The 128826-nt window shown below is 40.9% G+C and overlaps 2 protein-coding genes across 6 annotated transcripts; one reads left to right on the top strand and one right to left on the bottom strand.

Moving 5' to 3' along the window:
- Nucleotides 1-15026: 15026 nt before the first annotated feature.
- On the top strand, nt 15027-93697 carry BLNK (B cell linker). Of its 4 annotated transcripts, XM_043926652.1 has the most exons (19): nt 15058-15281; nt 38383-38448; nt 42402-42451; nt 54628-54668; nt 57225-57299; nt 59170-59232; nt 59408-59564; nt 62559-62722; nt 67584-67665; nt 68857-68928; nt 80622-80694; nt 82632-82659; nt 83447-83489; nt 84591-84678; nt 85142-85173; nt 88834-88910; nt 89700-89783; nt 90750-90905; nt 93314-93697. In XM_043926652.1, the coding sequence occupies exons 1-19, from the start codon at nt 15235-15237 to the stop codon at nt 93431-93433; spliced, it is 1518 nt and encodes a 505-aa protein (XP_043782587.1). In that variant the 5' UTR covers nt 15058-15234; the 3' UTR covers nt 93434-93697. The 4 variants fall into 4 exon arrangements, with proteins under 4 accessions (XP_043782590.1, XP_043782587.1, XP_043782589.1 ...); XM_043926654.1 differs by lacking the exon at nt 57225-57299 and having other exon boundaries at nt 15059-15281; XM_043926653.1 differs by lacking the exon at nt 59170-59232 and having other exon boundaries at nt 15059-15281.
- An 8971-nt stretch (nt 93698-102668) lies between these two features.
- Nucleotides 102669-128005, bottom strand: ZNF518A (zinc finger protein 518A). Of its 2 annotated transcripts, none has more exons than XM_043926264.1 (5): nt 127775-128005; nt 125238-125323; nt 112596-112743; nt 109367-109490; nt 102669-109222 (listed from the first exon to the last, which is right to left on the bottom strand). In XM_043926264.1, the coding sequence occupies exon 5, from the start codon at nt 109086-109088 to the stop codon at nt 104628-104630; it is 4461 nt and encodes a 1486-aa protein (XP_043782199.1). In that variant the 5' UTR covers nt 109089-109222; nt 109367-109490; nt 112596-112743; nt 125238-125323; nt 127775-128005; the 3' UTR covers nt 102669-104627. The 2 variants fall into 2 exon arrangements, with proteins under 2 accessions (XP_043782199.1, XP_043782200.1); XM_043926265.1 differs by lacking the exon at nt 127775-128005 and adding an exon at nt 127221-127745.
- Nucleotides 128006-128826: the final 821 nt, after the last annotated feature.

The following is a 128826-nucleotide window of genomic DNA, read 5'->3' as shown; positions in this document are numbered from 1 at the left end:
TCTCACCACAGTGTATAAATATCTCTAAGGAACCGTACTTCACATCTCTGTGTAATTATGTATTTGTATGTCTCCTTCACTTGACTAGGACCCATCACAGGAAGAAATCATTTAAATTGATTTTTTTAAATCTCAGGAACCCACACAACACAAGAATGTGTATTTCATTTATCTAAGTAGGAAGAAGCTGTAAGCAGAAGGAAACAAGACTAGGGGAGATAGTGGGGACATCATTCTGCCAAAGGGGAATATTGGAGACTGTGGGGAAGAGATCTCAGATCAGAGCCTTCCCATCTCTCACCATTTACTTTGTTGGTCCAGAACCACTTGCTTCTTGCTCAAGATGAATGGGGAAAAGACACCTTGAGGTGGGTTAGGTGAGATGGAGATTGCATAGAAGACACTGCTTTATGTGCTATGGTGATAATATTTTGAAGTTTCTCTAATAGCCAAACTCCCTTCTCCCAGTGAAAGCTTCTGATTTTCATGTGGGGATCAACCACGTAATAGCCTCCGACTCAGGCTATAGGGCATAGGATAACTTCTGACTGAGGTCCAGGATGGAGTACAGGGTACCACTCTCCCTCTGACTTTGGAGTTTGGTTCAGGGAAGAGATGTGACCAAAATATCCAATCAGGGTAGACCTCACTTTTGAAGGTACTGTCACATTCTGTTGTACTTGAGCCTGGGGGCCTGTGAGGCTGAAATAGAACAGTGGTATCCTGGTGAATGTTTAATAATTAGCTCTCAAAAAAAAAAAAAAAAAAACACCCATCTGTAATTTGAGATATTTGCCAATTCCTATGCTATAAACATTTCCACCATAGCTGATTTCAAGCTCCAACCTCATATTGCTGTGATGGTAAGGTAGAACCACCATCACATGGTCCTTCCACCACAGTCAGAGATACAATGGATTTAAATAACCTCAAGAGCACAGATAAAAGCAAAATGTAATAAAATAACTCGGAAATATGGGTTTTGAGTATCTATTACCTTTGTTTTAATTATAACTTAATTGTATGCTTAAATAATTTATCTCTTTCAAACAACGACTATGTTAACAACAGGCTCACAAAGTGCCTAGAGTTTTAACAGTTGTTTCTCAAAAGCTGATATGAACTAGATCCAGCAACCCACTGAGTCACAGCCATCCAACCTGTAAGGAATTAACCAAGAGGCCCAGAGAGTGTGAAAAACAGTCCTAACCATAACTTTTACCATATAACTCTGTAACTTGTTCAGCCCAGGAAAGTTCTGCCATTTATGGCTTTAATCGACTGATTGATTCATGTGATTCCATTTTTTCTTTCTTACCATATTGCTTACACGTCCTTCTTTGCTTTTCTTTGTGATTGAGCTAGAGTTTGCAGTTACATGTACAGATAAAAAAAGTCCACTTTAAAATAACACTATGCCACTTCACAAGTAGTGTCAGTACCTTAAAATAAAATAATTCTAATTTCTTTCCTCTCATCACTTGTATTATTGCTGTTATTCATTTCACTTATATATAAGCATGCATAACCATATTCATTGAAAAAGACCCTGATGCTGGGAAAGATTGAAGGCAGAAGGAGAAGAGGGTGACAGAGGATAAGATGATGAGATAGCATCACTGACCCAGTGGGCATGAACTTGGGCAAACTCCAGGAGATGATGAGGGACAGGGAAGCCTGGTGTGCTGCAGTTCCTGGGGTCGCAAAGAATTGGACACGACTTGGCAAATGAACAACAACAAAACATATACATAAAATGTGTACTTAAACACACATACATTGTTGGTATTATTTTGAATAAACTGTTATCTGTTAGACCAATTAAGAATAAGAAAAGTAAAAGTTTTCATTTTACCTTTACCTATTCCTTCTTCAGTTCTCTTTCTTACTTTATGTAAAATGATTTTGACCAATATTATTTTCCTTCTCTCTAAAGAACTTGTTTGGGCTTCCCTGGTGGCTCAGTGGTAAAGAAACTGCCTGCCAGCGCAAGAGATGCAGGTTCCATCCCTGGGTGGGAAAGATCCCCTGGAGAAGGAAATAGCAACTCACTCCAGTATTCTTGCCTGGGAAATCCCATGGACAGAGGAGCCTGGTGGGTTACAGCTCATGGGGTAGCAAAAGGATTGGACACAACTTATCAACTAAACAACAACAAAGAACTTATTTCAACTGTTCTGGCAAGGCAATTCTAATGGCAACAAATTCCCTCAATTTTTCTTTGTCTGATAAAGTCCTTCTCTCTTTCTTCTCCTTCTGGTATTCTCACTGCATATGCTACAACTTTTTTAGTTATCCAATAATCCTTGAGTACTCTGTTCTGGTTTGGGGTTTTTTGGGTTTTTTTTCCCCAATCTTTGTCCTCTCTGCTTTTCAGATTTGAGGATTCTATTGAAATCTATTCTAGCTTTGAGATTCTTTCCTGAGCCAAATTCAGTCTACAAATAAGTCCATCAAAAACATTCTTTATTTCTGTCACTGTGTTTTTTTTTAATGTCTTACATTTCTTTTTGATTCTTTCTTAAGACTCCTATCTCTCTATTTACATTGCCTACCTGATTTTGCATGCTGGTTCTTTTATCCATTTGAGCCCTTAACATGTTAATTATAGATGTTTTAATTTCTGGTCTGATAATTCCAACATCTCTGCCATGTCTGGTTCTAATGTTTGCTATGTCTCTTCAGATTGTGGGGTTTTGCCTTTTGGTATGCCTTGTAATTTTTTTTTTTTTTTTTTTTTTTTTGACAGCTAGACATGATGTATGAGGTAAAAGGAACTGCTGTAAATAGGCCTTTAGTTCCGTGGCAGTGAGGTATGGGGGAGGGGGAACATTCTGCAGTCCTAGGATCAGGTCTCAGCTGTTCAGTGAACCTATTCCTCCAGACCATGAACTTCACAGATGCTTCTCTTTTTCATTCGTCCCCCTTAGGTGGAACAGCATGACTGGAATTGGGTACTTCCCTTTCCCAGGTCAGTTAGGCTCTGATAATACACCAGCAGGTTAGGCTGTGGTTAACTAGTTTCCACTGGGGGCAGGGCTTCTTACTAATGGAGTGCTCTGATTTATTTCAAAATGTTTTCTTTTCTCCACCCTGACCGGAAGCTCAAGGGGATTTTTCTCTGCTCTTTACTGTGGGAACTTGGTCAAACTCTTAAAGGTAAATCTCACAATATTGTTGGGGTCCCCTTAGGCCTGGGTCCTGCTGCAGTTTTTAACTCTCAAGAGTTGTTCTCACTGAGCCTCCAGCAACTCACCAATCACAGTTCAGGTTTTTCTACACCCTCTCTTGTTCCTCCAGTGAACTTGCTGGTTTTGCCAGCAAGTTTCTGCTCTAGTAAGCCGTGATGACCTGTATTCACCTGTCTGCCTCTCCGACCTTGGAGGCAGCAGTTTGCACTTTATCCTTCCTCTCTTATAGAACAAAGAAGAATTGTTGATTTCTTTCAGTCTATTCAGTTTTTCACTGTTGTTAGGAAGGAGTGACAACTGCCAAACTCCTTACATATGAAACCAGCAATGTCAATGATTATTTATTAGTCTTCATTGAATCTGTTACAATATTGTTTCTGTTCAGTATTTTGTTTTTTTGGCCTCGGGGCATGTGGGATCTTAGCTCCCCAACCAGGGAACAAACCCACACCCCCTGCATTGGAAGGTGCCAGCGTGCTTAGCTGGATCCAACTCTTTGTGATCCTATAACTAGCCCGCCAGGCTCCTCTGTCCATGGGATTCTCCAGGCAAGAATATTGAAGTGGGTTCCACATCTCCTGCAGTGGGAGGCAGATTCTTTACCACTTGAGCCACCTGGGAAGCCCTGCATTGGAAAGTGAGGTCATAACCACTGGATCACCAGAGAAGTCCCAATGTCAATAATTTTAAAATCGATTCAGTTCCTGAATTGGAATAGTAGCTGCATCTCACATAATTTTTACTTTATTTGCACATATCTTTTAATAACTGTCAGGCTCAATTCAGAAAGCATTTTATTATATGCAAATAATAGTGTAGTTTTGTGCTTGCTCTAGAGAAAGACCAGAAAAATAGAATACAGTCCTTTCACTGGAATGTTCATAATCTCATCAAGATAATAGGATACACACTTAGGAAAATAATATATTAGAAAGTTGGCATATGGCTAAAAGTAAAGACTGTGGTCCAAGAACCAAGAGCTTGAGGAGGTCAGAGTAGCAGCCCAGGTGGATCAGAAGACAGGACAAGCTTCCAGGAGGGATGTACCTTGAAGGTGAGTGGTACTTGGACAGGTCACAGGAAGTTAGAAAATGATCAAAATTGGGGCCATAAAAGGGAGATGGGAAGACTATGCCTTGGGACTCCTGAGCAGCATTCTCTTTTTGATGGAGAGGGCATTAACGAGGAAGCCTGGGGCACCGGGCAGTTCCAGCATTCCTGATGGCTCTGTAGAGGGGCTTGAGGTTGCCAAACATTTGGAGTCCTGCCATTTTTTAAACTCTTACATGAAAATGTCAAATGTATAGAAAAACTGAAAGAATGGTACTATAAATTCCTGTATACCTACCACTAGCTTGTCATTGCTAACATTTTTTTCTGAATAATTTGAAAGCAAGCTGCAGACATTAAACCTCCCCACAGTGTCCTTATAAGCCTTATAAGGATCTTTCTATACTACCTCAATACCATAACCATTCTTTAAGAATGTTAACAATTCCCTAGTATCATCTAATAGCCTGACCATATTAAAATGTTCCCAATGGTCCCCAAATATCTTCTAGAGTTTGTTTCTTTCCACCAGCATCCTATTTGGGTTCATGCATTGCACTTGGCTGTTATGACTCTTGAGGGAACATCTCCACTATGTCTCTATCTTTTTTTTTTTTTGAACCCAGGTGGTTATCTTATAGAATTCCCCACATCTGGATTTTTAAAAATTGTATTCTTTCCTCTTAATGCTGCCCAATTTGTTTCTATACCACCTTTACTTCCTGTAAACTGGGCAAGACTTCATATTTTGGTTTATCTGGAAATGTCCTGCCTGTCTGTACAAGTAGTCCTAGTGTAATCGTTAAATGAGTCATCTTTCACTCTCAAAAGTACCTTAGTTTGGGTGATTAATTTTATGTTCATTCTCAGGAAACGGGAAGTTAGGTCTAAAAATTTATTTGATTGGGATCAAACATTTGTGGCAACAATGCGTCTTAGTGAAATGCATTTAGTTTTGCATCACATTAGGAAGAAGTGCGGATCATACTGAGTTTGATCACTCAAAGCAATGACAGCTAGGTTTCATCTCTGCAAACACTGGTTTTTCCCTTCACAATTAGCTAGCAGCCCTTGAGAGAAGGCTTTACACCTTGAGAATATCCTTTTCCTCAACATTTCACCTATTAGTTTTAGCATTAATCGATGATCCTCACCTTAATCAATTATTTATTTGCAGTTGCAAAATGATGACTTTTCTTATTCTGTAATGCTTTCTACATTTACTAGCTAGCATTCTTAGAAAATCAAGGAAGATTTTCAATTCTTCTTTTAAAAGATACTTCATTCCTTTTTAATTTATTGAAATTAAGTAAGTAAGGAGTTGATGGACTAGTTATCTCTAATTGTGGCAAATGGCTTTGGGTTTTGGTTTTATTATTGTAAGCCAGTGAATTTTAATTTGTTCAACATTTTAAAATAAATTACTCTCATTATTCATTTCTGTTGCTCAAATCGCCCTCTTCAAAGATCTGCTCCCGTGTCTTTGATGCCCTCCCCACCCATTCACTATCCTGAGTGTGTCTATGTTTTTTGGCACAAAATGTTTCATGTTCATCTTCTATTGTCTATGTTCCAGACCTGAAATCAACCCTTCCTTCTAGCCTCTAACTCCTGCCAGTGGGGATTCTGCCTGTTTCTTGATAAAATTATAATTGAGCAACTTTTCATGTGTTTAAAATCTGTAATGTCATTGCTTTTAGGTCCTCTCAATATTTTATGCTAGGAAATCATCAGTTCAGGTTGATACGTCTAACTAAACTTAACACTACCAAGTTTTTCTTTGATTTTATATTTGTATTTCTCCCCTCATTCTAAGAACCTTTGTTTCTACTAATATTAATGTATAATGCTTTATCTGCATTATACAGAAACACTTCAAAAATTATAATACACACTTTATTGCTGAAAATACAAAGCAGATTTTGAGATTTCTTTGTAACATTTTCATTTTTAGAATTTATTTCACTGAGGATACACAGAGGATTACGTTCAAACGTCAAAATAATTCTCTTTACCTGGGTACTCTATTATTTACATTCATTTGTCTCTCTTTATTTTTATTCTAAAGTTTGCCTTTTTTAATTTTTGTGATAGTTTTGTTTCTAATGTATGTCAAACCATTATCTAGCTTAAAAGTCAAAACTGAAAAGATAGATCCAGAGAATCAAGCTGTATCTCTTCTGCTCTATTTCCAGCTCCCTTCTGCCTCCTATAGGTGATTATTTGTATTAGTTTATGATTTATCCTTCTAGTGTTTGTGGCTCAGATAGTAAAGAGTCTGCCTGCAACGCAGGAGACCTAGGTTCGATCCCTGGATCAGGAAGATCCCCTGGAGAAGAAAATGGCAACCCACTCCAGTACTCTTGCCTGGAAAATTCCATGGACGGAGAAGCCTGGTGGGCTACAGTCCCCATGGGGTCGCAAAGAGTTGGACACAACTGAGCAACTTCACTTTCTTTCTTCTTTCTTGCAAAAATAAGTGTGTGTGTTTCCTGTATCTTCTTGTTTTAAAAAAGAAGGAGCTTATACTGTCCTGACCTTGTCTATTCCACTTATCATATCCCAGCGGTCACAACACTTTTATGGCTTCACAGAACTCTGCTGTAAGGATGAACTAAAATTGATTTAACCAGTCCCCCACTCTAAAGCATCTAGGTTTTTCTGATTTTGGTTGCTGCAAATAAAACTAAAATAAATAATTCTCTGTAGATGTTGCACACATGTGTATGTGAAAGTGTATCTTCAGGAGAGGGTCTTCAAATTGAGATTGCTGGGTTACAAGGTCAATGCATCTATTCTAAAGTTAGATATCCCCAATTCCCCTCCATGAGGATTGTAACATGTTATTAGCAAAGAGTGCCTGTTTCCTAAGAAGCTCCTGTCATCAGACTTTCAGACTCTTAAAATCTGATACGTAAACGTCTATATGTTCTGGTTATAAACTTTCTCTTAATAGGAGATGGATTAAGCATCTTTTCATCCATCTAAAGGCTTTTCAAAGTCTTGGGTTTTGCCCACTTTTTTCCATCTCACTTTTTTAGTAAGTCTTTATCTACTAGCGAGATTAACCTTTTATCTGTGACCCATGAGGCAATTCTTTACTCCCAATTTGTCCTTTGTCTTTTGATATTGTTGATAATACTTTCTTCCCCCATGAAAAAGTTCTTTATGCTTTTCTAGTTAAATTTATTAATGCTTCTCTGATTGCTTCTGGATTTTAAGTCATAGATATGGTTACAAAAAATCTAACAGTGTCTTCTTTTGGTACAGGTATGGTTTTATTTTTATAGTTAGATTTCTGATCCACTGGGAGTTTGTCAAATGGTTTGAGGTATAAATGTAAGTTTTATCTTTTTTCTAAGTGGCTTTGCAATTGCCCTGCTTATTAAAAAGTCCAGCTTTCTCCTATTAGGTATGCCACATTCATAAAAATTAATCTCCTTACATTTTTCTGATTTGTGTCTACACTTTCTCTTTAGTTCCAGTGGTCATGCAGAAATACCATGCCATTTTTATTAAAGAGGCTTCATAGCATACCTTGGGCTTCCCAGGTAGCTCTAGTGGTAAAGAACCTGCCTGCTAACGCAGGAAATGCAAGAGATGCGGGTTTGATCCCTAAGTAGGGAAGATCCCCTGGTGGAGGGCATGGCAACCCACTCCAGTATTCTTGCCTGGAGAATCCCATGGACAGAGGAGCCTGGTGGGCTACATTCCATGGGGTCACAAAAGAGTTGGACATGACTGAAAATACCCTGATGCTGGGAAAAATTGAAGGCAGGAGGAGAAGGGGACGACAGAGGATGAGATGGTTGGAGGGCATCACCGACTCGATGGACGTGAGTTTGAGTAAGCTTCAGGAGTTGGTGATGGATAGGGAAGCCTGGTGTGCTGCAGTCCATGGGGTCGCAAAGAGTCAGACATGACTGAGCGATTGAACTGACTGACTGACTGAAGCAACTTATCATACATGCATGCACACATAGCGTGCTTTAAATATGAAAGGTCTGTCTCCTTCCACTCCCTTGATCTTCTTTGTCAGAGATGTCTTGGCAATTTTTGCTTGTTTTTATAAACAGAGGAAGTGTAGTGTCCACTTGTCTCTGGCATGGTCGGAGAAGAGGATCTTGCTACTTTTCTCAGCATCACATTAAACTTATACATTAAATTGGAGGTAATGCCATTCATGATGTCGAGTCATTCTATGCAAGAACATGAACTGTCTCCCCATTTGCTCAAGCCTGCTTTTATTGGGTGCCCTCTGAATCTAGATGGACTGTTTGCGTAAGAAGATTAGGAGACTAGTCAAGCTTCAGATAAAAGGTAATAGAAAATTCTAATCAACAGTCACCACATCTGTTACCAAGGACTTCTGGCATCCAGGACCTCAACCCCTGCAGGCTCTGAGCCTTATCTTGGCTTTCTACTTCTCTGATGTACCCATTCCCTGGACAAAGCCTCTCCACCCTTGCCTGCTCTCTGGCTTCTTCGTGGCCCTGACTAACAGGGAAGACCTGACCTCTTGACTGTCTAGGACCCCACATATCTGCCTCCCACCTTGCCTTTGGATGGCAGTTTCTGGCTGGTGGCTGGTCCATGTGACTGATGAGAGTGGATGTTTGAGAACCAGTCTGCCCAAAAGGATGGTCATGTGCAGGAAATTAGTCAGGAATAAAATGGATCCCCAAGGTGAGACTCAGTGGCAGGGCATGAGTGACATTCATACTTGGTTCTAAAAGAAAGAAAAACTCTCTGAAATCCTTCTTAAGAGTCATTTGTTGGAAACATAGCCTGGAATGAGAATGGGTGTGCATCTCACCACAGAGAAGAAGCAGGAGGCTGAGCAGTGATCAGGTGAGGATGTAGGCTGGAGTGAGAGCAGGGCGAAGGCGGAAAGATTACAAAGGAAAGTCTTGTTGGCAGACTGGCTCTGTGGGCTGAAGGCAAGGGAGAAGGTGAAGGTGAGACATGGGCAAGGAGTTGTCTGTCCTAAAAACAGGCTATTGTAATGCTCTTACTGACCGAGGACTAGGACTGACTATTGGACTGTTTTCTTCTAAGTTGTTCCCCTCGTAAAACAGACACTGCACTCCAGGCAATTTGATATACAGAATATTGAGTTTAGGACGTCCCTGGTGGTCCAGTGGTAAAGAATCTGCCTGCCAATGCAGGGGACATGGGTTCTATCCCTGGTCTGGGAGGATTCCACACGCCGGGAGGCAACTAAGCCTGTGTGCCACAACTACTGAAGCCTGAGCTCTAGAGCCCGTGCTCTGCTATAAGAGAAGCCACCGCAATGAGAAGCCCATGCATGAAACTAGAGTCTAGCCACAACTAGAGAAAGCCTACACAGCAACAAAGACCCAGCACAGGCAAAAATAAAATAAATAATAAATTTTTGAAAAGAATATTTAGTTTATTGGACAGATAAAATAGGGAACTGATTTGTCTCACAAAAGTGAAGCCTCGAGCTTCAAAGAGCCTTTGCCCATTTGTTCAAGTCACAGATGTGCTGTTTCCTTCCCTCTTCCTCCCTTCCTGCCCCTTCCCCACAAAGGAGAGCAGATAGACCATGAGCAGCATCTGCCTCACTTCCTGTTTTCTCTTGGCCTTTCCTTGGCCTCTTCTGTTATTTTTCGCCGGTGGTTTACCCAAGCTCCCTAACTTCCTCCCAGATCTTCCTCCATCTGGGCCCTTAACTGGCACTGGCCAACTAATGAGGCATGGGCCTGACCAACGGCAAGCTCCTGCCACTTGAGCCTGCAGGTGTCAGAAAGCCACCAGGGCCACTGTTCCTATATGACAGCTTCCCCAACCCCAGCCCAAGAAAGGGGGCCAGTACAGAGGAAAGAAAGTGAATGGTTTGGGGGTTAAAGGGCCCTGGCTCATGGATCATGAAGACTGAGTGGCCTTAGGTAAGTGCTGTCACCTATCTGAGGCTCAGACTTCACATCGTGAATCACAATAGTACCCCCTTCATAGAGTTGTTGTGGGGCTAATCTTCATGGGGATAGGTTATGATTAGAACCAAAGAGCCACACTGCATAGTCTCATTGCCACACCTTGCCTACTTCCTTTGGCAATTTGCCTAAACCAGCCCTGGCAGGGGAAAAGCCATCAGCAGGTGGGTGGCAGACCAGAGGGAGTGAACCGTGGCTGACCTTCCAGTTTCAGTGAGGACTTGGACTACTTCCAAGGCTCTGTCAACTGCCACAACCAACTGGCCTCACTTTGGGAAGCAACCTAGCATAGTCCATCAAAGGCATCTCTTCTGGAAGCTATGAAAGTGTTTCCACTGATGGAAACCAATTTCTGTACACATGGGCCCATGTTCAAATGCCAAGTCAGAAGGAGTCTGAACTCTCCTTGAATACCCTTTCTCATCCACTAAAGATGGAAATTGAAGTTGAGGAGATTAAGTGATTTCCCCGGAGGTCATGGTTAAGGTGATACCTCGATGTCAGGGCAGGGCCTTCTGCCGAATCACAGATCTCTCTTGTGATGGCAAAACTCTGCGATTGTCAGCTTAGACTATGGAAACAAGCTCAGGTTTGAATCCCAACACTGAAGAGTGGTGGAACTTTCGGCCAGTTACTTAACCTCTCTATGAATCAATTTCTTCACATGTAAAATGATTGGTATCATAGTACAGGGACATAAAAACATTCGAGAAGCATGCTGTTAGTTGTCATTAATGGATACATGGAAAATTTGTTGTTCAGTCTCTCTGTTGTGTCCTACTCTTTGTGACCCCATGGATTGCAGCACGCCAGGCTTTCTTGTCCTTCACCATCTCCTGGAGCTTGCTCAAACTCATGTCCATTGAGTCAATGATGCCACCCAACCATCTTATCCTCTATCATCCCCTTCTCCTCCTTCCTTCAATCTTTCTCAGCATCAGGGTCTTTTCCAATGAGTTGGCTCTTCTCATCAGGTGGCCAAAGTATTGGAGCTTCAGCTTCAGCATCAGTCCTTTCAATGAATATTCAGGGTTATTTCTTTTAGGATTGACTGATTTGATCTCCATGCCATCCAAGGGACTCTCAAGAGACTTCTCCAGCACAATTTGAAGGCATTGATTCTTCGATGCTCAGCCTTTTTTATTGCCCAGCTCTCATATCCATATACAACTACTGGAAAAACCATAACTTTGAATACATGGACCTTTGTAGGCATGGAAAAGAGCCCAAGAGAAACCAGTGCTGGTTGGTCTCATCCCCAGACTCCAGTATTATGTCTTCTTGTTCTCAAACCTCATCATTTCACGGGACTAACTGAGACTTGTGGGGTGGGGCAGCGGCGGTTGTCCTGGCTTTGCCCCATAGCTCCAGAGCAGATGTTATTTTACATATTTTAGCTAAATATTTAATACCTGCAACAAGTACCTATAGACCCACCACACAACTTAAGAAATAGAACACTACCATTGCCTTTGAAGTCCTGTGTATACCTTCCCTCCAATTCTACTCCCTGGTAACCATTCACCTGAATTTTGCATTTATCATTCCCTCCCTTGGTTTGACCATATATCCTAAGTAATAAATTAGTTTTATATATCTTTAAACTTGATCCTTGGAAGAAAAGCTATGAGCAACCCAGACAGCATATTAAAAAGCGAGACATTACTCTGCCAACAAAGGTCCATCTAGTCAAAGTTATGGTTTTCCAGTAGTCATGTATGGATGTGAGAGTTGGACTATAAAGAAAGCTAAGTGTTGAAGAATGCTTGCTTTTGAACTGTAGTGTGATGGCATCTCTGACTCAATGGACATGAGTTTGAGCAAGCTTTGGGAGTTGGTGATGGACAGAGAAGCCTGGTGTGCTGCAGTCCAAGGAGTTGCAAAGAGTTGGACACAACTGAGTGACTGAACTGAACTGAATTGAACCTTAATGTACTCAGTGGGTAAAGAACCGCCTGCAATGCAGAAGACATAGGGGATGTGCGTTCAATCTCTGGGTTGGGAAGAACCCCTGGAGTAGGAAATGACAACTCACTCAAGAATTCTTGCCTGGAAAATTCCATGTTTGGAGGAGCCTGGTGGGCTACAGCCCATGGAGTTGCAAAGAGTCAGACATGACCAAGCTCGAACACGAACAGACCTTAACATAACTGGAATCATGCTGTATGATCTTCTTTAACTTGCCTTTATTGCTCAGATTATTTTTGTTATTTATCCGTGCTGATCAATTGTAGTTCACTCATTTTCACCATTGAATTACATGAATATGCCACAGTTAATCTATTCATTTTCTCATTGATGGGCAATTGAGTTGTTCCCACTGTTGCTTCATTTTCCATTAGAAAGGGTGTTTCAGTGACAATTCTTGCATATGACCTTGGCATACATGGTATACTTTGAGTGTTCTGACACAGTGATATGTCATGAACTCATGCTGGTCATTGGTATGTATCCCATCAAATGTTTTAGCTAATACTAAGCTTTTTCCAAAGTGATTGTACCTGGTTACATTTATATCGGCCATGTATAGGAGCTCCAAATTTTCTTTAAGGTTGGTACTATCCATTTTCATCTATTAATAGTAATTAATTAGTTTTCATGTTCACTGTGCTGTGTAGACCGAGACTGAGTGTTTATCATGCTTTGTCGATCTCCACGTGCTATGGAAAGAAACCACGTTGTGTGGTCTCATTCCGTTCACAAGTTATCAGCTTAGACTTGGTGTCTTCCATTTCCATGCTTGCATGGACCTTCATGGGAAGCTGATTAGAGCTGCACAGCAGTCCTGCCAGTTTGGAACATCATGGTTATCATGCTACATACCACATGGGATAAAATGTCCAGTCTGGAAAAGCAGACTCTCATTTTTATCATGTCAGACTAGATACAGTAAAAAGAAGAAAGACAAGTGGCTGTAAAAAGAAAAAGCAGAAGTGTAACTCTTGCTCTTGGTCTTCTTCTCTGGGGAAATAAGTTGCCAGCCCAGGTGCTGAATAGAGTTGTTGGTTGAGAGCAAAGCAGCCAATGGGGTGCACTTTACAGTAATTTAGAAGGAACAAGATGATTACCATCCCATTCAGTGGAGCTCATTTTCCCTGATCCTGATGACATTCTACGTGCCTTCACCCTCCTGGTCCACTAGTTCCTTCCAGTTAAGAACTGTGAGGAGAGGAGGGATGAAGATCTAGAACTCCTTTGAGATACATTGCAAGAAAACTGAGCTGCATTTTGGGGGAAATAAACAATCAGATGAGTCAAGCATTTATACATTTCTCATGAAAGATGATCTGCTCTCTTACTAGCCTGGCGAATTCCGTATAGTTTGGCTGAGCAGAAGGGCCCCACCCTTCAATAGCCCTGAGGACTCTGCTCCTGACCATCAGGTTGAGCTAGAAATCCATAGGCAGTACATGAATGTGAATAATCAAGATTTACCTGGAGAAATACAGAACCTCTGTGTGGACAAAGAAGCACAGGAGGAAAGGGATCCATCTACCACATCCATTTCCCATCGCCACTGCTGCCTTACCGTCCTCCTTCTCTTTTTCCCCTCTTCCGCCTCTTCCTCCCCGCCCCCAGCCCCCCACACCCCTCCCCTCCCCCCTGCCTTTTCCTCCAGCTCTCTCGTTTTTTGCCTCTTCCTCCCTTCTCTCCATTCAGCCAGACCTTGGGTCTGTAACAGGAGCGGTAACAGGGATCGCTCTGCTCGGCCCTTTCTGTGTGTTTTTCAGGCCCAGGAGAGGACTGGTCACCTGGATACATGTGGGAAACATATGCCAACTTCATAAAGATGAGCAGAGCATTCCTGCTGGAGACAAGGAAGAGTGTCCAGGTACAAAGGGAACGGTCTTTCTCATTTTCTTCCTCCCTGACCCTAAACTGCCTCCTGCTCTCTAAACGACAGACAAGATTGAAGGTTTCAGAAGAGGTAAAAAAAGAACTGTCAAGTCTTCCAGGAGGGAAGTGGCCCCCTTGGGATGGGTTCAGCCCATGCAGGTGTGTTTCCCCACACTGTTCCGGGATACCCCTTACTGCTCCCATGTCTGGTCGTCACTGGGTCTGGTAAGGGGCTAAAAGTGAGCAGGCGGTGAGGGCAGGAGGGGACAAAGGCAGTGAGGAGAGTGGCACCTGCCTTTCAGGGGACTTCCGAAAGGCCTGATGTCAGAACAGCCTTGTTGGAAAGTTGTCAGATTTGTTCTCAGCTGACTTTGGGGTACATCTTGATTTTGTTTGATAGCATCTGGATATCAGCACACCTCCTGACACCATCAACCTGATAAGGTACCCACACTGTACAGTGGACCACCTCTCCCCTTTCCCAGATCTCCTGTCTTTATCCCTAACGACTGTACCTAGACAATTGTCTTCCCATTTGACATAGATCTTCAGGATAACTAAATTCTAACTCTTGAAGTAAACTGTTACCACTTGATATTTATTTTAAAATATGTGGGGGAGCAGAGTGAAGAGAAACTGCACAAAAATGCCATTTTCATAGAATGATCCTTTAAGTGGAAAAGCTTATCCACGACTTTAGGCAAATGAGCAGGAAGTCCCAAAGAGACTTTCAGATGGAAATGATTATTCTGCTTTTCCTTGAGCCCTGGAAGGGGACAGCATGACACCTGCTGAAAACAAGGGCTATATGTGTTCAGGACAACAGGAAGTAGTGACCAGTCAGAAGCTTGTCCTGACCTGGTTACAAATCTGGTTATAAAAGAAAGCAGCTCAAAGGAAATTTGCATGTCCAATAGGTTTCACTATTAAAGTTTACACAATGTAGAGTAATCAGCCAAGCTGGCTGGCTACCCAGATCACATGATTATGTAGAAACATGAAACTTGACTATGTGCTCGAGCAAGTTTTACTTCTCCCTAGTACAGAGGTGTTTGCCAGCAGGCTGCACTCTCAGAAATCAGACTCAAGTGACTGGGACCCTTGAGATCACAGGCTTACCATGCTACTCCCGAGGACGGCCAGGGACTGCTGACGTGACCACTGGACAGTGATTTGTGACTCGTATAGTTACAAAAAGAATGGATAAGCTTAATAAAATAACTGTCCCCGCCAGTCAGAAGTTGAGGTAAGATTTTTGCCATCCAATACTTTTCCTTCTTCTTCTCCTTTTTTTTTTTTTCAATGATTTTACAGCATATCAGAAATACTGAAATGCTGGGATTCTTTGCTTGTTCTAAGAAAGCCGAGTGCCAGTAGCTATAGGGAAGTAGACTGTGTTTTTAAAGAAATGTGTAGGAACAAGTGGGCTTATTTTAGCTGACTTTGCCAGCGGTGGATTAAAATGTAAAGCTTTGAAGAGACAATAAAAAAAGAAAAGCCAAGGGCTTAGATTCTACCAGTGGTCAGCTTGGAGACTTTAAGCACAAGCTTTTCTAAAAAAAAGTTTGATTTAATCTGAATACTGAAAGTTTTCATTGTGGATTTTTATTTAATGCTAAGGATTGTTGTAATAATTTGTATTAATTATAGTTTTACTATCTCATTTATTTTGTGGCTATATATCACAACTGTTTTGGGGGAGATTAGATCTATTTTTCCAGTGTCTTCATGTCAGTGCAACAATTATCTATAAAAAGATTAAATAAACCACTTAGGAAGAATAAATAAACCAGAAGTGACCCAAGGGGCAAGAACCAAGAAACTCCTCTGAGCTATGGAAAAAAAAAAAAAAAAAAAGACTTTCCAAATTTTTATTTTGAAGATTTTCTTTTTGTCTCACTGTAACAATATCAAGACTTTTGGACATGGGAACTTTGAGGTGTTCGATGAGTGTTTTATATTTCAGCTACCATTTGAACTTTATTTTTTCATGGGTTGATGTGACACGTGTAGTGAGGAAGTTACCATAAATGATAAGGAGCTACAGAATTAGGGTTGTTGAGACAGAATTTAAGGGCAATTAGCCTGGGAATGGCCAAGGGACAGTCCTTGACAGTTATAATATGGGTTATATACCAGGTAGGCCCTTGGTAAATGATAGTTTGAAACGAACTGCTGGTCTAGAATCAAGAGGCAGCATGGCTGCAGTCAGTCCCTTTGAGGGCATGTTGGTAAGTGCTGCTGTTTGACCGGCCCTAATGGGAGACAAGAAGGTCTTGCCCTTGGTCTCACATTGCTACACCATCGTGGGAGGGGGCAGATAAAATAGTAAGTAGTAATGTGCAAGTAGTAAGTGACCCAATGAGTGTAAGAAATGAATCGGAGTAGCCGGAGAAGTTTTAACAGAGAGGATGCATCAAGCACTAGGCTTTGTCAAAGTAAATGAACAAACCAAACCAAATAAAAATGAACATATAAATATGGAGAGCCAAGTAGTGGTGACCAGAAGGGAAGGAGCAGGGGACAGGGTGGGGGGCTGAAATGGGTAAAAGAAATCAAGTGTATGGTGATGGATGGAAACTAAATTTTTGGTGGTGAGCATGCTATGATGTATATAGAAGTAGGAAATATAAGGTTGTAAATGTGAAACTGACATAATATTATAAACCAATGTTACCTCAATAAAACAAAATAAATAAAGAGCTAGTCTTTGAGAGGCATGTAAGATAAAAAGAAGTTGGGGAACTGGACGCTTGGAGCTGGACTTGAGTATGTCCATTTGTAGGATGATGAGAACTTCCTTCCCAACAGAGGCTGTAGAGTAGGCATGTGGGACCAGAAGCTCCTGATGAGGTTAGACACATAGGATGCAGCCATATCACAAAGGATTGTGAGGGCTCTGGCCACAAAGAGCTGGAAAACAGTTTACACTGTTACAGGTGTCATGCCAACAGGCTTAAGGGAGGTTGTCAAGGATGCTCGGTGAGAGGGGGTCAGCTAAAGTAACCCAAGCCTCTAATGCTGCAGGCCTGGACTTGGGGCAGAGCAGTGAGAAGGGAGACGGAAGGAAGAATCATGACCGAGAAACTTTGAGGGTTTCTCTCAAATGAACAAGAAGGTTTAGAAGGTCCTTTTCAGGGATATTCCATAACCTAGGGCTGTACTAAGTTTTAGAACTTCTTCCAGGAAATCCAGATGAGATTTTAAATAGAGGAGGGCAATAGAACCTAAATTACTTTACAATTGTGCCCTCAGGGACAAAGTCCAGCTTTGCCACAGAGCCATCAACAGACAACATACAACCATAGATTAGAGGGTGGAAAACTGAAACTGTATTGTGGATAATCATATACTACATTCATCTGCTCAGGCAGAAGTAACTTTTCTTCCCCTACTTGGTGACTAAGTTGTTTTTACAGAATTGACCTGTTTTGACAAAATGTGCACTGTTGATGTAGAACTTTTCGAAGAAATTCAATTGTAAACACAATGAACCTGAAGCACCATTTAAAATCTTTTCTGTAATTAGATGGGATGGCAGGGCATAAGTAACTTTTTTTCCCCACTAGGTGACTGAGTTATTTTTACAGAATTGACGTTCTGATAAAATGTGCCCTGTTGATGTGGAACTTTTCAAAGAAATGAAATTGTAAATACAATGAACCTGAAGCACCATTTAAAATCTTTGCTGTAACTAGATGGGATGGCCGGGCATAGGTAAATGAATTCTTGATCCTTTTGGTTTGCATCCTCTGTCTTGACTGATTAGCATCACTTCAGAAGATTGACAACTGTGCAATTATTTGGCATTGAATGACAGTATAAGTGAAGAGCTGAGTTCATACTCTTAGGTTTATCAACACTTAAACATACTTTGCTTAAATTATTAGCCAGAAAAAAATAGAGAGGTAGTGAGTGTCCTTCTTGGGGGGAGGGAGTGTAAAAGGGATGACCTTGATCTAGGGCTGAAAAGAAATTAGAGGCAGGAGTGACAAGGAGGAAGAAAAAGCAAAATCAACCAGGAAAGGAAGGCAGGAAAGATTGGAAGGAAAGCGGAGAGTCTCAAAATGAAGGAGAAACAGAAGGTTCCAGATGGGCCTTCTGAGATGGACAGCTGGGGATGAATAGTCAAGTCTGAGTTCCTACTACTGAAGAGTTGAAAAAAGCGAAGTGGCTCCATTGTACGTGACCACAGAAATGTGTGAGCACAGATTCTTGATTTTTTTCTCCCCTTGAGGCACTATATGAAGTTGGTTTCTCTGTTCTTGGGAGTCCAAAAATGTACAGAATCTTTTAGTTGATTCTCAGCCATGATTTTCCCTGGATTTTATAAGTTAACAATACCACCAGAAAAGCACCTCAGACCTGAGGTCTCAATCCTTCCACAGTAAATATTCCTGTTCACAAAAATATTACTGTTCTGGGTAAACGTTTCAACATTTACAATCCTGAATGACACTGACTGTATTTCTTTCAAGTTAGTGAAACTAGTTTGTGAAGGAATTTTTATGTTTTACATATACTTTTTTAAACTTTTTATTTTATATTGGAGTATAACCAATTAAGAATGTTGTGATAGTTTCAGGTAGACAGCAAAGGGACTCAGTCATACATATACATGTATCCACTCTCCCCCAAACTCCCCTCCCATCCAGGCTGCCACAAAACATTGAGTTTGACTCATCACCTGTGCTTGTGTATTTTTCTTTCTAGCCCCCACAAATATATATTCACTTATTTTTACAAATGTGAAAAGTCTTTGACACAGGCATGGATAAGCCAAGTCTCCCTAATCCTTATCTTACTGGTGTAAGAATATGGTATTTTTCAGTCAAATTAACATATGTGTGACATTAGGAAACTATTTAAACTTCCTGGTCCCAGCTTCTTCAGCTAAAAAGATAGAGATAGTAATAGCACCAATCTCAAAGGGCTGCTGCAAGGATTAGAGTGATCCTGGCACACAATAATTATTGAATTGAAAAATGGTGGTTATTTAGTACCTTTATTGTTATTCTTATTAATTCTATAGGTGTGCAGTTGACTTTCTGAACAGAAAAAAAGCACTTTACATGGATCCTTGATAAATTTCATGTCAGTTTCAGTTCTTCTTTTTAGCTATTTTGGCTATTTTACCTGTTGATTCTGACATCTGTGGCATTTAGCTTTGCATGGACTGTAGACGTGACAAACACCCTTTCTCTGCCTTCATCTAAGCGGCTAATAAACTGTCAAGCATGACAGAGCCCTGTCATGGGTGTCTGGGTCTCACAACGAGGGCTTTCACTTAGAGATCCTATTTGACAGACCCTGGGACATGACTTTTCTTCTCAGGTCTTGGAATCCTCAACTGGAGTTTCCAGTAACTTGACTTTTCCTGTTCACTTCTTCAGAAACAAATTTATCTTCTTTTCACCTTTCTGTCACTAGCTTCCTCTGTGGCCCTCTCTGTTTCTGTCAATGGTGTCACCATTAACCCTAAGTCTGATTCATCCTGCCTTCTGTACTTCCACTCATCTACCACACCCTCTAGTCTTTACTTCACGATACTTCCATATATGCACTTTTCTTTCTTTTTCTACCACCCCTTCCTGGATAGCTCCTCATCACCCCTGTGTCCCCTAGCTACAACATGAGAAGTTTGGATCTGATTATTCTCAAAGTCCCTCTCAGCTCTGATGCTGTGTGGTCCTTAAAGCATGAAAACCATACTTGAAATGTTACATCTTCTGAGGCTACCATTTCATCCCGTGACCTTCAGGAAATATGTCCTAATGGAATGATCAACTTATTTGAGATAGTTTTCAAAATGCTTTCAAACACTTTTCTTACAAACTTTTTGAAAACTGTCCAACTCTGAACACTAGGGTCAGAGGATTCAACTAGACAGCATCCAGATACATCATCCAGAAGATAGCTATGATGTATTTTAGAAGGACAAAGCAACCGGTGCCCAAAAGGGAAGGGTTCCAATTGCCAGCTACTAGCTGTGGGTCCTGATGATGTCACTCAACTTCTCTAAGCCTCAGTTTCCTCAACTGTCAAATAAAGCTAGAGATACCTTCCTCACAGGTGTGTTCTGAAGACATGGGCTAAAGTACCCAGAATATTTGTCATATGGTCAGTATAATGAGTAAATAAAAAGTAAACACAACAATCGGTACTTCAACCCACCCTTCACGAGTGACTGTTTGTTACGTCTCTTCCTACTCATGGTAGTAGATCCAACCCCCTTTAAACTGGAGTGGCAAGCAGAGCAGAAAGATGCCCAGGGGCTCATCATGGTGGACAGAGCTCAGCCTGAATACAAGTGTGTCTGGACATCGCTCTTATCATTTTTTATAAGTTTTAGGTCAGAGGCCAGTGCTGATATGAGAGGGTGCAGAGGAAGCACAGCATCTAATGTCAGAGATAAGATAGAGTTCCCAGGAAGTATGATTCCCTATTCTCTTCCCACGGCTCACCTGCACTATGTCAGCTGAGAACCTGCTCAACTGGGCTAACTTGTGTCCTACCAATGGGTGGAATTCTCAGACAGGTCTCTTTCTTCTCATGAGCAAGCTATATGGGAGCCACATTAGAAATTTGCTTAGTGTTTGTGGATTTCAGGACCATCAGCTAGGAAACCTCAAGGCGCTCTTTCTCATCCACTCTCATCTAGGCACAGCTCTGCCAGGAAAACCCTAAACCAGACTCTACATATTCAAGGCGCCCTCTCTCCTGGATCCAATGATCATCTGAGCAAGGTGTGCCATGACTGAACAGTTCCTTCCTCTTCATGAATATGTTCCCAAATGGGCTATGATACAATTAATTAGGTTTCTGAGAACTGAGCTACAATTACATCCCAGCCCTGCCTCTTACATCACTGGATGGGAAGAGATTGGGCTGGCACCCAAGTGTTTTAGGCACACATTTACAATCTCTTGGTTTTTCCCCACAGATAATTAAGCTCATCTGTTCTGTGAAGAATTTGCTTGTTTGGTGCATTTTCAAAGATCTTACTATCACCCTCCTGTGATGACATCAAGGCATCTGGGCATGTTAAAGAACATGAATAAGAAAAAAAAGAAATTAAGTAATAGCTTATTATAGAAAAATTGAAACACTGGATGGCTTTTCTTTGGCTTTTTAATTAACCCCATAGAAGCTGTCTTACCCTGCTCTTCCCCCAGACATAGCTGCGTCATTTAGATCAGTGGTTCTCCACCAGGGACAATTTTGCCCTCCAGGGACATCTGACAATCACACGTGGGGTGGGGTTGCTGCTCACATGTAGTTGGCAGATGCCAGGGACACTGTTGAACATCCTGAACTGTGCAGAGCGATCCTCACAGCAAAGTATTAATCTGGCACAAAAATGTCAACAGTGCTATAGTTGGAAAACTCTAATTCAAATCAAGTGGAATGAATTTTATGTAGAATGAGAAGCACAGATTCACTTGTATGTACTTAGAGTGCAGTATGTATTAAAGTTTAGAGTATATAATACATATCTTTGTCATTGATGTGGCCTCTGCTTGCTAGACTGATTTTCCTCTGATCTCGGTCAGGGGTTGCCAAGCAGAAAGTCCAGAAGTTCTTGAGTCTGTATGTCAATGAGTTGTTTTTGAAAGAATTTTTAGTGTCAAACAAAGCTAGATGCCAGGAACGACATGAATCACTGAAACATATGTTCTTCTCTCCTAAGTAGAGAAATGAAAGCAGGAAAAGATTTCCAGACATCAGGTCAACCTTGGAGTACTCTGTTTCTACCTCTTTAAGTAGACTGGGCAACTTGAGTAGAAACCACGAGCGTTAGGATAAATATCAGGTAGACTCTGATTTTGTAGGCTAGTGGTCATTGGGGCTACCATTGCCTCCCCATCGGACACATTGCATGTCTTGCCTTGTGATTTGGATTTGCCAGGTCCTTTAAATCTCAACTGACCTGGAACCATTCTGCTTCTTTAAGATGACCCTGCATCTCTCTATTTGCTCTGTTAGGTGTTGATATCTAAGCTCTCTGTAACAGCTTCAGTTTTCTCATTCCATGTACTTGCTGGGCTTCCTTAGCCTCCAGGAGCCAAGCACACAATTAGAGGTTAAGAGGATGGCACACTCATTGTTCCAGAAATGGGTCCCCGCTGCAGATTGGTGGAATTCCAGCCCCCATCCAGGTCCTGCCTCAAGATCAAAGGAGCTGTGAATCCTGAAGTGTGACCCTGGCTTGCTGTCTACCAGGTCCCACTGACCTTAAGGGTCCCTAGCACATTGCAAGGAAGCAAATGACATTGGTACATGGGTCACCTGGCCTGCGATGGATACCCTCTCTCAGGGAGACACCCCTCCTGCTATGGGCTGAGCCTCTTTCTGGGTCATGCGCTCCCATCCCCAGTTCTACACTCCTCAGCCGGCAGGCTTATGTCTTCCTTCCCACACGTGAACTTAGTGCTACAGTTGGGGACTGCCTGCTCCCCATAGCTCCTCCCTTGCCGCTGCTCCTCCAGGTCTAATCTGCCTGCTCCTACCTGTCCTGCCTCATCTCCCTCTGAAAGGTCATCCATCAGCAGCTATATCTATAGACTGATTTTCCACTTAGGTGTATTCACAACCCTTTTACAGCATCATGGCCTACGTCCCCAAACTGGAAGTAGTCCAGCATGGCTGTTCCAATGCTCATTTCCACAGCAAAGCATGGAAGCCAGCTTAGGGACATGTTGCATGTCCTAGATGAAAAGTGCTTCCCTGTCTGTCACTTTGCTGAGAAAGAAGCTCGTTACTCCCAGGGCATCCCTGCCTCCCAGCAGGCTAGCTGGGCGTCCTAGATTGCCACCAGATTTCAACCCTCCTCGAAGTGTAGGGAACCTGCAACAGAGGTCACTGAGTTTTCAAGGCATGGGCCATGCAATCTCACAGACCCCCAGGCTTGGCTTAGTGCTCTGCGGTTGTCATCTTGGATTCTCAATAATTCTGAACTAGGAGCCCTGCATTTTCATTTTACACCAGGCCCCGGAAATTATGTAGATGGTCACAAGTTCCATGAGCAGCCTTGGCTGAACCTGCTCCCCCTGCAATGTGTCAGGACACAAACATCAGTGAAGAAGCCTCCTGCTCTCCTCTCCCCAGCCTCCAAATCAGAAAGGTTTACTTAGCAGGTAAAACAGAGAAACCATCTCTCTACTCCCTCAGGGAAGATGCCCAGAGATGTGATGTTACCTATATATGCTCACACTAACAAAGCTCAGTCTAGAACTATGCCTCCATGCTTGCCTGTGAGTAAGGAGGAGGAGCAGACCATGTCTACCTCTTTTTTTTTTCTGTGTTATTTACTGGCTAATAAAACATTCTAGTTTAATCTGGGTTCTATGTTTCTCCGAGACTCTTTTTAAATTAAAAAGCAGATAGTTTACTAGTCAGAAATCCCAGTGAGGCCCTACAGAAAATTGCTCAGTATTTCATGCTATTACATGCTTCCAAGTCCAAACTTGAATTTCACACTGACGCAGGCATGTTTGGTACCCTATGATACTATATATTTTTCAAAGAATGTTCTCACAGTAGTTCATGTAATCTGAGAGTGAGTCATAATTAAAAAGAGCAGAGTCAGTCTTATGCATAGACTAAGTATAAAGGACCATGTGGTATAATTTAAGAAGTGCTCCAGAAAGGTGTTTTTTTGTTTGTATTTTTTTTGCTGAATTTTGGAATCAGGCAGACCTAGGTTTGACTACTTGCTCTGTGCTCCATAGGTCTTGGTCTTTGAGAAGATTACTTAATCCTTTTTAGCCTCAGCTTTTCAGGAAAATGAGAATAATAATAAATAACATAATGCATGTTCAGTTGTGCAGTCATGTCTGACTCTTTTCGAACCCATGGACTGCAGCCTGCCAGGCTCCTCTGTCCATGGGATTTCCCAGGCAAGAATACTGGAGTGGGTTGCTCTTTTCTCTTCCAGGGGATCTTCCCAACCCAGGGATCCAACCCATGTCTACTACGTCTCTAGCATTGGCACATGGATTCTTTACCACTGAGTCACCTGGGAAGCCCATATAACATAATAGGGGTGTTGTAACCATAAATGTATTAAATAGAGAGTAAGTGTTCAGAGAATGTCCCACAAATCCCTCCTGGCCTGGGCTCTGCTGTCGCCCCAAATTGTGTCCTTAGAGAGACATCCTTCTGTGATAAAGCAGTGTCTTAGAGTCCTGGCTGAAGATTAAATATCGCTGTAGTAGGTTCAGGCATTAAGCTCTTTGCCATCACTAACACCCAGGCCGGAATCTAACAGCTCATCGTGGGGGCAGCGAGCTGTGCTCTTCTGTTTCCCACACAGATGTGGCTCAGTCTTTGGTTGTTAGTTGAAAGAAGGGAACATTGTTCAGGAAAGTGGTGAAAAGAAGGTGAGAAAGGTCAGAGGAGGGAGACAACACCTAAATCAAGGGAGGCTCTAAACTAAGGTGCTTGGATAACAGGGTTAGGGGGCTGAGCTCAAAGGTAGAAAGAAATGTTCTCCCTCATTGACTACGCTGTTGTTTACAACTTTACTTTGTTCAAAATTAAAAAGCTGCAGGGTGAAGAATAACCTTTTAAACATGTTTGGCATATTAATGACCATACCCAATCCTAGGTGGGAAGGAAACTCATTTTTTTAGCACAAACAACTACAGTAGAATCAAATACAAACATGAAAAACATACTTTCAAAAAGGAAAATGGCAAATGTAATACCAAATTGAAAACACGCTGGTGGCTCAGATGGTAAAGTATCTGCCTGCAATATAGGGTTTGATCTCTGGGTCAAGAAGATCCCTAAAGAGCTTCTTGATGAGGATAAAAGAGCTGAGTGGAAAAGCTGACTTAAAACTCAACACTCAAAAAACTAAGATCATGGCATCCAATCACATCACTTAACAGCAAACAGATAGGGAAAAAGTGGAAACAGTGGCAGATTTTATTTTCTTGGGCTCCAAAATCACTGCAAATGTTGACCACAACCACAAAATTAAAAGACACTTGCTCCTTGGGAGAAAAGCTATGACAAACCTAGACAGTGTATTAAAAAGCAGAGACATCACTTTGCCAACAAAGGTCCATATAGTCAAAGTTATGGTTTTCCACTAGTTAAGTACAGGTGTTAGAGTTGGACCATAAAATAGGCTGAGTGCTGAAGAGCTTTTTAATTTAATTTAAGATGCTTTTTAATTGTGCTGGAGAAGACTCTTGAGAGTCCCTTTGACTGCAAGGAGATCAAACCAATCAATCCTAAAGGAACTCAGTCTTGAATATTCATTGGAAGGACTGATGTTGAAGCTAAAGCTCCAATACTTTGGCCACCTGATGCAAAGAGCAGACTCACTGGAAAAGACCCAGATGCTGGGAAAGATTGAGGGCAGGAGAAGGGGATGACAGAGGGCGAGATGGTTGGACAGCATCAGTGACTCAACAGACATGAGTCTGCACAAACTCCAGAAGACAGTGAAGGACAGTGAAGCTGGTCGGGCTGCAATCCATGGGGTTGCAAAGAGTAGGACACGACTGAGCGAATGAACAACACCACCACCAGCAAATCACTGGAAAACTGAGCCCTCTACATGTATGCGACTATTTTGCTTCTTAAACTGTCTTTACACCCTCTTCAAGGTCAAAGTCCTCTTTTTATAGCACATAACTTTTTTATTTCCTATCATCATCCTATCCACAGATTATCACAGTTGCCCAAACAATCCCAGATGACTGAATTGAATTCATTTGATGAATGATGAAAACAATTCTTAACATGATTAAAATAAAAGCTATCCGTGTGCCTCGAAAGTAAAGTAAGGGAAAAACATCTGCTTTAAAATTGCTAGTAACTACTTAGTGGGTCTGAGGCTTCCTTTCGGGGTGATGAACTGTTCTGCAACGAGATAGTGGTGGTAATTGCACAGCACTGTGAATTTACTAAATGTCACTAAGTTGAATATTGAAATAGTTGAATGAGGAATTTTTGGTAATAAAATTATTTTGCATATTTACTGTAAAATATTATATTATGGGGATCCATGATCGTTTTGTTTGACCAATTAGATACTGTGTCAAAGCATTTTTTAAAAATGCATTATTGGGGAATTCCCTGATGGTCTGGAGGTGAGACTCAGCACTCTCACTGCGGAGGGCCTAGGTTAGCTCCCCGGTCAGGGAATGAAGATCCCACAAGCCAAGAAGTGTGGCCCCCCACCACAAAAAATGTATTATTAATAAATGTTCCTGTATGGTAAACATTTAAGAATGACAATGCTTCCTTCCACTTCAATCTCTGCATATGATATTTTCCAATAATTTTTTCACTCAGATCCCAAAGAAATGAGCTTGAGGCAAATTTTTTTTAATGTATCAGAAATACCATTCTTGCAAATCCTCTCCTTGAAAATTTGCTCCCTGAAAATATCTTTGTTTTTAGTTACAGAAATGATTGTTCAGACAAGTGGGGTGTAACATGTAGACACAGCCAAGGGTCATTCCCCCCACCCCCAAAAACTAAGATTAATTTTTTCTTTTAAACACACCCCTTTTCCAAAATTACATTTTCAGAATTTTCTGAAAATGATTAGAATTACTTGTCATGCAGTCTTACAAATTTGAAAATCATCTGCTTTACACAATAATTTTCATGCTGTTACAGGAAAGACTGTAAACATCACAAAATTCCAGCTGTCAGCACCTGGCTAGAACAAGAAACAAATCAGAGCCCGGCACAGTGACAGGGTTAGATAACATGACCTCCAGGGGCTCTTCCAAACCCAAGAGCCTCCTTGAATTTTTTTGCTTTCCATAACATGCTTCCACATATTCTAGGAAGAAGTTTCCCTTTACCCCAGGTCCTCCATGCTATGTGGGTGAGTGAGAGCCCGCAACAGAGAGATGAAGGAAAGTGCTACATCCCTACAGACCGTTAAAATCAGGGTGCTGAGAGCCTGACACTTCTGCTGTCACATCAAGGGACAAATCTCCTAGGACCTCAGTACAGCTAATGTAACCTACTTTCCCGTCATCTCATCCGTGTCAGGGCAGCGTGTCTCATGCCTAGCTGCCTCAGATAGGGTAAAGTGCACCAGGATTTTTTTTTTTTTTTTGGAAAGGATTCAGGGTATTAGGATCCTCTTTATTCCTGGTTGTGCCACGTCAGCCCAATTTCTGTCTGCTTATAACTAAGATCTGCCGTCTAGACACGTCAAAGACAACCACAAAGTATTTGCAGATCTCAGTGGGAAAAAAGAAATGGTACAGTGTCTGGAGAAACTTGCAAATTACTTTCTCTGGTTCCTAGGTGGTTAGTAAGACAACCCAGGCTGTGAGGTGCTCACATGGAAGGTGCACAGATGCCCCCACTCCAGGACTCTTAGGTGGCCTTTCGGACTAGGGTGATGAGAGGGGCGCATGGGGATAGGTACCCAGGTCTCCTTGCAGCTGAGCCCAGGCACTCTACTTCCGAGCACTTTCTGCACCCGAGAGCCCTCGCCATATTCCTTCCTGCCACCTGCATGTACTGCCCTCTCTCTTTCTCCTTCCCCCTGCCTTCTGCCCCTTCCTCTTTCTTCTCTGCCCCTCCCTAAAGACTGAAACAGGCCCTGCAGAGCCCACGCAGCTTTCCAGCAACAAGTTGAGCAGGGCAGACTTGTAGCAGGGCAGCAGTGGGGGCAAGTGTAAACACCCCTTGGCTGGGGGAGGAACTGGATGCCTTCTCCAGGGACAGAGAGGAAGATGCCCAAAGGGGCACATGCTAAAGCTGGCCATCCACCCTGGTGAGGGGCCAAGCTGAGACAAGGCAGCACACGTCATGCAGGGCTGGTTGAGAGCATGGGTTCTGGAGTCGGACGGCCCGATTTCGAATCCCAGCTCTGTTGTTTACTAGATGTAGGATCTGGGGCAAATTGCTTCTCTGAGCAAGTATTTCCTTACTATAAAAGTTGTGATAATTACAACAATGTGAATATACAATGTGTATGTGAATACACTACTGACTGTACACTCACTTAACACTAGTTATCATAAATTTAATGTTGTGTGGTTATTTTTAAAACGGGATAACAATAGGACCTATATCATCAGGCTGTGAGGGCTAGATGAGATAATACACGCAAAGTACCTGGCACATAATACATGCTCAGTGAGTGCAGGCATTCACTGCGGTGCCATTGATTATCCATTTGACCACTGGCCTGGCTCTCTGGGCCTGGACTTGTAAGCATGGCTCTGGGCTGCAGTATAAACTGGGGGGCACATCCCTGCTGTGGAAAGGCTGGTTCTTGAACAGGAAACTTGGACCACATGCGGAAAGGATGGAGCAACATGTAAGGGAAAGAGCTGGGGGAATCCTCAAAATTAATCTGGGGACAATGGCAGAATTTCTTTGGAAGTTAATGTCCTCCCTTCCAAGAGGAGGTTGACCCAGGATATTCCTAAGTCTCTCTCACCATCAGACTTCTGTGACGACCTTGATGACAGGCAAAACTAGGAGTTTCAGAGCTGTGTGGTCTGAGCCCAGCACTGGGGTCTCCTGGGCCTTATATCTGCATCTGCGAATGGGGCTGGGGGAGACCTTACTCTCGGGAGCATCTTGAGGTATCCCACGGTGGAAAGGACTTGCCAAAACTTCTGTGCCAGCTTCACCGTGGACACACTCTACAGAAGGAAGGGACTTCAGTTGCTGAATTCACAAATCTAAATATAACACCAACAATGCCACAGGAAGGCTGGCCTGGAGGAAGCTGGGCCAGGCTGTGGAAAGGAGGAGGGAAGCTAGTGAGAGGACAAGGGCTGCGGCGTGCAAAAAACAGAACAGTCACTCAAAAGTGGCATTCAGTTTCAAAATGACAGTCAGTAGCCAGAGACTTCAGTTCTGAGACAGAAATTATCCAAAGGGAAATTATTTTGTGTGAATCAGAGATGCTCCCCACCCCGCCCCGCCCCCACCCCGCCGCCCCATCTGTTTCTCTCTGCGCTTCGGTCTGACACAGGTCAGATGTTTCCGTCATGTGACATGGTGGCAGAAGGGACCTTCCTCCTACATCACCAGAGACAGGGCTTGTGTCATAGCAGCTCTGAATCCACACGTGCCCTGCTTGGTCTGCTCACTGGACACTGGAATAACTAAAACAAATACATGTCTTGCATAAAACAAATGATAATATTAAATTTTAAGGGGAAGACCCCGCCCTCAAGTCAGTTGTTGTTGTTTAGTCACTAAATCATGCCCGACTCTTTTGTGACACCATGGACTATAGCCCACCAGGCTCCTCTGTCCATGGGATTCTCCAGGCAAAAATACTGGAGTGGGTTGCCATTCCTTTGTCCAGGGAATCTTCCCAACTCACGGATCGAACCTGAGTCTCCTGCACTGTAGGCAGATTTTTTACCGTCTGAGCCATCAGGGAAGCCCCTAAAATGTTTAGTTGTATCCAAATTTTGAAGACCTTTGATTGCCAAGATAATGAGTGTGTACCTTATCCTGTAAGAAACAGGGAGACATCAATGACTATCCATGAGTGGAGCAACATGATAAAAGGAGCACTTTAGGAAAATGAACCCAGAGAAGTGGAGAGGCTTAAGGGAAGGAGACAAGATGGGGGAACACGGAGGAATGGATGGAAAAGATGGGGCACATATATACAGTGGACTGTCACTCAGCCATAAAAAGAATGAAATAATGCAATTTGCGGCAACATGGATGGACCTAGAGATTGTCATACTGAGTGAAGTCAAACACAGAGAGAAACATATCATATGATATTGCTTATATGAGGACTCTAAGAAAAAATGATGCAAATGAGCTTATTTACAAAACAGAAATGGACTTATAAACTTGGAGAGTGAACTTGTGATGGCAGGGGAGATGGGGGGGTACAATTAGGGGGTTCGGGATTGACATATACAGTCTGCTGTATTTAAAGTGGATGACTGGCAAGGACCTACTGTGTAGCACAGGGAACTCTGCTCAATATTATGTGGCAACCTGAATGGGAGGAGAATGTGAAAGGCAGCAGATACATGTGTACGTATAACTGAGTTGCTTTGCGGTACACTTGAACCTTTAGTTCAGGTATAGTTGATCAACTGTACTTTAATATAAAATTAAAAGTTGTTTTTTTTTTAAGAAAAGATGGGGGCGGAGCACTGGCAGAGTCTATCATCCATGAGATCACAATGGCTGTAGCTGCAGGAGTGAACAAGAGGGTATAGAGAAGGGTAAAATTTGTCTAAATATGAATTGATGTAACTGGTAATAGGAGATGAATAGTCAGAGAAAAAGTTTTAAAAAAAAGTTGGAAATTTCAAGCCTGAACACCCAAGAGCACCAGATTATTTAATTACTTATTAAATTTAATAGCAAAATACCATAAAATGATTAGCAGCATCTTAAAAATAAGTCCTGAGTCAATAAGTGAGATCATTAAAACTCCTGAAAAAGGAGGAAGTCAGTTAAACAGACCTAGTGATGATCACTGCATTTTAAAAAATCTGTTCATAGTATGAAGTGGTCAAGAGACTGGATTTTTTTTTTTTTTTTTGCTTCTCTCACTATATATATACCAAAGAAAGCATTAGAGATTTCTATTCCAAATTGATCTTAGAAACATATAAGTTGGAGATACCAGGCCAGTTATGAGGAGAACACAGATAGATGTCCTAAGAGTACCCAACCAACTAGAGGTAGATAATTCACAGGCAGTCATCTGGGCAGTTCAGAGAGAGGCTGAATAATTCTCGGTCAAGATAAAAAGCCAGGCTTGGTTCAGCAGACACTGGAGAACTGCTGTAGGCCTTAGAAGAGAGAGCAGCCTGGTGAAAGCTGGGTTAGTAAACATGAGCTGAATAGATCCTGACAAGCCTTCAGAGCATGGACTGGAGAGGTACATTGCCAGAAGCAGCTTTTTCCTGGTGTGAAGGGGAATTTATAGGCTTGGATCTCGGTTGCAGGAGAAGGACCAGCCCTGTGCATACTGAGAGGGTGAAGCTCCAGAACTGGGCTCAAGGTTAGGATGTGGGGATGAAGAAGGAGGAAGGATTTGCCTTGTTCTTTTTGTTTGTGAAGAGTTGCTTAAACATGAAACTTTCTTTAATCCATTCCTAAATCCAGATTAAATAGGGATTTTCTCAGATAAACATTGCTTTGCAGTCTACCTTTTCTTGAAAAACAGTGAAAAAAACATCATAAAGCTTGCCTTCTCATGGTTCTCTGTGAGTGTACTAAGGAGCTAAAAACAAGAAATTTTCTGGGTTTTTTTCTACAAAACTTTAAAGAAAGCACTTCTTGCAGATGATACCATCTTTCAAATCATCTATATTTAATAAAAATTATTAGAAATGTTTTAATGAAACACGACTTAACTTGGAGTACTCTTTGATGGTCTGGCCATACGCAGCTGCCTTTCCAGTGAACCTCATGCCCACCCTGGTGCTAGTAGAGTTCTGCACCCCACCAGTCCATCCTTCCATGCCAATCAGCCAGGCTGGGGAGCATTTTCAGTCAACCCTCCCTGCCACTACCAAAAAACAAAACAAACAAAAAAACACCCCAGAACCACCACCAACAGCAATAATAAAAACCAATTCCGGAGTACCTTCTGGCCTGGAGAAAAGCTATCCAAGCTCATTCTACAAAGACCATGTATTGCCTACAGCCACCATTACAGTAGCATACAAAATGGTTTCACTGTCCTAAAAATCCTCTGTTCCACCTACTCATCCTTCCTTCCCTCTTCCTGAACTCCTGACAGCCACTAATCTTTTTACTGTCTCTATGGTTTTGTCTTTTCCAGATTCCGGGTGGAATCCCATATGTAGTCTTTTCAGACTGAATTCTTTGACTTAGTGTATATCACATTTTTAATCAGAAATCATCAGAAATTAAAAACTATGCAACATATGCAACCAGCCACTATTTGTCTCTGAGCCCAAAAAAGAAAAGAAAAATGGTTATCTTTTGCCATTCAAATTATACTAGACCTATCCTTCTTTTACAGACTTCCTGCCCCTGGGATTCTGGGAGTCCCAGGCTGCTTGTACCTCCCACATCTTCCCCCTGGCTCTCGCCTATCTCCAGATCCATTCACCAGTCTCCTAGGAGCCATCCTGGTGCAGATGGCGTCCTCTAGGTTCCATCTAGATTTCTTGGGCTCCTTACACCTCTAGTCACAGACCCATCCCTTATTTCCTCACAGTCCTAAGAGAGTTATGAACGTGTAATAAAACTTCACTGACGTTTGAGGAATAAGAAAAGGGAAGTACATCAAAAATGATTTATTTTTGTTAGTAGTCAAGGCTTCACTCAGTGTCCTGGACCCTACCTCAGGCTCTCTCTGCTTTGCTCCCAGCCAGAGACCACTTCAAGTCCCATCTCACCTCAGCACGGTGAGAATGAATGCTTCTAGGAGTCAACTAAACCTGTAGTCGAGGGACCAGCAACCAGGAGGCCCCAAGGAGACAGGAGACATCCTGGTGCCAGAGCCCAAGACCTGTCTACCACATCCTCATTTCCCTCACTTGCAGTTTCTAGACTGGATTCTTTGCAGGATGAGTGACAGTGAGGCAGCCCATCCCCCATAGATGGGCCTATGTCGTGTTTTAGTCCCAACAGCACCACATTCTGTGTTATTCCATGTTAGAGCACTGTATTAAGAGTGGCAAAATCTCAACCATGGTGCTCTGCTGGGAGCAGGTCTGGTTGCTTCTGGATTATGGCACAGTGTGAGGGGCATATAGGCCCTTCATCTCCACTCTGCAGCTGCTGCAAACTATGGTTCAAGAAGAAAGTATATGACTATCAGATAAACAAAAATACACTGGCACCAGGTACTGCCTAAATTCACACAGAGAAAAATCAGGTCCCATAAAGAAGTGACTGTCTATAAAGCATGCATCCAGATTGGGTTACCAAACTGACCACTCAGTTTCTCTGCCTGAAACTCTGCACTTGGGTTAGTGAGGATTTTAACTTTCTGCAAGCAGGTATTTGCTTTATTTGGCACAACTGAAAGGCTTGCAGTGGAAAAGGGTATGATCATCACAACAACCACAATCACAGTTGTGCTCAAAGGGTGAGCGCCCAACAAGTAGAGTCAGCACCACCTGGGGACTTGTAGGAAATGCAAATTCTTCAGCCCCACCACAGACCTGCCCAATCAGAAGTGATTGGGTTTCCAAGGACCTCTGGGTGATTCTGGTGCAGTTTAATGTGAGAACCACCAGTCTGCCAGATTCTAAAGCCTCTAAACTCTTCTTTGAAGGCAAAAAACTGCTCATAACTTTCAAACAATGATCTTTCCTCTCTCAAGACATCATGGGATCTAAATGAGATCCTGGTTCAGTCAGGGTCACATTAGTCCAGTGTGTTGGTAAATAGCTAAGTTTATTGATATTAACCCAGAAGCTTGAAAAAAATTTAAAACATCAGGAAAGGAGAGAATATAATATCCAACTTGGTTTATATAAGGAATAATAATGATTTATATGACCTGCTCACTATTTTAAATGTGAAAATGCCATACTGCTTAAAAATAGCTCATTAATGCTGTTTTAAAATGTAGATATGTGTAGATAAGCTTTGTCCTTCATTGTATTTTGTTAACATAAGCATGGCTATCTCTTCACAAAGATGAGAACATTGAGATCCCATTATCCTTCTCTGAAGGATCTCTCTGAAAGGGATATCTCTGAAAGGGATAATCAAGCGCAGTTACTTTATGCCTTACTTATTTTCACCCACACACAGCTTATCACAGTGAAACAACTGTCGTTCAACTCAAGAGCATCCTCTCCTGAAACAGTCCAGTTGCACATTTCTTTGCTATTGCATATCCTCCAAGTTATGCTAGAGGACAAGAAGTGCTCCAAAATGGAGCATAAGATACTAAAGAAGGTAGCAAAAGTTGTGCATCACACCGTGTGTGAAGAGTTGATAAAGTGAGCTGAGGGCATCACCACATCTTCTCAGTCTGGGGGATGCCAACTTGTACCACATAACAAAGTTGGCAGCTGAAACTGAGAAGTCTGTGGATGGCAGGATTTGAGTGAATGAGATGCAGAGGAAGGAAAAAAATTTAAACACAAAACATGTAGTTTGTGAAACAATTCAACCATTTGCTAAAATTAGAGATTATAATATTTTAATAATCTATCAGTTCAGTTCAGTTCAGTAGCTCAGTCGTATCCAACTCTTTGTGACCCCATGAACCGCTATAATTAAAAGTAATTATGAAATGCCAAGAAGCATCAACTACCCAGGTGAATAACTGAAAAAATTACATTAAACTTTTTTGCAACAATTTACATATGACTATTTATACCTACAGCAAAGTCACTTATGCAAATCAGCCTCTGGCTCCCTATTACTCTGCCTGTGTCACATTCTTCCCGAACCCCTGACAGGATCCTTCACTCTGGTTCATTTTGCCCTTCAATCCAGTTAGGCATTAAGTAGGGTAAAGACATTCCACTTGGTTATAGCTGGCTTACAACTAGAGTGCCCTCTGCTCCCCACTTGAAATTATTCGGTTTCTTCCTAATCAATCCATTTCAATCTCTCTCTCAATATCACTTTCCTCTGTACTCCTAGACCTCCTTTTTTTCCCCCTCATTCCTCTTTCTCACAGGTTTTCTACAGTTCCTCAGCAAAAGGAGAAAAGGGCTTGCATGGAGTATATGTGAACAAATTCTAGAATGCTGTATGGTTCTGAGGCAACTTAAAGTCCAGCTGGAAGGATGCTCCTGTGTGTCTCTGATGGACCAGGTGGTCCTCTTCTCTTTCATCCATCCTGTTCTCTCTGCTGCTGAGCCTGGAGCTTAGCTGAGCTCTCATACATGTGGAATCAACACACCCAGCCTCCCTAACTGGTGATGTAAGATATGGCCTCATTTCCTTTTTTACTCAAACAATGAAATGGCACTGACCTTCTCGTATACAAACTTGAACCCGTCATTGGGTTGCCCAGTCATGTAGATAATTCTCCAAGGTGTAGCCTCAAGAAGTCTCTCTTATCTTTCTACTCCACCCTCCAGCTTGTCCTCCTCCTGCGATCAACCCCTCAGTGCCAATGGAACACACCTTCCCCATAGCCCCATCAAAGCCGGGCTGCAACTCCTGACAGGACACCATTGAAGATTTGGGACAATAAAGGGAGTTACCTCATTGAAAAGGGCTACCGATGGCACTGCAGATGGCTCTCTCAGAGCAGAGGCCCAGACCCAGTCTCAGGTTCAGGGCCACCTACCTCCCCACCCCTCCAGCTTCACACTCTAGAAAACCCCTCAGGTTTGTCTATGCTTTTCAGGTCTACAGGTCCTAACAATCATTAGACCTAGAAGGGAAATGAGCTCCCCTAAATGCCCAGTCTACGTTACTATTTCTTGTTTGACAATCTCCCTTTTCCCAAGATAGTTGAGAGTAGGAATGTCCACTGTGCAGTAAATGTCCCATCACCATGATGTCTGACAGCCCTCAGGAAATAGCTACAGCAGAACATCAGCCCAGGAGAGTTGTTGTTTTTCAGTCATTAAGTCGTGTTTGACTCTCTGCAATCCCATGGACTGCAGCACACCAGGCTTTTCTATTCCTCACGAGCTCCCAGAGTTTGCTCAAATTCATGTCCATTGAATTGGTGATGTTATCTAACCATCTCATCCTTTGTCGCCTCCTTCTCTGCCTGCCCTCAGTCTTTCCCAGCATCAGGGTCTTTTCCAATGAGTCGGTTGTTCACATCAGGTGGCCAAAGTATTTGAGCTCCAGCATCAGTCCTTCCAATAAATATTCAGGGTTGATTTCCTTTAGGATTGGCTGGTTTGAGCTCCTTGCTGATCCAAGGGACTCTCAAGAGTCTTCTCCAGCACTACAATTCAAAAGCATCAATTCTTCAGTGCTCAATCTTCTTTATGGTCCAACTCTCACATCTGTACAGGACTACTGGAAAAACCTAGGTTAATTTCAGCCTGAAATTAACACTTAGTGGGGGACACCAACAGGTCAGGCCAGGCAGAGTTCCTCTGACAAGCTGTCCTTTCATCCTCTCAACTGCTCCATCCCTACACCAAAAAGCTTTGCAGCATATACATTGTAAATCCATACATAGCCCAAGAGAATATTTCTCCCAGATTCCAGTTCCTGTCAACAGGGTTTCGTACGCCTATGCTAAGCTTAACTGTGTATCACTCTTCATAATAGCTAATAGAGAGCCTATCTTCCAGAGAGAGAAATCTGCATTTTTTTTAATGGAAAAACTCCATTTCCTCCTAGAACAATGGCTATATACAAGTTTTTTGTGTGCTCAGTCATGTCCAATTCTTTGCTGCTCCATAAACTGTAGACCACCAGGCTCCTCTTTTCATGGTATTTTCCAGACAAGGATACTGGAGTGGTTGCCACTTCCTACTCCAGGGGATCTCCCAATCCAGGGATCAGACGGGAGCCTCTTGCATCTCCTGCACTGGCAGGCAGATTCTTTACCACTAGTGCCATGTCAGAAGCCCCATATACAAGCTTTATATTTCATTAACTAAAATGCCCAATGAAACTGTTTTCTCAGAACAAAGGAAGGCCTTGCCTGAAAGGTAAATTTATATATGTTACTCTTTCAAGGCAGAACCATATGAAATTTTATTTAGATGTATTTTAAATTAGAAAGTCATTATGAAGAAAACAAAACATGGTCCTATACTCTGACCTTTTTTCTAATTCATAAATTTTTCTAGCTACGATTGGCCTTGAAAACAACCATGTAACAATTTTTTGCATATCATTCTAAAAGGCTATGCACATACCTGCACACATGTATATACATCTTTTTTCCTACAAAAAACATACATGCATATTCTGAATTTTCCTTCTTTCTTTTCTTTCTTCTCATCCTCCATTTTCATTTAACTTAATAATATCCCAAGTTTTTTTTTTTTATATATATTAGCAATCTGATGCTGAGGCTGAAACTCCAGTACTTTGGCCACCTCATGCAAAGAGTTGACTCATTGGAAAAGACCCTGATGCTGGGAGGGACTGGGGACAGGAGGAGAAGGGGACGACAGAGGATGAGATGGCTGGATGGCATCACCGACTCGATGGACATGAGTTTGAGTAAACTCCGGGAGTTTGTGACGGACAGGGGGGCCTGGCGTGCTGCGATTCATGGGGTCGCAGAGTCAGAAACGACTGAGCGACTGAACTGAACGGAACTGAATAGAGATGTATTTTTTTATGGTCTGTGGTATTCCATTTATGGCTTTATCAATGTGTATTTAAGAAGTTCCCTTTTAATAATAAATGGGCATTTAGGTTGTTTCCAGGTGTTTTTGGTGGGAGAGGCAGAAAGGATTAGAGTTATTACACCTATCTGGAATAAACATTCTGATATGTATGTTTGTATAGTTTGTGACTATGTTCATAAGGTAAATTCCTAGCAGTGGAACTTCCAGGTCAAAAAGCAAGGTGGTTTTACATTTTGACAGATATTGATTGTACTAATTTATCTTCCCAAGAATACCTGTATTCTCATATACTTGCCAATCCTCGGGATTATTATACTTATTAAGTTTTGCCAGTCTGATAATCAGAATATTATACCTCATTGTTTCCATTTGGGTTTCTTTAAATATGAGTGATATTAAATAACTTTTCATTGATCTGTTGGTCACTTGTATTTTTTTTCTGTTAGCTCTGTGTTCATAGATTTTGCTCATTTTTCTATTGAATTGTTAAACATTTTTTTTGTACTGAGTTGTAAGATGCTTTGTTAATCAAAACATGTAGTTCTTCTTCTTATATGTGCTGCAAATGTTTCTTCCAGCTTGTATTTATCTTTTGATTTTGTGCACATTACTTTTTGCTCTGCAGAAATTTCAAATATTTATGCAACCAGATTCATTCATCAGTTTCTTTATGACTTCTGTGTATGTACAACTTTTGAGTGACAGTTTTTCCAGATTCTATCTAGTAAAGTTAACCTCCTCACAAAAAATCTTAAGCCTGATTTCTGTCTATACTGTATTCTTCAAGGTAGCTCCATCCTTGTATGGTCTGAGGACAGTAAGTGATAAATGGTGAGGCTTCTGATAGCTTATGACTCCTCAGAAAAGACATATCTGGGAGTCAGAATTTCTCCCAGAGCCTGAGACTGACCCAGACTTCAGTGGGTCGGTGCATGGCCTGATGACCACACTCTTTATGGACTCAGTCGTACCTTCCCTCTGCTCAAGTAGTAAATGGCCAGCTTAATTGAATACAATATAATTCATGATATTTGGGGGTTTATTGCAGGGCTTTTTTCTTGTACTCAAGAAGGATAGAAGACTTAAAAATCAACATAGTTATTAATATTTTATGTTTCATTTCATTTCATACAGGCAACTTCAAAAAATGGTCCATGACATCAAGAACAATGAAGGCGGAATAATGAACAAGATCAAAAAGTAAGTCAGATGCCATAGCACTATGTGAGCACTTATGTAAATAACATCTTATGCCAGCCTGCAGTAAGTGGAAGAAAATAAAGTTCCCTGTTACCGAGTGAGGAATGGCAACCTCTCTAGCATGTGACACTTTCTTACTCATGGCTAGAGTCATGGTGGTCAGACCCACATTCAGGAAACATGGTGAGTGAGTGGCTGGTACTCAGGCACCTTGCTTTTCTCTCTCACTCCTGGACAGCTGAGTTATGCCATTCAAGGTGCTTGGCAAACATCAAAAGAGACGTTTATAGAAGCCAATCAGCTTCTTTGACCACTTAGCTAAGGGCCACTTGGATGCATTTCTGTTTTGTAGAAATTCAAAAGAGAAATTGCAAGAACACAGCCTGATTTCTTTAGGACGCCGTAACTGTTTTCCATATTTTGATTTCTGCTTTTTCAATTATGACCTTGAAATGGTGTTTTCAATTGACATTTAGAGAAGGAAAGTTAGAATTCCAAATCTTCCTATACATACACACACACAGACACACACCTCTAAAGTTTTGTTTTTGTTTTTGCAGAGAATAGAAATTGTACATTATGCATACCTGAATTTGCCACTCGAAATTTAACTCAAGAGGAAAGGGGAAATGGTATTCTGTTAAGTTTTTGTTTAAGGCTTTTTTGTTTTTATGAAAGTAATACAGATTCACTAGAGACAAAAATCAAAGAGTTCAGAATTGCATGAAATAAAAATCTCTCACCTTCTCCTATTCCCACCCTAACCTGCTCCCCAGAAATGGACACAGCATGAGTGAGTTTGGTATAAATACCAGTTTGCGTATGTTTACACACACACATGCACACATTGGCATAGCTGTAGTCCCTAAATGCACATTACATACCTGCATACAGTTTCATCATGAGTGGCATCATGCCACACACACATTCTACCAAATTGCTTTGTTTCTTGGTTTTAATTAATGCTATATAGTGGGCATTTTTCTTTGTTAGTATATAAAAATAACCATAAACCTTTTAAACAGATAATTAATAGTCTACTATAAATATATTATCATTTGTTTAACCAGTTATATACTGGTGGACTTCTTTGAAGTAGGAGTAGGAGTTTAAATGTACATTTTGGAAGACAATTTGATAACATCTATGAAAGCTTTATGGCCATTTTTTTTAGTTTACCTGTTACAAATAATACTTCAATAAATACCCTCTGCAGACTTATGAGTATGCCAGAAAACTAAATTCCTGAAGTGAAATTTCTAGCTTCTGGACAGGATGTGTGCCCTTCAGATTTTGGTTGGTATTACCAAACTGCTGCCGCCAAATTTTCTACTACTGGTTGGTGGTGGTTTAGTCATTAAGTCATGCCTGACTCTTGCAACCTCATGGACTGTAGCCTGCCAGGCGCCTCTGTCCATGGGGTTCTCCAAGCAAGAATACTGGAGTGGGTTGCCACTTCCTTCTCTAGAGGATCTTCCCAACTTAGGAATCGAACTTCCCAACTTAGGTCTCCTGAATTGCAGGTACTACTAACAGTGGATAAAAGTTCATTTCCTCATGGCTTCAGAGCAGAGTATCTTTTTTTAATCTTTTTTGGCCTTTGCTAAACTTAAAAGTAATAAATCACTTTTCATGGTGTTTTTAGGCTTTACAATGTAAATGAGTTTCAATAAGTGTAACTGGTCATCACAAAATAGTTAAAATGATCTTCTGCTTGAGGGACAGTGGTCATCTCCTACAGGAGAAGAGCCTGTCTTCATGGTCTGTCCTATGACTGGGAGATGTGTGTGTGACTATTTTCATTTCTTATTTCTAATACATACAGAATCTCATTGAAATGAGAGAACCCTGCTAGTCATTGTTTTCATCACTAGCAATTCTAGATTAATTATCTCACAACTGCCAATTTTACAATATACCAATTCTTTCAATAATATGAAGTCTTTGTATAAAATGTCTCCTTATTCCATTTACAGCAGCCATAGAGCTCAAATTTTCCCAGAAAATTTCTATTTCATTCTGCCAACTATCCCCTAATACTTGACAAGCTGTTTTCTTCTCTGCTTGGAAAATATGACTGCCCCAGTCATCACCCTGGTGAAGTCAATGGCTCTTTTGGGTCGAAGTGCTCCGAACTTAGGCTCTGGCTCAAAACCAAGCCACAGGTGCCACCTTCAAAGGAGGAAGCACAGTTGAGCACACTGGTTTCCGAACACGAGAGCATGACAGAGTTGTCACCAGTTCATGGCTGAGTGAGAAAAGGCCTGTATAGAGCTGAGGGTTGGCGTGCAGCTGCTGGCTGCTAAACGAGGCCCAAATGACATCTTTTATCTCTGGTTGATGTTCACTGATCAAGGTCCTCTCTTGAATTGCTCCTTTATTCTGAGATGATGACCTCACACTTTTGGGAGTATTAAAATATCCTTTCTTTTCTTTTTTTGAAAGGACGGCAATAACATATAATGGTTGGTTTGTGCTTTTTGAAATCTTACTATTCCATGAACAGACCTGGCACCAGATCCAGTTTTGTTTTTATTTTTCTTCCCTTCACTACAATAGACGGTCTCTCTCTCTGGACATCATCCTAGGTCTAATGACAATGTCTTCCTAGCATGCCCCATTGGCTTGCTGAGAACTGAATGAAACAATAGCTAGGAGAGTCTTTAGGAAACAAAAAAAAATTTCGAGGCAAATATAATTAATCTTATTTTTGCAACATTACAGTTCTGGTTTATCAGCCATTTTTGTTGTTGTTGCAATCAAGCATGATTTTCTATACCAACTTTTTTCCCAAAAATGAAATATTTTTGTATGTAATGGTTACCTTGCGTGTGTGTGTGTGTGTGTGTGTGTGTGTGTGTGTGTGCTCTAAGTCACTTCAGTGGTGTCCGACTCTTTGCGACCCTATGGACTGTACCCCTCCAGGCTCCTCTGTCCATGGGATTCTTCAGGCAAGAATACTGGAGTGGGTTTTCACACCCTCCTCCAGGGGATCTTCTCAACCAGGGATCGAACCTGTGTCTCTTGTGTCTCCTGCACTGGTAGACGAGTTCGTTACCACTAGCTTCATCTAGGAAGCCCCAGTGGTTAGCTTATACACGGCTTATATAAACAGATGTGATGTTTTAGTAAATGAAGGCTACTGGGTTTTATATAGGTTTTATTTACATATGTCTAAATTTCACTAAGCAAAGCATTCTTACATAACATGCTACCTATTATTAAAAATAATAACTTACTATAAACCTTACACATTTCAAATAATGGAAGGGAAAGTGTTGTCAAAAGTTGTAAAAAGTCTAAAAATGGGGATACGTTTTGAAATGTAATTTTAGTTTTTTCCTTTTAATGAATGGGAAAGCTTTGTGAATATTCAGAACATTTTATATATGCATAAACACAGTAGTTTTGAGAGTGCTTGAAACAATTCAACTTTTATCTAAACATCACAATCCTCAACCTGGAGACACTCACTGCTCACTTATTTGGCATTTTTTTCAATAGTTCAAAAAACAATTTCATCCCAACCTATGACATTCAGCATTTTAGTTGATTATAGCTAATTTTTCTTTTTATTTAAAGCATTTATTGAATTATTTATTAAAATAGAGTTCATCTTCTCTTACCTTCTTATCAAACAATCAACATTTATTGTCCTCGAATCTCTGATCTCTGGGCTTACGAGTGTTCTGACCTCTCAGAGCCCTTCCACCTCCCGACCTCACCTTTGCCCAGTCACAGCCACACTGGGCACTGGGGGGAGGGGTAGAGGCCGGAAAATGCTGACTAATGGCTTCACTACATTTACAGTACATTTAGTTTTTCAGTGATGAGTTCAAAAGAAACCATTATTCTGTTAGTTATCTACCCATTATCTCTAAACCTGCTTATATTATGGGCCTTGACAATAGTTATCCTACTCACTGACCATCTGTCTAATCTGTTATCTACAGGCTGAAAGTCAAAGCACCTCCAAGTGTTCCTCGAAGGGACTATGCCCCAGGTAAGAGTATTTCTAAACTACTTGGACTCTTGACTAACCTAATGTTCATAATTACTTCTTGAAAAGGGAACACTGTTCTACTCATTTGAAAACAAAGGAACCCATTCTAATTTTAAGAGTGACCAAAGCATCTGACTATAGTGGAGATATAGTAGTCCTTCTATCTATCCATCCATCCATCCACTCATCTATTTATCAAATATGTATTAAGCAACTTCCATGTGACAGGCATATACAGAATCTTAGGTAAAAATACAATGAAAATAAGACAGATATGGTCTACATACTCACAGAATTTATAGTTTAGATGGGAAGATAGATGATTTTAAAAGAAATTACAATTCAGTGTGATGGGGAAGCACAAAATCCTTGGAAGTACATAGCAACAGTATCTAATCTAATCTAATCTAATCTCAAATCCTCACATTTGAGAATGTGGAGGAAGTAGGGAATGGAAGACTTCCTAGATAGAGAATTGTTAAAATAGATACTTGAGGGTCCATGAGTTTGGGGGGGGTGCGGTGTACATGGAATAAATTACTGATGGCACATAGTTACTCAAACTTCTCCAAGTTTTAGCCTTACAACCCCATTCCAACTAGGATTAACTTTGTCAGGGGAGAGGAGCTGGTCTGGAGATTGGTAGGTTTATGACAATAGAAAGCTAAGTACACCAAAACCTTTGACTGTGTGGATCACAACAAACTGGAAAATTCTTCAAGAGATGGGAATACCAGACCACCTGACCTGCGTCCTGAGAAATCTGTTTGCAGTTCAAGAAGCAACAGTTAGAACTGGACATGTAACAACAGGCTGGTTCCAAATTGGGAAAGGAGTACGTCAAGGCTGTATATTGTCACCCTGCTTATTTAACTTATATGCAGAGTACACCATGAGAAATGTCGGGCTGGATGAAGCACAAGCTGGAATCAAGATTGCTAGGAGAAATATCAATAACCTCAGATATGCAGATGACACCACCCTTATGGCAGAAAGTGAAGAAGAACTAAAGAGCCTCCTGATGAAAGTGAAAGAGAAGAGTGAAAAAGTTGGCGTAAAGCTCAACATTCAGAAAACTAAGATCATGGCATCCGGTCCCATCACTTCATGGCAAATAGATGGGGAAACAATGGAAACAGTGACAGATTTTATTTTTTAGGGCTCCACAATCACTGCAGATGGTGACTGCAGCCATGAAATTAAAAGACACTTGTCCCTTGGAAGAGAAGCTATGACCAACCTAGACAGCATATTAAAAAGCAGAGACATTACTTTGCCAACAAAGGTCTGTCTAGTCAAAGCTATGGTTTTTCCAGTAGTCATGTATGGATATGAGAGTTGAATTATAAAGAAAGCTGAGTGCCGAAGAACTGATGCTTTTGTACTGTGGTGTTGGAGAAGACTCTTGAGAGTCCCTTGGACTGCAAGGAGATCCAACCAGTCCATCCTAAAGGAAATCAATCCTGAATATTCATTTAAAGGACTGATGTTGAAGCTGAAACTCCAATACTTTGGCCACCTGATGCGAAGAACTGACTCATTTGAAAAGACCCTGATGCTGAGAAAGATTGAAGGCGGGAGGAGAAGGGGACAACAGAGGATGAGATGGCTGGATGGCATCACCGACTTGATAGACATGAGTTTGAGTAAGCTCCAGGAGTTGGTGATAGACAGGGAAACCTAGTGTGCTGCAGTTCATGGGGTCACAAAGAGTTGAACATGACTGAATGACTGAACTGAACTAAACTGAAGCTAAATAGATTTTCCATCACAATTTCCTTGTCTAGAAAAGATGCATTGGGCAGGTAGGTCTAAAATCTCTCTTTAGTTTCTAAAATAAAAGGATGTCCTGGATGTGGACAGGTCTATCCATCCCTCACTGAGAACCACAGGGCTACAGACACTGATGATAACTCTTCCTCTACAGAATGACAACTGAAACCAAATCTCAACCTTAAGGAATGATGACTATTTTAATTTTTCTACCACTGATCAAGATAGTATTAAATCAGAAAGTTGAGTTTTCTTGAGCACTAATGAAATCTTATCACACTGAGAAATGCTGACCAGAATACCAAGTCTGGCCACTGACTCATAGGATCACTTTTTAGAACTCTTTAGGTGAGAGAGAATTTATTGACCTCACATTGCCAATCAGTCAGCAAGTCTAGACAGTTGGCCAGGGATTCCTTTGCAATTTAAAGCTAAAATAATTAAGTACCCTGACCTTTAAAATCTACCCAGTTTTTCTATGGCCATCATATCACCTTGAACACACCCAGTCTTGTCTAAAATCTACCTAATCAAAAATTGATAAAAACAAATACATTTTTCCCTCCAAAGTTCCAAAAGAGAAACGATATCAAAGCAGACTGCATCTATTAAGCCCAAAGGCTTGATTGAAGAATATGGCATCATGGGGTCTCAGGTTTAAAAAGGGGCCCAGAGGTCATATAGTTTAACATCCAACCCATTGTGTTAAGTTACCCCACTCCCACACACCACACTCAGGGTCCCCTTTCCACTTGGAAACCTCTTGTGATGACCTCTCAAGCCTTTTTGAGCCCATCAGGAAGAGACAGCCATGGAGCAATGTAGATGTGATCCATTTCCTATGGCTTCCTAAGTCTGTGCTGGTAGCCACACAGTGCAAGATTTTAAAAATTTTAAAAAGTGGAAATAGAGTTGTTCTGTGCAACTTCAAGGAATAGAATAAGATATTAGGTCATTTGAATAGTTTCTTTCTAAAATAAACATCTCCAGGTGCTTCAGCTGTACCACACATTCTTTGATTAACTCCACAAACATTATAGGAATGTCCTGTTTGATACTCACTCTGCTAGATATATAACAGGAAACAAAATATAGTCCTGGACCTAAAAGAACCTAATGACTAGTAGGGAGTCAGATAATAAATCAGAATGCAAACTGGTAAACACAAATATCCAAACGTGGTAACTGCTGGGAAGGAAGATGGCAGACGCAGTGATAGGGAATCAGTATAGGGTAGGGGAACAACTTGAGTAGTTAGGGAAGGTCTCTCTGAGAGGGTGCCATTCAATTTGAAACCTGGAGAGTTAGCAGGAACATTTGTTACTTTGTAGATGACCCAACAGCACTGGAGATGCTGAACACAAACATTAGGAGCTCAGGCAATTCGACCTATCTGACTAGGATGGATGTCTCCTGACGGTCCTTGTCTCCCTTGTTCACACTCAACTGTCTCCTTGTTCACACTCAACTGTCTCCTTGTTCATCCCCTCACCCAGGTCCCTTCTTTTCCTCTACTTTTTACTTGGGCAGAAGACAGGGAGCATTCACGATTTATTTACCTTTTGCCTCCCCACACATGCTGGAGATCATCCTTGATTCCTCCTCTTCACTCAACCTCTACCAAAAAAAAAAAAAAAATCAAACTCTAAATCTTATTTATTCTCTTTTAAATATCTCTCAAATATTTTTGCCCCTTTCTATTTACAAAGTTATAGCTCAGACTCTGCTCATCTCTTGCTTGTCCTAGAATAAAAGCTTCTAAGTAGTCTCCTAAATTATTAATTTTATGGGGTCTTTTCATTCTCCACCAGAGAACTGTCCTGGTTCAAAGAAATACCTTTGCTTAAATATTTTCATTGTTTTACATTATCAAGAGGACCCACAAACAAGATCCATCAAGGTTCAGCCACTAAATGGCTGTGTAACCTTGGATAACTCTTTTCTCGTTTCTCAATCATGCAGGGCTGAGCCAGAAAACCTGTTAGGTTCTCACCAGAGCTAACACTCTGGCAGAAACACAAGTCCTGGGAGCCCAGGGCCTAGTGATGAAGCAGTCTCTCCTAATCTTCCCTAACTTTAGGACTCCATCACTTTCAATCTCCCTGATGCTCAGAAATGTTCCCTTGTTTGACCTCAGACACCTGCTCTCTTCCCTGAAACTCCCCAAATAGTCTTGATATCAATACCTTTGTACTTAATCTCTCTTATGACACTGAAATGTGGTCAGGTCTTCTAAGTCTTTGCTGTATGTGTGTGTGTGTGTGTGTGAGACTGTGTGTGTGTATGTGTGTGTGTGTGTGAGACTGTGTATGTGTGTGTGTGTGTGTGTGTGTGTGTGTGCGCTAGTTGCTCAGTCATATCCGACTCTGTGTGACCCTATGGACTGTAGCCCACCAGGCTCCTCTGTCTGTGGATTTCTCCAGGCAACAATACTGAAGTGGGTTGCCAGTTCCTTCTCCAAGGGATCTTCCCGACCCAGGATCGAACCCAGGTTGCCCACACTGTAGGCAGATTCTTTACCGTCTGAGCCACCAGGGAAGCCCCCAAAATGTAATTCCTAGCCTGGCAGCATCAGCATCACCCAGGAGCTTGTTAGAAATGCAGAATCTCTGCTCCACCCTAGAACTACTGGATCAGAATTTGTGTTTTAACAAGAACTCCAGAGGGTTTGAATGTATATTAAATTTGAGAAAGCCTGCTGTAAATCACCAACTCTGTCCTTATTGGTTCTCCTAAATTGAAAGACAAATCTATTGAAATTTTAGAATCTCCAAAATTTATCCTATTGTTTCAACAGACCAATATAGTCTTGCCTAGTCTCCCTGCTCTTACACTCAATCCCTGGAAAAGGTCCTTTTGGCAAGACTGCCATCATTACCTGCAGTTAGTACCCACCTTGGCACTTCCTGCCCCCCCACCAAGTCATGTCCCCGGAGCATTTTGGGCTATTTCTCCTGAGCCTTGAGGTCCTTGTGCAGCTGCAAGCCGGGGCCTCAGAAACCAGCCCTGACAGTTTCCCCTGAACCCATAGAGTCTTCAAGGACATTGGAGGCCCCAATGTTTGGAGATACTAGCCCACCAGTCCTCCTGAGTCCAGGAAGCCAGTCAAGTGCTTCCTAGAGGCCTATGCAGATTTGGTACACCCAAGACTTCTGAAGCAGCCCCACCTGTTTCCTCTGGATGATAGATTTATGTCCTATGTCCAGTCCCAGAAGCTAATGGTTTCCCAAACCCATTAAGCCAAGGTGGAGAGTGTGTTGACCTTGGTGATGCTGACCTTCAGAAAGCAGAGGATAGAAATGGCCAGCGCCTCCTAGAGGTCAGCAGGAGCATCATCACAGTCCCTCTCAGAAGGTGGAAGGACAAAGCTTGAATCTTACAAACAGTTGAGGCTTGGACCTCCTACAGATGCAAACAGGTTAGGCCAGTGTGCACCCTGCTGCTTTCACTCCAGACCCCACAATCTACTTGGGCTCTGAGGAAAGAACATTGTTTGCAGGAACACCACGGTCTACCAAGCAAACTGTATTATTCCCGCACAGCTGGCATTGCTGGGGGAAGGGAAGCTATTCAGAACATACTGGGTGTTTACTCTGACCTGGACGTTGTGCTAAGCTCTTTATAGACATTCGGTTCAGTTCAGTTCAGTTCATTCACTCAGTCACATCCAACTATTTGCGACCCCATGGACTGCAGCACGCCAGACTTTCTTGTGCATCACCAACTTCTGGAGCTTGCTCAAATTCATGTCCATAGAGTTAATGATGTTGTCCAGCTATCTCATCCTCTGTCATCCCCTTCTCCTCCTGCCTTCAATCTTTCCCAGGATCAAGGTCTTTTTTAATTAGTCAGCTCTTCACATCAGGTGGCCAAAGTATTGGAGTTTCAACTTCAGCATCAGTCCTTCCAATGAACATTCAGGACTGATTTCCTTTAGGATTGACTGGTTGGATCTCCTTGCAATCCAAGGGAGTCTCAAGAGTTTTTTTCCAACACCACAGTTCAAAAGTATCAGTTCTTCACCGCTCAGCTTTCTTTATAGTCCAGCTCTCACATCCATACATAACTACTGGAAAAACCATAGCTTTGCTCATTTAATCTCTCATTGTGCTTGTGCTAAGTCTGATTCTTTGAGACCCTCTGGATTGTAGCCAGACAGGTTCTTCTGTCCATGGTATTCTCCAGACATGAATACTGGAGTGGGTTGCCATTTCCTCCTCCAGGGGATCTTCCTGACCCAGGGATCAAACCCGCGTCTCTTATGTCTCCTGCATTGGCAGTGGGTTCTTTACCACTAGCACCCTAATCTCTCATTAGTGCATTAAATAGAAATGGCTATTTTGGTTTCACAAATGAGGGAAATGTGTCTCAGGAATATTTAGTAACCTTTCCACTAAAAAAGACCCACCCCAGGCTTCCATTCCATTGTTCTTCCCTTTGACCCAAGTTAGGATAGTTACACTTTTCCAGGATATTTCTTATTTATTATCCTAAAAGCCCCAGAGCCTCTAATATTAAGTTCAAGAAGCCACCTGCTTCTTGAACTTTCAGAATTGAGCAGCTTCCTGTATCTCTGAGTCTGAGGTCTGGCTAGAGAGGGAGGGTGGGAAGGGGAGATCAGTTGTGGTGCATCCGGAGTCTTCTGGGGTCACTGCAGAAGCTCCTCTGGTCACTCTGCAAGCCCTTGAGAGGTCAGAACTGAACAGGCCTCCCTCCCTGTACCTTGGGGGCCTGATACCCAGGCTGTTGTCACATCCCCAGAGGGCCACCTTCTCCCCCACTGATGTGTCGCAGGGAGAAGATCAGAGCAATGATAAAGGGGGGAGACCTCAGGGCAAAGGAAGATACTTAGAAAGTGATCGCTGGGTAAATGCCCACCACAGAAGCACAAAGCATGCATAACAACCCTTTGCCTGAAACATAACTTGCTTTTGAGAATGAAATATAGCTTGCTTTTCCTCCTGTCCCAGTGTCCTTAGTAAAGCTAGTATTCATTTGATCTTTTGTCTCCCTGGTTACTTCTAATTGGTACCAGCAAAGCTGAACATGGGAAGAGCTGTATTCAACATCCGTTCTGACTCACGCAACTAAGAATAGAGGAATGAAACTTGGACTCAAAGGTATTTTAAAACCTAGAAAGTCCTGAAAGATCACCCAATCCAAACTTCTCATCTTAGGACACTGGAGAGCAGAGAGGCACAGTGAATGCCTGAGGTCATACAGACAGCTGATAACTGAGCCAGGACCCTTTCCCCCATTTCTGCACACGCACACACATTCACAGGGCCCTGTGAAAGGTAAATGATTATACAGATAAAGGGAATTTCTAAGATGTTAAGGATTTAGATGCAAGTCACCACTCCCAGTCAGTCTGGCAGAGGCTAGCTTTGGCCTTAGCTCCACACACTAAGTCACATCCCTTCCTCCTCTGGGTGTACCCAGAGGGACTGTCAGCTCGCTGCCTCCCCCGCAGCCTCGGTAGTTCTGCTTTCCCTTCCTTCCCTGTGTCTGTCCCCACCACCGCAGCTGGAGCACCCTCCTTCCTCTCTTCTTCCTGGGTCTACTACAGGTCTCCACACTGGTTGCTTGCATCCCGCTCTGCAAGAGGAGAACGGTACCGGGCCCAGTGGCCAGAGCACAGCCTCTAGGGTGAGATCAGGGCCAGAGTGGAGGACATGTGTGGACATGCAGTTGCGGAGTGCACCTCAGTGCCCATCACTCGGAGGTCACCAGGTCCACCCAGGATCTCTGGCACTCCCGAGGACACCCAAGCAAGAGACAACATCCACACCCTCTCCTTTACCCTTTCCCTCCAGCTCTCAACACAGAGTCCTTTACTGTCCTTCCAGCCATCTCTCCCCATTCCCAAGGACCCCCAGTCTGGTTCAAACTCTGTCTCATCACATCTTTGTATTAGTCATCAATCGTGCCTGACTCTTCGTGACATTTTGGACAGTAGCCCACAAGGCTCCTCTGTCCATGGGATTTTCCAGGCAAGAATACTGGAGTGGGTTGTCATCAAGGGTACTCAGACATCATCCTTGTCAGCCTCCCCCTCTCCACCTTGTCACTGGAAACTGCAGTAGCCACTGAGGCTGGAGCATCCCCCTGGTTGGAATCAAACTGAGCTTTGTTAACCTGTCAGTGTATTTCCCTGTGATTCTCCAGTGCAGTTCAACTGTTCTGTGCATGGCTGTGCCTTATGGAGGCCCCTTCCTTCCACTGGCTAAGCTGTGCTTTTGGGACTGACACCCAAGCTGCCATCTTGAGGGTGGAAGGAGGACATCCTCTTTCATCACCATTCTCCTTTAAGGTCTAGTTCCAGCCTGCCCTGGGCACACGGCTTCGGTAACCTCTCAGCCCTCAATGGGTGCATGTTTCTTCAAATTCCCCCAGCACCTGGGATTATGATCGGCTGCTAGACATACACCGGGAAATTTTATACCACCCCAGATTGTCCTCAGTCTGATCCATGAAAGTTTCTCTAGACTCTAGGTCTTTTATTTCATGTAGAGGCTGGGCTCAGTGAGAAGATCTCAGCCTCTGGGGTTTTTAGGCCTGGGTCAGAATCCTAGCTTTGCCCCTTAATCACTGAACCTAGGAAAGTTTTGTAACTTCCTTGAGCCTCACATTCGTTATCTGGAGATAAGTATGTCTATTCCTCAGGTTATTGTGAGAATTATGCATGTGTGTGTGTGTGCATGTGTGTGTATGTGCATGCTCAGTTGTGTCCAGTTCTTTGAGACCCAAAGAACTGTAGCTCACCAGGCTTCTCTGTCCATGCAATTCCCCAGGCAAGAATACTGGAGTGGGTTGCCATTTTCTTCTCCAGAGAATCTTCCTGACCAAGGTATCAAACTCATGTTTCTTACGCCTCCTGCATTGGCAGGCAGATTCTTTACCACTGGCGGAGAGAGTGAGTGAAGTGAAAGTCGCTCAGTTGTGTCTGACTCTTTGCAACCCCATGGACTATATAGTCCATGGAATTCTCCAGGCCAGAATACTGGAGTGGGTTGCCATTTCCTTTTCCAGGGGATCTTCCTGACCCAGAGATTGAACCCGGGTCTCTCCTGCATTCCAGGCAGATTCTTTAACATCTGAGCCACCAGGGAAGCCTGGGATTATGACACAGTAAATAGAGGCTAAACCCCAAACCAGGCACATAACACAACAGAAAAAGCTTTCCCTGACAGGGAGGCCCAACCAGCATCTCAGCTCCCTAGCAGGGGCCTGTAACCCCATACCATCTGGCCCATATTCAACTTGAACTTACCCTCCGGAAAATTTCACTCACTACATACTAGAGGGTTCTTGGATCCATTTCTTTGTGGTAACAATGCTATGTGGTTACCACTAGAGTGAAATTGAATTTGTATCATTTTGAGGATTTATTAAGACAACAATGAGTAACATTAACATAGCATTTAATGTGGTCAGGCTTTGCAAAACATTTCACATGTATTATATGACTTGATTCTCATAAAAACATGAGGCAGGCACTATTCTTATCCTTGTTTTACAGACAAGGAAATTGAGCTTTAAACAACTAAGGTACTGGTCCATTGCCAAGCAGGTAATAAAAAGCAGAGCCAGGATTTGAACCCAGGGGGCTTGGGTCTAAAACCACCACCCGCACACTTTGGGAGTCTCCTTGAGATAATGGAAAACCACCCATTACTTGGATCTAGTACTTTGGATTGCTATGCTTTTCAGTCTGGGCAATGGCTTGCTACGTATAACTTGATGAGTGTGATGCTGTGCCAGAAGACAGATGTAGCTGGGGAAGGTGGGGTACCAAGCAAATAACCTCCACCTCCTGATGCTTTTCTCTGTTTTCTGCCTCGATGCGCCACAATGCCTGGATTGGGCTATTCTTGTTTCTCCTGGGTTTTATCTGTATGCTCAGTGGAGGGCCAGGCTGTTCACATGAGATTTCAGCTGCAGAAGCCAACACAGCCTGGCCTCCAATCCAGTCCCTGCACTCACTAGCCGTGTGCCTCAGGCAGGTTTTGCAACCTCTCTTAGCCTCATTTTCCTTGGATATTAAACAGATAATAAGGCATCTACGACAGAGACTGTTTTGACGATAAACAAATACATTCACAATACTTCCCCTAGCACCCAGCACGCAGGAAATATTCAATGATGGAATCTCTTATTACTATCCTCATTTTCACTCATTCAACTCATTTACTGGCTTATGCTTTTGTTTCAGTATTAGTGCAGAATTACAAATGCAAAATGGCATCCAGACCCAAAGATAAATAGGTCTTGCTTTTCAGTACAGAGAGACACTTAATCGTGTCTCTTAGGGCAGGATGAAGTACATGTCAGAAGGTGCCGGCAGCATTTACAAGGTCAAAACCCACAACCCAGAGGGACTGGAGAGGACCCTGACCAGAGGGTTATGACCAGAGGGACTGGAGAGGACCTCATGGAGGAGGGATGACAGGGGTTTCTATGGAAGAAGGGAGATGGGCTGGGGGTGCCGCATGAGCAGAACAGAGAACTATCAAAAGCCCAGGATGGAGAAGCAAGCTATCCGGCATCACTGTGAGCAAGGGAGGGAGAGCAGGTACAGTGTGTGAACGTGTTGACACAGAAGCTCGACTATCCTGTAGGGAGCCACTGATGATTCCTGAGGAAAGGGGCAGCATGAGCCAATTTCTGTCTTAAGAAAATAACTAGAAACAGCTAGAAGGATGAATTGAAGAGGAAAGATCACAAGAGACAGGAAAACTAGTTAGATGACAGCTGCAACTGCTTTTTCCACTAGCTGATGATCAAGTGGATCCTGACTCCAGGGCTGACCAAGGCAAGGAATTGTGTCTTATAAAAATATTTTATAAATGTTTCTGTTTTTAAATGGTTGAAACAATAGCATCTTGCTGCTATACGTTTTGACCCTCAGTTATCCTCAGACTTAAGGTATTAGAAACTTACTCCCCATTGGGCCAGTATTGGCATATTGGGAAGAAGACTTGTTCACCTATTCTTCTAGAGTTTCTTGGCAACTTAGTGATCAGAATACACTATCATTTGGTAAAAGTCAGCCCAGAGAATAATTTCATAAGAATTATTTTCTGTTAATGTCAAAATTTGATCCACTTGTAGAATGAAGCTCCTTCTTTGTGTCTATCATGTTTTTCTCAAGAGAGAGTTTCTGTTGCCGTCATTTCTAAAGAGGTGGTTGTTCTGACACAAGACCTCCTTCCTGCTCTCACTTCATCTCTGTAATTCTTTTCCTTGTGCCTCTGTGGAACTGCCTAGAGCTGGAGTCAGAGGTCTCCAGTGGCAGAAATGGCAAGAAAAGTTTCTATTGAGGTTCCAGGGGATTCAGGGACCATCCATCAAGTCCTCTAGCCGCAACTGCTCAGTGGGGTAGGAGGGGAGATGTGGCCCTCTACGGTGCAGTCATTGATGCCACTCTACCATCTGAACTTGGGTCCGATTGAGAGAATTTTATTTAGCCTCTAAGGTCAGTTTATGTGATGGGATTGATGCTAAGCTTCTCAAACTCTAAATGTGTTTTGGAGGAAAAGGAGTCAGATAGTCTCCCTGGCTGTCATAATCCAGGCCTATTTCATTCTTCAAGATCATAAGCTACTCAAGACCTACCACATCCATTTTTACACCTGCTGTAGAGCCTAAGACAGTGGCTGCACCCTGGAGCCCAAGGACAGCAAGAACAGCATGGTGCTGAGGTTCAGAGCTTGCACTTGGAAGTTAATCAACCTGCAGGGCTCAACTCCTGACTTTACCGTTTACTACATGATCTTGGGCAAATGACTTATCTTCTCTAGGCCTGTTTCCTCATAAGGTTTTTGAGAAAGTGAATACGAAGTTCTGATAATATTGCCCAGCATGTAGCAACACATCGGAAAAAAAAACTTTTTAAAATAAAAACGTCAATGTTAGAGCCAGAGAGAATCTTGGAAGTGATCCCCTTTTAGCGATCCTGAATTTTATATTATAGACCTAAAAATTGAGGTGGTCCAGAGAAGTTAGAGCCTGTATGAGAATTTAGGTCTCTCTGACTCCCTGTCCAGGGCTCTTCCTACTACACCATCCACATGTTGATTTAAAAAGATGTGAGGAAGCAGGACAGTATGGATTGCTACTCCAAGGTCCCAAAAATGTCCCTTGACAAAGACGTTAAGGGTCAGAGTTACTGTTTCTCTGCCCTAGTGGGACTTTTACTAATACTTTGAAAATTGACTGTTTTTTTAAAAAAGGATTCAAAAGGAATGAATGTGAGATGACTGTAACAACTGTCTCAGGCCTAGCAGATGGGAGCATGTGGCCCAAGGGCAGGGCAGGCAGGTGCAGAATGCTCCTGGACAGGGTGGAGCTGGGCAGCAAAAATTCATATTGTTCATTTTGCTTCCAACATGCCATTTCAGAGAGCCCAGCCGACGAAGAGGAGCAGTGGTCAGATGACTTCGTGAGTATTTGTTCCTGGGATGAGAAGGGTACCATTTTCACCATGGCCCCTGGCAGGTCTTTATAAGGACTTGTTTCTGAATGAAATGCTGGTGGTCAGCTGCCCATCACAGAGGGGAGATAGCTGGGCTGGAAGGGCCGCCAATAAGCAGGACAGCAGTAGGCTGACTTGGGCCAGCACCACATTTTGCTGGGCTAGATGCTTTACACCTACCACCTCATGTAATCCTCACCACAGCCCTATGAGTCGGCATTCTTATCCCCATTTCTTACTGGTATTCAGAACGAAAAAAAGATGTTAAAGAGTTTGAATATTTCCCAATCAGTTGGCAAATGCTTTTGCCCTGAATTCCCCAGTGCCCCATCACTGCTTGGGACCTGACAGGAGCCCTAATCAAACCAACAACTGAAGCGTGAACTCCTGGCACATCAGGGAGCCTCTGGGTCACTCCTCAAGGTCATGGTCAGTACCTGAGCCATATTAGTGGTTAAACAGTTTGGACATCAGTCCTGTCCATTTTACAGGTGAAGAAACCAAGGCATGGGAGAGGTTAAGTACCTGCAATTCCAAAAGTCAAACCCAGATCTCAGAACCAGGTTTTTCAAACCCAAGAGGCTTGCTATGACCAAGAGGATATGAACAGACTCGGAGGGCTTCAGGTTGAGAGGGCCCTCCCTGACCATGACGACGTTGGAGTGGTGGGTCTGAACTAACTGTGAACCCCTTCAAGACGGCTCTGCAGCCCACAGAGCTCTTTGGGGCTGAGTCTTCAAGAGACAAGACATCCTAAAAACTCCTGGGCACAATGATAATTCCTCATATATCATATTCCCACAGAAAGTTAGTCTTCTCTAGTCTGTGAGCTTCATGTCTGAAAGGGATCCCAGAGGGTCTTCATACAACCACATATCCCCTGTGGAAACTGAAGCCAAGAACATGAAAACGACTTGCTGACAGTCTCAATTTCTCAGCGACCCAGTAGAATGAGAACCCAGGACTCCTGTCCAGGGCCCAGAACTCAGCTGAGCCCAGCTCCACACAGTTTACACCCACCTGGATTTTATTCAGAGTATTAGGAGACCGGAGTTCCTCCCTTTTCAACTGCAGAGAAGAGATTTTTATAAAGAAGGGAGGAGGTGGCCTCTCTGTGGGTCACCCAGACGTGGAGTTCCTCCCAGGGGGAGGAACTTCTGAGGGAGGCACTGATCCCTCAGAAGCGCTGCAGCTGCGCCCCCTGCTGGCAGCACCACCAGGTCACATCTGAAGCAAAATTGAAAAAGCTGGACCAATTCACCTGGCAGCCGAGAAAACCGAGCTCGCTCGCTGGGTGAAAAGAACACACATTGGGGACTTAGAAAACATAAAATAAAATCAGCCTGAAGAGGAGGGAATGACTTGTGTCCCAGAGTCAAACAACCAAAACGGAAGTACCAGCTATGGCGGTGGTTCAGTCGCTATCTTGCGTCCGGCTCTGAGCGACCCCATGGACTGTAGCCCAGCAGTCACCTCTGTCCATGGGATTTCCCAGGCAAGATTACTGGAGTGGGTTGCCATCTCTTTCTCAGGGGGATCTTCCAGACCCAGGGATCGAACCCAGGTCTCCTGCCTTGCAGGTGGATTTTTTACCTACTGAGTCGCCAGGGAAGCCCATCAGCTGTAACAAGGATTGACTGAACATTCACTCACAATCATGCACAATCCTTATTGGATTCCCTTTGTACACTGAATGAAATCCAGACTTGTTGATAAAGCCTCCAGACCTGATGACATTCGACCCAGGTAGACCTGTCCACCCTTCTCTGAACCACCCCCCCTTCAGTGCTATCACCAGGGATAGATATTTCATCCACTTGATTATTTATTTATTATTCACTATTTGTTTGTTGTTGGTCTCCCCTGCTAACATATAAGCTCTGTGAGGCCAGGGACTATGCTCAGAGTCAAGCTGGTACAGAGTAGGTGAACAAATTCTGATTAAATGAATGAAGGAATGGTCAATTTGACAAGATTTTTGTCTGATGACACAGTCCCTCCTTCAGAGTTCCCATCAGACTGTCCAAAGTATTGCACTTCCTCAAGTACTGAATGAATTAATGAGTTAACAAATGAATTTTGTCATAATTTAGAATAACTTGGGGGGAGGAAGATTCTTTAAAACTCTCAGAAGTTTGAACAAATTCTCTGGTAATTCTCCTGATGAGAAAGCATTCAATGCATTCTATGGTGCTTAAGTAGGAGAGGCTCGTTGTACATCTCCCACAGAAGAGACTCTCCAAATGAAGGGCCAGCTCAGGACTTCTGAGCAGCCATTCCCTCCTCTTCAGTCCCCCCAGAGCCCAGGCGGCATCAGTGACTCATCCATTCCATGTACGTTGGGTGGGCACCTACCCTGTAGCAGGTCCTGTGCTGGGTCTTAGGTTTACATCTCAGTCTGGTCTTCATGGGGGGCACAGTCTGGTGGGCAGCCCAGTGTCGGAGGACGACTGCTAGGAACAGCTAACCTGGGTCTCCCTTCCTATACCCTCTATGCCACCTCTGCCCACCTGGTCCTCTCAGTCAGACTGCTCTGCTGGAGGGGCGGCAAGGACTCCAGAACCCTCCCCAGTATGCACACCAATCCTCAGCCTCCAGGTAATTAAGTCCATGAAGCCCATCTCTGCTCCGTGAAAAAACTGAAACAAAGTGGGATGCTCACGCCACCCCCAGCTCAGGCACATGTGTCTGGCTGCCCACTGGTTCTTTCACTTTCTGAATGTCTATTAAAGCAACTGCTTCTCAGTATTCATACTGATGTCACCATGGAATGCCACAACAGCAGCAATCAGGTCCTTGACCTGTAAAGAGGGTCCCTTGCTTGGGAAGCCAGGGTCTTGCCCTGTTAAGCCTCCCCTCCAGCCCACCCTTGCATTCCTACTCTATCTCCCAGGCCCCCTGCCTGGGAATCATCACTGACTTCTCCAGATCACAGATTGCAGACTCAAAATTACTCAACTCCTCTGTGCCTCAGTTTCCTCAACTGTAAAATGGGATAAAAAAAAAAAATACTATCTCCTATGATTGTGGTGAGGGGTCAGTGAGATATGCAGTGCATAGAAATGTTGGTTATAATAATAATCACTATTATCATTATTTTATTCAGTCTATTTTCATATTCCCATCTGCTATTTCTGACCTAGGGTTTTGGAAAATCTCCCCTACAGTGGTTTTCTTATGTGTCCCTTCCTGTCTCCCCCACGCCAGGGTTAAGGACAAGCACCCTCCTCTGGGCTCTTTCCTCCTTTTCGTGTCTCTCCCAGGCTTCTCCAGCCACCTCGGGAAACGCTCTCTTTTCAGCCTCCTTTCTCTTTCCTTCTCCTACCCCTCACCCTCCCTCTCTCCTCCATCTCCCTTCCAGCTGAGGAGGAAAGCACAGTGCTCATTCGTTGACTCCTCTGCCTGTTCCCAACGTCCTGAGCACCTATCATGGGCTGGCCCCATCATGGGCCCTGAGGACTCAGCTTGAAGGAAACCCAACATCCACTTTAATGTTACACAATTGTCAGACAGGCCAAAAGGCAAGTGCATCATCGATTCAGAGGAAAATCATGTTTGGATGAAGCATTGTGTCAGGCGGTGTGTGGGAGCAGTGGGCACGGAGGTCAGAGGACCTCTTAAGTCCTGAATCAAAGATTTCCTGCACATGAATATGTTAATATATGTGTGCACTGCATACAGGAAAAAAAAAAAATCACACAAAATGCACAAGAGGCTAGTAGCTGTATTTGCCTGAGGGGAAAGGAACTGAGCAACTGGGAAGACCTTCCTCCTTGTGAACTGTGTGAACTTTGAGCTGGGTCAATGTATTTTCAAGATGGACTTAAATAAAATGCATGTTAAAAAAAGAAACAGGGACTTCCCTGGTGGTTCAGTGGCTAAGACTCTCTGCTTCCAATGCAGGGGGCCCGGGTTCATACCCTGGTCAGGGAACAAGATCCCATGTGCTGTAACTAAGTCTCTGTAACTAAGACCTCATGCAGTCAAATAAATAAATAAATATATATTTAAAAAAAAAAAAAAAAAGAAACAAAAAGAAGGACTGCTCTGGTGGTCCTGTGGTTAAGACTCTGAGCTTCCCCTGCAGGGGGCATAGGTTCAATCCTGGGTCAGGGAACTAAGATCCTGCAAGCCGTGTGGTGTGGCCAAAAAAATAAACTTAAATAATAATAATAAAAGTCTTAGTTGGCATAAGTGCCTCAAGATTTCAAAAAAAGAAAGAAAGAGAATGGACTGAGTCAGTTTGAAATCCTCATCCCTGAAGCTTTCCAGCTCTGTTTAAAACAAACAAACCTCATCTCCTCAAAGGTGTCTGTGTTCCTGAGCTTCCTCTTACCCTCTCTTAATAAACTTACATTTTCCTCAACCGTCAACATTATGGTTAATAAAACCTATTTGGCTATTTTATTTTATTGGGTCCTTTTTCTGTCTTCTCGTGATATATTTTACCTCTGGCTGTTCTTTGCAGACACACAGAGTTCAGCCACCCTCGGGGTTAGATGCCCACACGTTTCCCCAGGATACAGTCCAGGTGATACATTTTGGAAAGGAAAAGGCCTGGCTTCAACCCCAGCGTTGCCACTAACAGCTGCCTAACCCTGCTTAGCCAACCCCTCCCAGCCTTGCTTTCTCGCCCCTCTGCTGGGGGAGCAGCTCCGGCCCCCTAAGCACGCATGCTGCCCTGAGCATGGTGTCTGCACTTGCAGGACAGCGATTATGAAAACCCAGACGAGCACTCGGACTCAGAGATGTACGTGCTGCCAGCCGAGGAGGCCGGGGACGACAGCTACGAGCCGCCACCTGCGGAGCAGGAGACACGGACAGTTCACCCGGCCCTGCCCTTCACCAGGGGCGAGTATGTCGGTGAGTCCCCGCCGGACCTTGGGCGCTCGGCCTTCAGAGCAGCAGGGAGGGGGGCGGGTCAAGGTTGCAGGGTGGCGGGCGGCTCCCACTCTCACCACCTCCAAGTGGGTCATCTGGTCACTCACAGGTACTGGAGCCCCCTGCTGGAAAGCTTGCCCTTTGTGGAAGGAGGGGGTAACCTTTGCAAATTGGGAATGTTGAAAACAGGCAAAAGATAAAGCAACCGCACCCCGATGTGGCTCCCAACCCCACCACACCTCATTTCCTGTAGTCCCCAGAGAAATCAATCCTGAGATTAGTCGCTGCTTCTCCTCCAACTTCCTACACTTAAGGTTCTGACATTTCTCTTGAGATGACTGTACAGAACAAGGAGAGCTGCCAGAATCTCAGCGTTTGCTAAGGCCCCTCCTTCCTCTCTCACCCCGCCCCCACATCGGCAAGCTGTACAGACACTCTTAAGTCTAGACTCTAGACTCTTAACTGTGGGGAGGGGAGAGTAGTCAAGAGCTCTAGGCCGAGAATGAGGCTCATGAATTAAATGGACAAGTCTTAGGTGTGGTCTCTAGGCCTGAGTGTAGCTTTTAATGCCCCTCCAAGAAGTCTGTGTTCCATTCTAACAAGTGACTAAAGTTCAACAAAGGTGAGGAAGGGCTTGCGTCTGTGGTGATCACCCTGGCACCCCTGGGAGTAAAGGGGTCCTTGTAGTTAACTTCCTCCTTATGGGTACCAGGTACTGTCCCTTGCTTTGTGCAACAATTCACTTTACTGAGCACCTGCTATGTGCCAGAGCTATGCTTAGCAGCTAGCAAGACAGATGTACTCCCAGACTTTTTACAGTCTGCCACTTAGCGCTTTACTGTCGTGGTGGACTTCACCTTCTTGACTATCACAAAGGAAAAAGGAGATGCTCGGAAGAGGGAATTCACTGGGCCAAGGTTTTATAAGTGGCAGAACTAGCATGCAAGCTGGCCACTCAGCCTCCAAAGCCCTAGCTCTTCATCACTCTGCTCCATACACTGCCACCCAATTTGTGACCTCCTTCAGTCATTGCAACAACCTCAGGAAGGAAGGAGCTGCATCAGGCCCGTTTTACAGACCGGGAGACAACCATTCAAGCTGGGGGTGGGGAGGGGACAGATTAAGCAGCTCATATGAGCTTCCCAGGTGACATTAGTGGTAAAGAATCTGCCTGCCAATGCACAAGACACAAGAGACGAGTTCGATCCCTGGGGCGGGACGATCCCCTGGAGGAGGAAATGGCAACCCACTCCAGTATTCTTGCCTGGAGAATCTCATGGACAGAGGAGCCTGGCAGGCTACAGTCAGTCCGTAGGGTTGTAAAGAGTTGAACATGACTGAGCATGCTCACACACAAGCAGTTCATTCCAGGTCATACTCTTCAGAGCCTGTTTTCTGTGCTTTGCTACTTCTGCTGGGCTTAAATCTTACATTAAGAAATCTCAGTAAACTCCAGGAGCTGCCAATAAAGCTATAAAAACTGTCACAGACACAGCAGAGTAGATGCCTTGGTGCCTTAACACAGCTACACCACCGGAAAGAGGCTCCTGGGAGGCACCCAATGTGAAGCTAACCACACAACTTCAGCGATGCAGAAGCTGGAACAGGCCCTGGGACAAGAGCAGAGCAGGACAGGCGGGAGGCAGGGACTGCTGCATTGAGCTAGGGCCAGAGGAAGCTGGGAGCCAGTGTAGGCACCTGTGCTGTTCCAGGATGGGGAACCCACCAGGTTATTCCCATGCTAAGATTTTCCTATAATGGATCACTCAGAATCTGCGCTCACAGATCAACTGGGTAGACCCCTGTTGCCTAAGCCCTCCACCACATGACGCAGCTAAGGTTAGTTCTGTTTATTAGGCATTGTCTCTGCCAGACATGGTGTTCCTCCTGCCTTTGCTATTTTCTTCCTAATCCCTACAATAACTCTCTGAAGTGGATAGTTAGCCATCTTCATTTTTAAAATGAGGAATGTGAGTTCCAGAGAGGTTACATAATGAAGAAGAGGCCCAAAGGAGCTCAGCTGGTGGGTGGAGAGCAGGAGACTGAATCCAGGGCCCTCAACTTCAGTGACTGGACTCCTTCCACAACAGTTGCTGAGGATGGCTCTGGACCAGGGGGATTCACAACTTCTTCCCCACTCAAGGAAACCATTGAGGGGAGGAATGTGTAGTTTTACCAGATGAGTAGTTGCAACCCTGCATATACCTTAGAATAACCTTAGGGAAATATATCTTAGAATAATACCTTAGGGAAATTTTAAAACCTATAATGAAAGCTCCCTCCCCAGAAGTTTTAAACTGCATGTTTGGGGGTGGGGCCTTGGCGTTTTTTAAAGCTCCTAGGTGGTTCCTAGGGGCTTCCCTTGTAGCTCATATGGTAAAGAGTCTGCCTGCAATGTGGGAGACCCAGGTTGGATTCCTGGGTCAGGAAGATCCCCTGGAGAAGGAAATGGCAACCCACTCCAGTATTCTTGTCTGGAAAAATCCTATAGATGGAGGAGCCTGGAGGGCTACAGTTCGTGGAGTCACAAAGAGTCAGACATGACTGAGCAACTAACACTTTCACTTTCACAGGTGATTCCTATGTGTAAGCAGGATTGAGAATCATTGCCCTTAAGGCTTCAAGGAGCAAAATGAACCCATTGAGGAGTACTGCTCCCCTTTGCCCCCGACACTGCCAAGGTCACCATCCACTCTATCTAGCCGCATGCTTGGACCGTCAGCTCTCTGGGGTTTGTGGATCTCATGGCTCCCTGGGAGGATACTCTTCTGGTTTTTATAACATAGGTCAATGGGTTGTTGAGATTTTTGCCTAACACGTCATACTTCTCTTTAAAGGAATGCCCCAGTCAATAGCATGTTGGCTACATGGATTTTGGTAGTTTTATACACTTTCTAGAACTCGGTGACTTCTGCCTAGGAAATGATCCAGAACCCTTTCATCTTATGTTTTGTTGTTCTTGTTGTTCCTCTCAAGACAACCGATCAAGCCAGAGGCAGTCTCCACCCTTCAGCAAGACTCTTCCCAGTAAACCCAACTGGCCTTCGGCAAAGGCAAGACTGGCCACCTCTCTGCCAGCCAACACTTCACTGCATAAACCTCAAGTCCCACCCAAACCCAAAGAGCTCCTTGAGGATGAGGTAAAGTAAATCTGCCGGAAGGCTGCCCAGACCAAGGGGAAGGCAGGATGCAGGGGCCAGATGAGGGGAGGGGCAGGAAAGTGTAGCCTCAGGCGTGTCTTCCTTCCTCCAGGCCTGGCTTTCTGACCGGCACTAACCACCTGCCCTGCAACTCTCCATTGTACTGCCGAAAGGATGTTTTCTCTTAAAATGTCATATATGGCCTTATTTAAGCACTTTCATTTACTAATCAGGTATATGATGTAATTTCCAGCCTGGATTTGTGCCCCTCTCACTATTTCCTCTTTCTTATCCCTCAGTTTTCTGTAAATCTCTCATTCCTCCATAAGATACTTCCCCATCTTTATCCTCCAATGCTTCTCTCCCTGTCCTGCCTCATTTTCTTTCCCCCACTTTCTTTTCTCTCTGATCCTCTAAGCTGCAGAGGGGTGCAATGGGATGTATCCTGGAGACCCCTGGTCTGTATGGAGACCCTGCACAACCTGTAGAAGAGCTGACCCCTCACTTCCTTCGGCATCTCTTGCTTCTCACTCTCTCTCCCCAGCCCCAGGTATCCAGGAACCTCCTTTGCCAACTGTCTGGACCCAACTCTAGGTTTATCTTATTAATCTCCCTTCTGCCAGCACCTAAATTTTCATGTCTTTTTCCCTATGAAATTTTAAAAAATGAATGGGTAAACTTATTCAAACTATTGGAATAATGACTGATAAAATTTAATTATGTTATGGCTACCAGAAGTACTGCATTTTAAAAGAAGTCAAAGACAAGCCCTCGAACTTAGCCTTTAGAACAATTATACAAATGCAATGGACTTCTCAGGTTACTCAGTGGTAAAGAATTCACCTGCCAATGCAGGAGATGTGGGTTTGATCTCTGGGTCAGGAAGATCCCCTGGTGTAGGAAATGGCAACCTGCTCTTGTATTCTTGCCTGGGAAATGCTGTGGACAGAGGAGCCTGGCAGGCTACAGTCTATGGGGTCACAAAGAGTCATACATGACTGAGCGACTTAGTCTAAGAACAGCACAACAGTCTAAGAAAGAAAACAACATTAAAGGCAACTGTTAACCATCACCAGACATAATGGTACTGCTGCTTCTCGAAGAAGCAACTGTTTCTAAATGCCTATAGGTGATAAAACCTATAGCTTACAAACATGTTGTGAAATGACCTTCTTTTCCACCTTAGTATAATTTGTAGCCCAAAAAGAGACATAAAGAGAGACTTTTTAAATAAAATAGAGGCAGCATCCAGGCCCAAATTCCCACTTTACTCTTACTAGTTGTGTGACCTTAAGTATCAGATAACCTCTCTGAGTCTCTTTTCATCTCTTCAGGTTCTGTTAAAGATTTAATAAAGGAATATATATACGTCACTAAATTCAGTGTCTCACACAAAGAAGCATTCTATGTATTGTATAAATTGGATTCCTTTCTACCATATTCTAGATTCTTTATAAAATCCAGTTTTCTAGTTTCTCCTGAAAACTAAGGGCCTGTCAACACTTGGCCAGTCATGGCCTCGAAGCAGCTGAGCCTCATGGCACCCCTCCAACTCAGCCATTTCCACTTGTCATCATCTTCACCACTGATACAAGGCGTGGACAGAGCCTGACTCTGCAAATGTCCCATTGCTGTTCCATGCCTGTTCCTATAAGCACTTGTGCTTATGACCCACCCACTCTCCAGGGACAGTTTAAGTCAGGAAGTCAGCAGACTGAGAATGAATTTGGTTTGTCAATCCTCAGTCTGTCTGTCAGTCCGAGGGGATGCTGCCCTTTCAGGGTGTGAACAGGTGGCAGGGAGAATCTGAGCATGGGACACGGTAGGGAGACCATCTGTTAGGGTCTCACTATTAATTCTTCCAGCATTCAGAGGATCTATATGAAGATACCAACTCAGACACAGAATACAAATGAAGATTGTGAGTTACACGAGGCTCTCCATTTCTCTGAATAACTGGAGGTGGACCCCAGTGGGGAGAGGCTGAGTTTTGCTAATAACAGCTTTGTGGAGGTGGCTCAGGCAAGTCTGAACCAGTGGGGAAAGGGGATGACTGGAGGAGACATATTCTGGAATGAGGAGATGGACAATCAAGATAAGGAAGAGTTAAAAAAGAAATAGAAGACAACATTAAGATCTGGTCGAGACATTAGATAGGAAAGGAAGAAGTCAAATATAAGCACAAATAAAAATGTTTAGCTCTGCCATACAGGTTACAGGCAAAATATGGGGTATAGGCTGACCAGAGAGTTGGGGGTGGGGAGGAGCAACTGCCCTATAATGACAGGAGGGTCTAGCATTTGACAAGCACTGTGTATCAGCTGGTGATCTGAGCCCTCTGTGTTACTATCTCATCACACCCTCACAGCAGCTCTATGAAGTGCATGGTGTTATCACCCGCATTACAGAGGAGGAAATGGTACAGATGCGGTGACAAGGGGTTGAAAAACTGGTCCAAGGTCAAAGAGCTATATGCTAGAGCCAGCATTTGAACCCAGATCATGAGATGCTAGAGCCCAGGTGCTACATGGCCATCCTGAACTACCTTTCCAGCATCCACTGACAAAAGACCAGCTCTTCATTCAACACAAATGTTCCAGGGCTTCACTGGTGCCCAGAGCACAGACCCAGTACCTGTCCTTGCAGGGCATCAGTTTTGTGATTTTATTTGACCTTGGACAGATTACCCAACTTTTCTAATTTTTGTGATTTTATTTGACCTTGGACAGATTACTCAACTTTTCTCAGGTTCCTCATCTGTAAAATAAGGATAAATAAATTTTTTAAAATACCTAACTTAATAGGTAGGTATTATTGAAAGAATTCAGTGAAATAATGTATGTGAAGCTATTAAATTTTCACATGAAATGTGTTAAGGAAGAAACTCATGTGGACATATAATAACTCTTACAAAATCACTCCCTTCCCATATTTATGGTCAATTGATTATTGGCAAAGGTGCCAAGACAATTTAATAGGAAAAAATAAATTTTAAGACAAATAGTGCTAAGATAACTGCATCAGTTCAGTTCAGTTCAATCACTCAGTCGTGTCCGACTCTTTGTCACCCCATGAACTGCAGCACACCAGGCCTTCCTGTCCATCACCAATTCCCAGAGTCCACCCAAACCCATGTCCATTGAGTTGGTGATGCCATCCAACCATCTCATCCTCTGTTGTCCCCTTCTCCTCCTGCCCTCAATCTTTCCCAGCATCAGGGTCTTTTCAAATGAGTCAGCTCTTCACATCAGGTGGCCAAAGTATTCGAGTTTCAGCTTTAGCATTAGTCCTTCCAATGAATATTCAGGACTGATTTCCTTTAGGATGGACTGATTGGATCTCCTTGCAGTCCAAGGAACTCTCAAGAGTCTTCTCCAACACCACAGTTCAAAAGCATCAATTCTTTGGTGCTCAGCTTTCTTTATAGTCCAACTCTCACATCCATATATGACCACTGGAAAAACCATAGCCTTGACTAGACGGGCCTTTGTTGACAAAGTAATGTCTCTGTCTTTCAATATGCTGTCTAGCTTGGTCGTAACTTTCCTTCCAAGCAGTAAGCATCTTTTAATTTCATGGTTGCAATCACCATCTGCAGTGATTTTGGAGCCCAGAAAAATAAAGTCAGCCACTGTTTGCAAAAGAATGAAATTGAACTTCTATCTCACATCATATCTTAAAAAATCAGATAAAAATTGATCATAGGATTAAGAGCTATTAATAAAACTGTAAAATTCTTGGAAGAAAACATAGGTATAAATCTTTATGACCTTGGAGTAGGCAATGGTTTCTTAGATACAACAGAAGAAAAAATAGATAAAATGTACTTTAAAATGTAAAACTTCTGTGCTGTAAATGATGCCACAAAGAAGGGAAAGGACAACCTATAGAATGAGAGAATTTTTTTGCAAATTATATATCCATAAAAGATTTATATCTGGAACATTTAAAGAACTCTAATCATCCAAAGATAAAAAAGATAAACAACCAGATTAAAAGTGGACAAAGTGGTGGAATAGATTTTTCTCTGAAGAATATATATAAATGGCCAATAAGCAGACAAAAAGATGCTTAATGTCATTAACCATCAGGGAAATGCAAATCAAAATTACAGTTAGATACCACTTCATACCTACAAGGATGCTTATAATAAAAAAGAAGACAATAACAAGTACTGGTGAATCTGTGGAGAAATTGGAACCCTTATACATTGCTAGTGGAAATGAAAAATTAGTGCAGCCACTTTGGAAAACAACTTAACCATTACTCAAACTATTAAATATAGAGCTACAATATGATCCAGCAATTCCATCATTAGGTACATTCACAAGAAAAATGTCCATCTACACCAACTTTGTACATGAATGTTCATATCATTACTTATAACAGCTCCAAAGTAGAAACAGCTGATAAATGGATAAGTAAAATGGGGTATAATCATACAATGGAATATGAGTTGTCCATAAAAGGGAATGAAGTAGTGATAAACACAACATGGCTGATCCTTGAAATTACTGTTATAAGAAATCACAAAAGACTGCATATTTTAATAGTGTATGATTCTATTTACATAAAATGCCCAGAATGGGCAATTCTTAAAGACAGAAAGAAGGTTCATGGTTGACTGGGTCAGGGGAGGGGGTGGTTGGGAGTGACTAATGGGTGCAGGGTTCCTTTTGGGGGTGATGACAATGTTCTAAAGATAATCGTGGTGATGGTTGCACTCTGTGAACATACTAGAAGTAACCAAATCACTTTACATCAGGAAGTTTAATGGTATATGGATTATGAAAAATTTCTTAATATCACCCTTTCTTATCCAGTAAGCTCCAAATGTACAGCATTTCTGTATTTCTTTTAGGCTGATTATGTAGTCCCTGTGGAAGATGAAGATGAAAACTATATTCATCCCACAGAAGACAGTTCAGCCCCATCTGAAAAAGGCAAGAGTTTGCAATTTTAAGCACCTGAAAACTTCTACCAGTTGATTGGGGCATTATTTGCTCACAAGTACTAAAGGGCTCAGACATGACGCTGCTGAGGCCTCTGCTCCGTGGCCTTTGCCTTCTTTGGTTGAGTGGCTGGTCCATCAGAGAGCATAGTGAGCAACCCATCCCTGTGTTTTTCAACCTTGATTCTTCTTTCTCCACCCTCTTCCGTGATTTAATACTGTCTTCTCAAATTATAAAAGCCCCTAGGTTCTTCTCTTTAGCTCTTCACTAAGAATGGATTTCTCATAAAATCTAATACTAATGACGTCATGAGCCACCAGGCTGACTTTACAAATATTGTACCAGGGAATAATTTCTGCAGAAGACTAAGAAAATGAAAAAATAAAATATGCTCTGTGTTCTAATTCTTTAAAATTTAGTGCTACATCAGGCCCACAAGAAACATTTCATTTGTAAATCCTTCACGAAATAACGAATGCAGTTACAAATAAATTATCTTAAAAAGCCCATGCCACGTACCCTCAGATGAGGCGAGAAATAGGGTAGGATTACTCTGGACATAGTCGCTATGGAGAATATAATCCTGTATAAATGCTGCCTCTTCAAGTATCGCTACTCATGTAATAAACGTGACTCCGAAGTAGCGGTACTCAGGTCTTACACTGTCGTCACGTCACAGCCCTCTCCTTCACGCCCTAAATATCACACAGCTTGTAGGCCCTCCAGGATTCCTGAATTCACCCATAACCATAAAACAATAAGTACAAATGAAATGCCCCCATATCCCCCAAACCTACAAAATCCAAGAGCAATGATGTGTTATGAGTGGCAGGGAATGCAGGGCTATTAATTTGGGCCCTCCACTGTTAGTTTAATACATGTTCCCCTGATGAAAAACAAACTCCTTCATCTCTGAGACCCCCAGTTTGGCAAATGAAATTCCAAGCAAGTATTCACTTTAATTATTAACACATTCATTCGAAAAATGTTTCTTTTTTTCTACTGAAACGGCTACTTTTAATGGCTTGTGGGCTTAATTGTGTCTCCCATTCTTTGCGAATTATCTGGTCTAGCCCATTATTTCTACCATGCATTTTTCCATAAGTGTAAATCACCATCAGTAGACTGTATCTACAATATATACATATAACCCTAATATATATATATGATTGTGTGTTTCAGCTCCCATGGTGAATAGATCAATCAAGCCAAATAACTCCTCAAGGTCAGCCTCTCCTCCAGGGACAGCTCCAGGTAGAGTATACACATGATTTGGTGTTTTTGTTTTTTTATTGTGAAATGATTACATTCGGGGATTTGGTTTTCAATCCACTCTAAATAAGATAAACAACTCAGACCAAATATTATGAAACAGTCCCTTGTATTTCCAAATGTCTTCATAAGCAGCAGCAGAGACTTCTCGTGTTCATCCACTGTGTGGTGGCACCTGTGTGGGGACCTTTGTCCCCACGTCCCTGCGTCTCCAACAGACACGTCCTGGTCTTCATCTGACCTCTCTGGGCACTTCACTGGTTTCTCCTCCTGCTCCCCTCCCCTGACTGAGGATGCCTGCACAGGTCAGCCTCAGCCCTCTGCTCTTCTTGCAGAATATCGTGCAGGTTAAGAACTTGGGTTCTGAGCCAGACATCCCAGTGCTCTCCGTCCTCAACTGTATCACATTGGGTCTGTACTTCACCTCTCCAAGCATCACTTTTTCTCCTCTGTAAATGGAGATAACAGCCCAAGCCCCAAGACAGGAGAATTCTGAAAATGTGAGTGGGAAATTCTTAAGTGCCTGGTATACAGTAGGTGCTCAGTAGACCATTATTTTTCACTTCTTCCAGGTGTATCCATTCTCGTGGATTCACTTCGGTGGTCTAAGCTAATAACCCTCTGGTGTCCAAACTTAAGCTTTCTTCCTTCCCACCACCAGAAGCTCAATGCATCCATCACTCCTACCCTTTAGGCATTCCTATTTCTCTTCACACGTCAGCCTCCGGGCTCCATGTCTCAGAGTGCTTGCGCTCTTTCCCAATCCTATTGCTTTTTTCCTGAATTTGCTCTTCTATTTTAGTTGCCACCACCTTAACCAGGCTTTCTTTAACACTTCATACCTTCTATCTTACAGAGTCCACTAAGCAGATCCTCGCCTCTAGGCTCTTTCCTCAGTCACTGAGATGAGCTTCTGACCCTTCCAAATATTGCTAGCTTCCTCCCATTACACACTTTTTACCATGTCATCCCTACCCAAACCATGAACACTCGGTGGTTCCTAAATGTCTCCTGTTGCTGTTGTTTCGTCACTCGGTCATGTCTGACTCTTTTGCGACCCCATGAACTGTAGCCCACCAGGCTCCTCTGGTCATGGAATTTTCCAGGCAAGAATACTGGAGTGGGTTGCCATTTCCTTCTCCAAGGGACCTTCTTCTCCTGTAGGCTCTGGCAACTCCCAGACTGAGACCCCCAGTGCTGAGTAATGCCCATCCCCTCACCCTATTATAGCACAGAGAGATGTAGGAGCCTCCTCCACAGCATTCCTCCTTATCCTCTCCCCAACTGTGTACCCAACACACACACACACACACACACACACTCCCTTCTCCCCCAGACCTGAAGGCTCGACACAGAGATTGGGAAACTGACCTCTGCTTTTAGTGATGTGCTCCTTGGGAGAAAATGAAAGAAGAGTATTTTTTAGTATATTTTCCTAGAGTCATTTTCTGTGCAATTGCTCACCCTCTTCACAAGTTCTTACTTCTCCTCACCCTCAGAACCAGCAAGCTCTTTACACTTGCAATGTAGCGGTCAGACTCATCTTATCCAGCTCATCTTTATTTCTGGGAACAAATGTCAACACACCAAACTAAAACGTCATGGCGCAGTTGCTTTCTTCCCAGCTGAAATAGAGACTCCTGACCTGTGATAACTCAGGAGAAGAGCCATCATTGCTGGAATAGAAAATGTTTCATTGAAACAGATAAATGAAGTTTTAAGCACTCCTTTAGAACAATAGTTTAATACTCTCTGGCGCTTACATCTTAAAATGCTCTTCTTGCCTTCCTAAAACACACCTGATACTCCAATCAGCCTATTTTTCACAGGTCCTGCCTTCTGGCATTTGTCTGTGTTCTCACTTTTATGAAACCAAATCCTACACATCCTTCAAGGTCCAGCTTGACGTCTCCCCTCCTGGAAGCCTCCTATGTTTTTTTAGCCCTCAGAGAGCTTTTCTTTGCCATAAGTCTCCTCCCACTTATACTCAGCCCGCACCTATTTTCCAATTGCTTTGGGTCTCAGTCTAATCTCCTTAAGTATGTTGCAAGCTCCTTGAAGACACTGCCTTAGTATTGCTGACAAAGGAGGCCTTTCCTGATACCACAGTGGGCTAGATCCCCTCAATGTGCACGCCTATTGTACCCTGCACTTTCCGTTTATCCCCTGATCCTTCCTGAGATCTCTATTTTTCCTATAAGACTCTCAGCTCCATGTCTTGCTCATACTTGTGTTTCTAGGGCCCAGACAGGTCCTGGCTCAGAGCAGGTGCTGAAATGGTAGGTGGGTCAGTTGATGGAGAGCAATTGAGCCCCACAACTCTGACTGTCTTTAAGGAATTATATGGTCCCATTATGAAGTCATTAGCCCACTGGATTTACTATTCATTAGTTTTACATTAATCTAGTATAGTTAAATTTTATCACTAGAGGCATCAGATGCAGAAACCAAACTTGAACAAGAAAATAATTTCCTGGTTAAATGACTGTTGGATATAGACAGAAGAAAGTTCAGGAGGAGGAAGGAAGTGAGTTAACTTAAGGAACAAACCTGAACAGTTAGAGGGAGTTTCTGAGTATGCAAACAGTAGAGTTGTCAGAGATGATTTTTATAAAATGAATAATCAGACTCCTGGCCTATGTCTTTGAATAATTGAACCATTGTCCTTTAAAGGCTTCAGAAATTGCGCTATAGGCATCATGACTGTGCTAAGGTTTCAGGTGTTCCTATCAAAGTACCCCATCGTGACACTTGAAAGTGAAAGTCACTCAGTTGTGTCCGGGACTATACAGTCCATGGAATTCTCTAGGCCAGAATGCTAAGTGGGTAGCCTTTCCCTTATCCAGGGGATCTTCCCAACCCGGGGATGGAACCCAAGTCTCCCGCATTGCAGAATACAGGAGTGGGTAGCCTATCCCTTCTCCAGTGGATCTTTCCGACCCAGGAATTGAACTGGGGTCTCCTGCATTGCAGGTGGATTCTTCAGCAACTGAGCTATCAGGGAAGCCTGACACTTGCTTCTGGTTAGTGTTGCTCTTGGCTCTTTGATGGCTAGTAAAGTGCTGACCAAGATCATACACTGGATTAGGCGCAAAGGCAGGCTCTCTCGCTCGGTGTTCCATCCTAGGAAGCACAGAAGTGGGACTTAGCCCAGGAGTGGAAGAAGTGGAAGTGGGACTTAGCCCAGACTCCAAAGCCAGATGGTCTAAGCCTTGGCTCTGGCACTCACTAGGTACTAGTCTTCAAGCAAGCTAAGTAATCCCCCTGTCTGTTTCCCCTACTGAAAAAATGAAGGAGAGAATGGCACCTATGCCTCAGGATATCGTGAGCATTAAATGAGTGAAAAGATATGAATCATACATAAAATACAAGCTCTTTTGTGATTTACTCTTACTATTATTGCCCAGAATCACTTGTTCAACCTGCCTTAATTCAAGACCAGTCTGGTAGAGCAGCCTGTGCACATCTCAGGGAAGTGTTCCTTTCTTTCCATATAAAGTTTTACTGTAAATCACATTTTTCCAGCCTCAGCACAGCTGGCGCTTGGGGCTAGGTGGTTCTTGTGGGGGCCGTCCTGTGCACTGAGGGATGTTCAGCAGCATCTCTAGCCCCTGCCCACTAGATGCCAGTGTACCCCCTCCCCCAACAGTGACTGGCAAAGATGTCTCCAGTCACTGCCTGGAGGAGGGAGACAAAATCACTCCCCGTTCAGAACCACCGGTCTAAACAAACTGAAAGACTGTCACCCATTGTGATTTATCTCTAAATGTGCATTTAGAAGGTGGTGCAAGCTCTGGTTGATTTTGTAGCTTTTGTCAGAAGATGGTACTCAAGGCGTGTATTTCTGAGCATCCTCTAAGAAAACTGCATTTTAAAATATTCTTATTTCCTTATTTTCCTAAAATGGGGTGGGGGGGCAGTGAGCAGAGTTTTAGAATTTACAATTCCTTGCTAGTGTGCAAGTTGAATTTTACCTGTAGCCCAAATTATTCTGAAGTTATTAAATACAATGTCTTTATGTATTTTGTAAGAATTCAAGCAGTGCATGAGACTCTCGATGCTTCAGCTAGTGTGTAAGTTCCACTAACGATATATATAGGGTGTCTGTAACAGCTAAAAGAGATTAAATCCCAAAGGCTTACAATGTCAACACTGGATTATTAAGAATAGGGAAATTTAGCAACATCGTATGTAAAACAGAATAAAGGATGGCTCATAAAATGCATGTTCAGTTTGGTTCAGTTCAGTTGCTCAGCCATGTCTGACTCTTTTCGACCCCATGGACTGCACCACTCCAGGCTTTCCTGTCCATCACCAACTCCCAGAGCTTGCTTAAACCCATGTCTATCGAGTCAGTGATGCCATCCAACCACCTCATCCTCTGTCATCCCCTTCTCCTGCCTTCAATCTTTCCCACCATCAGGGTCTTTTCCAAAGAGTCAGTTCTTCACATCAGGTGGCCAAAGTATTGGAGTTTCAGCTTCAGCAACAGTCCTTCCAATGAATATTCAGGACTGATTTCCTTTAGGATGGACTGGTTGGATCTCCTTGTAATCCAAGGGACTCTCAAGAGTCTTCTCCAACACCACAGTTCAAAAACATCAATTCTTTGGCTCTCAGCTTTCTTTATAGTCCAACTCTCACATCCATACTTGACTACTGGAAAAACCATAGCTTTGCCTAGACAGACCTTTGTTGGCAAAATAATGTCTCTGCTTTTTAATATGCTGTCTAGGTTCATAACTTTTCTTCCAAAGAGCAATTGTCTTTTAATTTCATGGCTGCAATCACCATCTGCAGTGATTTTGGAGCCCAGAAAAATAAAGTCTCTCACTGTTTCCATTGTTTCCCCATGCCATGGCATTCTCCATTGCCATGAAGTGATGGGACCAGATGCCACGATCTTAGTTTTTTGAATGTTGAGTTTTAAACCAGCTTTTTCACTCTCTTCTTTCACTTTCGTCAAGAGGCTCTTTAGCTCTTCTTCGCTTTCTGTCATAAGGGTGGTGTCATCTGCATATCTGAGGTTACTGATATTTCTGCCTGTAATCTTGATTCCCACTTGTGCTTCATCCAGCCCAGCATTTCGCATGATGTACTCTGCATATAAGTTAAATAAGCAGGGTGACAATATACAGCCTTGACATACTCCTTTCCCAATTTGGAACCAGTCTGTTGTTTCATGTTGGGTTCTAACTGTTGCTTCTTGACCTGCATACAGGTTTCTCAAGAGGCAGGTTAGGTGGTGTGGTATTCCCATCTCTTGAAGAATTTTCCACAGTTTGTTGTGATCCACACAGTCAAAGTCTTTGGCATTGTCAATAAAGCAGAAATAGATGTTTTTCTGAAACTCTCTTACTTTTTCGATGATCCAATGGATGTTGGCAATTTGATCTCTGATTCCTTTGGCATTTCTAAATCCAGCTTGAACATCTGGAAGTTCACGGTTCACATACGTTGAAGCCTGGCTTGGAGAATTTTGAGCATTACTTTGCTAGCGTGTGAGATTAATGCAGTTGTGCAGTAGTTTGAACATTATTTGGGATTAGAATGAAAATTGACCTTTTCCAGTCCCATGGCCACTGCTGAGTTTTCCAAATTTGGTGGCATATTGAGTGCCACACTTTTACAGGATCATCTTTTAGGATTTGAAATAACTCAACTGGAATTCCATCACCTCCACTACCTTTGTTTGTAGTGATGCTTCCTAAGGCCCACTTGTCTTTGCATTCCAGGATGTCTGGCTCTAGGTGAGTGATTACACCATCATGGTTATCTGGATCATGACGATCTTTTTTGTATAGCTCTTCTGTGTATTTTTTTCACCTCTTCTTAATATTTTCTGCTTCTGTTAGGTCTATACCATTTCTGTCCTTTATTGTACCCATCTTTGCATGAAATATTCCCTTGGTTTCTCTACTTTTCTTGAAGAGATCTCTAGTCTTTCCATTCTATTGTTTTCCTCCATTTCTTTACATCAATCACTGAGGAAGGCTTTTTTATCTCTCTTTGCTATTCTTTGGAACTCTGCACTCAAATGGGTATATCTTTCCTTTTCTCCTTTGCCTATAGCTTTTCTTCTTTTCTTAGCTATTTGTAAGGCCTCCTCAGACAACCACTGTGCCTTTTTGCATTTCTTTTTCTTGGGGATGGTCTTGATCACTGCCTCCTGTCCAATGTCATGAAACTCTGTCCATAGTTCTTCACGCACTCTGTCTATCAGATCTTATCCATTGAATCTATTTGTCACTTCCACTGTATAATCTTTAGGGATTTTATTTATGTCATACCTGAATGGTCTAGTGGTTTTTCTTCCTACTTTCTTCAATTTAAGTCTGAATTTTGCAATAAGGAGTTCATGAGCTGAGCCACAGTCAGCTCCCAGTCTTGTTTTTGCTGACTGTATAGAGCGTCTCCATCTTTGGCTACAAAGAATATAATCAATCTGATTTTGGTATTGACCATCTGGTGATGTCCATGTGTAGAGTCTTCTCTTGTGTTGTTGGAAGAGGGTGTTTGCTATGACCAGTGCATTCTCTTGGCAAAACTCTATTAGCCTGCTTCATTCTGTACTCCAAGGCCAAATTTGCCTGTTACTCCAGGTATCTCTTGACTTCCTACTTTTGCATTCCAATCCCCTATGATGAAAAAGACATCATTTTTGGGTGTTAGTTCTAGAAGATCTTGTAGATCCCAGGCTCTTCTGTCCATGGGACCATTCAGCTTCAGCTTCTTCAACATTACTGGTTGGGGCATAGACTTGGATTACTGTGATATTGAATGACCTGCCTTGGAAACAAACAGCATTCTGTTGCTTTTGAGATTGCACTCAAGTACTGCATTTCCGACTCTTTTGTTGACTATGAAAGTGAAAGTGTCCAACTCTTTGCGACCCCTTGGACTGTAGCCTACCAGGCTCCTCCCTCAATGGGATTCTCCAGGCAAGAATACTGGAGTGGGTTGCCATTTCCTTCTCCAGGGGATCTTCCTGACCCAGGGATCAAACCCTGGTCTCCCGCATTGCAGGCAGATGCTTTAACCTCTGAGCCACCAGGGTACCCCTTTGACTATGAAGGCTACTCCATTTTCTAAGGCATTGTTGCACACAGTAGTAGATATAATGGTCATCTGAATTAAATTTGCCTATTCCAGTCCATTTAAGTTCACTGATTCCTAAAATGTCAATGTTCACTCTTGTCTAATTCAATGAAACTATGAGTGATGCCATGTAGGGTCACTCAAGACGGATGGGTCATAGTGGAGAGTTCTGACAAAATGTGGTCCACTGGAGAAGGGAATGGCAAACCACTTCAGCATTCTTCCCTTGAGAATCCCATGAACAGTATGAACAGTATAAAATAAATGTGGTTGAAGGAAAAACTAAGGGTAAATTGTTCTCCCAGTTAAGAAAACTTAGTAACCAGCAGCTTATGCAAAGCCTGTGTTGTTAAATCAAACATTAACATAGGGACTTCCCTGGTGATCCAGTGGCTAAGACTCTGACCTCCTAGTGCAGGGGGCCTAGGTTTGATCCCTGGTCAGGGAACTAGATCTAAACTAAAGATTAAACTAAACTAAACTAAACTAGATCGCAACTAAAGAATCCACATGCCACAACTGAAGATCTTACCTGCCGCAACCAAGACCTAGCGAAGCTAAATAAATAAATAAATAATTTTAAATTAGCATAACTTTTTGCTCACTGTGATTTAAACAGAGCTGATTTTTCTCTTTGGTTAGTATGCTTTTGGACACATCTCCCTCTACTGCATCCCCCGTTTCTGCCTTGGAGTTTTCCAACCAAGAATTCAGCTTTACCAGGAAGTGGGGATCCTGGCAGTAAGGAGGGTATGATGTTGTCCCTCCCCAGCCATGCCCAGGGGTCTGACTTCAGCCAGAGTGACAGGAAGTGTCACTGGCCTTGGAGGAGTCATTCTGCATCCTCCCATGGGCATCCACAAAAGCACCCCTCTATTTCACTAATCTTTCCCCACAACAGGGAGAAGCAGCAAGTGAGTCTGACAGCCCAGTCATGCCCCCAGGAGAACATTATGAGATTTTGACTGGAGAGGATACTGCCCGCCTGGGCTTTCAACATGAATAACCTTAGTTTTCAGCAATGGACCTTCCCCTTAACCTCTCTGAGCCCCTGTTCACTCCCTTGGATCTTATGAGAGGCTCAGAAGTGACGCATGTGAAGTACCTGGCCCAGTGCCCAGCATCTAGTGGTTGATAACAAGAGAATAAGATGAAAATAGCAATAATCATATTTACTGAGATCCTTTATGAGTTATAACTAGCATAAGTCATAAAACTCATTCATTTTACAATGGTTTTGGTAAATCATTACAATTACAGAGTTTTGTAACCAACACTACAATCCATTTTAGAAATTTACCATGTTCACCCCAACTCCAAAAGAGCCTTAGGAAAAAAAAAAAAGAGCCTTGGTGCCCATTTTTGGTCAATGATGTTCCCATGCTCAGCCCTGGGTATTCTGATCTGCTTTCTGTTGCTATGCTGCTGCTGCTGCTGCTGCTAAGTCGCTTAGCGACCCCATAGACAGCAGCCCACCAGGCTCCTCTGTCCCTGGGATTCTCCAGGCAAGAATAACTGGAGTGGGTTGCCATTTCCTTCTCCAATGCATGAAAGTGAAAAGTGAAAGTGAAGTCACTCAATCGTGCCCGACTCTTAGCGACCCCATGGATTGCAGCCTACCAGGCTCCTCTGTCCATGGGATTTTCCAGGCAAACTGGAGTAGGGGGTGCCATTGCTTTCTCCATCTGTTGCTATAGAGTTATCTTTTATGAACATTCATACAGATGGAGTCATATAATGTGTAGTCTTTTCCATCTCACTCCTTTCACTTTACTCAATGTTTTTGACCATCAAATACTTTCAATCCCTTTCCAGCAATAATTTTACTTTGCTTAGTGATTGCCCAGCTGCTAAGTCATGTCCGACTCTTTGCAACCTCATGGACTGTAGCCCACCAGGCTCTTCTGTCCATGGGACAAAGGGCTACAGTCCATGGGGTTGCAAAGAGTCGGACCTGACTGAACCAACTGAGCACGCATGTACAGCACCAGCTGAGAATCTGGTTAATTCTCTACATGTTCATGCGTGTGTGTGCTAAATTGCTTCAGTCATGTCCAACTTTTTGCGACCCCATGGACTGTAGTCCACCAGGCTCCTCTGTCCACGGGATTCTCCAGGCAAGAATACTGGAGTGAATTGCCATGCCCTCCTCCAGGGGATCTTCCCAACTCAGGGATCAAACCCTAGTCTCCGGCATCTCCTGCATTGCAGGTGGATTCTTTACCTGCTGGGCCATGGGGATTGTTACCCTATTACCTAAGCACAACAACTCTGGGTTAGATAAAGTAGCTAGTGGCAGAGGGGTAAGCTGAGGAGTGGTGACTTGTAAGAGGTCACATAGCCAGTTTGGTGGCAGAGAAATAACTGGAGCCGTGTCTTCCTGATGCAAGGCCAGCGCTCATACTGGACTCCACCGGCACCGAGGACAGCCAACCTGCCCCTCCCTCTCCTTTGATCACAGGAGTTATTTATGAGGAGGGAAGGGGAAAGGAAGACGTTGTCTGGCTGTTTGCAGATATGAAAGAAAGGGAAGCTTAGTAGAGAAGCCAGACAGTAGATATGACAACAATAACACGCCCAGGCCAAGTGACTCCTTGGCTTTTAAAAAGAGAGGGGACCGCTGGGAGGAAATTCTGACTTAGATTTCTTTCTACTTCTTTATTTTTCAGGCAAGGTTTTTTTTTTTTTTTAATCTCTTCGCCAAAACCTTTCATCAATATCTATGAGTAGCCAAGGGTATTTTCACAATGTCAATTTTTTCTTTTCCCCCTTGGATGTAGGCAAATCTCACCTTAACTGCAAACACCTTCATTTATAGCATATTCAATAAGGAAAAAACAGCAGAGCTGTGACTTTTGAACTTATGAATGTGTAAAAGTCCCTTGAAATTTAGGTAGCCAAGACAAGGGTATTTCACAAAGAAAGCACCTCCCACTCACAATGTCAATCTTAAATATTGAGAATTTGAAGAGCAATATCAACTTGATGCCCTAGCTAATGAAACACAGTTTCATTAGGACTCATACTACTCAAACACAAGACTCATACTACTGCATATTCAGTTGATATTGCAGTTTATTGCCACAGGAAATGTTAAAAATTTCAAGTGTAACTTCTTTTTCAAAGTGTTTTAAAAAATCACGTCAGGGTTGGGTTACACCCAAGTAAGAGTTACATGGGAGGGGCCTCTCCTTTTGCAGATGCTGCTGGTGAGAGCTTATGGAAATTAGCCCTTTTGTAAGGACTGTGTATAGAAAAAGAGTCAATGAGAGTCAAGTGAGAGCCTGAAAAAGAGTCAAGTGAGAGCCTGAAGGACTTTCTAGTGAAGTACATGAGAATGAACTTTATGATGTCTGCATTTAATACTTTTCAAGGCCTTTCTCCCTTTTTTGTGTTTGGACTAGGTGGTCCTCTCTGACGAGGTGGCATGGGGTGCCTTTGTCTTCCCTTGTAAATTCTGAGAAGGCAGAGGCCTACATTTACTTCTTTGGCTCTTCCACAGCAACTAACATAGTACCTCCAAGTGCTTTACACATACCAGGTTCTCAATAATTCTTAGTAATTGATTATCCCCTCACCGTTTACTTATGTGTGCTTTATCTTGCAAACTCAAATAATACATACTGAGGGCAAGTCCAACCTACATTTATAGCGTATCCCCTTTAAGTCCATTAGGAACTGTGAACTTGTAAATGTCATAGGTCCTTAATTAAAATATTTATTCAGTTCAACTTAATTCAATAGAGGGCCTTCATGTCCCTGAGCAGTAATGTCCAGGCAGACGAATATCAGCCTGAGAGGAGGCAGCCAGGAGATGCTGAGGGGTGCTGGCTTAGCTCTGGCCTCTCCCCTTCCAGGCCTGCTCCCTGTCCAGGGAGTGAATCTCTGCCAGTCTCTCACCTTCCACTCTCGTAATGATGGTCAGGTAGGGAGAGGGGAAGTGGGCACAGTGGACAAGGCCTTCTGGGTCCCTTTTGTGGCTTCAGAAGACAAGATTTTGGTTACAGCTTGCTGCTTCTCTCAATGTGTCTATTTGTGCAATGGGTGAAGGCCCTGAGAATGCAGAGATGAATGAATAAGTGTCCTCCAAATGTGAGGTGAGGTGTGTGTACTATGTAAGTGTGCAAAGTTAGGAATGATTGGTATCTCTAGGTGTGATCAGGAGTGGTGGGTCTGTGCCCCTCTGGCTCTGGGCATCTCTGGTGTGCACATATGTGCAGTGATTATAGATGCAAGTGTGAACCCCCTCCCATATGAACCCTTGTGAGCTCTCACTGAGCCCACAGAATCAGAGGTTCTCAACTTGTCCCACAGGGACAAGGAGAGGTCATTTAGCAATGTTACGATGGGAGTTCCTAATTAACACCCCAATTCTGAGCTTATAAATTGGCATTTAAAAAAGTATTTCATTACCTTTGCCTATGATAGGTTCCCCCCGCCCCCAAACTTCAACGTAACTACTTATATATGCTTAATTGAAAGTAACAAAAAATGAGCATGTCTTTTGGAGCCTGCCAGCAAGGCCAGCTCACTGTGCCATCAGGACCAGAGACTGACCTGTGGATATGTCTGTGCAGGTCGCAAGAGTGGAGCCTGGGACTCCAAGTCAACTTCTTTACCTGCTGCGCCATCCCCACTGCCTAGGGCCGGGTAAGTTCCTGTTGCAGAGAAGCAACTTTCTGTGATTTAAGTGACTGGTCTCTATCACTGCTGTGAGCAGCCTGCCTGGAACCCACAAAGGAGTCCTGCCTGAGTATCTGGGGGCCAAAGCGGGGCAGGTGTCTTTCTGCTGTTTGCATCCAGAAGAGCACACGTGCCCAAGCTCAGATGCAGGCACGCCTAACATTACAATAGCTGTGTTCCTGGAGTGTGGAAATGAGACCCTCCTGCCCTACTCGTCTCCATATCCAAGGCATGCTTCAAGTTGGACTTTGGGTGCCCCTGCTGACATCAAAAACTAGTAGTCTTTCCTCCCATGAGCTGTCAGTTAAATCTTGAGCTCACTGACTTGTGCTCCACAAAACAGAAGCTCCAGAGCTTGAATAATTTTAAGACCCACAAGCAGGTTTCATTCCTACTTTCTATTCCTTGGCTAACTCTTCCAAGTAGTTAGTGATCTGTAAACAAATGTGTACACAGAGCAGCATGCACTGGATGTTCAGTCAAAGCTAAGGTTCCTTTCAAAATGGAGATCAGAGGGTCATTCTTTCTCATTGAACTTAGGAGAACTTTGTAAACTGTTGGGTGAGTATTGTAATGTGTTAATACTACAAACAGCGACCCAAGAATGTCATATTGGCTCAACAGGCTATTTTAAAAGTACACTTAAATCTGTCCAAGGCTGGCCTGCATGGTTACAGTCTTAATTCTGCCTTTGAGTTAAAGCAAAGGAGCTTTTAATTTCAGGGGTTTATTAAGCAAAACTCTGTACACCTCTCTTGGCTCAGTTTTATGACTTCAGACAAGTTACTTAGTCTCCTAATCTCTAAAATATAATAAAAATACCCATTTAAAAAGGACAGTGGAGGTTTAAATAACATGTGAATAGTCTAACCCAATAACAGGTGTCTTAGAGGCACTTGGGAATTGTTAGTATCTTTCCCCCAGTCTTCCAGCTCTCAGCCGAAACAAAGTGAGAGATAGAGAGAAAGCCAGTATTTAGAATAAACGCAAAAGACAATTATAAAGCCTTAGCTTCCCTGGTGGCTCAGATGGTAAAGAATCTGCCTGTAATGCAGACCTGGGTTTGATCCCTGGATTGGGACAATCCCCTGGAGGAGGGCATGGCAACCTACTCCAGTATTCTTGCCTGGAGAATCCCCACGGACAGATGAGCCTGGCAAGCTACAGTCCATGGGGTCAGAAAGACTCGGAAACGACTGAGCAACTAAGCACATCTTGCAACAGTAGAGTCCAGTCTCTATTGAACTAAGACAAACTGGTATGTTAGCTCATGTAAGAACCCTCAGGACCAGAGGTCACAGTGGTTTTCAAACATATCATTTGTCTTGGGTTTATCTATTTGGAGTGAAATTCTAGGCAGACGTCCAGTAGAAAGGAGTCACCAGAAGCTGGAGGGACACTGCATGGGGAGGCGCTGGCTGCAAACACATCTGCTGGGCCACCCTCACGTCTTCACCCTCCTTCCCCCGACAGCAGCCCTGGGGTGCTATCGGGGGAAGGGAGGGATCTGCAAGTACCTTTGAAAATACTGTTTGTGGTCCTTACATTACAGATGAGGAAACTAAAGCTCAGACTGGCCCTCACAGCCAAGAGAGAGGCCTGAGGTCACAGAGTAATTAGTTGTAGAACTGGAACAAGAGCTCAGTTATCTTGACTCCCTGGCAACTGGCTCTCCTGTATATCCCCATTAACCCCATGGCCATCTGTCAGCGGACGCTGTCTGAGGTTCAGAAGATCATGACTGAATCCTGTTTCTGCCCCTCTCTGCCCTTCATGGATCGTCTTCTTACACACTTGTATCACTTTCATTATTCTAGTTTATATTTGAGAGTAAAATGATAAGTCATCAGCTCCTCTTTATCTCTGCTGTGTTTTAACAAAGTCAATCTCTTTTTATCCCCCAGGAAGAAAACAGCTATGCCACTGAAGACAGTAAGTTAATTCTGCATTTAAATGTGCTTCATATTTCCTGCATTGTTCATTCTTATCCATTTATTTAAAGTTGACAGTGCTTTCAGCTAAGAGGACACAGCAAGCTTGTTGCTGCCTGGACAGTCCAAGAGAATCTTGGAATCCTCAGTTAGGCAGGGAAGATGGGAGGGTCCCATCTTCCAGGAAGCCTGTGGCTTCACTGAGTAAGTGGCTGCAGAGGCCAGGCTCCCTGCCTCCTGTGGCCTCTGCCTTCCCCTTGGGAGGCCCTGGGTCTGCTTTCCCACCCGCTGGTCTGGGAGCTAATGACCGACAACTGTACATCAGGCACACAGCCCTGACTACACTCATATTCTGGCCAGAACGTGGGGAACCTGAGCCAGCCCACTATTTAAGGAAGCCCATCTTGACCTAGTATCTACACTGTAGCCTGACAGTTACAACCACAAACACCAAGATGGTGGGGTTCTGAGACCTAAGCCAGATGCCAGATTTCCACTGCACAGGCACTACTGCCCAGCAGCTGCTGGGGTCCATGCCTTCTACCAGCCCTGCTGACAGACTGTCACCAAAGTGACACTGCTCCTTCCATGACACACTTCCAGTCCATCATCACTTGATGCAAAGGTTGAGCTGGGGACTGTGTGTTTTTAATGGTTGTTCTTGTCATTGAAAGAAAAGCCATGCATCAAAGAAATATTCTCCCCAGTATTTATTTTAATAATGTTGTTTTGACTTTTATTTCCACATACCACTGTATTGAAGATCCTTACCCTTTTTTTATTAATAGACTCCAGTTGCCTCTCAACAGAATGCCTCAAGTGTTTGCGAAGGTAAATCTATATTACTTTGATGGAAGAACATGTCCTCTAAAAGTTATTTTGATTAAAAATTTGTATACAAATATATTTCTAAATTTCTTTCATTATTTATAAGGCAATTGTAAACATAAAACTCAATTTTTAAACAGAACAGTCTTTACTTTGCCACTAGTAGTGAGTAGCAAAGCTGATCAGGACCTGGGCTTGCCAAGCTACATCTGTGCAGTAGACCACAGTCGACATGCCCCAAACCTGCCTGTCTGTAGACAGATATGGCTTGCCAGAAACTGTACCACAACCTTACATAGGTGTGCAGACTGATTAGAACCATTCACATGTCTCAGAATTAATGGCTAAGTTAAGTAATGAAAATTTTTAAAAATCTGTTTGTTTGAACAAGTTCTTGTGCTAAGTTTTCAAAACAATGTTTCCTGAGTTCAAATATCTATCTTCTTAGTACACCTTCAGATGCTTCCTTTCCTATATCATAACCATGTATACTTTCTATTAGAACTTTCCCATTTAAAAAAAATTTGAATTTGAAAAATACTGGGAGGAAAAAAAAACAGAAGAATCATTCATAATCTCAAGACCTAAAACACTACATAGAAACGAAAGCTCTGTACCCATCTAATTCCACACTTGAAGGTACTCAATGTTAAAAGCTACCATTTCCTGAGTTAACATGGGCATACCTGTCTCTGACGATGGATGGTAGATATTTTCTGAAGGTGCATTACGACTTACCTGTCTGCTTTCATTGCTCCACTGGGCGTTTTCCAGCATTTCCCACATCTTTACTCCAGACTCTTTTACTGTTGTCTTGCTTTCTTCTGCCTTTCCTTTGATGCTTTTGGCTTGCTATCCTTCCATGCCTTATAGTCCTCCATGCCTGCTGAGCAGGGAGCTTGGAGTGATAGTGAAGCCTTAGGGTGAGCCTCTACAGGAAGTAAGTACAACTCTGAGCAAACTTCATGGCTTCAGAGCTTCTTGGTGAAAGACTTGCTCATGGGAAGACATTTGACCAAACTCAGTTCTTCTCAGTTGATACTGGGTTTGGGCATGGGGATAGACATTTGGCTCTAATCCTAACATGATCCTTTCTTAATGCAGAAAAACCTATACCTGCTGAACGCCACCGGGGATCTAGTCACAGACAAGAAAATACGCAGTCACCGGTGTTTCCTCCTCCTGCCCCGAAGTAAGAATCTTTTCCTTTAAAAATAAGTTTCTTAAAAAAAAAAAAAAAAATAAGTTTCTTTAACACCTGCATTGTCATATTGCACAGAAACACTGGCTTATAGTGATCAGTAAAGATTTAGTAGTTCATTGCTTTGCAATTAAATTTTTTAAAAATGTTAAGTAGGCAACAACTTTAAAACAACTGCTTAGAATCACAGAGACTTAACTAATATTTCAGTTAATGATTGGACTGAAGTCAAATCTAACACAAGCTAGGCCTACTTCTTTTAAAGAATCTAAAGGGAATAATCCTACTTCTCTTGAAGGTTGTAGTGCCTCTCATGTCTTTAAATATGTTTTATTGGTTCTTCCTATTGATCCTTTGTGATGCACCTGTTCTGAGTATCTTCAGTGCAAACAAAAAGTCAAACTTATTCATCTTGTGCATTGCCCTTTAATTAATCTGAATTTCTTCTTTTCAGGGCAGTTCATCAAAAACCTATACCTCTGCCAAGTAAGTACAATGAAGGCATGAAGAGCAATATCAAGTATTGTGTGAGCTGGCTCTTCATGTCTCCACCCAGGGGTCCAGGGAAATACTGCCTCTTCCAGCGGAGTATCTTAGTATCCTCTCCAGCTTGTTTCCTCATCTGTAAAATGGGGCCAAGAATACTTATTTCATAGAGATATTCTGAAAAGTAAATAGATTTGGGATCATTCTTACTTTTTTCTTTTTTAGTTTTGATTATTTTACTGATCATAATTTATTTAATTTTTTTCACAATAACAATATAACTATTTTCAAAATAAGATGATTAAGTAAAACAACATGTTGTGCCTGGTACATAGAAGGTTTTCAATAAATGATATTTAAATTAAATCTTAATGATTATAAAATATATCTATAAAAGGTACCCTGAAAAGAAGATTTAGCAAATATCTGAATAATTTTCCCAAGGCAAATAATACAATACCCTAAAAATATATGAAGTCAGGCTCACAGAACACAATTACCCAAACCTCGATTTGCTTTCTACTTAATGTAGGGAAAAAAATGAAAACACAAAACAAAACCCTTCCTGACATGAATAATTTGAAAAATATTCCAAAGTATTCAAGATCTGATACATTTAAATAAAGAGAATAATTATTGTACACAAAATTTACATGTGTTTAAATAAACATAAATCTGTTTACTAGGTTTTAACTGGAGGTTGATTCATCTTAAATAAATGAAACAAAATATAACTTTTCTAAAATTCTGAATGCAAAGTGAAATGGTGTAGTTATAGAATTTTTTTTTTTACTATGTAAAGTTTTATTATACCCTTTACTGTTTTTTAACCCAAGTCATTCTTTCAATTGACAAATACTTATTGACCATCTGCCATATGCCAGGCACTATTCTAGACACTCAACATTCAGAAAACTAAGATCATGTCATCTGGTCCCATCACTTCATGGCAAATAGATGGGGAAACAATGGAAACAGTGAGAGACTTTATTTTGGGGGGCTCCACAATCACTGTAGATGGTGACTGCAGCCATGAAATTAAAAGACACTTGCTCCTTGGAAGAAAAGTCATGACCAACCTAGACAGTATATTAAAAAGCAGAGACATTACTTTGCCAACAAAGGTCCATCTAGTCAAGGCTATGGTTTTTCCAGTAGTCATGTATGGATGTAAGAGTTGGACTATAAAGAAAGCTGAGCACTGAAGAATTGATGCTTTTGAACTGTGGTGTTGGAGAAGACTCTTGAGAGTCCCTTGGACTACTTAAGGAGATCTGACCAGTCCATCCCATAGGAAATAAGTCCTGAATATTCATTGGAAGGACTGATGCTGAAGCTGAAACTCCAATTCTTTGGCCACCTGATGTGAAGAACTGACTCATTTGAAAAGACCCTGATACTGGGAAAGATTGAAGGCGAGAGCAGAAGGGGATTACAGAGGATGAGATGGCTGGATGGCATCACCGACTCAATGGACATGAGTTTGAGTAAACTCTGGGGGTTGGTGATGGACAGGGAGGACTGGTGTGCTGTAGCTTGTGGGGTTGCAAAGAGTCGGACATGACTGAGCTACTGAACTGAACTGATTCTAGACATAGGGGCTACAGCAGTGAGCAAAACAAATGAGTCCCTCCCTTATGGAGCTTCTATTCTACTGGAGGAGATAGGAAAAATAAACAACTAGATAAGTCATACGGTATCAGGTAAATGCTAATGCACCATAAAGAAAAATGAAGCAAAGTGGCAGGGGTTGGGTACAGACAGGATTGGAGGTAGTGAGGGCTACAGTGGCCAGGGAAGACCTGATCTATAAAACAGGGTCTGAAAGCTCCTCCTACATAGGGCAGATGTGAGGGGGAAATGAGCTGAGACTTGGAAAACAGAACAGGACTAGAACATATCCAGGGATCAGAAAATATCAGCCTTGAACTCCCTCAGCTGCCCAAACCATGGAAACCCTTAGCCACCTTGTACTATGTACCTTAGAAGCACGTGACCACCTCTTATATGGCTCCCATCTGGGAATATTGTCCTCACCTGTTAGAAGACAGCCTTCCTTCATACCTAACCTTGCTGGGCCTGCCACACTGCTCCCTCCTGTTAACAATGGTGGCTCTCACCTTTGAAAATCCAGGACACTTTTATCTGAAGCACTTGGTTCATCTAATCCTGTTTTTCCTGCAGACTTTCCCTCCTAAGAAAGGATGACTCTGGTTGCTCTGCTCAAAACCTTAGAGTCACCCATGACTCCTCGCTTGCTTTCCTCACACTCTTTCCAAATGTTCCTTCAAAATAAGTCCAGAATCCAATCACTGTTGCTACTCCCACTGATACTATGTGCTGCAAGCCACCATCATCTCCTGTCTGGGTTTGCAACACTCAACTGGTCTCCTCTCTTTGTTCTTACCACCTTCTCTCTATTTTCAGCCCTGGAGCCAGAGTGACCTTATTAAAAGACAGGCAGACAATTTTGCTATTCTGTTCAAAACCCTCCAAAAGCTTCCCATGCCATGTTCGTTAAAGCTTAAGTCATGTTAAGTGTCCCAGGGGTCCCACAAACTTTGCCCCTTCCCCACCTCCTGTCTGACTTCATTTCTTATTCTTCTCCCCTTTTCTCACTGTACTCCAGCCACAGTGGCTCCCTCTCTATTCCTCAAATTTGCCAGGTCCTTGCATTCACTGTTTCCTATACCTGGAACATCCTTCCCTGAGATATACACATGCCTCCTCCCTCTCCAACTGCAGATCTTACCCAAGTGTCACCTCAGTGAGCTCTCCCTGACTTGTCTATATAAACATACTACTTGCCCAAAGCTATCCACCACCCATTCCCCTGTCTATTCTTCATAGCACTTATGTCTCTGTAATATTATATGTATGTTTACTTATGTCTTTATTGCCTATCTCACTCCATTAAAGTTTAAGCTCAAGGAAGGAGGGATATTTTGTTGTTTTGTTGACTACTGTATATTCCTAAAGCTTTTGAATGAATAAATACAGCCAAGTATTTTCTCCATTTCATGTCTCCACATTTAGATGGAGTTTGTACTTAAGGCAGCAATTCTCAATCATTTTGACCTCAGGACCATTCTAACACTCTTAAAAGCATTGCAGACCCAAAGAACTATGGTTTATGTGTTTCTTTCTAGTAATATTTAATATATTAATTTAAAGACATTTAAAAATTTTATTAACCCATTTAAAAATATTAAACTCATCACGTTAATATAAGTAACGTGTTTCTATGAAAAAATTATATTAAAAAAAAACAAAATGATTTAGTGAGAAGAGTGGTGTTGCTTTACACTTTTAAAATTTCTTAAATGCCTACAGTAACAGAGACAGCCAAATTCTCAAATCTGCATCTACATTAAACCTGTTACAGTATGTTTTACTGGTTGAAGTATCTGAAGAAAATTGGGCTTCATAGAGATATGTATTTAGAAAAGACCTTGCAAATCCCCTGAAAGAATCTTGGGGATCCCCAGGGTCCTCAGGCCACACTTTGAGAAGCACTACTCTTAAAAGATTTTTTGGTGTGTGTGATTTTTCTTTTTTCAGTGTGTATGCTCCTTGCAGCACCCAGCATAGTGTTGATGTACAGGCATAGTAACTGATCGAGATATAACAGGATCCACTGACTTTTCAAATCCCTTTCAGGATTTGCAGAAGGGGGAAGCCCAACTGTGGATGGCCCACTACCCAGCTTTTCATCTAACTCCAGTTTGTCAGAACAGGTATGAAATGAACTCATAAACTGCAGGAAAGGGCATGCCTTCTTATAAGAGAGATTTGGAAGTGAAACTTGAGAACAGATTCTATTTTAAGTTGGCTTGTGAGTTGTCATTTGCTGATGGGTACAGAATACATTTTTTCCCCCAATTGTTAAGACCTTGCTCCATTTATTCTAATTTGTATTCTGGATGCCATAAATAACCATTGGTGCTTCTTCAAAACTAGCAAAGAAGTGTGCTGTTTTTATTGTTCTCCCTCTCACATAGATTCTATTTAAACTATGTAATTTTCTCAGAATAGATCTGTGGAGGCATATGATATTAAAACACATAAAATAGCAGTTTTAAAAAAAGAGAAAGGGCAAGTCTCTAAGCTTTCTCAAACTTAAAATAAGGATGATGGCAGGTATTTATCTCGCCTTCAAAGTGGTAATAAGAAATAAGATAATATTTATAAACATGCTTTGTAAATTACAGAACAGTCCATAAAGCACAACAATAAGATCATAATAGAAAGGGAGATGGTAACTTATTTAGGAGAAAGGAATAAATGGTTCAGGAATCTGGCAGGACTTAGTTCTTTTGTTCAAGTATTAAGTCCAGCCCCTAAGGTCAAATGGGAAAATTATGTAATCCTTGCAGCTGAGCAAAAGCAGCATAAAACTCATTTTCAGATTACTGGCCCAAATGTAGTTAGGTCTTTCTGGTGATGCAAACTTTGTTTCTAGTGCCCAGAAACTACAGTGTCACTGAAGTGTCATCTCATGCTTAACAATGCCTTCTCATTCACAGGAAGCTGATGTTCACTGTAAACCGTGGTATGCTGGTGCCTGTGATCGCAAGTCGGCCGAAGAGGCGTTATACAGATCAAACAAGGTCTGACGCTTTAAATCTCGTATTCTGTCCGCAGCCTATACTGGCACAGTTGTCACCCTGATGATGTGTGCTTGGCCGACTCTCTGCAGCCCCATGGACTGCCGTTCCTCTGTCCATGGGGGTTCTCCAGGCAAGAATACTGGAGTGGGTTGCCATGCCCTCCTTATAATTAATTTCTTCTTCATTTCTGATATAGTTTTGCTTTCTCTTCAACTTCTTTCCTGAGTTTAATCAACTCATTGTATTTTTCCTTGCTGTTTTTTGTCCACTTTTTGTTCATAATTTTTGAATTTATGATTCTATAATATTTTTAAAAGATATTTAATTAAATTTGGAGTGCCATGTTACAAAACTTTTTATTTTGTATAAAGTTTATAGAAGTTTATAAAAACTTTTTCTTTTGTATCGGGGTAAATTGATCAACAAATAATGTTGTGATAGTTACAGGTGAACAGTGAAGGGACTCAGCCATACATATACATACATGGATACATATACATGTATCCGTTCTCACCCAAACTCCCCTCCCATCCAGGCTGCCACATAACACTAAGCAGAGTTCCACTTGCTATCAGCTGAAATGTTTTGGTTCCCAATGTCTGCTTTCTTCTTATAGTGCTTTTGAATGGAATTTGTCTGATATGTTTTATTATTCATAGGTAACTTATGAACATGGTTCCTAGTTCAAGAGTGCTCCTTAGATTTGACCTTAATGTGTCCCTTCACACATTTCCAGATCCTATAGTCTCTTCAGTGCCTCAAAAAGTTAGCACTGACCTCATTCAGAGTTTTTTATAAGTATATATTTTACTGAAGTATTTTCTTAGAAAATAAAACATGTTCTAATCAGTAACAAAAACCATATACCTAAATAATTACCTTTTGAATATAGGTATTTTCATAAACTGATTTTTAACCTATGGAAATACAAGTAACACTAATCTTAATTATTCTTTTAATAAACAGGATGGATCATTTCTTATTCGGAAGAGCTCTGGCCATGATTCCAAACAGCCATATACATTAGTTGTATTTTTTAATAAGAGAGTATATAATATCCCTGTGCGATTTATTGAAGCAACAAAACAGTATGCTTTGGGCCGAAAGAAAACTGGTGAAGAGGTCAGTAATTTCTCTTCTAATCCAATACTTCTGTAAAAGGCTTAAAGGTGGATGCAGGAGCTGTCCTTTTTAGTGGTCCTGAAATACTCTCAGATAAATTTTGAGCTCTTAGAGGGGCTTTGGACTTCCTTGTCCTGCTAGAAAACTCTGGTAAACAATGATTCTTCTTGGCTTAAAGAATCTTCATCCCTATCCCAGAATGAATACATCAGAGCGTCACCCCTCTCCCCAGATATCTGGCCTATGGATATTAAAATAAACACATATTATTATACTAGCATCTAGAAGTATGACAGTCCTTTAGAACATTTACTTAAATTGTCTATAATAAAAAGATTATTTGTCACAGATATTGAAAATTTGAATTGAAAAATGAAAACCTTGGTTATATGATATGAAGCCTGTGGCTATCTTAAAAATTCTGTTTGTGTTTGAGTATTTTGGGGTAGAAAAAGTAACTACATGATTAACCTTTTTGCAACTTTTTTTCAGCATTATGTGGCTACATATTGAGTATTTTATTGCTTTGATATGATATATTTGCTTTATTTTATTGACCATGGATTTTGAGTTATCAAACACGTTTTTCGGTCCATGTGTGAATATTTCAAATACACGGAGTTTAATGTAGACAGAAAAAAGGGCTTCCCTTATAGCTCAGTTGGTAAAGAATCTGCCTGCAGTGCAGGAGACCCGGGTTCAATCCCTGGGTTGGGAAGATCCCCTGGAGAAGGAAATGGCGACCCACTCCAGTACCCTTGCCTGGAAAATCTCATGGACAGAGGAGCCTGGTGGGCTGTAGTCCATGGGGTCACAAAGAGTCGGGCACGACTGAGCGACTAAGACAAGGGGAAACTGCAACTAAGTTATTCTCAATTCTTTATTCAATTAAATCAGAAATATGTGTATAAGCCTATATCTTAAATATGGGATATTAAAAGTATTTTAAATAACAAAAATATCACAAAAAGGCCTCAACTCCACTCCTTACTTCAAATATTTCAACTCAGCTCAACCCCCTACTTCAAATAGTTCAATCCCCAAACTGCAACAAAATAGTACTCAAAAATATTCGGAAGAGAATAAGGACAGAGTGAGATGCTTATTTGTGTAAGCACAGCAACTCTCTCCCGTACTTCCTGGGTTCAGAACACACTTTCTCATTTGGAATTCACTGCAAAGAGGTTGTTGTGCTATTTCATTTCTTGGTTTGTTAGTCCATCAAGTTAACCTCCAACTGTATTCAGTTTAACAACATGGTGTGCCAAACAAACAGAATGAATGTCTTTATGAGTTAACATAAAAAATTCACTGGCAAGTACAAGAGGGGGAAATGATTGAAGAGAAAGTAAGAAATAAAGACTAAAGGTACTTGAAAGTCTCTGTCTCTTACCTCTCCTCCATGACCAAGTATTCAGAAGCCAGTTACCTAGAAAACAACTGGTGTTTCATTTGAAAAATTGACTAGTATTCTGAATATTTATTTAATATATAATATTTGGAAGTTATCCAAATAATTAATGAAGGCTTTTAAACATTTTTTATTCTAGATGTTTATCTTTATATGAAAAGCTAAAAGAAAATCAATTGATGATTATTGCTAAATTATATAGCAGTGTTGCAAAACAATTATCACTTTTTAAAAAATGACCCTAAAAGGCTTTATTTGATAATTGTGAGCTTGTAGCACTTTTGTATAATTGATGCATATCATTTCATGGTCTGTATTACATTTATTATATCCTTCATTTAAAACATTGACTACTTTTCAGAAAAATACTGCGATAGCCTTAAATTAAAACCAATAGATGATAGAAATTAATATACAGAAAAATAAGTATGTATCGTAAGAGCCTAGCATGAAATTCCATTATTAATAAGACACTAATTGAGCTCTAAATTTATTAGGAGCTAAAGCAAAAATGGATATATGAGGGTTTATAAAGTTTTTCTTACTTGTTAAAAAAAAAGAACACAAAAACAAACATGAATTAATCTGGGAAATAACTCTCTTGACACTAAATTCTAAGATTAATTTATTACATCAATCCTTGTATCTAAGACATGCAACATGACAGTCTATGTTTTATAAAGATAGACAGAAATTCAATGTATGGCAGTTTTATACTTGACGCTAAATAAAAAACAAAATATTAAAACATAACAAAGTAATTTCTCTAGGTAGTTATACTAATTGAGGATGTCAGTTGTGTTTTTAATCTTGTTGAATGGCCAGGGTCTGACACCTCAAAGGTTGTGGCCTCTGTTAATTTAGACTTCTTTGGATAAAATGTCAGCTGGGAATAGTAACTTTGACTAACTTGAAAGAGTGGGAGAATACGGGAGTAGTGGAGCTCAAGGTTAATATAACTTCCAATGTATAATGCATCTGTGTTTTCTTGTTCTAGTACTTTGGAAGTGTTGCTGAAATCATCAAGAATCATCAACACAACCCCCTGGTTCTTATTGACAGTCAGAATAACACAAAAGATTCCACAAGACTGAAATATGCAGTTAAAGTTTCATAAATTAAAAAACATTTTTAAAAGAAAGTCAACATCATTGCTTCAGATATTTTCCCTACTTCCGCTTTTAAGGAAAAAGCCTCCAAGGTTCATATTTTGGATTATGAATCATCCAGTAATAAAACAGATGAGGAAGTTGTGGGTTTCCTTATAAGAAGCTCACAAGGACTTGTCCTATTGCCTGAATTGATGAACTGTTAATATCTGGTGAGGCTGAGAATATGCTAGCAATATTCTCCAAATAAATGTCTCTATTAAAAAAAAAAAGGTGTAAAGTATTTTCAGTCATGTAAGAAAATAACACTTTACTTCCGAAATAAGAAAATTATATTCTTGGATAAAACAAAGCTGCTAAAAATTTAGGCCACCACAATAGTCCTGGTGCACTAATGTAACTAGGGTGTCTACTGTCAGTGCTTGACAATTATGTCCTGGTTAAAATTTTAATATGTAGAAAATAAAGTAATAATGTATGATATTCATAAGTACAGATAAGGGGGATGTAATGGTTTCTTTGTGTGTGTGTGTGCGTTAGTTTCTCAGCTGTGTCTGACTCTTTGCAACCTTGTGGTCTGTCCATGGAATTCTCCAGGCAAGAAAACTGGAGTTGGTTGCCATTCCCTTCCCCTTTTTGTGAGTCAAGGTTAATATAAGTTCCAACAAGAGGTGTATACAGATACAGACTTTCTACAAGTTAATTCTATAACTACGTAGAGTTGAAAAGTAAAATAACTGACATGAAAAATTCACTAGAGGGGCTCAGCAACAGATATGAGCAGGCAGAAGAAAGAATCCATGAGCTTAAAGATAAATCAATTAACATTGTCTATACTGAGTTATGGATGTGACTGGTGATAGAAGCAAGGTCCAATGCTGTAAAGAGCAATACCTGCATAGGAACCTGGAATGTTAGGTCCATGAATCAGGCAAATTGGAAGTGGTCAAACAGGAGATGGCAAGAGTGAATGTGGATATTCTATGAAGCAGCAAACTAAAATGGACTGGAATAGGTGAATTTAACTCAGATGACCATTATACCTACTACTGTGGGCAGGAATCCCTTAGAAGAAATGGAGAGGCCATCACAGTCAACAAAAGAGTCCAAAATGCAGTACTTGGATGCAATCTCAAAAACGACAGAATGATCTCTGTTCGTCTCCAAGGCAAACCACTCAACATCACGGTAATCCAAGCCTATGCCCCAACCAGTAATGCTGAAGAAGCTGAAGTTGAACGGTTCTATGAAGACCTACAAGACCTTTTAGAACTAACACCCAAGAAAGATATCCTTTTCATTATAGGGGACTGGAATGCAAAAGTAGGAAGACAAGAAACACCTGGAGTAACAGGCAAATTTGGCCTTGGAATACGGAATGAAGCAGGGCAAAGGCTAATAGAGTTTTGCCAAGAGAACACACTGGTCATAGCAAACACCCTCTTCCAACAACACAAGAGAAGACTCTACACATGGACATCACCAGATGGTCAACACCGAAATCAGACTGATTATATTCTTTGCAGCCAAAGATGGAGAATCTCTATACAGTCAGCAAAAACAAGACTGGGAGCTGACTGTGGCTCAGCTCATGAACTCCTTATTGCCAAATTCAGACTTAAACTGAAGAAAGTAGGGATAACCACTAGACCATTCAGGTATGACCTAAAGCAAATCCCTTATGATTATACAGTGGAAGTGACAAATAGATTTAAGGGACTAGATCTGAGAGACAGAGTGCCTGATGAACTATGGATGGAGGTTTGTGACATTGTACAGGAGACAGGGATCAAGACCATCCCCATGGAAAAGAAATGCAAAAAGGCAAAATGGTTGCCTGAGGAGGCCTTACAAATAGCTGTGAAACGAAGAGAAGCGAAAAACAAAGGAGAAAAGGAAAGATATTCCCATTTGAATGCAGAGTTCCAAAGAATAGCCAGGATAGATAAGAAAGCCTTTCTCAGTGATCAATGCAAAGAAATAGAGGAAAACAACAGAATGAGAAAGACTAGAGATCTCTTCAAGAAAATTAGAGATACCAAGGGAACATTTCATGCAAAGATAGGCTCAATAAAGGACAGAAATGGTATGGACCTAACAGAAGCAGAAGATATTAAGAAGAGGTGACAAGAATACACAGAGGAACTGTACAAAAAAGATCTTCACGACCCAGATAATCATGATGGTGTGATCACTCACCTAGAGCCAGACATCCTGGAATGTGAAGTCAAGTGGGCCTTAGAAAGCATCACTACAAACAAAGCTAGTGGATGTGATAGAAATCCAGTTGAGCTTTTTCAAATCCTGAAAGATGATGCTGTGAAAGTGCTGCACGCAATATGCCAGCAAATTTGGAAAACTCAGCAGTGGCCACAGAACTGGAAAAGGTCAGTTTTCATTCCAATCCCAAGAAAGGCAATCCCAAAGAATGCTCAAACTACCGCACAATTGCACTCATCTCACATGCTAGTAAAGTAATGCTCAAAATTCTCCAAGCCAGGCTTCAGCAATACGTGAACCAAGAACTTCCAAATGTTCAAGCTGGTTTTAGAAAAGGCAGAGGAAGCAGAGATCAAATTGCAAATATCTGCTGGATCATCGAAAAAGCAAGAGAGTTTCAGAAAAAATCTAGTTCTGCTTTATTGACTACGCCAAAGCCTTTGACTGTGTGGATCACAATAAACTGTGGAAAATTCTGAAAGAGATGGGAATACCAGACCACCTGACCTGCCTCTTGAGAAACCTGTATGCAGGTCAGGAAGCAACAGTTAGAACTGGACATGGAACAACAGACTGGTTCCAAATAGGAAAAGGAGTACATCAAGGCTATATATTGTCATAACTGAGTTATTTAACTTATATGCAGAGTACATCATGAGAAACACTGGGCTGCAAGAAGCACAAGCTGGAATCAAGATTGCCGGGAGAAATAACAGTAACCTCAGATATGCAGATGACACCACCCTTATGGCAGAAAATGAAGAGTAACTAAAAAGCCTCTTGATGAAAGTGAAAGAGGAGAGTGAAAAAGTTGGCTTAAAGCTTAACATTCTGAAAACTAAGATCATGGCATCTATCTGGTCACATCACCTCATGGGAAATAGATGGGGAGACAGTTGAAACAGTGTCAGACTTTACTTTTTTGGGCTCCAAAATCACTGCAGATGGTGACTGCAGCCATGAAATTAAAAGATGCTTACTCCTTGGAAGGAAAGTTATGACCAACCTGGATAGCATATTAAAAAGCAGAGACATTACTTTGCCAACAAAGGTCCATCTGGTCAAGGCTATGGTTTTTCCAGTGGTCATGTATGGATGTGAGTGTTGGACGGTGAAGAAAGCTGAGCACCGAAAAATTGATGCTTTTAAACTATGGTGCTGGAGAAGACTCTTGAGAGTCCCTTGGACTGCAAGGAGATCCAACCAGTCCATCCTAAAGGAGATCAGTCCTGGCTGTTCATTGGAAGGACTGATGCTGAAGCTGAAACTCCAGTACTTTGGCCACCTCATGCGAAGAGTTGATTCATTGGAAAAGACCCTGATGCTGGGAGGGCTTGGGGGCAGGAGGAGAAGGGGATGCCAGAGGATGAGATGGCTGGATGGCATCACTGACTCGATAGGCATGAGTTGGTGACGGACAGGGAGGCCTGGCGTGCTGCGATTCATGGGGTCGCAAAGAGTCGGACAGGACTGAATGACTCAACTGAACTGATACTGAGGAAGAGAAAGATAAAAAGAGAGAGAGAAATGAACAGAGCTTTACAGACCTCTGGAACACTATCAAGCATAGTAGTGTATTCAAAATGTGAGTCTCAGAAGGAGAGAAGAAAAAGCATCAGAAAGAATATTTGAATAATAAAAACTCCCCTAATTTGATTTTTTAAAAAATTGGTCTACCAACCCAAAAAGCTTCATGAATTTCAAATAGGATAAACTGTAAAAACAAGGAAAAAACCAGGAATATCATAATCAAACTATTGGAAGACAGAGAATCCTGAAAGCAGCAAGAGCAAAGTGACTCTTCACATACGAAGGGCTCTCAATAAGATTAACAGCTGATTTCTTGTCAGAAACCATGGAAACCAAATGGCAGTGAGATGACACAGTCAAAGTTCTGCATAGAAAAAATTGCCACTCAAGGATTCTATATTCAGCAAAACTAGCTTTCAAAATGGAAAAGTTAGCACATTTTCAGGTAAATATTGCTAGCAGATCTGCTGTCCAAAAAAAGTCCTTCGAGTTTAAAGGATACTACTTAGTAATGCAATTCCACACAAAGAAAACACAGAACTGATAAATGTAAATACAAACACCAGCATAGGTAAATATAAAAGACAAAAAAAAAACTATGTAATTTTTAGTTGTAACTTTTCCCCCCTTCTAATTTAAAAGAAAAATGCATAAATAATTATAAATCTGACTTGAAGGGCACACAATTTATAAAGCTATAATCTATGACAATAATAGCATTGGGGGTGGAGAGATAAAGCTATATAGAGCAAAGTTTTTAAAAAAATGAAAATTGAAATCAAATCTGTATTAATCCAAACTAGGTGAAACAGATCAACTTTACAATGTTTTCCAATAAAAATCTGAGATATCATTTTTCTCTCATTTTTTCACTTGTGATTTTGGTGTCATATCTAAGGCGGCTTTGACTAAACAGTGGTCATAAATCTTATTTCTATAAGATTTAAAATTTTTGCTTATATTTAGGTTTATAGTCAATTTTTAGTTAATTTTTGTGTATGTGCTATGACTGCTTTTCTTCATTCTTTTTTCTGTCTGTGCTTCATATTTCAAATCTCTTATTGATCTTCAGATTTGCTGATTCTTCTGCCAGTTCAAATCAACTGTTGAGCCTCTATAGTAAATTTTTCATTTTGGTCATTGTGCTTTTCAACTCAAAAATTTTCATTTTGTTCTTTTTTTGTAATTTCTACCTTATTGATATTTTCCATTGATATGACACTGTCTGAATACTTAAATATTTTAAATCTGGTTTCCTTTAGGTCTTTGAACATATTTATAATAGCTGCTTAACATTCACCCTACATCTGGAACCCCTCAAACGAAGTTTCTATTGCCTTTTTCCCTGGTATGTCACAGTTTCTTTGAATGTTTAATTTTCTGCTGAAAACTAGACAGTTTAGTTTTTATAATTTTAGTTATTATAATAATATTACAGGATCTCTGGATACTCGTCCCCTACTCTGGACTTGTTTTTTAGTAACTTGGCTGAACTAATTCACCAAGTCTATTTCTCCCCACAGTATGCAGCCTCTGATGTCAGTGGTCAACGTGTTTCCCCCTCGGTTTTATCCTTAAGTCTGACTGCCTAGGGGTTGCTTCTCAGTCAACACTATTTAGTGATCAGCCACTGATTGATCAGGCTTCCCTAGTAGCTCAGACGGTAAAGAATCCACCTGCAATGCAAGAGACCTGGGTTCGATCCCTGGGTTGGGAAGATCCCCTGGAAAAAGAAATGGCTACCCACTTCAGTATTCTTGTCTGGAGAATTTCATGGACAGAAAAGCCTGGTGGGCTTTAGTCCATGGAATCACAAAGAGTAGGACACGACTGAACGACTAACACACATGCACTCTGATTGATCAGAGGTTGTGCTTAAGACTCCCGAATCAGTGAGATTTATACCCTTTACCATTGGATTTGTGTATGGCTTGGAATTTCTTTCACTGCTCAGGGAGTTTACAAGTTTTGCCCTACATTCAGCCAGAGTTGTTCTTATGTGGTTGCAGACTTGAGCACACACACATCCTTTCTGATTACAAGGGATGTCTGCAGTTTTATCCAGATTTTCTGTCTCTCTCAGCTTTAAGCTTCTCACTGATAGCTACTGGTATCATCAGCGATTGTTAGCCCTCAATAATTGCTGGATGATTGCTCTACTGTTTTCAACAATACTGTAGGGTATAAACGATTCCAATCTGATCCAGATAAAGTCAGGCCCCTTGCAACGGACAGTGTGTTACCAAGTCTCTGATGCTCACTCCAACCTTCCCCTGAACAGAAACTCTGTGCCTCTGTGCTATGGAGCAGGTTGTGGGGTGAGGGAGTGCTGGGAATTTGGCTCTTCATTGAATGCTCCCTGTCAAACAGCTGTGTTGGTGGTTGGGGAGGGCATGGAAGGAGACTAGAATGTGGTGTTCACTCACTGTTAATGTATATACAATAGCTCTTCTGCCCCAGAAACCTGGGAGAGATGCAAATTGTCACATGACTGCCAATCTAACAAGAGCAGGTAGGTCTGTTGCAAGCTGTGGGGTAAAGTGGGGCTACACACTTCTGTAGCTGTCCTGCCCTGTCCCTTATATTGCAGGAATTGTGAGTGGCGCAATGAGCACCACTACCCAGCCACCACCACCAGATATAAGCCTTCTGCAGGGCACAGACATGGGAGATGAGACCTACCAAGGAGTGGTACATTTAATCTTACACCCAGAAACACTGTATTTCTCCCAGCTTGGTATTCCTTTTGGCAGATTCACACAATTTTTATTTTGTGGCTATTATAAATGGTTCTTCCTTTATCTCCTTCCAAATGACTACTGTTGAGTGTTCACAAAGCTAACTATTTCTCAATGTATTCTTTTGGATTTTCAAAATATTGAAATAGTCATTTGCAAAACTCTCTCCATGTTTTTATTTTGCTCTCCTACAGTAACAATATTATTAACATGAAATAATTGATGACAGCAGGCACCTACATTTCATTTCTTAACCGAAAGAGGCAATTTGAGTTGCAATCTGAATATAACCTTTATTTTTGGTTGAAGGACTCTAAAGTATTAGGGAAGAATTCATCTTTTAACATATTAAAAATGTCTCTACTAGCAATTAGCATTTTTAAATAAGTACATTCTTGGCATTGACTAAAATCATGATTTCAAAACTGAAATGCATTAACATTCTTCCTACACTATTCAGGTTTGTTGTTTAGTCGCTAACTCGTGTCCAATTCTTATGTGATCCCATGGACTGCAGTCCCCCAGGCTCATGATTTCCCAGGTAGGAATACTGGAGTGGGTTGCCATCTCCTCCAGGGAAGCTTCCCGACCCATGTCTCCTGCACTGCAGGCAAATTCTTTATCACTGAGCCACCTGGGAAGTCCTATTCAAATTTACATTATCATAATTTATGATATTCACTTTTTAAAGAAAAAAGATTTTTAAACTAGAGTCATTTATTAACAGAAACCATTTTAGACAGAGAAATAATCAAAAAATAATTCAGACTTTATCAAACACCTCTTCTAAGATATTGACTACTTCTTAATTTTCCAGTTATTAAAGGGAACATACTTAAAGCAATGAACACCAAAATCAACCAAGCTGATCCTCTATTTCAGTTCTCCACTATAGGGAAATTCTTCTGCAAATACCACACTCTTAACTAACATCCCTCAATAAGCTTCACCAGATGAGATCCCCAAGGCACTTTGCTCAAAACAAGGTTCATAACAAAGGCTGTGGCAAGGAACAGAGCCAATACCTCAGCACAAATGGGACAAATCCTCAGTTAGCAGATGTCAAAGGTAAAAAGGAATCACTTACCAAGAAAAAATCGTAAGTGAGCTGCACAGAATTTATACTATATTCTGTTCCCAGCTCACCTCCATTTCCCCCCATCTTAAACAATTTCTATCACTTTTTCTCACTAGGGATTTCAAACCACTAAAGGAACTAATATCTATTTCTCATCTAACCTGAACATAAATTCTCATAGCAATTGTTTGATTTTTGATCCCTCCATAAACTGCATTACTGTTAGCACACAAAAGACCTATCTACTAAATATTTTCATTACCTTCACTACATTTTTGAACAAATACATCTATGGTGGTAACCATATCTACATACATTTTAGTTTCAATACTTTGAAGCTTTTATATAGTTGGTGTGCATCACAAAAAACTCTCTTAAACTTCTATTTTGGATAAAAATCTCAATCTAAGAACACATCTATGAGAGAAAGCAAGGGCTGGAAAAACCATTTGATGGGCCAGATTAAGCCCACTGACAATTTTTTTAAACAAAGTTTTAATAAAATGAAGAAACTAACACATGCAGTTATATTCTAATTAAAAAAATAGGCACATTCACTCACATGTTGTCTATTGCTGTTTCAGCATGACAACAATTAAGTAGTTACGACAGAAACTAACGGCCTACAAAGCCTAAGTTATTTGTTAAGACCCTTTACTGAAATATCTTGCTGACTCCTTAATAAAAATTAAATTCTTAAAAATTACATTTCAATCTGTGCTGAATACTTAGTAAGACAGTAAACTCTGAAGAGTTAAACTATTAGTTGAAGTAAATGACAAACAGGCCCTTTTCAATGGAAAAGGACAAGTAGGAAAAAATGAAAAACTCCTTACCAGGAGCTGGACTGAAAAAGTAACACTAACTCTTCCAGTTGTAATAAGAACTTTGAATTAATGAATACTGTTTTGGAAAACCTTCTTTAGCTACTTTCAGCCAGGAGGAAAGAAGGATAGAGGTTTCTATTTTCAGATTTCCTGCTATAGCAATAGAGGCTCCAAGTAAGTTTTCCCTCAAAATAACCTAAGTTTAAAAAAAAAAACAACTCATAAAAGGTACCAACTAGAGGAACTGGAGCATGAAGTTTTCTAAAATAGCTTTTAAAAAAAAGCAAAAAATATGGATCTCAACATTAGCATTAATTTTTTTAAAGTATATTTTTATAGTGCTGCAAACAGTGGCAAGATAGTTCCTCCTCTCCCTTCTGTATTCACAGGTGAATCTAACTGTAACACAACCACATTTCAAGTTTTATTGTCGTTAGGGTACTGAAGAACATAACCCTCTCTGTGTCTTTTCAAGATTTTTTGATGTGGACCATTTTTAAAGTCTTTATTGAATTTGTTACAATATTGCTTGTTTTGGTCTTCTGGCCCCAAGGCATGTAGGATTTTAGCTCCCCTACCAGGGATCAAGCCCCTACCCGCTGAGTTGGAAGGCGAAGTCTTAACCACTGGACAGCCAGGGACTCTCTCTGTGGCTTTTTTTTACCAGCATAGTTAAATTGTAATACATACTACCCTTCTCAAACAAAATTTCACCTATAACTTTGGGGGAGGGGGGGAATCCCACATTTTATTTTGCATTCATTAACACTGAAAAAAAAAAGTTTGAAAACTAAATATCTCCCACTAGAATAAAATTCCCATTTGAATTCAGCACAGTAAAAGAAAAATATGTAAACACAAACTTAAGATAAATTTAATGGAAGAAAACGTTACAGAAATTAACAATGCTTACCAGTCTTTAAACACCATACACATTATTAATATATATTGTATATTTCCAATCAACTCCATTCTTAGGCTCAATTTAAGAAACACAATTGTAACAGGTTTTATACAAAAAATACTTCACTTCTAAGAAAGTAGACAAACTGCACAAAAACAGTACATGTATAATGTGCATAGCAAGATAGCTTGAAGCATCTATGTATGGCTTTCTTGAAAATAAAACTATTGGGGGAAAAGGTCCATTTGGGACCTAATTTTACAGTTGACATATGTAAACTGTTTCACATCTTTTAGGCACTTGCTAACGATAGTGTTCAATCCCTGAAAACTGAATTTATATAAAAAAAAATTATACATCTGAAATAAAACCCCCCAAAATAACATGGGTAAAGTCTTATATACTCCTTTTAAATTAAACAATGAGTTTTATTAGTGCATGCACAGAAATAAATTGAAAGAAAATAAACTTTTTATCTCAAAAACTTTCTGTGCAAAATTTACATAACTGAAAGGTACAAAAATATGTACAGGTTTAAATTCTCTGTTATATACAGAAGAGAAGCCCTGAAGTTTTCATTCAATCAATGAAAAACATCATAACACTTGTAGTAACAATGTAACAAAAATTATATAGTAATTTTTTAATACAAGAACCCCATTATCCAATGATCCAACAAAATTTGACCCAAACTTACAAAGTGAGAAGTTTAAATCAATGATTCTGTTGTCATGAAAACATTCCTTTTTAAAATTCTACCTGTTGGGCATGTCCCTTCAGTATCTGTCCTGAAGTTTTATGCATTGTCACTGAGTCCACTATTAATGCTTCTTCATTTCCAACTGCAAACAACCAGAACATAACCTGCTTTGGGTTGTCAGTCATACTGAAACGCTGCTAACAAAAAATGGTTTGTCCCAATGTGGACATATTCAGACACTAATAATAAACACAAAAGTATGATTTACTTTGTTAATCTTGCTTCAAAATATTATTTCTGAGGAGTAATTTTTAATTTTCGAGAAAAGCCATTCCCTTGGAAGTGCTTCTACGTTTCACTCTTTTTAAAGGGATGGCAACCAAGAAAAAAATTGGCCCCTCGGTTTATGATGGGACAAACAACTTAAATCAAAGGAATGCAAGGGTGAGTACAATCAGATTCAGAAAAATATTCAAGTTCTTTAAATGAACTTCAAACCAGATGAAGAGAGGTTAATTCTCTCAAGACTGCCCATCTACTGCAACACGAGAGCCATTTAGAAAAAGAAAATCTCCTTGGAAAGGTGTTCCACTCAATGACGTGCAAGACAGCTACAAGGAAAAAAGACCTACTCATCAAAAACTTTTACCAAACATCATATGAGGTGTAACTGTAGTGAGTTAAATGTACTCTCAACGGAGCCTAGTTACCTTCAAAAGAACTACATCTTGCAGATGAAGAGTAAGTTCTTTACCTAAGCTCTCTTAGAATATCTTCATGAATGACGAGAAACTCCTTCAGTTGCATAGTGAAAGAGCTCTCAACCTTTTCAGAGGAGCTATAGTGATCAAGATTCATAAGGCTAGTGGAAGAGAGGGAATGGGGCTGTCAGCTGCTACTCTCTTGACTAAGAGTCAGTAAACTGGGAAAACTGTTTCATCAAAGTTTCCTTTAGCCCTAAATTCCCAAAAACACATATTTTAAAAAATTAAATCAAGGTAAATCTGTGATTAGTTTCTTTCAAAACTAATGTGCACTGATGCAACTAATGTGCATTTTCAAATGCAACACTGAAACTTGCTCGTCCATGAAATACAGCTAACTTTTAAATGTTTAGTTTTGGTGCTGTGTTGAAGTAAAAATGTCTGCATGGAGTAACCCAACTCACTATTTTCTTCTAAGGTAATTTTACTTTTCCTTGGTAATTATTCTAACATGTTCCAATCACGAGTAGCTTCCATTAAATGCCTCTGTCCATGACCAGCCCAAGCATCCTGATTGTCAAATACTCTACCACAAAACCAACAGTTAAATTTAGCCTTCAGAATATTTTCAGAGGTAGTTTTCACAATCTGATAATTGTTTTTGCTTGTCTTTTTGAGAGTTAACTTTAGCACAAATCTTTCCTTCACAGAACTAACAGGTTTAAATGTTTTGTGCCTCTTAGGAAAATCGTTGTAAGTTGTTTCAGAAGGGTTACAACAAACTGGTTTCAATAAAGCATCGATAGTTCTTTTCGACAATGAAACCTTAAGAACACGTCCATTAAATTTAGCAATAGTTTTCATTACATTTACTACTTCTGGGGAATCTGCATCAGGATGATTCAAAACTACAACTGGTTGGTTTCTCCTAGGACATTTCACAAGCTGTTTGGAACTAAAGGGGAAAAGCCGCAGGGTTCTGACTGTATCTTTTGAAAGCCTAGGTCGGTTGAATTCAAATGATTCAGGGATACTCTCAGCCTTTGCTTTTTCTTTACACTTTCTGTGTAATGCTTTTTTTCTTGGAGGTTCTTGGTAACTATCTCTACACTTGCGTTTACAGTTTCTGTTTCTAGATACAAAAGCAGTTTCAGAATCTTGACTTCTTACATGACTTTTTATTCTTGAAATTTTTCTTTTCGAAGTTTTTTTCTTATTGAAGTTTCTCTCAATTGTACAATTTGTTTTGTACCTTAATACCCTGGCCTCTGAATGGTCGGTGATACATTTTGGCTCCTCAGAAGATTCTGGGCATGTTGCAGTAGAAGTTATCACAATTTCGTTTGCTGGCATCATATCATCTATTAAGAAGGGTAAGGCATCTCTAGAAGATTCTGGCTCTTTCTGCTGTCCTGTAGTCTGGTTAGACGGTACACTGTCTTTCTGCAGTGAGGATCCAGTGTTGCTTACTGACAGATTACTAGCAGCAGTCACATTTAAAACAGGGTTAAAAATTTTCAGCAATATTTTTTGTGGTGTTCCTTCAGGTTTCTTTGGCTGTATATTTTTATAGCAAGTACTATTTTGGACTAATTTAGGTTTAAGCAGCTCAGTCTTATTTGGCATCACACACTTTAAAAAAACAGCTTGTTTGCCATCAGGTAAAAAGGTATAAAGAGGTGGTTTTGGAAAAATCTTGTTCTGTGGTTTTACTGAATCAGAGATATTCAACTTAGTGCCCTGATGCTCAGGTATTACATTATGAGTAGGAATAGCTTTCACTGAAGAATTTGCTGGCGTTTTAATAATGCAAGGGCCTTTTAATGACAAAGTATTTTCTGCGCTACTTTTCATGCTCAAACAGCTGCCAATGCTGGAACAAAGTGCAGGGGTCAAACAATTACTGTTTGGTTCTACTTTTAAAAAAGGTGCTCTGCAAGGTTCCTTAGTTGTAGTTCCACAAGCTTGAGCATTCTCAGTTTTGACAGCAGAAACACCTTCAAGTTTCCCATTATTAAATGTTAAAATCATCCCCGGTTTCTTGTTTAAAAGGAGAGGGGCAGGGATACTTTGTGTATTAACCAATGGAAGTGGTCTTCTTGAAACATGTAATCCAGGCTTGTTAGTGAAGTGCAAGGGTACAAAAAAGCCTTTTGGAGTCTGAACAAATATAGCCTTTTTTGGTTCTGAATTTAGTGGATTCTGCACATATAAAGAATGTGTTGTGGCTCGTAGTTTGTCTTTTACGAGCTGCTGTGTAATTATTGCATCTGACTGAGTCTTAGGCAATGTGCCAAAACCAGAACTTCTAGGGGTCTTCTCTGAATCTCTCACATCCTGTGACGGCATTTGCTTTTCTTTTCCGCTACAGTTTAAATTCAGATCATTTGTAGGCGTATTAGTCCCCATACTACCAGAGGGAATCGGAAAAAGGCCTTGTGCTTTCAAGTCTTTTGAAGATTCAACTATTTTGTTTTCTCCCCCATGTTCCTGAAAAGACTGGGCACATTGAAGTGGAACATCTTTATCTGGACTGTTACTAGAGTCTTGTTTTACATCAGGTTTTGCTTTTAATACATCTAGAAGTAACTGGTTTAGTTCAGGTGGCAAAAGTTCTGACGCCTGCTGGCTCTGGAGTGAGAAAACAGATGTGATCCTAGGCATCATAGGTGACTCAACATTAGAAATGCCATCCCATTTAGACTTTTCAGTCATGCTCTCTAAACTTTGATTTTCATTAGTGTATAGGTTTTGTCCATCAATGTTCTGTCCTTTTTCTAAAACACACTGTTCTTCGATTTCAGCTTGTGTCTTTAAAGTTCCATCTTTACTATTTAAAAGACTAATAGATGCTAACAGGCTATCTGGGTTTGAGCTCTCCTTCCTCACTAGTGATAAAACTGACTCACTTAAAACTGTCTTGCCAGATGAAGATTCTCTTTGAGGGTTTTCACACATTGCTGTTCCTGAAAACCTACGACGTTTATTAGAATTATTCACTTTTGAGTAATTATGAAAAGGTAATGATCCTTGATTGGAAGGTTCAACAGGTAACTCAGAGTTCACATAATTAATGCAATAATTATGCATATCTCCACTGTTGTATGAATTTGGTTTGGCAGTACAGCTGACTTTATCTGGACTTTTAACTCCAGTACCTAACACCTCAGGGTGACCCTGAGTAATATGACTGCCCCATAAGTCAACATTATCTCTTGTTTCTACTTTTGTGGTCAAATTCACTGATGCTGTAATCAAATCTGACTCCACTGGTGAAGGAGATACACCTTTTTCATCATCCACTGCTGGAATAATATTACTTGTCTGAGACAGCAAAGCCGTTTCTTTTTCTGAAATTGCTTTCCCTGAAAGTACAGGCGATGAAGGTGAAAATGGAGGAGCTACTTTCATGTAAACTGTGTCATTTAACTCAGCTGGCACTCCTGGTAAAAACGCAGTGGTGTCCAAAGTCTGGGGCTGCAAAACTGCAGTACTGTCCCTTGCAGCACCTGACTGTGAGCCTGGTAAATATAAACTCTGTTTATTGGTAGGCAACAGTTTTATTACAATATGCTGTTTTCCATCCACCATCTTGAAGCCCATAAACTTAGCACTGTAGTTAGCAGGAATTGTTATTCTGTTGTTTTTTACCATTAACACTGTAGGTCCTTGTACAGCAGTCTTTAAGAAACCTGAAGTAGAATTTGATCCCTCTTGAGCTCCGTTACATTGTCCAGTAGACAGAAGAGTTGGTTTTTCCGACTCTGATTCAGCAGGTTTATCATTATTCTCACAAAATAGTCTTTCACGCTTTTCTTCATTTAAATGTTCCTGAACAAGATGGCTTGGGTCTTCAGATGTAGCCTGTGTTCTGTTCACTTTTTTAAGCACTTGAGTATTTTTTTCTATACTTCTGTCACTTGCATTGTTGATTTTCTTACGTTTCCAGAATGTCTTCCTTGATGCACCTATTTTGTATCTTTTCAGTATTAGTTTAAGTCCTGCCGAAGACTTCGCCATCCTTTTTTCATATTTGTCCTTTTCCAGTTTTTCTTTCGCATATAAATGTTCTTTGTGCAAAGTTATAACATGTCTTACAAGGTGCTCTCTCCTGGTAGCACCATAGCTACAATATTGACAAGTGAAGGGAAATGTACCAGAATGAATATAAAGGTGCTTCTGAAGCTCTCCTTTGGTTAAACATATGTAATGGCATTTACCACATTTATAAAGGATTTCGTTGTGTCTATGGATATGCTGAACAAATGTGCCAACATCCTGGGTAGAGAATTCACACTTTTCACACTGAAAAGTACCATTTACGCAATGTGTGGATGAAAAATGCTTTGTTAAGTCTAATAAAGTATATAAATTCTCATTGTTACAAATGTCACATTTTACTAAAGTGGTTCTATGAGTTCGTCTGTGTTGTTTAAATACCTGGAAGTCATTTGCTGAAAAACTGCACATCTCACAAGGATAGGAAGGTAATTCACCATGGTGCCACATTTGAAAGTGTTTCTGCAAATCATTTGGGCTATACCGAGTGCTATCTCGACACTTTAAACAATTGAAATTGAGTATTTTTGCAGACATTTTTATACCTTCATCAACTCTCTCAGACTGATTAAGCAACATACACTCTTCTATGGAGCTTACAGTCTTTACACTGATAGATTTTCTTGCAGTCTGTGGCTTATGCTGAAATAATTTTCTGTATCTGTCAACTTCATGTTTCAATAGGACTTCATTTGGAATATTTATCTTCGGCAAAACAATTTTCACATTTTTTAGTCCATAATGAAAACTACTTTCTGAAATGTCTGGTTTAAGTTGGTTCTGAAATTTTGGTTCTGAAATTTTTGATCTGAGAGTATCAACTACCTCATTTTTCACATCATAATCTTTTTTTAAAGTATTTTGTTTTTCATCAAAAAATAAATGCTTCTGTTCAGATGGCATGATTTAAAAATAAAACAAAACAATCCCAATTCTTTTTTTCCTGAAAATTCTTGAAGTTACTTGTAATTTGAACAGGAAACAATACTGTGCTGCAACATCTTCAGAATACCAGGATTTTCCCCACATTAACTCACCTAAAATTAAACAAAGAACTGAAATTTTCATCACAGAAGTATCAGTAAAATTCATTTTAAAGTTCATTTTGACACAAAGCAAGAATGCTGATCAAACAAATAAAAGATATAAAAGATCCATTAAGTAATTTAAGAGTAGCTTACCAAAAAGTAATAGTCTGAAGTAGAAATAACACTAATCTGGACCTCAGGAAATACAAGCTTTACTTTCGGCTCTGCTCTGTGACACTGGGCAAGGTTTGACTTCTCTGCAGCTCAGTTTTCTCATCTAAAGAAAACCACAATTGGATAAACACCTTTAAGTTCTAAGATTTTATATTAACTTGACACTATAGTTTTTAAACAAGATTTTTAAAATCTCAATAAGACAGCCCTATAAGCTTAAGTTCAACTTACACACATGTTCCAATTATACACATATACCATTAACTGTTATTTAGTTGACCCTATAGCTATTACCTTGTGAGAATTTCAACAGACTTCTCTGTAGATTTTCTACTTCCCTAGTGCCCCAGGGATAATTTATGTTTAAAATAAAAGTTTCATTCATCTAACAACAACAATAACAAAAAGACATTATCTACTCTCTCAAGTTATCATGACTAACTGGTCAAAAAAAGAAGAAATTAAAAGGAGGAGCACATTTCCCTGGGGTACTCCTAAATCCACTACTACCTTTCTGGTTCCCTACCATTTTGGCTTTTTCTTTTTTCATCCCTAGAACTACGGCAGATGGCAGCAAGGAAAGTCCTTGGCATTTTAGGATGTACTCATTACCATCTGCCTCCATTCATTTAAAAAATTACTGGTTTGCGTTACTCTAAGCAAATCTCAATCTCTGTGTTTTAGTTTCTTCATCAATAAAATGAAAAAAAAAAAGAAGAAGAAAGAAAATTACCCCTAACTATGTAACAGCATCCTGTAAGGTACGATATAAACTGTAGCTACCACCATTACTGTATGTACTTACAATGTATAAAAGACATTATGACAAGGTGCAGAGGACAAAAAAACTGTAAAATTAAAAAGATGTGACAGGCACTTCCCTGGCAGTTCAGTGGTTAAAACTTCAAGCTTCTGATGTAGAGGGTGTGGGTTCAATTCCTTGTCAGGGAACTAGGATCCCGTATGTTGCATGGTGCAGTCAAACAATAAACAAATAGATACAACAATATATTGCTGAGAATGGAATCTGAGCACCAAGAGTTCAGTAGCAAAAATATCAAATGGTGTATTACAAAAATTATATTTTCTTACTTTCATGTTCTTAAATATGTATATGACTAACAATTAGATAAGCCAAAAAAATAAAGTATAAATCACAGTAATGATTCCTTCATCCATAATGTCTATCCAAAGGTCTCACCTCTAAATTCCAATTAATCTGAGTAACTAGGAACTTCACTGTTTTAAAAATTGTTCACTGAGAGAATGTAATTAAAAGTTACATTACATTACTATTAAGAAGCTCTTTGAATATTTATCAAACTTAAAAATTTGGTTGTGTCTAAAAAAACACCTTCAGTATTTTTCAAATATATATATCCATATATATATATGTGTGTGTGTGTGTGCTAACCTGAAAATGAATTCATTAGAAGCGTTTGAGTTTACTGAAATTTTTTTTTTTTACATACTATTCCTAACACAGTAAAAAATGTGAAACTTTTTACTGTATTATTTAAAGCTAAACGTAAAACTTTTTCTTCAAAAGTGAGAAAAATAATAAAGGACTAGAAAAAAGTTCAGTGATAACCTGGTGGATACTTCACAACAACTAAGAAAATTCTCTACAGAGTGCCACATTCTCAAAGTGACAAGCATCATAATCAACTATGGTGTTTTCACTGCACCAGACTCTGAGCATGGGGCTCAAATATGTGAAACTTCTTAAGCACACTGAGTAACGATTCTTCCACATTTGCCAGAATATCATCTTGTGGTCATTCTGGACTATCGATACCCAGGCTTTTCTATTTCTATATATAATCAAGAGGAGTCTATATCACAGGTTTCATTACAAACGGCAAATTGCTTCTTACAGCATATGGTCCAAAAATGTGTATGTAATGCTAAAAATACATATTTTGATAAAATTTCTAAATATCATCAACTTCATTTCAAAATATCTATATAATTTAAAATTTTTCTCATGAAAACGCATATCCCAAAGGTTGACAACAAGTATATGATTTAAATAATTCAATCAACTGATACTAAAAAAGAATCTACTATAAATGTGATACATTTTGATGAGTGCTACTGAGAGATTCCAAAAACACAGTCGCCACCCTTAACTGCAACTTGTAATCTAAAGGAAGAGGTGGGGCATATATTTATGTTAATACTTGGCTTATTCGGAGTTGACCACCCAGCAATAAAATAGAAAAATTTTAAAGCAGAAAATATATAGGATGCATGGCAGCCAAAACAGATGTCCCATAGTTCACCCACTAGAGTGCGAGTCCTTTCCTCACAGACAAAATAACACTGAAAAAAGGAACCACCTTATTAAGAAATCCATTTAGCTTTTACTTAAGTCTGATAACTGCTAATAATGTTGAATGTGATTATTTTTTATATTTAATATATGGCATGTATAATATGGCACCAATAGAGATTAGTATTTTATGTATCTTGGGGTTTATTTGCCCTCAAATTTTAAGTGTGGGGAATCTCTTTTGTCTTCAACTGTGTTCAACCTGTTTTATGTGAAAGCAATCAAACACGACACCTGGTACCAAATTTTATGAGGATTGCCACCTATGGGGAAAAAATGTGTTCCATTTTTAAAAAAAGGAAGGAAATTTTATTATAATTTTAATCTTTCAACCTATTAGCTAATACTCTTTACTAAAGACCACTCTCTATCTCACCAACAAGGATTACTGATTTTAAATCCCTTATTTAAATTACCACCTTCTTTATATGTATTATTATCTCATAAGACTTGACCAACATCTTCTCAAGCCTTAAAATAATACTGTTTGTTTAAAGTATGACTGGCCCTTTAAAAAGTAACCCAGAGTATTTGCTGCATCAAGATGGCAACTCAAGCCATTTGATGGTCTTCCTTTCCCAACTGTTCACTGAAATATAAACTAAAAAATATAATTTAAAAAGTTCTATAAAATGTCAAGAATCTAAAATATATGTCATACAGTTGCCACAAGGTGTTTGGAAGGTAAAGGTCCAGAGAGAGAAGAGTGAAAACAAATGCTGACATAGCAACCCTTTTAAAGCATCACTTTCAAAGAGGAAGCACACTTCCCTGGTTGAATGAAGGATATTCATTCAACCAATATGCAGTGAGTGTCCATCATGTCCTAAGTAGGGCAGTATTGATTCCAGCCACTCCCTCTCCTATACATACCTTGGGAGAGAAGTGAGGACTTGAGACGAAGATTGCATGAAGCACTCTGGGGTGACAGAAGGCTCCAGCTCATGTATGGGAAGAGAACAAATCCAGAGCTTTGAGCTGGGTCCACAGACCAGACGGAATTGAGAGTTGCTAGCACCAGCTGTCAGGAGAGATGTAAAGAAGCATCATTTCTGAATAAAAATACATCTTCCTAAACCCATGACCATCTTGTTCTGTTTAACAGCGCTGCTCTTCCTACATGTAAGTCAGTTAGTATCTCTAAGCTGTCAGAAAAAATTAAGTTAACTTTCCCGATTCTGTCTAACCCAAAACACTAAGAAAATCTTGGTTTATTCTCCAACAATACACCTCAGCTCCCAATGCAAAAAAAGATAGCCAGCAGAAACATCACTGGATGCACCAGCTCAAAAAAGGGAAAATGACTGAAACACTTAGAGAAACCTCACCCATTCTCTCATTCAGCATGAGAAACATAATTACTGTTCAAGTTACTGTAGGAAAGAGGAGAAAGCTTTACCAAAAAAATCAAGTAATGATTGGCAATCTCAGTAAGACCTGAGCTAGGATACTGAGAGGGAAAAAACAACACAACAACAAAAGCACTGCCAGGAAAAAGAACAAAGTAGATGGGGGAGAAATAATGGTTTTGAAAACAAGAGGAAAAAATTACATTGAGTTATTGCTTTCTTTTTTAAAGCCTTGAATTTTCAAAATCAAAGGCTCCCCAAATGCCAGGCAAGATTATTAGTGTATAAGAAAATAAAACTCAGTATCTAAACTTATTCTAATAAAATGTTTCCGTTTAAAAGGTAAAAACGAAATTTTACAAAAAAAAAAAAAAATGGTGGAAGGGGAGTTATCTAAAGATATTCCCAACACCAACTTAAAGCAGACAGCAATATTAATCAGACATTATACTCACAATTTTAAATGCTAGAAGACAATGAAATAACAGTTTTAGAGTTCTAGGGAAAATAATTAACTCAAGAACTAATTCTATACCCAGGAAAACGCTCACATATGGGAGAAAAACACAATTTTAGATATGGGAAGATTCAGAGAATACACTACATATGTACTTTTTCTAGAAAGAAGTTTTAAGTAAATATTAATACTTTAGCAAAAACTTCAGTTAGAAAAATAACTATATAAAATAATGTGATATAGAAGAAGTATCTGTCAACTGTAACATCTACAAAAGAGAAGTATAATTTTTTTGTAAATACAGTTAAGAAAAATGACAAATATATAAGAAGCCCTTAAAAAATAACAATGGGAAACAGAAGAAGTGACAATAACAACAAAATTCTAGATACTGGAAAGCAGGTAAGTAGATAGTAAATGACCTTACACAATCAGGCAGACAGAGGGGGAAACTAAGAACTAACCCATTTTATACTCTGAATCTTCAAAAGACTTAGGAGCTGGCAGCACCAAGTGACTCTGAGACGGGAAGAGAAGAGGAAGTGGAGGCTAACAGAGAAATGTGGAGAAGCTGCTTGGGTTTTGGCTGGATGCTAAGACTCTTTTCCCCACTCCATCATGCTAGGTTACTGCTCTTCCCCCACCACAGAAGTCACAGGTATTCGCTGCGGAAAAGTAAAATAGAATTTCTGATATACAGGATACCAGCACAGCTGAGAAAGTGGGCACCACACCAAAAGCTAGAGGATTAAATGACCATATACTTATGAGACACAAACCCCATCCCATGCCCCAGTTAAAACAGGGCTAAACACTGCTACTAAAAACGTGGTCTGCTGATAACACATGAGCCATTTGTCACCAGTCCATTACAATATTTGTAGAGAAACTGAGTAAGCATTTAGAAACTAAAACAGCAATTTTACAGTGTTAAGTTTGTCTGTTGAATCCAACAATAAAAATTTGAACTTGTTTGTATCCTTTCTTTTTAAAATTTTATTTTCTGGTAAGAGATATACTATGATATACTAATGATAAGAATAATCTGACAGAACTTTCATAAAAACAGTTTGTAAAATATATGTATTTATTATAAACATTATAATTTCATAAAATAATATAAACATATCTACATCTACATATATGCCTGGGGAGAAAGTGCTTTAACTTCTGATTCACCCCCAGAAATCTACCCTAAAAGTAATAATCAGATGTTCATGGGAGCACTGTTTACAAAATCACAACATTAAAAATAATTAAAAGCCTACCAATAAGTAAATAATGGTATTTCTATTCAATGGAATATTCTTTAATTTTTAAAACAACACTGTAAACCCACACTTAGTAATAGGGAAGACACATTAAGTGAAAAACAAAAAAATCAAAACAGTAGCCATATCAGGATTTAATTTGTTCAACTGTTAATAGATGGTAGAGAACAGATGAATAAACAGACACACGGAACCCTAAAAACTCTTAGTAGTCAAGAATATATACATAAAAAATGTTCATAGTGATCACTGGTTATCCTTGGGTCAGTGTTTCTTAAAATGTCCTTGGATAACTATGGCCTCCATTACTATAGCCTAACATATGGATGTAACAAGAATGATTCCAAGACCACACTATTATAAAACTTAAGAAAAAGCAGCATGAATCCACGAAACTTTTTGAATTCTCAAAGTAAGTGAGTTTGAGGTAAACGAACTAAGCTTTTCCTGAACAAACTCAAAATAGTAAACTTGACACCAATAAAAAAAATTGAAGAATGTTGACACTAAAGGTGGACAAGAAGTTAAAACGAAACAGGTATATTCAACGTACTCCTCTTATCAACACAGACGTGACCAAGCACGTCACTTCAGAAAAGACTGTGAACAGTTACAAAGCTAACGGCAAATGTAATACTCAGATAATGAAGAACTATGCTACTAGATGTCACTATTCTTCATAAATTCATGCTATGAAATTTCTTGTAACAATTAATTTGAGAGCCATAAAGTTATCTAAAAAGTAAGTAAAGGGAGCTGGCACCACAAAAATAGCAGTTATATATGCACTGCTGTTATACAAAATAAGTTTTATGTATTTTATATAGAAAACAAGTGGTATTTAGTTAATAATATGATTCCTGATCTAGGCATACTGTTAAAAGAATAAAAATTATAACATCAATCTAAATTTGATTTTTTTCTATATACTGCACAAAGAAATAAATAATAAGTATAATGTTGAACTGTTTTTGCATTAGTTAAGTATATTATTCTTTAATAAAGCACTGGTTTTAATCTGACAAAATTTTAGTCCTCTCATTAAGTTTTGACTTGGTATGGAGAATTTGTAAAATCAGTGAAGGTACCTTCCATCAATTCATCTGCTCTGGAACAGTTCACTAAATATGAGACTTGCCCACTCTTTAAAATTACACAGACTGTGCAAATATACCATATGGGCCTGGGATATCTTTAAATTTTAGACATTACAATCTTTGCAAGTTCTTCTATGGTTTCTGGGATCTTTGAGTTTTCTACTGCTTGAATCACTTTTGGCAGTTCACGTTTTCCTTGAAAAAAATCAATTTCCTTCACATTTTAAAAATATACTCCCCCAGAAAAGTTACTTTTAACAATCTATCCTACAGAAGTAAAAGCAAAACATGGATATGTATCTTAAATACATATCTTAAGCACTTAAATGTCCATGAATAGGAAAATGATTAAGTAAATTATGGAACATCCACATGAAAACAACATAAAGAATGAGGTGTATGTATTTAATTGACTTGTGAAATTTTTTTAGTTTTCAAAAAAGGAAGTTGCAGATTAAGGCATGTAATATATTTTTAAATTAACAGGAAAGATCCTCATTTTTACATCCAAAGGAAAGATCCTATGAGTGAGTACATGTTTGTAGACAGACAAGTCTGTAGTAAAGATACCCTTTAAGCTAATGATAACAGGTTAAAAATTTTTTTTTAAGGAATGACAGGAGAGCAACGCAAAACAAGATAAAACAAACCAAAACAACAGGAAGGTAATCATCAGATGTCCTAAGAACCTTGACTAAAACCTATGGGGTAATGTCACTACAAGTTTTTACTGAGACCTGCCCATATTCCTGCCCTTGAATTCTAGGAAATTCTGTATCATTAATATTGGGTTGGCCAAGAAGTTCATTTGGGTTTTTCTGTAAGATGTTCTGGAAAAAACTGAACAAATATTTTGGTCAACCCCAATATCATTCCCCCTTTTCAGTTGATGGGCTTCCCTTGTGGCTCAACTGGTGAAGAATCCACCGGCAATGCAGGAGACCTGGGTTCGATCCCTGGGTTGGGAAGATCCCCTGGAGAAGGGAACGGCTACCCACTCTAGTATCCTGGACTGGAGAATTCCATGGGTCCATGGGCTCGGAAAGAGTTGGACAGGACTGAGTGACTTTCACTCTCACTTTTCAGCTGACACTAGTGTAAACTAACTTAAGCTACTAGGTATTACTTGTAACCAAAGGTTCTTAAGACTTTAAGTTAACAGATCAATGTTGACTGTATCTACTTCATAGAAAGGTAGATTTTATGACAATCCTTTATAGAGTAGCGCGGCTTAAACATGTAAGAAAGGAGCAAAGGTTATCAAGCCCAGAAAAACAAAAAAGAAACACTGCAAGAACTGTAAAATCTAGATTGTAGAGAAAATGGGAAGGTTAAGTAAGAGGACCGTAGAGGACAAATCTGAACTTAAAATGAAAGGTAACAAGGAGCCATTCTTGTCAGTTCATGAACAGAGTTACAAAAGCAGTATTTTAGAAACAGTATAGAATGCTACTAGAAAACAGAAAGCAAGATATATTCCAGGAAGAGAGTAAAAACAGAAGGGAGAAAACTAAGAGAACTAAGTGACAATCCAAATAAAGAGAGAGGAACCAAAGAACTGGCAGTGTTAGCATACATTAGGAATCACACAGTAGGTACAGAGAAACTTTTAAAAAGATGATTCCCAAAGTAAAATGCCAAGGATAAAGACTTAGAGTGAATCAAAAGAACCATTCCTAGAGAGTTTTATTTTCTTTAACAGACTAAAAAGCAAAGACATTCTACAGTGTTCAGTTTTAGTGTAAACGTGTTAAAAAGGAAGAATCTATGTGCTACTTACAACAGTCTAGTTGCTTAAACATTAAACAAAGAACTAAAAACCTCTTGAGTTTAACTGAGCCTTTTTGTGACTCAGCATGTAGCTCTGAAACTTGTCACATTACACAGTTAGGAAAACTAACTAGTCATTATTTTTTAAAACTATTTTACTTCTTGACTTAATTGAATTTTTTTCTGCAGAGGTAACCGAGTGTAGAATGGTCATATAAATATGCAACTAGAGATAGAACCAAGAGCATGAAGCAGGAAGAGCTTACTGAAAAACATAAAGAACACACAAAAAACTAAAACTCTTATTTTCAAAGCAGTGTTTTAGTGTCTTCAAAATAATAACTATTATCTTTTCATGACTTAGAACATTTTGGGCTTACTCTTTTTGTAGCTGTTTAAAGTTTTTCAAAAGTTTACCCCAGAAGCTAATACCTATCACATTTTAAAGTAAAAGATTATAAATTTTGTAGAAATTTATATTGAAGTTGGTTCCCCTCAAATCATTGTGGCCTAATGACCATCTTAAACACAAAAAAAGAGAAAAAAAAAAAGGTGAAGTATGCAAATGTGATCAAGTACAGATACAGAAATACTAAAAATGCTAGTGTACATATGAGCCACATACCACTAAGGGAGGCTGGTATACAATTGGTATACAATATTGGTATACAATGAAGAGGTTTAAAATAAAAATTAAAACACAGAAGCAGTTCCTGGTTCAGACAAATCTTATTTCTTATTACTCTCAGAAACTACAACTGCTCACTGAATACACACAAACACACAGACACACACATACACAGAACCCAATATATACGATGCTTTCTGCTCCCCTACATACCCACTTTTCTTTATGTTCATGCTGTTTCCTTTCACCAGGCTTGTCATTCCCTTCTCTGCCTCTTCACTCAATTCTGGTCAAACGTCTTTTCTAATTCTACTTTCTACATGGACATGAAATCTTCTGCAACACACACTGATCTCTCCCTTCTCTGAATATCCATTTAAAGGACAGCCACTGTGTATCATTTTACTACAAACTGTTTTATAGTTACATCATTTCCTTTTACAAGTTTTACCTCCCAAGATAACTTATAAGCTTCTTAAAGACAAGTTATATTTCATATTTATCCCTCACAAAACCCAAGAAAGACTGGATACACAGGGACCTAACAAATTCTAATTTGTTTATTATTTTCTTCTCTCCATCCCCACTGGCATCATCTTAGCCCACTGTCATCTCTAACTTGGATTAAAATGATAGTCTCCCTAACTGGCATTCATGCTTCCCCCTTGCCCATCACCCTTCTCTGAATCCATTCTCCACAATGGATCACAAAAGTGATCTTAATATAAAATAGATCACAGTGTTCTCCGCTTAAAATTCCTTAGGGGCTTCCCAAAGCACTTAGCAAGTAACATACAATCTCTTGGCCAAGGCCTGCAAGGAGCAGTGACATACGGTCCCGGACCTCTGTCTTCAACTTCATCTCACACCACTCTCCCCATCTGTAAATATACTCCAGGGCTTCCCTGGTGGCTCAGATGGTAAAGAATCCACCTGCAATGTGGGAGACCTGGGTTCAATCCCTGGATTGGGAAGATCCCCTGGAGGAGGGCATGACAAGCCATTCCAGTATCCTTGCCTGGAGAATTCTCATGGACAGGAGCCTGGCAGGTTCCAGTCCACGGATTCACAGAGTTGGACATGACTGAGCGACTAAGCACACAGCACAAGCCACCATACATAGAGAGTCTCTGTTTCTCAAATACTTCTCTCCTATCTTTCTTATCTCATGCCTTTCTCTGCACCTGCTACTCCCTGCTTGAAAGAGTCTCTCTTCCATTCCTCAAATGACGAGATTCCTCTTATCTTTAAGGCAGTTCAAATGTCACCATCTCAGAGAGGCTTTCCTCAACCTATAAGCCATTCCTTCCCCAAATAAACAAAAAAACTGTTTTCTATTTTAGCCCCTCGTATTATTTTTCTATAACATTTTCCCCTCTGGAATATTTTATGTATTTGTCAGTTTATTTCCCATCTGTCTCTACCACTGGAATAAGCGCTACGTAAGTATATGGACTATACCTACCAGGTTCTTGGCCATATGGCCAGCATCTTGTACAGTGCTGGGCTTGCAGCTAGCACCAAATATGTGCCAGTCTTTGTTCTAAACACTGGGAATACAGCAGTGAATGAAACAGACAAAACTCCCTCCCCTCATGGAGCTAACACTCTGATTATTTACATAATAAACAAGTAGGTAAATCATAAAATGCAGTCAAAGGTGACAAGTGCTGTGGAGAAAAATAAAGCAGGGAAGGAGAGGCAGAACCAGAGAATGCCAATTTTAAATACAAAGTCAGGGAGACCTCACTTGAAAAGGTCTTATTTGAGCTAAGATCTTAAGGAGTTGAAGCAGACAGCACTTTAAAGAAGAAAGAGTAAGTGCCAACATCCTGAGTGTGCAGCATGCCTAACATGTTCGGGGAATAGCAAGAAGACAGTCAGTACGATGGGAACAGAAAGCACCATAGGGAAAGCAACCAGAGGAAGATGAGGTCAAAGATACAATGAGGAAAGCTGCTGGAGCATTTTGGGTAGAGAAGTAACATGAGCTGAATTGTTTTTTAAAAAGATCACTCTGGCTGCTATGTTAAGAACATGGTATTTGAGAAGGAGGTTAAAAACAGAAGCTTCTCAGGTAGCTCTACTGGTAAAGAACTTGCCTGCCAAGGCAGACAGACATAAGAGAAGCAGGTTCAATCCCTGGGTCAGGAAGATCCCTTGAGAAGGAAATGGCAACCCACTCCAGTACTTTGGCCTAGACAATCTCATGGACAGAGGAGCCTGGCAGGCTGCAGTCACATGGAATCACATGTCACATAGAGTCACATGTGACTTGTCACATGGAGCTGGACATGACTGAAGCGATTTTAGCATACACACACAAACAGAAGCAAGGAGATCACTTTGGAGATTATTATACTACAACTACCCAGGTAAGAGATGGTAATTTGGTAAAGACAATGATGCAATGGTCAGATTTTGAACATACTTTGAAGATTGAGACTACACGATTTGCTAACAGACTAAATTTGGTCCACGAGATAAAGAAAGACATCAAGGATTAACTCTGAAAGTTCTGACCTCACCAACTGGAAGAAATTAGTTGTTATTTACTAAGGAAAGATGGTGTGAGGGTGGTAAGTTTGGAAAGTATATGAAGAGTTTGGTCTTGGCCATGTAGAATCTAAGATATCTAATTGACATCCAAGTGGAAACATGGGATGTATAACTGAATACAGAGCTCTAGGTGTAAGATAAAATTGAAAGAGTTATTAGTGTGTGTGTATAATACACATGTGTGTGTTATTTCTATATGTAGAACTGAATGAAATCACCAAAGGATAAGTAAAAAAAGAAAGAAGTCCAAGGCCTGAGCCTTGAGATATTGTAACATTTAGAGGAAAAAGAGAAGAGCTGGTATGACTGAAAGAAAAGACCAGTGAGAATGAAGGTAAATTAGCAGACTGGTACGCTCAAAGCAAACTGAAGAAAGTGGTTCCAAAATCATAACGATCAACTCTGTCAAATAAGATGAAGACTGAGAACTGACCACTGGACTTTATGTCAAGAGTGCTGGTGACACTGATTAGAATGGTTTCAAGTGGAGTTATAGAGAAACGTTCACAAGTATTAAATGAAAAGAAAACTGGAATAGAAGCGGAGATGTAAGATGTAGTACAGATAACTCTTTCAAGGAATTTTACTACAAAGGACCAAGAAACAGAGGAGTTGGGAGTTTTTTTGTTTGTTTTTTAAAGGTAAAAGAAATGATAGTATGATTGCATGCTTATAAAAAATGATCCAGTAAAACTGTTAAAATCACTGATGGAAGAGAGAAAGAAAAAAAATGCAGTGGCAATGTCCTTCAAGCTCCAATACTTTGGCCACCTGATGCAAAGAGCTGACTCATTAGAAAAGGCCCTGATGCTGAGAAAGATTGAAGGCAAGAGAAGGGGACAACAGAGGACGAGATAGTTGTATGGCATCACTGACTTGATGGACATGAGTTTGAGCAAACTTTGGGAGATGGTGACGGACAGGGAAGCCTGGCATGCTGCAGTCCATGGGGTAGCAAAGAGTTGGACACAACTGAGCAACTGAACAATGAACAAGAACAAAGTAATGTCCTTCAGTAAGTGAGAAGAAATGTAATCTAGTGAACAAGTGGGAGAGCTGAACTTAGAAAAGAATAAAGATAATTCATCTACAGTTACTGGAGAGAAGGAAAAAGATGTCAGCAGGTGGGTAGATGTTATTGTGAGAGGTTGTGGAATGAAATGTCACATTAAGTCTACGACAGGGGTTGGCAAACTATAGTCAACAGTCAGCTCTGGCCTGCTGCCTGTTTTTGTAAATTAAGTTTCACTGGAACACAGCCACATTCATTCATTTACATATTGCCTATGGCTGCTTTGGCGTTACACAGCAACTGACAGGTGCAACAGAAACTGTATGGCCCATAAAACCTAAAGTATATACCACCTAGTCATTTACAGCCAAAGTCGGCCAACCCTGGCATACTAGAATACAACAGCATTTAATGAGAATGACACATTAACCTATACATCAATCCTAATATATGGAGTAATCAAACATTACTTTAATTTCACTCCTTATCTCTTTTCAAATGTTTTGTAACTACTGCTACATTAGTTTTGAACTAGCTTTATCTCTAGGGACGGGGTATGTTTCGCCACTGTACTAAGAGATCTTTCAAAAAGGAGGCGGTAAGAAGAAATAAACTAATTGCACATAATGAACAGCACTGCAGGTTCATTACCTTTTTAATTTTCAAGGCAGATGGATGGATTAGCAACAAGATCTTTTCCATGACAAATAAATGCACACCCAGTTGAATAAACTTATTTTATATCTTAGCATCACAAAATAGCATCACACTGAAAGAAATACAAGCATTTTACTCAAAGAAAGCCCCACTTCAGTAAAAAGAAACAAAATTTCTGCCTGGCTTTCCAAATACTTCATATATAGGTTTACCTAAAACAGCCAGCCTTATTTCCCATTATCTCTCATTTTCCCAAAGTACAAATTGTTATTGTCAAACCAATCTCCTACCCATCTCGGATCAGCCCTCAATCATTCCATCTGTTCTTCAACTACTCTTTATGTCTATCAAAACCCAATTCATAAGTCAAAATCCATTTGAAATTATACCTCCTTCAAAAAACTTTCCTAGACTGGGCCAATCCTCACTAACTTTCTATCAGAACTCAGACTTACAACCCACACAACTATGCATTCATTTATCTTTTTAAGCTGTTTGTGTTATGTTTCATGTACATCAATCTGGATGCCTTAACTGAACTATAAGCACTCTGAAGACAAAGACATCCTCTTATATATTACTAAAAAGCTAAGTACAGCACAACAGTTCTCAACACATGCTTGTTGACCTATGTAACCTACTACATAAAAATGTGGTGTATTAGAGAAAGCCCACCATCCAATCAGTCTAGTATGTATAGTCCTTGCCTATACAGGTAGGTGCACATACTTGCACATACTACTATGTAATCAATAAATATCTGCAAGTTGAACAAAGAACTAAATACATATACAGTGAATGAATGCATTCACTAAAGTATGTATGATTAAAGTATAGCTCTTATAAGGTAGAGGAAAAGGGCAAATTGTGGATGGATATGAATGATCATCTTGGTTACAGATCTTAAATTCCTAAGGGCCATATATTCATCAGGATGTTTTCTGCTACAATCTAATTCAAACTAATTTATATGCAGAATTTTGGCCCCAGGGACTGGAAAGGACACCAAGCTAGCAGACAGAATCAAAAGAAAACCACATGTATCTGATACCATCGTTCCTGAGACTAAAAGTAGTACTCTATCTCCATCTATCTCTGATCTCTATATGGCTTCACTTTCACCTACTACAGATGGGATTCTCATATATGTGGGAAAGAAAGTCACTAGCATCCTCCCAGATTAACAATGTTTGAGAATAGGGATCACCTTTTCCCCAGCATTCATACATCAATTTCAAAGGATTTTGACTGGTTCTGCTTGAGTAACAGGTAATCATTGTTGCAACAAGGATGAGTTATAAGACAGACTGATAAGATAAGCCACCAACTACTCATTAACAGGGAACGGATGATTCCCAAATGAAGAGATACTGAGCTGAGGAAACAACATACATGCACACACACACACACACACACACACACACACATATGTACATATATACACACATCTGCCAGCCATAACCTCCAACAACTAGCAATTAATTAGGAAATGGTGATGACTTTACCATTATTTTGAAACTATCTGACTTTCCAAAAAGCCAATATAAGTTTTCAGCTATTAGTACTTCTTGAAATGAGACCCATGTGAAACCCACTTAATTTTCCTAAGCTTCAAGTCATGAACCTGCATTCCAATATTCCGACATCTGTTTCAAGCAATCGTATCAATCACCATCTTAAAATTTTAGTCATATTTTGCTCACAATTTTTAAGTTCAAATAATTCAAATCATTTTGGTCAGTCACCATACAGCAGTCTCTTATTCATTAAATTTGAAGCTCTCATTGTTCATCATGTTACTTTTTCTGAGTAGTTTGGCTCACACCTAGTAAAGAACACTCTTGGCACTCAATATTTACTTTCTCTACTCAGGAGCAGCACGTATCCATGTGAATCTCAGATGGTAAGAGATCAAACAAATATAAGAAATGACACAGGTAAAGGAACATAAATGATAACCTGGTATCATTTAAACCACAGTTATAGTTATGGATACACATCTGGTGAGGGGAATTGTATAATACTGTGATAGCCCAGAACCTACTAAACACAAAACAGCAAGAGGCACCTGTGTTTCAACAGATAGATAAGCCATGTTTTTGTACAAGGGTACGGTATTTTCCACTGAGTGCAAAATGTTCCTTATATCACCATGGATTTGTTGGTAAGTATTTTTCCTTCTTTTTGTCTACACTAGGATACTCAAATGACTGTTTCCAGGAAACCAGCCTTAACTCTATAGTGATTCCTAAGTCCCTTTTCTGACTCAGAATGTTGATATCATTAATCACAATACAAATATACATTAGATAATTTTTCTTTGGGTGCATTACTTTGCACTTACTAGAACAAAACACAAACACTCTTCTGACCATTTATACAGCTTCTTTTATACAGCTTTATACATCTTCTTACCATATTTATCTCCATCATTCATTACCCAGGAGCCCAGTAACATCATCTTTACATTTAGAAGGATGATAAGAGTTAAAATCATCTTTAGATTTCTAATGAAATATTAAAACTTTAACTATGAAAAAACCTACTTTTTTTGCTTACATTAACATGAAAACCCATGTGTATATTACACTTAGGCCAAAAATAAAACTATAACTTAGGAAAACTCATATAATTATTCTATTCAGTCTAATATTAAAACATATTAACTTACTACTTAATAGATTGTATACTACAATACTTCAATCTTCACCATACCTCTTTCTTCAAGGAACAGAAGGCACACAATTTAATGCTTGGACAAAGCCACAATCAGGAACAGTGATCAAAAGAAGAGATGAAATCTGGAAATGAAGACCAAAATTTTAAAACTGTGACTGCAAAAACACTCAGTAAAATGTTCTTAAGCTTTTGATTCAATTATGCTTCACAGTCAACATAGGTTATATAAATTTGGAAAAAAAAATCTCTGCACTTAAATAACCTATCATTGATATTCAGTGATAACATGTCATAAATTTACAAAAGTCACAAAACTCAAAGCTTAAAAGGGAGTTTAAAATCAATCTCATTATCTTCATTTATTACATGATAGGGAAAATGTCTTGTCCCAACTCACAAAGTGAGAATTAGAATCTGGATCTGATTCCAATCCAGATACCCTACCGTGACAATGCTACCTCTTAATTCTCATTTCTAAGGTCCCATGAAAATTGCTCACCATGTGAAGTCAATACCCCACACAGAACCGAAATACTCACAGCCTACACACCTGGGATAAGATAATTAAGAAAATTTTCGACTTTAACTCTTTTTTTGTTATTGTTTATAGTGCTTTGCCAAAAACTTTTAGTAGAGTAACTGAAGGAAACTGGGGAAGGTCCAAGTCTTTTACCACTTAAAAAAAAAGTTGTATTAGGTGATCTACAGCACACAATGCTTCAACATAAACAGTTACAAACAGAAAAGTAAACCATAAAAGTAAATTAAAAGAGCAAAGTCAAACTGCAGACTTATTCTAAAATATATCCCCTCTGGAATGTTTCAAGATATAAAAACTTGGGGGATCACAATACATCATACTGCTACCAAAGAGGATAGGAGAGGATCTGAAGTGTGATGATAAAAATCTCAAGCATTTGAAAGCTCATACATTATCAATGTGCACAGCAGATATATACTCTTGTTGCTGTCCTTTTATCCTTCCCTAAAAAGACATAAAGCGTTCTGAATTGATATTTATACTTACTTCCATGGCAACAAGAAAGAAAAATTTGGACGTGCAAAATAGGTTAGATACCTACATTTTCTCCCTCTCCACACTCTGTTAATTTTCTAAATCTGGAACTCATTTACAAGAATTTTAACAAAAATCGACATGGTCCACTATGCTTACCGTCCTCGTGAAATGCTAACCCCCTGAAAATGTTAATACAAGGCAATGTCTTATTGAATTTCAGGAAAATCCCGTTTTGCGGAAAGATAATGAATCCACTTCAACTGATTTGCAGTTAAACTCTGAAAGACCTTAGGGTATCTCATTGAATCAATTTAGTGGTTGCTAAATGTTCAACTTGAAGACAAAAACTTTAGAGGACACTCAAGTCAGATCCCTTCCTGCCTGAAAAACAATTCAACTTTATCAGTACACTAAGCCCAAAACATAGACGCTCTAAGAAAATTCTCACACTGGTATACAGTTTGGTGGCATGTTTCATCACTGTGACAACCGTACAAAGTTCAACATTATTATGTATTCTTCAAACAATGACTTAATTTATTTTTCTAGTTTTTTTTTAAAGTTTTTATAGCCAAACATACCCAACGAATGTTTTCGCTAATAACTCACAAATACTAAATGCTCCCAAATTTAAACCTTAAAAAAACCTGAACCTTAATTTTTGCACTCAGAACCTTAAAGCTACCGTATCTGCTCCATTGGTCTCCTTAAGAGTTATAACATTTACCTTATATACAGTCACCTTATATATTTCCAATTACCATAGTCACCTAAGAAGACTGTCTACTTGACAATGAGGACCATCATGTTAAGAACAAACTCAAAATGGACCCTACGAGTAAGAAAGCCAGTTACAAAGAAATCCATCTGCCACTGGGTGTGGTAGGGGTCTGCACGGAAGAGCGCCCGTGGCCAACTCTGGAGAAGGGAACGCGCGCCACAGAGGTGAGCATATCTGGAAGAAAAAAAAAAGATCTCCAAAAACCACAAACTGAACCCACAATGGGGAGCCGTCGAGTCGGGCTGCCTTGGGCCTGCGAATCTACAGCTCGAAGGGTGCGGTCTGAGGGGTACCCATGCAGTCTCCACCAGTCCCGGAACGCGCCGAGTAAGTGCTTCGAGCGCCGCGCGCCCCGCTCCGTCCCAAACACCGCGCCCGATCCGCCCCTTCCTCCGGGGCTCGGCTACCCCTCGGGCGCGCGGAGGCACACTGCGCCGCGTTCCCGTTCCAGCTCCTGGACTGTGGGAGAGTGCGGAGTTCAAAATACCCCGACGTAAAGCAAGCCCAGGCTAAAACGCTGAAGATTAGCTCTGGCAGGCTGCAAGAGCGCCGAGTCAAAGGACTGACTTCTCTAGAAAAACTTTGCGACAAGTTAGGCGGAAGCGCTGAATGGCCGGGACTATTTAACAGACGCTTCCTATCACAAGAGGCGGAGCCCCGAGCGAGTTCGTGGGGGCTTTGCAGCCCCCACAAACTCGCCCTTTGCCCCCTTACTGGTTCTCTACAAGTCCCGGCATCCTAACAGGCCAGAGCGGCCCAGCTCACGGGGAATACCTGTCGTGGTCCCCATTGCCTGCGAGTCCCTGATGGCGGCCATTATGCTTCCATCCGGGTATTGCCGAAAAGCCGATCGGAGCGCTACCGGGGAGCGCTTGCTGTGGCGGAGGGATCCGTGCCGCACCTGAGGCGAGCGGAAGAGGACGGAGGCCGGCAGGGTCCGCCCCTCACCCTGGTTAGACTAGGCCACTGAACTGGGCTTGCCGCTGACCTTTCTAACTAAGCGCGCTTCCCGGGTTCCTGCCTCAGTAGTGGCTCGCTCCCCCTTTGGCTCACCAAGCGGTGGGGAGAGCCTACTGCCAATAGAGTGAGAGACACACGTCCAGTCTGTGCTCTTCAGGGAAGACACCAGAAGCAGGAACTGTGCACTTGGCAATCCTTTGCTTACTGGGAATGGTCTCAACCTGAGATTTTAATCATTTCCGGCTTTGCAAATGGCGTCTCCCCCACCCTTTGCTTTTGGCACGCAGGGTGTAGCAGCCATTGCAGCTCATGTCAATGAAGGAAGCTGCTATAAGCAGCTCTGGACGACATAGTCAACCCCAAACATGACATATTTAATAAGTTATCTGAAAACTAGCGTTCAACAAGGAAGCCTCTAATCCCCATCAAAAGAATCCTTCCCCCATATACGGCTGGACAAAGAGGTCACTTAATATGATTAGGTTTCCCCCAGGGGCCAGTACGGCTCTCTGTCCTTTAGTGGATTTCTGAAATCAAGCCTATTAATTGACCTCACTTTTTTACATAAATTACTTTCCTCGAGAGGGGGTGGAGGTTTTTATGGCGGAAACTGCCTTTTTAAAAACAAACAAAAAAAAATAATAACCCCTGGAGCGGAGGGATATGCCTCAATAGTGAAAGTGATACTACGATTGAATTTTTGCTTCCTATCTTTCATGTTCGATACATTCTTAGGAAGTACACTTCCTGTTTATGACTGAAAAAAAAACTTTTAAAATGTTTATTGTAAACATTTTTCATCCTCTTAGAGCATGCTTTTGAAAACATCGACATGTAACCGTAGCACAAGACTGTCTCCATCCTTT

Source organism: Cervus elaphus, chromosome 15 (assembly GCF_910594005.1).
Source record: "Cervus elaphus chromosome 15, mCerEla1.1, whole genome shotgun sequence".
NCBI lineage: Eukaryota > Metazoa > Chordata > Mammalia > Artiodactyla > Cervidae > Cervus > Cervus elaphus.
This window is presented reverse-complemented; position numbering and strand designations above follow the sequence as displayed.

What these genes read in the sequence shown, in the direction of transcription:
- BLNK (XM_043926652.1), top strand. Translation starts at nt 15,235, where the DNA reads ATGGATAAGCTTAATAAAATAACTGTCCCCGCCAGTCAGAAGTTGAG. An exon ending in TCCCCACTGCCTAGGGCCGG is followed by an intron (nt 80,695 to 82,631) that starts GTAAGTTCCTGT and finishes TTTATCCCCCAG; the next exon opens with GAAGAAAACAGCTATGCCAC. An exon ending in CGTTATACAGATCAAACAAG is followed by an intron (nt 89,784 to 90,749) that starts GTCTGACGCTTT and finishes TTTAATAAACAG; the next exon opens with GATGGATCATTTCTTATTCG.
- ZNF518A (XM_043926264.1), bottom strand. Translation starts at nt 109,088, where the DNA reads ATGCCATCTGAACAGAAGCATTTATTTTTTGATGAAAAACAAAATACT.